Raw genomic sequence first — 143,391 nt, forward strand, 5'->3', positions numbered from 1 at the left:
TGGCACACATTTGTCCTGTTCATCAATGTACCCCTAGCCCCTGGCACAGAGATGAGGGTACTCCCTGACTGACCCTGCTACCTCTGTTTCCCAGCCCTACCAGCTCCCAGATGACTCGGGCCCTTTGCATTTGCTCCTTCTCTTCTTCCAAGAGTGGAGCCAGGGAGACTAGGGAAGACTGAAGTTAGAGCCAGGCACGGGGGTGCCCACCTTCTTCCTAGCTAACACAGTCCCTTTGTGACCCCGTCTGAGTTAGCTGTGCGGGGTTTTGAACTCAATTTCTCCTGCTGTCAACATTCAACCGTTAAGTGCTGCGACCTAGTACTATACCGGGTTCATAGGGTGTTCTCAGTAAATTTCTTTCCTCTCTAAACATGATCTCTACTCCTCACCATCAGGGTGGGAGGGCATAAGGGTGGAGCGGGTGTGGCTGGGAAAGGACTCAGGAAGCGAGGAGAAAGTCGGGGTTTTTATTTACAACACTACTTGCAAAGGGGCAGAGAGTCCGGTCCCCAACTCAGTGTATACAGGATAGGAGAGCGGGCAAGTCCGCAGTCCTCTGTAACCTGTAACCGAGGCAAGGGTCCCAAGTAGCGGGGCGAAGTGACTCCGCCTGGAGGGCAGAGGGCACCCAGCCAGCCCAGCTTTCAGCACACGGGAGAGGCACTGCTTTTCCTGGGCGGGGTCAACCGAAGCCTACCCTCGGGCTTAGGAGCGCAGAACAGAATGAGGGCTGGAGGTGGGGGCGCATTTTTGCAAGTCCCGGGGATCAGAGCTCTGGAGGCGGGGGTGGAGAAAGTCCACTGCCCTGGCACCTCCAGGTGTGTGGGCGGGACTTACGTAGAGCCCAGCAGCGGCCCTAATGAGGGTGCCCCCCACCCACGCTCCTCTGAAGGGATGCGCTACATCTTCACCCTCCTACCGTTCCCGGCGGCGCCCAATCCCACCTTCGCTCGCGCTCCGGGAGCCTGTGGAGCAGCCGGGAGGCGTGGCCTACCGGCGGCCCGCCCCTTTGATGTGCTCCGACGCCGCTGTGATTGGACAACCGCTTGTGACGTGCGGAGACTGCGGTGGGCTCCGGTGCTGCGGCAGCCGCAGCGCCAGCCGCGGCTCCGGCTCCGGCTCCCGGGTATTTAAAGGGGACGCGGCGGCGGCCCGGGGGGATGGGGGGCAAGTGGAGGGGACGGCCCAGACGCACATCATCCACGGCCCCTCCGGACTGGAGGGACTCGTGAGAGCCGAAGCCCAGAAATCCGGGGGTGGATAAGACACCGCATCCCCTCCAATTCCCGTAAGCACCCCTTGCTCCATCCTGAGCCCAAATACCCCAGCTAGCCCGTGTCCCCCTACTCTTCACACTCCAAACTCAGCCGGGACAGACCTCTGCCGCCGCCGCTTCCCACGTGAGTCCTGGACTCGCCGAGGTAGGGGAAGGCTGGGGTCCCAGCGTGGGGTGGGGGCTGCGCTGGGTCTGAGAGCGCTCCTTCACGCGCGTGTCCGTGGGGCAGTCGCTGGAGCCGAGGAATGAGTTCCTCTCCTACCCAAGGGACTAGGTGTCCGGCTATCGCTCCATTCCCGACACAGACAAGGCGAAGGAATCCGTGCTCCCTTGCTCCCCGCCACCCACGAGTCCCCTGGGCTCCCGAACTGTCCCCCACCCCCCCGCCGCCCCGCACTGGAGCGAAGCACCGGCCAGCTGGGGGTGTGCCAGAGTGCCTGCTTTCCAGCCACCTCTAAAAATATCTCTCCCCAGACTCCACCGGCAGCTGCCACCTCCTTGCCCACTGAAGATCCCCTCCTAGCTTGTCTACCCAGGCAGGGAAACACAGAGGTGACTCCTGGTCCTATCTTTCTCACTGGCATCGGAGCTCCAGGACGTCAACCCAGCTGTCAGGACAACAAGCTCACAACCCAGGGGAGTCTCCAGGGCAATAGAGGAAGTTCTGGCTGCAGTTTTCCCAAGAGGCGGCAGAGACCCTTGAGTTCTAGTTCTAATCCTGATTCTGATGCTGTGTGACCCAGGATGTTAGCTTGACCCCTCTGGGCTTTTGTTTTTCTTATTCACTGCTAGTGGTGAAGGAAGGGACCAAGGAAGAAACCATGGTGAAGTTGGGAGTGCTGTCTGGGGGCGGGGGAGAATTCCAATTAGTGGTGGAAAGTGATTTCTAGTGATTGATACTAGGAGACCTGGTCTTGAGCAGAGGACTTGTTACTGTAGTATTTCTGGGATCCTTGTCCCTGCCACATCCTTATCCTGAAGTTTCTTGTGGAACACTGCCCTCTGGACTCCAACCATCCATTAATGGGAATTTTCAAACTTTGTTCCCCTACCCTAAAGGTGTCCTCCCATCCTATTCCCATGGATATAACAGCACTTGTGTAAAAAGGTGCAGGGGTGCGAGGGGCCGGTGTGGGGGGGGGGCGGTGGGGGAAATGCTGGTTTTAGGTAGAACTAGAATATGGACTCCCTGCCAGCCCAATGAAACCCTTCTGTCCTCTGCTCTAGCCAGCTGGAAAAGCTCAGAGGTCCTGTCCCCCTTTCCTCTGAGAGACTCTATTTGGTGACCACAAGAGGATTCAGTCACTCAGGTGAAAGCTTCCAGAGGTGAGTGACCTCTCTGAATGTCCCAAGAGCCAGATTTCAGTGGGGCCTGGGGTGCCTCTGACTACTGTGGGGTGGGGGTGGGGGTTGCAGCATGGCCTTCTCAATTTCGAGGGGAAGAAATCCAGGTTGTCTGGCTTTCTGCTCTGGGGGCTAAAACAAACAAGGGCAACTCACCAACAATAAACGTTTATCTAATTTCCCTGAATAGTAGTATTAGATGAAAAGAACCTAACTTTTGCAAGAAGTTTTGAACATGATTAAAAACAAGTAGACTATTCCACCAAATTAAAAAAAAAAAAAACCAAGGGCAAAGCAATGAAAGCTGGTCTCTGTGTGATTCCTGGAGACCCTTTATCTTCATATCTGCCTGGCATGTGTCTGTCCATGTTTGCTTTTACAAGGGGTGTGGCATCCTTTGACCTTTCCTCTTTGGACTCACCTGTCCCCTGGGGGACATGTGATATCAGCCAGGATTCTGGAAGGCTGAAAGTCCATCTAGATGGGACGTGGGGACAGCCCTCCCACCTCTAACCCCCCCAAACATGCCCACCCTTTACCTCACATGCCTCCCTCCCCTTCTCTCCCATTTTTTTGACCTGTGTCTCCTCTCCCAATCCCTTCCATCTTTCTGCCCACTGCCCCATTCAGCTTTGGCCACAACTAGATTCCTAGACTACAAATTCTTAGGGAAAAGGCTGAAACCCACATTCCATGTGTAGCCAGGGAGTGGGGATAGATGGGGTACCTCAAGAGGGAGGGAGCCCTTCCTCTGACTGGTGCCCTGCTCCTGCAAAGTCCCAGTCTCTTTCTTGAGAAGCTGTTGATTTTCCTTGCTGTCCTGGGATGGTCTGGGGAGAGTCACCTTGACAAAGTCAGAGGGGTACCCAGTGTCAACCCACTCTCACCACCAGAGGGCAGCAGCCAGCCAGACGTTTGCTCCTTCCTCTGTCTAGTCTGGCTGGCAGTAGTGGTCCAGATGTGTCCCAGCTGCATCTAGTTTCTCATTTAAACCCAGGGTGGAGGGGAGCAACTGGGAGTTGTAGGTTTGAAGCAGCATTGGTGAAGCCCCCATGAAGCCAAATCCTGTCCCCAAAGTCACATAGCAAAATCTGGCAGAAATATCAACCTGACTCTTGGCGGACTGCCAGTCTCTAGAAGCACCATTGAGTGAGGCAGTCTTAGATCACCTGTGGTACCCAGGGGTCCTAGCCCTCCAGCTGCAGTGGATGCCCAGCCCTGGGCATCTCCCTCTTCCCTTTTGAGGACAGAGGGCAGGAAAGGCTGTGACCAAGTGTTCATGAACCAGGCTTTGCCCAATAGAAACATGGTAGCCTTAGGCAAGTTATTTAATCTCTTGAGTCCTTTTCATCTGCTGAATCCATGGAATTGTGTTGAGCAAGGACAGAATATGAGTGAAGCTGATTTGTAAACCATGATGTACCATACACAAGAAAGGGGCAATGAACATATAGAGAAAAAAACACTGGTCTCAGACTCTGAGATCTGGTTTTGAGATCTGTCTCTGCCATATATAGTGGGTGATGGTTGCACAAGTTGGTTACCCTTTCTAGGTCTTCAGTAATATCTGTAACCTTTCCAGCATCATGATGGATTGTTAAGAGGATGCCTAGCAAGGGCCTTGTGGTCCTTAGCTTATTTGATGGGCTGTTTTTACTGAGTGGTTCCTGGGGCTCAGGAGAGGGGACAGGATCAGGTGGATGTTAGTGGTGGAAACAAAGCCACCTGACTGGGCACCCTCACATGGACCTTGTATGGTTGTCAGGAGCTCTGGACCGACAGCTGGAGGCCAACAATCCCTACAAGTGGTGCTCAGGGTGATGTACTGACAATGAGCGGGTGTTTTCCAGTTGCTGGCCTCCGATGCCTGTCTAGGGTAAGTGGGTCCCTCCAGGGGTCTCTTAGGATGAGGCCTCAGCTCCATGTTCCCATCATGGGGTGGGAGGCGTCCTATCCAGCCTCTTTTAAGCCTGCTCTCACCTCTATTGCGCCTCCACTAATCCCTGGAAGCTTCCATTCCAAGCGTGGGGCCCTGATGCTTTATATCCTCAACTCCAGGAATCCTGGGCCACTGAAACTCAGATAGATGTTGGTGAGACCAGAGAGTGACTGTAGGCATGAAATTGAAGGGACGATTCTGCTAGGGAGGTAGATAGCCAGGTTCAAATCCCAACTCAGAAGTTAGGAGCCTTGGACCGCCATTTTACAGGATGTGCCAGGCCATAAACATCACAGGAATATTGGAAAGAGAGTTAGGAAGAAACCAGAAAGAGGAGTGGTTTCGTCTCAACTAATTGGAGTGGAAGATTGACGGGGAGAAAGACAGCACAATGATACTCTGAAGCTGTGCATTCTGCTTGCTATCCCTCCATGGCAGGGGCAAGCTGCAGAGGGCTTCTGCTGTCCACGTGCTTGCCTTCATGCCCTCACCCTTGCCATGTTGCTCCGCATCCTCTCCCTTATCCCCCATTAACATGAGCATCCCAAGGTCTTGACTTCCTGGAGCTCCCCACCCCCACTCTTCCTATCCCTCTGCCCTGTGCTCCCCTAGCATGACATCCTCCTGGCCCTCTTCTTCCCCACTCCTTCCCCATCCCCTCCACGCCAACCATGCCCCCCCACCTCTCCTTCTGCCTTCTCAGCCACTGCTGCTCTCTTTCCTCTTCCTTACCTATCTCCCAGGTATGTCGTGGCCTGGTGCGGGAGGCTCCTACTTCCCCAAGTCCCACTGCTTCTCCTGCTGCCCGCTTGCTTCGGACTCTGGCAGAAACCCCATCCGCTGACAAGTTCTTCCCAGGGAATTGGCAAGTGATTAGTGATGAGCTGTCAGCACAGGGCCCTAAAACTCCCCCAGAGAAGCTGTGTCCCCTCCTTGGACCCCTGCCCAGTGCCACCTGGCTGGAAGCAGCTCACAGAGCCTGCCTGGATTTGGGGTGGTCAATCCACCTACCTGGTTCTTCCAAGAGCTAAAATCCAGTTCTCTGGCCAATGCAGAAGCCCAGGCACCTCACTCTCCAGGCCTGGCACTGATTGCCCACATGCCTTGGGTAGTGCCAACAAGTCTTCCCTGGCTTCTACTGTCCACCACAGTCCTACAAGCCATTGGCTCTACATGGCTGAAAAGTGGAATGACGAATCTGCTCCAGTTGAATGAATGAATGAATGGTTTCCCTTGACTATCTTAGGGAAGAGGAGTGGAGAGTCCCTCCCACCTTCCCTGTGTCCACCACCACCAAGGGGTCACTGGAAGTCTCTAGAATGGTCTAGTCCAGAAACCTTCCCAACGGAGTGACCCCTTGGAAGCTGCTCTTCCACTCTCCTGAACCTCGGTTAAGCCCCCATGGCCCCAGATGAGATTAGAAGAAAGGTGCCAAAGAAGCCCTTCAGGGTTCAGGAGGATGGTCCCCTGAGGATAAACCCCAGAGCAGTTAACACAGAAGTGCAAGAGGGTGGACAGGGAAGGCAGGGGTGGGGACACCGGCGTTGCTTAACCAGCTTAACCAGCCTTGGGTCCTCCTCAGGTCTTCGATGTGCCAGCATCTCTGGCCGTGGCCCGCTAACCTGCCTCTCCCGGGCCGGCTCCTGCCGCGCCCCCTCTCGCTTGCTCCCTCCTCCTCCTGCTCCTCTCCCCCCTGCTCCCAGGACGGCGGGATGGCTGCGCAGGGCTCGCCGCGCTTCCTCCTGACCTTCGACTTTGATGAGACTATCGTGGACGAAAACAGCGACGACTCGATCGTGCGCGCGGCGCCGGGCCAGCGGCTCCCGGAGAGCCTGCGTGCCACCTACCGCGAGGGCTTCTACAACGAGTACATGCAGCGCGTCTTCCAGTACTTGGGCGACCAGGGCGTGCGGCCGCGAGACCTGCGCGTGGTCTACGAGTCCATCCCGCTGTCGCCCGGCATGGGCGAACTGCTGCAGTTTGTGGCCAAGCAAGGTTCCTGCTTTGAGGTTATTCTCATCTCAGACGCCAACACCTTTGGCGTGGAGAGCGCGCTGCGCGCCGCCGGCCACCAAGGCCTGTTCCGCCGCATCTTCAGCAACCCTTCCGGGCCCGACGCTCGGGGGCTGCTGGCGCTGCGGCCCTTCCACTCACACAGCTGCGCGCGCTGCCCCGCCAACATGTGCAAGCACAAGGTGCTCAGCGACTACCTGCGCGAGCGGGCCCACGACGGCGTGCACTTCGAGCGCCTTTTCTACGTGGGCGACGGCGCCAACGACTTCTGTCCCATGGGGCTGCTGGCCGGTGGCGATGTGGCCTTCCCTCGCCGCGGCTACCCCATGCACCGCCTTATCCAGGAGGCACAGAAGGCTGAGCCCAGCTCCTTCCGCGCCAGCGTGGTACCCTGGGAAAATGCCACCGAAGTGCGCCTCCATCTGCAACAGGTGCTGAAGACGTGCTGAGGACGCGGCCTGCAGGGGGCGCCCGGCGGGAAGGGGGCCAAGGGGGCTGGGGACAGGGAAAGACAAACCTAGTTTTATTAGTCCCTTTCCCTTTCGTTTTGGTGGGTCCCTCCGGGAGTTTCCGGAATCCGGAGCTCGTCCATTTGGGGGCTGGAGGAGAGAGTTCGGAGCTGTCCCCGTCTATGCAGTTAACCCAGCTTGGCTGTCTCCCCCAGTTCCACTGCAAGCGAATTCTAGAGTTTGGCCCCACCAGGGTGGTGCGCAGACCCAAGCAGGCAGCAGTGTTTTCCAAAAATCTTGCCCCTTCCCAACTGGGGGGAAGGGGTTGCCTGGCAGGGTAGAGAAGGAACATCTCCCACTGTGTTGCATTAACTGTTGCCTTGGGCCGCATGATTTCCTTCCCCTAGACTTCTGTCAGGGGGACCCAGGTCCTGAAATTCCTCCCCCCGCCCCTTCAGCCCCGGACTCCCTGCGGAGAGATGGTGCTCTCCACCGACGCCAGTCTCAGGCCTAGGTCTTGCTTTACCTTCTGTGACCCTACACTACACTCCTGCCTCCCCCCACGCACGCTGTCAGCGTCCCCACAGCAAGAAATCCCAGAGGGAACAATCGCCTCCTGGTGGTGGAATGAGGTAGCACACTGTCCAGGGCTCGGGTCCGGCCAGCCAGGGACCTCAGAGAACGCGACGACGTCTCCTCCTCGCACCCCAGCCTCTTCTATGCAGCAAGAAACCAGGGACTTAACCAAAGTCGCCCCGCCGACTGGACCCTCTGAACCCCTCCCCTCCCGTATGGAACAGAAAGCCATGATGTTTTAAAAGCAGAGCCAGTGAAACCCAACCCCCTCCTCTTTTGGTGTTTCAGAGCTATAAAGAAGGTAAAGGGGCAGAGGTGACTGACATCTCTCGCGCCGCAGTCTGAGGGATGAGGGTGAGATGATCTCTCAGAAAGCCCCACTTAAGTGAGGGAGCTGGACCCCACTCTTGGAGGAGTGTCCAGTTAGGGGAACCAAGACTGACTGCATAAAGCAAGGAACAGGCTAAAGAGCAGGGTGCCGCGTCTTCACAGAGCAGCACAAGGGTCTCATGGAGAGGGCTCAAGCTGGGAGGAGATGGAAGATATTCCCGCTTAGGGCAGGCAAAGTGAGTCATTCAGCGGGAGCCTAAAAACCAGGTTACCTTTCAATCTTTCGGCACACCCCGCCCCCCATCCTGCAGGGCAATCATCAAGAGGCCACCAGTTTTATTCCAAGTTGGCACCTGCAGCTGGAGACCCTGTCTTGCATGGTCCAAGGGTCCCCTGTGGATAAGATCACCACACACCTTGGTTTCCAGTTCTTTCCTGTCTCTAGCAGGCTTCTGGGTACCTCTCCCAGGACCCCCGCCCACTGCAATGGGGGGGAAGGGACAGACAACAGTTAACAGCCCAGAGGTGTACAAGCCTGGTCCAGTCTTGAGTGAAGCTGGCTTTGGTGTGGGACTCAGGCTTACTCAAGGCAGTGCTTGAATCAGCATTGCAGAGACCAGGCTGTCAGCTGATGGGCTCCACATAGTTCCCAGGGAAGAATCCAGACCCCTCGGAGCAGACACCCTCACACCATCCATCAGAGTAGCGGCGGGTGATGCAGATAACTGTGCCCTCAGAGAAGGAGAGCTCGTTGTCCTTCTGGCGGGTGTATGGGTACAGTGTCACCACTGGAGGGAGAGAGGGGAGGGTGCCATGAGATGTGCCTCCTGTTGCAGCCTGGGATGCTGGGGCCCACACTGCACTCTAGGGAGCACCAGGGGGGCTGGGGCAGGAGAAGCCTCCTACTAAGCCCTGGGCTCCTCCCCAGCTGAGCTAATACTCAATATCAGGCCAGCTGCTTTTCTCTGTGGGTGTATGTGGGGGGAATAAGAGTCACACCTTTGCAAATGGAAGGGAGAATGGCTCTGGGCTAGAAGAGTGGGGGGAACCTGGCCCCACAGTCTGTTGTCCTTCAGTCCCAGGACTCAAGTACCTTTCTCCAAGTATGCATCAGGGACCCAGCTGGGCTCTTCGGACCCAAAGCCCGGTGGGGGTGGAGGTGGCAGCTCCAGATCCTCTATATCCAGGGGTGGAGGAGGGGGCAGGTCGAGGGGCATGGGCAGCTCTGGGGCTGGGAGAGAAGCAGAAAGGCTGCAAGTGTGACACAGGCAACCCCATCCACTCCAAGAAACTTCCCTGTTGGAGAGCAGAGCCCCAGGATCTACCCATTCCATGTTCCCTGCCTGCAGCCCTTGTTCATCCTGCTCCTCCCACAGTGCCTCTAGCAGGTGCTCAGTAAACACAGCAGTGTTGGACAGTGTAGGGTGATCAGACTCTGCCACTTGGCTGGGCAAGCCTTGAGCAAGTCACTTAATTTAACTTCACAGGCTGTTTCTTCATCTGCTGAATGGGAGTGTGAAGATTCTAAGCAGTCAAATTTAAGCAAGAAAATGGATGAAAAGCTTTGACTTGGTAAAAAGCAGGGGCTAAATTATGTTAGCTTGCTTCCTCTGCTTTCTTACTGTCACTCCTACCTTGGACAAAGTATCCACTGACATAGCCCCAGTTGCATGCAACTGGGGTGAGATGGGGTGGGAAATATCGAGAGGTGAGAAAACGACCCCAAACGCTGAGATAGGAGGAGGGGGCGGGGCTCCTTACCCGGTGGGGGCAGAGGCAGTTTCTCCAACGAAGGAGGTAGCGGGAAGAAGTCAGGGGCAGCAAGGGGTGGTGGGGGTGGGGGTGGGGGGACTGCCTGCCCCTTGGTCATGGAGACCCCACCGACACCTTCGGCGCTGCTGAAGACCAGAGAGAAAGGGGCTTTGCTAAATTGGGGGACCACTTCCTAACTCAGTACCCAAACTGACCCCGCCCCTTCAATCACAAGCTCCGCCCTTGTGGTCCGCAGTCTTAATCCACCTTCACGACCACCCCCAACCTAAAACCTGTGGGGCTCACCCAGCCGAGGCCAGGGAGGAGGCAGAGGAGGCCGCGGAGAGTCTGCCGTCGGGCACCACGGGGGCCTGCACGGGCTCGGGGATCCGGGGCGCTCTCCTGGGGTGGGGAGATAGGAGGGGAGACGTCGAGGGAGACGGCATCAGGCGAGCAGGGGTTGGTTTGGGGAGAAGAGGCAGTTGGAGGAGGAAGTTTGGCTCCTGGCTTGAAGGAGCGGGTGGTGGGGAGTAGTTTCTGGTTGAGGGGAAGGAAAGGAGGGGGACAGGTTAGGATTGTGGGGAGACCTCACCCTAGGGTGGCGGAGGCAGGAGTAGCAGGCGCCTTGATGCTCTTACGAGACAAGGTCCCGGTCCGCGACAGCTGCTTGCTCAGATCCTGCGGGGTGGGGGAGCAGGGGGCGGGGGCTGACACCCATAGGGGCCTGCAGCAGCCCCCCTCCATCCCGGAGAGGAAATGGGGGAGGGGCAGACGAGAACTGGGAGAGTGGGGAGGACGGAGAGCAAGTTCCGACTTCCACTTCCCAGCCTGCTCTCCCACCCCACCCCCCTCAGTCTTGCTCTTGGCAGACCGGGCCTTAAATCTGCCATAGTCTCAGGCAGACAGGGTCTGCAGCCACTTCCTCTTGCAGGGCCTCAGCAGCTGAGCCCCACTCTCGCCCAAAGCCTCTGAGCACTCAGCTTTGTGGGCCTTAACTCTGAGAAACCCCAACTCCAGCCCACAGCTGAGGAGGTAAAGGTTGAGGTAGAAACCTCCCAGCTGTCATTTTCGGGGGCCTGAGGAACTGGCTTTGGGGAGTTCAGGGCAGAGAGGAGCAGAATGTACAGAGTGCACAAGTGACAAGCTGTGAACTCAGGTGCAAGAGAGCACTTCAGTTGGTGATGGAGTTTCCCCAAGAATGGGTACATGAGGAATGATGTCCTCTGCTATCCTCCCCTAGGGATAAGACAAAAGGGACTTGAACTCAGGCATAAAGAATTGAGGTTGGATAAAAGGAAGAACTCACTGCTAAGAGGGCCTGGCGACTGAAGGAGGGAGTGTGCTTTCTGTTTTGGGGGAGATGGTGTGTTAAGGAAATCAAGGGGCCATTTAGATACAGGAGAGCAGCCAATCTAATCTGGAATGTTGAAGTGTGGGGACAAGGAATGGATAAAATGGGATTAAGGGTGTGTCCTCTCCCACCTCACTGAAGGAGGTGGGCTGAGAAGAAAATGCCCGTCTTCACCATGTCCTCATTTGAGTGCCTACATCCCCCGCCCTCCCCACCCAACAGCAACTCTGGGTGACTTCAGCACAGTGACCTCAAACCTCCAGACAGAGGAAGTTGCTGTTCTCATGTGGCTGGGGAACCATTCTCATGTGCCCTGACATCCTCCCTCTCCGCTCTTCCCCTTCACACACGCCCCCATCCTGCACCTACAAGTGTGTATGTGTGAGCCCAGATGGCATTCTCAGCAAGTCCTGTGATAAGGGTAAAGGTCAGTTATTAAGAGAAAGGTCATGATGAATTTTGAAAGAAGAAGATGAGCCCCCTCTCCTATAAGGGGGCCCAATGGGGAGCAGCAGAGCCACTTAGGGCGATGGCTTCAGGGAATGAGGAAGGAAAGGGGCTGCAGGGTGGGACAAGAACATGGTCCCGGAAGAGAACTGAGGATCTAGAGAGAAGGGAGCCATGAGGCAGAAGAGGGTGGGGGGACTTCCCTGGTGGTCCAGTGGTTAGGGCTCTGTGCCTCCACTGCATGGAGCATGGACTGGGGAAACAAGATCCCCATGAGGTGTGGCCTTAAAAAAACAGAGTGTGTGCTGTGGAGAAAGAGGAGGGGCCCCTCTACCTTGATCCCATGGCCAATGTCATCCAGGCAACTGAAGTTGAGGGGTCTCCTGTAGTAGGGCGTGAGGTGAGGCAAGCTCTCAGGGGCGATGATTTTCTGGCCGGGGGGCAGCCGCTGGACAGTGGCTAAGGTGCCGATCTCCCTTCGGGCCACTTTCTCCATATGCATGTTCACCATCTGTGTGACAAAGTTGGAGGTGATGGCGCTCTTTCCCTTAAGACTTCGGGGAGGGGGAAAGGCCATGGGAGGGAGCGAGGTGCAGAGAAAGAGTGAATTTTGTCCCTAAGGTCGCACAGCATTTGGGTAAAGAGTTGCCAGCAGAGGATGGAGCCACTTTGGAGCAACTTCCGGTGGAAGAGAACAAGGGTTATTATTAGCTGAGCAGGGAAAACACAGCATCCTTAAGGGGTGCTGGGAAGAGACTGGGCCAGTTTGGGAGCAGAGGGAGATAACGTGGAGGTGGCTGAGAATCGAGGCTGAACCAGCTCTCCCTCTTGGGGGACAATATAAGCGAATCAGCTTCCTCTTGGAATGTTCTTTGGAGAAACCTACATCTCTGAGAGGGTGGAAACTTCAGTCCACTGGGGTGAGAGAAAAAGACACGCACTGAACATGTGAGTGATGCACAGGCCAAGCTGATGTGTAGCTCTGTGCGTGTGGTTTATGGGGTAATTCCTTGGCCAAGGATTCAGGAAGGAAGGAGGAGGGTGTATATGCGAGATGGGGTGGGGCTCTGTGTGGTGGTGGCAGTACCTCCAGGGCTGAGAATGACCTTGCCAAGCCATCAGCCTGACTTTGGGATATTTATAAAGTCACCACCTGTGTTTAGATGAAAACAGGGTCCATTTGCCTCGTTTCTGTGCTATGTAGCCACTGTGATGGGGAGAGCTTGCTTTCTATCATGTAGGAAGGAATTCAGAAAGAGTTCTGCCATCGGGGAGTTCCTGGTCCGAAGAGGCAAGGAAGCTCAAAAAGCTTGGCAAGTGCCAACTTTCTGGGATAGAGGTGGGTGTTTGTGGATGTGGAGGAAGGCAGGAAAGAACTTTTGCTGCAGAAGATGTCCGGGTGGGGCTGAAGAGTTAGGGGCTGAGGCGAGCAGCCTTTCCCCAGCTCTTACCTGGCCCAGTGTGCTCACGCGGGCTTCCACCTGCCGCAGGGCAGCCGCCTGAAGGTCCAGCATACGCAGGGTGTGTCCAGCCAGGTTGCCCACCTGGTAGGCCACGCTGGCCAGGGCCTGGGTGGTGAAAGCCATGGTCTCCTCCAGCGCTTTTCGCTTGTCGGTGGCCTGAAATACACACAGCCCTGGCTTGTTCCATGGGGTCCTTGGCTGGGTGGGCTGGGATGGGATAGGGTATGAAGAAGATGGGGGATGAGTTGGGAGAAAGCGGTTACCGTCAGATGTTTGAGGAGGTTTCTGTAAGGATGACGTGGTAAGAAGGACTCAGGGGGTGTTAGGAAAGTGAATCTGTGGCCTTGGGGACTGGATCCAAGGGGAGGAAAAATACCCTTCTCAGATAGTCACACTGAGGATTAGCCCTACCACCCTCCTGAGGTGATTTTTTTTTTTAGGGGGCTGGAAAATGGTGAACAGTAGAAAGGAAAGAGGAAGTCAACACCAGCTGGAAGAGATTATTATTGGACTTGAAAACCGACCAACCAACCTCAGGCCCTCATCCCAGACCTTCTAACCAGAATCCCCTGGGCATGCGGCCAGTGAATCTGTACCTTTAAAAGCTCCTTAGGTGATTCCTGAACTCCTGGCTTAGCTCTGATCTGCAAGATGGTGTTTGGGAACCAATAATTTGGTCCATTTTATAGATAAGAAGCTGAAGCCCAGAAGGGGTAGAATAAAGCAACTTCTAACTGTAGCCTATATAGTGAAAGTGTTAGTTGCCCAGTTGTGTCCAACTCTTTGTGACCCCGTGGACTATAGCCCACCAGGCTTCTCTGTCTGTGGAATTTTCCAGGCAAGAATACTGGAGTGGGTTGCCATTCCCTTCTCCAGGGACTCTTCCTGACCCAGGGATCAAACCCAGGTCTCCCGCATTGCAGGCGGACTCTTTACTGTCTGAGCCGCCAGGAAAGTGTAGCCTATATAACCACGGCCTATATAGGGTCCCACAAGGCTGGCTCCTGTTTTTCTCCTCACCTTCATCCCCTTCCTCTCTCCCTCTCACTCATGGTCCTCCAGCCACATTGGCTACTGGGTCTCAGTTCCTGATCAAGCTCAGATTGCTTGTACCTCAGGGCCTTTGCACTTGTTATTCTTCAGGTCTACAGAGACACTTGCCCTCACCACCCTAAGATCTCCCCCAGCCCACCTCTGTATTGACTCTGTATTAGATTTACTGTTTTCTTCATAGCACTTAGTACCGTCTGAAATTTTTTATCTATGTACTTTATTATCTATTCCTCCACACACACACACACATCCACACACACTAGAATGTAAGCACTATAAGGTCAGGGAGCTCATCTGTTTTATTCTGTATCCTATCCTGGAATAGTTAGTGCCCGACATACAGATGAAACTTGATGAATATGCATTTGTGAATTAATCAGTGGGTTGAATGCAAACCCAAACACTTGCTGGGCATCTTCCTACTGCATGCCCGGCACTGTGCCTGGTGCTGGCTAGGGCCACACTTCCAGGCAGTGGTGGTGGGGTGGACAGGGAGTGTCTGAAGACTGAAGAGGGTTTGCTTCTCTAGTCATTTGGTTCCCCAGGCAGCTTCCTCATCTCAAGTTGGAACACGAGGGTAGGGGCCAATCCAGGGCAAGTCCGGGGAGAGGCCAGCAGACTGATCAGTAAGGCTGCACCCTGAGGTCTCCTTGTTAAGGGCCCTCAGTTGTTCCCCAGGGCCTGTAGTGGAGAACAGACCTAGAACCTATCTAAGCAGGGTGCTCAAAGAGACCTGGGAGCATCCAGTGTAGCCCAAATGAAACTTGAACCAAAAGGTGGGCCCAGAACCTTCTCCTCTCAGGTGCTTCTCCATGCCTTTCTGTTCCAATCGAGGCTAAGAAATGCTTGTTTGCATCTAATTTACATCTCATCAGCATACACAACTGAGTGCCTTGAAAAGGCAAAGAGATCAATCCAGAAAGAATAACAGGTCTAATTCTAGTTCAAGACTGTCCTTTAGTAGATGAGGAAATAAAGGCCCAAAATGGAGCAGTGACTACTCCTCTGTATGAGCTGGCCTCTCTTGTACTCGCCCCTCCCTGGACTGGCATGTGGAATTCATCACTGGATTTTTCCTGTCGGTCCAAACAGGAAACATGTCTGCTTGGACCCAGCTCTGGGGGTACAGAGCCTGGATGCCTACTGACCCCTGGCTTTGGTCTTGACCCAAAGTCAGGTCTAGAGAAACAAAGGTCTGGGATCCATCTTCATGGCTGACTGCTTATTCATCATGCAAATTACCCTGTCTACAAACTCAGTGGACCCTGACAGAGAACTCTGCAGTTGACCCCAGCCTGTCCTCCCCCATTCCCCAAGGGTTTCCTGACACCTGCTTGAGATGGAGGGGGCAGTGCGAGGAAGCGGGGGAGGTCGTGGGAACCAGGTCTTACTTAAGACTAGCTTTGAGAAGTCATCCAAATCCTTCCTAGGCACTTGCTCCTCAGAAAATCCTCAGAGAAGTCAGGAAAGGTAACTGCTTCTGTGGTCTAGTAGTTAGTGTTCTGCATGAAGGAAGCTGAAATCCAAGGATTCTGACCTGGGTCAGGGCTTCTGATGCCCTGAGGGTTTTTGCAAGGGCTGCTTCACCTCACTAGAATTAACTTTGAATATCTATATTTGTCTTTCATCCATCTGATGAAAGATGATGATGATGGTAACAGCTGCCATTTATCCTGCCCTTCTTAAGGGAGAAACATTGGGCTAAATGTGCTAATACATTATTACGTTTAACCCATGTAACCACTGTGATAAAAGGTATAAGAATCACAAGGTGGAGAAGGAAATGGCAACCCACTCCAGTATTCTTGCCTGGAAAAGTCCATGGACAGAGGAGCCTGGCGGGCTGCAGTCCATGGGATTACATGACTGAGCATGTGTGCACAAGGGTGGAGGGAGATGGGTTGGTAGCAATAAAGTGGGAGAACTAAAAAAAAAAAAAAAAAATCACAAGGGAAATTTGCCCCATGTCCAGGAGCTGGAAATTGGACTCAGGCCTTTCTGACCTCAAATTCTGTGTGCATACCGTGTGTGCAAATGAGAACCCATCCAGAAGTGCTTTGAGATGCGCAGAAGTTGTTGAAGGAATGGGAAGGAGAGCCTCCATCCTAGTCCATGGGAGGAGCTTGCCTTCCAGTGCTGGGGGAATGCAGCTCGTTCATAAGCCACAGTCCAGCTCAGTTGCAGCACCCCCAGTCACTCAGTATCTACAGCGGGAGTAGCATTTTCAACTAGAGGCTTGGGGGGGAATGCTCTGGAGTCAAAGTTGCTTGTTCAAATCCGGGTTCTACCATTAGCTTGGAGACGCTGGGAACGTAAGTTAACCTTTCTGAAGCTCAGCCTCCTGGTTGTGAGGTGGGAATGGTCCTCACCTCACAGACTGGGGTGAGGACTGAAGGGGGCGATGAAGGCAGTTCAGGTGCAAAGCACTTTAACTGCTGTTACCGTTATCTCTCTTTAATCTGCAATTTTCTCATGAGCATTTTCTCCTTTTATTTTTATTTTTTTTCAACACTGACTCCTACGTACCTGGGAGGTCCCAATGCAAATGCAAATAAACTGTCTTAAATTCATACAGCATGTCAGGGAGGGAAAGGCAGAGAGGAGAGGGTTCAGCTTCAGAAGTCAGGAAGGCTAGGCTGATGCCCAGCTCTGCCATTGCCAAGTGATGTGACCTTGGACAAGTCACCTTGCCTCCCTGAGCTGCTGTCTCTTCATCTATGAAACAGGAATAATGATACTGTCTTACAAGGCCGTTATAAAGGCTGTCCTCTTCTGTTCATCCAAGCACCTACTCTCTATCCTGGGACAACCCCACAATTTAGAAAACTGTTCTAAAATGCCACTCTCCTTGCATTTTGCTGGTAGTCTGCTGCATGCAGTCATATTGTCCATCCCCCTGCCTCTGAGTCAAACTCCATCTCTTTAATCCAACATAGTATGACATCTCTCAGCTCTCCCTCAGATATCAGGGACAGAGTTTTCTCTCATCCATCTCAAGTTCAAGACAATGTTTGGAAAGTTCTTCTGAAGTCTTACCTAGAGCCAGCATGAACATGGAATGATGGCACCAACAGGTGTATGAGGACAAGTCTTTAGGCCTCTGGATCTGAGTGAGAGGCTCGGAAGGAGAGGAGCCTGGGGTGAGGCCTATAGCAGGACGGGGTAACACTGCCTTCCCCGGGCATCTCTGAGGCTCTGGGAAACAGGAGGGCCTGGGAGCACGAGTCCGCACTAGAATTTTAGGGTCTGGGATAAAGCCGACCTGGAGTGGGAGGATAGCTCAGCCAACGCCCAGGCCAAGCACCTGTCAGGATGGGCTCTGGGCCCCTGGAGGGGCTGGGGTGCCAGGGCTGCACCCGCTCTGCTTACCTGCACGTAGTTGTCCTCGCAGTAGTCTGCGACTCGCAGCAGGGAGCTGTGGTTGCCCCTCAGGGCCTCCCGGCCCGTGGGGATCTCAAACTCCTGCAGCTGCTGTAGCTCCGCCATGGCCCCCGGCCTCTGCCCGGCTCCCCGGGGAGCCTGCCGGTTTTGCACCTCACTCTGCCCTTGATTGGTCGCTCTGCCTTCCCTCCCTCTTACTGCTTTTGGTTTCCTCTGCGTGAGAGACCCAAACCTGCCAGCAAGAGGCAGACATGCTCATGCGGGGACAAGAGGAAGTTAGTCTCCACTCCCTGGGCCTGTGCCACTCTGTCGCCTGCCCAGAGGAAGGGAGACAAGGGGGGCCCCTTTGGGGGCCCAGCCCCCCAATCCCTCCTAGCAGAGGAAGCCAAGGTCGGGGCGGCTGTGATTGCTCCCTGGGCCTGGAGAGGAAGCTGCAGCGGGGGCTGGGGTGGGAGACAGGAGGAAGGGGGCTGGCCTGCTCTGGGAGGTGGAGATGGATTTTCCACTCATGGAAGGGGAGGAAAGGGCAGAGGGTGGGGGTTTCCTTGGGAAGCTCGGGATGAGTCACCAAGAGACAGGGGACTGGAGGGTGGAGAGGATATGGAGACGGGTCATGCTGGGGGCCCATAGGGCGGTGGTGCCGCAACAATGGAAAACGGCCGATGCAGCAGCCAGAGGAACCAGGCAGGACACTGAGAAGATACAACCAGAGGTCCCCTGAGAAGTGTTATCAAGTCTCCGAAGGGTTACCTGCAATGAAGATCTGGTGTACGTACATGTTCTGTGCCTGGTGGAGGCAAGACAAGATGAAATTGACCAAGTGGAGTGTAAGGGACTCAGATTAGACAACAGGAAGGACTTGGCTTTGAGAAGCACCAGGTTTAAATTCCAGATTAACACGTCAGTCATAGGAAGCAACAGTGGCCAGAGCACCAAGCCTGCTTCAGGAGGTATGTGCTCCATTTCCTGAATTCACAAGAGACTCAGACTGGATGATGTCCGGGGTCCTGTCCTGATCTCAAACTCTTAGAGCTCAGAGCTGTCAATGGGACTTGATTCCTGGAGTAAGGGAAGTTAGGGGGGACTCTGGGCCTCCTCCCTGCCCCTCTCACTGGGGAGTCCGTCATTCTAAAGTCAGGAAAATAAAACAATCCCTCACTGACCACATTGGTCCCTTAAAATCTGTTCTTTGAGAGGGTCCCTTGTCACTGGACAGGCGTCAGGCTGAGCAGAAGCTCAGTGACTGTTAAATGGCATAGCCCTTGGGTGGTCGTGGGAGGAGACCGAGAGAGAGATCAGGATGTGAGCGCTGTGCTCAGGGGCTGCTGAGGGAGACACGAATGCCGGGCTTAGAGGGAGGCATGGAGACAAGAAGCGTGGACACAGGTGTCGGCAGTGGCTGTGGCCCCTAGCTGACGGGCATAGCAGCCTGAGTACATTTTCATGGAATGAGTGAATGAAATTTGAGCTCGGAGAACCTTGTAAGGTGAAATGGTGGGGCTTGAGTGAGGGACACAAAAAGGCTTCTCAGATGAGAGAAGTTAGGAGCTGGTATAGGACTTGCCTCATTGGAAATAACCTCAGAGCAGGCTCAGATGTAGGTGAGGAGAGGGCTTGGGAGAAAAGACTGGGGAAGAGGAGCAGGCAGGGCTGGAGGGTAAGAAAGGGGAAATGGGCTCTAAGCCAGAGGGGTCACTATAGGAAAGGGGCTGATTGGGGGTGGGGGGCGGCGGGGCAGGTTGCCTGCAGTGGTGGTAGTCTGGAAGGCTCAAGCTGCTGGATGGGCTTAGAACCTTGAGCCTATGATCAGCTTAGGCATCAGAGATTTGGGCTTCCAGACCATCTGCTTTGTCTAAAGACTTTCAGCTGATGAGGAGCTAGGAGGCTCAAACGCCTTCGTCTGGGTCTTGAAGTGCATGCTCTTTCTTGGCAGGTGAGCGGGTCTGAGGTTGCACTGGACTGGGATCTAGTCTTAGAATTATTGAGGTTAGGCACCAGGCAGGCCTTCCTGATAACCCTGTGGTAGTGATAACGATGTGTTAATTATGTGCCAGGCAGTGTGTTAAAATATTCTACATACATTATTATTATTTTCTTAATCCTCACAATAATCATATAAGGTAGGTACCATTATTATACCACTTTGCAGATGGGGAAACGAAGGTTGAAGGAGGATGAGCAACTAAGGTTGAAGGAGGATGAGCAACAGCTTGGAAGCTGCCAAGTCACAGTTGGAATTGGAGTCTGGCAGACTGCAGAGCCTTTCTCTTAATCACTAGGGTAGTCTTTCTTCTGACAGGACCTGAATTTTCCTGAAAGCCACCTAATGAACTACCTGTGTTGTTAGGTGCAACAATAACTTTGCTTCCCAAATCTGTCTCACTGAAAGAAACTGCTCTTCTCTCCCTTCTCCATGCTCCGATCCCCATTTTCTCCATAGACAGATCTTATCTAAGGGCAAAAACTGTGTGTGCCTCCCCCATCCTCTCCTCCTGAGCCTAGCTCACAGTGGGGTAGGGGTAGGGGCTGCAGTGAGTCCATGGTAAGCGATGAGAATATATGGTGAGCAAGGAAGAGGTTAGACGTTGAGGTATGGGGAGAGTACAGAAGAGGAGCTGGGGGTGCCCAGGGGATTTACAGTCCTGGCTGTGGATGCTTTCCAGGGCCTGGTCTCTCCAGGGCAGGATGGCCCAGGAGCTCAGCGAGAAGGAGCTCTTAAAGATGGAGGTAGAGCAGCTGAAGAAGGAAGTGAAGAACCCAAGAGCTCTGGTGAGCCTCCTCTTTCATTCCCTGCTACCTCTCTTCTATCCCTTTCTGGTCCTCATGGAGACAGGACGCAAAGGAAGGTGTGATGAACAGCAGGGTGATGGGACCTTTCCAGGGCAGTAGAAAGAGCAAGAGGTGCCTCTGGAATGGGCTGGGAGGTGGGAGGAGGCAGGGTTTGATCCCACAAAGGTGCCCAAGAGAGAACCTCAGAGCCTGGAGGGCTTGGTGTGCCCAGCTCGGTCCCTGGACTGGGCCTGGCCAAATATCCCTCGCGGGTAAGAGTCAGGCTTTCTGGTTCTGGTCAAGAAACTCGTACCCCTCTCACACCTGCCTGTGCCTCTCACCTTTCTCCTCTCCGGCCTCTATCCCCACCCTGCCCAGAAACCTGTTTTCTTGGGACTGAGCAAATCATGAATCCTGAGCAACAGGAAAGGGCTAGAACCACACTCTGCTTTCTCCCAGATTTCCAAAACAGGAAAGGAAATCAAGGATTATGTGGAGGCCGAAGCAGGAAACGACCCTCTTCTTAAAGGCATCCCTGAGGACAAGAATCCCTTCAAGGAAAAAGGCGGTTGTATGATAAGCTGATGGTGCTGGAGCCCCTCACCCTGAATGCCTGCCCCTCCTCAGCCCTCTCCCCACCAGAACCCAGTACCCTGGGATGTGCAGGGAACCAGTGGATGTTCACTCTCTCTTAGTCACAGGATGAGTCAAGATGCCCCGCTGCACTCATCGTGAATCCATTCCCCTGTTCCACTGTGAACTCTTCTCTCCCATTACCTCCATCACCTGCTGGGTCACTGCTGACCCCACCTGGAAGTGCTCCCAGGAGAGCCTCCCTGGCTCAGGACTCAATTCCCTGAGAGCCAGGACAGACCTTGGGAAACAGTTAATTCTCCTTAAAACTCCTCCTATTCCCCCCTCTGCTGACTACCTAGGAACCAGCATTTCCATCCAGAGCTTCTGGGTTGAGGATTGAAGCTGGGGGGTTCCTTTGCCCCCCACCTCATGTCTGGTCCTGTGGAACTCCTCCCAGTCATTTAGATAACCCAAGATGCCCTGGTGACAAAAAGAGCTTGTAAAGTCATGATGTCATGATTTATTGAATATTACTGAGTGTCTGTTCCATGCTGGGCTAGGATAGAAGAGGGAGCAAAATTCAAGTGGCTCTTATTGTCGTGGAATCTAGCAGAGAAGACACGAACCAGTTACAATTAAATCAGTAAGTGCTACAGTGGCAAAGGGGGAGTCAAGGCTGGTGTAGGAACATACAGTAGGGGGACACGGGGACATTCAGGGCAATGAACAAGGTCAAAGTGAACTGTTGCAGACAGCTGGGAGGGGAGGGTGAGGACAGACCCAGCAGGGGTAAAACATGGGGCTGGAGAGGAAGATGAAGTCTAATCTAAAGGATGTTGGTGTGAGCTCCGGTAAGAACTTTCTTTTTTATTCTCATTGCAACAGAGAGCTGATGGAGGTATTTATCAGCAGATAAATAAAGCAGAAGGCCAGGCTTTGATTAGCATAAGGGAGGGAGGATCCTGCTTAGGGCTGAAAGACTAATTCCTAGGCCTTGTTGGCAAGAAGATTACCGTCTAAAGAAGCCATAGACAGACATTCATGATACAACGTGTTCAGTGCAATGTCAGAGAAGTCTGTGCGGAGTATGAGGGGGACATAGAGTCCAGAATCCATCTGAGTGGCTGCATTGCATCCTGGGAGAGAGTGAGATAGATGGGCCCCAGGCTGAACAGTTTCTCCCCTGTGGACAGGAATTCCATAATAGCAGAAACTCCATAAATGCAGGATGATAGAGGAGGCCGGGCCCTGCCCAGATAGGAGATAAAAGACCACATATTCCTCATTCTTGAAATTAAGGAGACCTCCCAGCCTACACATGCATAGAAAGGCTCCTTGGGAAGTCAAAAGAGAGGGGGCATCACCTCATAGTAAGTGATGCAACCACCCATAGGCCTCTTCACTAAAATCTACCTATGGGCTAAAAGATGCCCGTACACACATGGGAGGACGTGAGATATACCAAATACAGACTCAGAACCAGGCAAAGCAATATGACCGGCCAGAGGAAACCCGGAAGAAATGCCTCATAAGTGATTGAAACTACCACAATGGTGTGACTCTCTCTCTGAGCCCACCATGTGTCTGTCCACATGTACTGTACTCTTTTTTCCTCCTAATAAACACTAATTGTTTCACTACTTTCCATCTCTATGTGGGAATTCATTTCTACACAGCTGATGGGCCAGGGTCCTGTCACTGGCCACTGGTTTCTGGTGGTCCAGTAGCCAGGATTTAGCGCTCTCACTGCCACTGCCTGACCTCAGTCTCTGGCTGGGAGCTGAAACCCTGCTTCAGGCCGCTGTAGGCCAAGGCCACCTGAGATGGAGAGGACAGGAAAGGCCTCAAAAAGGAGGTGATGTTTGCAGCTGAGTCCTACAGGATTAAGGTGTAAATGAGTGATATAAATCTGGCTGAAGGGACAGTATTAACGGGAGAAAAGATGAAAAGAAGAAGAAAAGAACAAAGGTTAGAATGCAAACACTCATCAGGTCAGAGTTGTTGGAATGTCAAGGGGAAGGCCTAGATATTTAGGATCTGCTGCTAGAGAGGTGGAGTTGCAGGTGATCAGAGGGTTTTGTTTGTGATACTAAACCACCATATCTGCTGGGAGGGAATTGGTAATGTTTGCATTTAGAAGGGTTTTGACAAGGCTTTTGACAAGATTGAAAGGGGAAAGACTGGAATCAGAGAGAGAATTAAGGAGATGATTGTGAGCTGTGGGGAGACGTGGGTTAGGGCAGAGGCTGTAAGTCTAGAGGGGAAGGTCGGGTGAAGGGTTCTTTGGGAAATGAAGTTTTCAGATCTTGACATCTCATTAAGTGATGGGCAAGGGACAAGAAGTGGTCCAGGATACCAATAAGTTTCTAGCTTCGGGGGTGAGCGAGAAGGATTGAAAGCAAGTATTTGCAAACAAACCTAACATAATACGTGCATCTGATTCAGAGCTGCAAACTCCCTCAGCCCCTCCCCAGAGGCCCACAGCCCTGGGGCTTGTCCTGCTCCTACCAGTAAGCTCATGGGCCACTGGTCAGAATTCAGGGTCTCCCACAGACTGTCCACTCCGTTCCCAATTCCACAGTAACCCTGCTTCACAATTCTGCAACCTCAATAATAAATGCAGCCACTCCAATACACTCTGCCCAAGAGCAGGAAAAGAAGAGAGGCAAGAAAGAGAAAATATTTAAATACATACATCTTCTAATTTTTTTAAATGAAGAAATGTTAATATTCCAGTAAGAAGGGAAAAACAGATGGGGGCTACAGTCACATGGGTGTCGATCATCAACTATAGCCTCCTTCTTGGTTGGAGTTCTTGGTTCAGGGGCTGATTTCAACCTTCGTTCCTCAGGACTCTGAACCCTTATTGAGGATCCAGGTAGAGCAGTGGTTTCTTCTGCTAGCCTGTGTTACCCAAAATAAAACCCCAGTCCACTTCTTGGTCAAGCTAAAAGACACAACTAAGCCAAAGAGGAGGAGAAGGATTTATTACTTACAGCACAGTAAAGAGAACACCAGGGATCTTTTCCAAAACAGAAACTGGAGAATTTTTAAACTAAGGATACATGCACATTCACGAAGTATCCACAAAAATCCAAGCCTGAGTTAATTGAAGTCATAAGGGTCAGAAAATGTCAACATCACCTCTTAGGTTCCAGTTGATCTGGTGCTTGAGCACTTCAGGCTAATTTTTACCAGTGAAATAGACCTGGAAATCTTTACAACTGATATATTATCTTTACTATGGTAACTTGTCTAGCCTGATAACAGTAATTTGTTTTTGCATTCTTCTGTTCCCTTAAGATACATAATTCATGAGACCTGTCCAAAGGCAAGCACTGTGACCAGGTTTAGATCACAAAATAGCTCAGGTCAAAAAGCTCAGGCTTCTCTTATGTCAAGACAGCCATCCCTGGTTCTCTTTCTCTGGAGACTCCCTACCTATCTTCTTATATCTTTACTCAGGGCTCAGTGCTCCAGGGGTTCTCTTGATTCCACCTATACCCTTCTGACCCCCTAAGATATGGTGACAATCATAGGACCTCAAGATCAGTGATGGGCCCAACACCCTGACTCCCTTTTCTGTCTGTTTTCCTAGTGCCAGAGGAGCCTTCAGTGGCTGAGGGCAATCCCAGCTTTCACTTGGAAGGAATTAGTATTTTGTACACTGGTGGCAGCATTCCTTCCTTCATATTAGGACGTTCAGCAGAGGAGAATTTGGTGTTCTGAGGGTGGGTCATTGGAGTAATCTGAGCCACCCCTCTCCAGTTCCATCCCACAGATTCCTGAGCCTTTTGGCTGAAAGGAAGCCCCTGATGGATGTTGTCATTGGTTCAGGTCAGAGCACACCCAGGAGCCGTCTTCACAGCCCATCTTTGGAACACGATGACACCAAACTGGGCCTTCACCAGACCAGTCCTCACTCTGTGAGCCCAACAGCGTCCTGATGATGGACACGCGATGAGACCAGCAAAACCCTAGGGACCTTTGCTTCACTGAAATGGAAGAAGAGGGCAGTGAAAAAGCCAAGCAGGGTGGGTCAGAGGTGTAAGGACTCCAAGCAGAGATGGAATCACTGAAATTCTGATGACTCCGAGGAGTAAAATAATGCCAAGCCAGGAAAAGGGGCAGGAGGGACGCCCTTGAACTCCTGATTTCCGGGCCAACTAACATCAAGCTGAATGATTCCCAAGTTTCAAATTCTCTATCACCTTTCTTCCACACTGCACATTCACCAGAGGCTCCCAGAATGGGATTCCCAGGCATCAGAAGGAGGAGAGGGGAAGAGGGGACAGATGATAGTTCATTCCAGACTCAGCTCCTACGGCTGCCTGCAGCTTGAAATCCTGCCTAGTGGATCAGGCAGCTTCACCTCACCCCTGAATGCTGTCTTCTGGACGTCACTCCTGCACCCCTAGGGAGTGGAGTGGGGTGGGGTCTTATCTGCTTGGCATGTTGGGGCCTCAGGCAGAGGGCGATTACCCAATCTGGACCTCAGGGCCTCTGGGAAAGTTAGTCAAAGCCCCTGCTGCCTCCTACCAGTTCCCCACCTGAACCTAAGACCAGCTTTTTTTTTTTTTAGACCAGCTTTGTGGGTGTATTATTCCACCTGAGCCGTCACACAGGGCCTCCTGCTTAGGAAGGCCCTTGCTTGGTTTGACACTCTGCTGCCCCCATCTCGAAATTCTTAATTTTTGACTGCAGGTCCTACAGTTTCATTCTGTCTTGGACCCACAGATTACGTGTCCAGTTCTGTGTGGGGAGACTAAGGCCTCTGCCTAGTGGAGAAGGCAGGATGCTTATCCAGGAGCAAGGTTTAAAGTAGGGTTTAAAACAGAGTTGAAACGCTCATACTCCTGGCCCTCCTCCACCATCTCTGAGGGTTAGAAGCCCGGGGCGGGCCGGTAGTGGAGGCGACTCTGCGGTAGGTTCTCAGCGTCCCCTTGGCCCCTCTGAATTTTCTCTATCAGACCACGGAAATGGGTGAAGTGGATGACATCACCTGCAGCATCAGAGCTGAGCACACAAAGCAGAGAGGCCAAGAGAGGAGAGAAAGGCCTAGAAGAGCTGCAGACTCTGCCTGCTCCCCATGCTGTCTAACCAGATGCAAATTCTTTAAGTCTACCTTCTACCTCCCTCACACATTCCTCTGTTTATCTCTTTGCTCCAACAGCCTTGCACAGAGCTACCCTCACCCTGTGCCCTCCACCCCCACCCCTAGGCTGCTGTGTTTCTCTGTGGCTACCTTGCTTACCTCCTGTAAAACCAAGCCAAGACTTGTGGGTTAGCGCCAAGGCCTGTCCCACACCACAGGGTTGGGGTGGAGGGCCCTGCTTACCCTTGAGGCGTCAGCTCTCCCCACGGCTCCCCCACCTGTCCCCGGGGCTCCATCAGTGGAGCTTTTCTTAATTCCTCCACCAGCTCCTGCTGTGCTTGAGATACTGTCTGTATCCAGCTGATTCGGATAGAGTCACACTGCTTTCCCATAATCTCTCCTTTATGACTGAATGAATAAGTCATTCAAAATTAGGTAGTTCATGGAATTCTCTCCAGCAGTTATGAAACAGGAGAGGAGGGGGCAGGGTACAACCTTTGAAAGAATGACATAGCCCAGGGGCACAACATAAATTAATTAGAACCAAATGGGTCCAAGATGGCAGATGAGTCAACTTAACTAGATCTTGATCCTCAGTATGTGCTCATTGTAACGCAGCAGCAAGCTAAACGACACACCCAGAGGCACCATGACAGTTCCAAGGTCGACCATCAAAGACCAAAAAGTGGGCAGTGGCTCGACACCTGGAAATCCCTGCCCCTTCCCCAAAGTAACTGGAATAATTCTTCCACTCATTGGCCTATGAAATTACCCAGCCCATAATAACTAACCACACCACATTTCAGGGCTACTGCGCTCACCCTCTACGATGGCTCACACACTGTCTGTGGAGAGTGTTTCTCTCTGAATAAAATCCACTTCTTACCTATCACTTTGTCTCTCACTGAGTTCTTTCTGCAGTGAGATACAAAGAACCTGAGCCTCAGTAAGTCCAGACACCAAGTGAGTGACTCTAATGAAAAGATCACAGGTTCAAGTCCCAAGCAGTGTTTCGGCTAGATTTGAGTCCTGGCCTCCTCAGTTCGAGCGTTAGGCTAGGTTTTGGCTGGGTTCAAGTACTGGCACGTGGGATGAAGTCCCAATCTGAGGTAAATGGTTTCAGTTAGGACTTTGTGCTCCTACTGCAGGGGCATACGTTCCCTCCCTGGCAGGGGAACTAAGATCCCACATGCCATGTGGCATGACCAAAGAAAAAAGAGAAAATTAGGTAGTGTAGAATCTGAGAGGCATAAAAGGCATGCTATGAACAATCCCTCCCTCCTTTTCTCCTAGACTCTCTCCTGGAGAAACCAATGTTACCCACTTATCAAGTGCTCTCTTAGAGATCTTTTATGCATATGCAAGCCAACACACATAAACATTCTACCCCTTCCTACACAAATGGTAGCACTTACATACTGTTCTGAGCTTTGGTCTGGATTTCTCTGTTTTTAACCTTACCTAGATGGATTTCATTTACTTTTGTGTCCACATGTACCCCCAAGCCTATAATCTTTCATTTTACTCTCTTTTATTTTATATTTTTTGAATTTTATTTATTTGGCTGTGCCAGGTCTTAGTTGTGACATGCAGTATCTTTGATCTTTAGTTGTGGCATGTGGGATCTAGTTGCCTGACCAGGGATAGAACCCAGGCCCCATGCTTTGGGAGCAGGGAGTCTTAGCGACTGGACCACCAGCAAAGTCCCTCTCTCTTTTAGTCTTCCATTTATTAGTCAAGTTTCAAGCTCCTTGAGGGCAGGTATCAAATCTTTGACTTTTGTGTTTTCCAGTACCTAGAACATAGTAGGTGCCCAACGAATGGGTGTGGAATAACTGCTTGGTTCTACTTTATAGGCTTACTATGGGCCAGGCATTGTGTGTTGAGTACACACTATGTCATGTACAAATGAATAAACAAGATAATGAATGGACAGCCCTGGGCATCTAGCATAAGGAAGAGGTCGGGCTAGGCACAGACCTGCCTTCCCTGGAGGTCTGAAGCTCTGCTGGTCCCTCTGCTGGCCACTCCAGGCAAGGACATTCTGTAAGCGATATATTCCAGACAATGCTGTCCTTAGGGGCCCTTCACAAGAATAAAACCAGGGGGAAGGGCTCCTTAGACTGTTTGAGAGGCGGAGAGAAAAGTTCTCCCCTCAGATATTGGGACTGGAAACGGAAGGAAATGTGGGGCAGGGGGTGGAGTTGTCTCAGCGAAGCTGAGCTAGTAGGGGAAGGAAGAGGGGATGGCGGTGGGTTCAGAACCATTAGTGTGTGGTTGTGATAGCAACTTAGTAGATTGTAATCAGTTAAAAAAATAAATAAATAAAAACCACAGAAAATATGAGTGTACTTTTACATGGAATAAAGGTAAATATTGTTTCTCAAACTTCTATTTCAGCTTCGTGTATGTGTGAACTAGTTGGCAATATAGAACACCTTACTGAGGATCTTGGTACAAACAAAAAAATGGTGAAAGTCACCAGAGAAATGATGAGATAGATCCTGGTGAGTAAGTCCTGAGTGGGCTCAAGGATTCACAGCAGAATCAAACCTCAGAGTGGAAGGCAGGGTACCTCTATCTCAGGGCAGGATCATCCTACACCCCTGAGACAAAGACCTTGAGCTCCCTGACTCCAGGCTTCCAGTCACCAAAAGCTCAAAATTTCTCAAGCCTGTTCCATTGATGGACAGCTCAGATTGTTAAAAAGTTCTTCCCATTTGTCCCTTTAACTTCCACCCGTGAGTGCTCATTCTCTGCCTCTGTTACAACCAAGACTAGGAATAACTAGGCAAATAAACTGACAACTGACAAGTGTCCTGTAAATTTTATTTTCCTTCCCATAATGAGCATTTATTCTTTTCTCAAGAGTCTGAGTTTTTATTATTCTGGTTATCTGTCTAGCAGTTATCGTTACTAAACCTATCGTGGATGGGACACAGAGAAAAGAGCTTTTTGCTTACGATTTTACTAACTCTCACAGCACTGCTAGGTAAAAGGCACTGTTATTATCCTTTTACAGATGAGGCACAGAATATTGTTTCCAGCTTTATTGAGATATAATTGAAATATAACAATGTATAAGTTTTAGGTATACAACAGTAATGATTTTATACATTATATACTGCCAGATGATTATCACAATAATTTAGTTAACACATTTATCACCACACAGAGTTACCATTTCAGAGCATTTAAACTTCTTACCCAAATGCAGTCACACAGTTAGCAGCAGGATGAAATTTATCAGTGCTTTTGTGTGATCCCTAGAATCGAACCCGATCCTCTGAATATGGTTCAGATGGCTCAGAACTGAGAGAGGAGCTTTATCCTGACTCCCACTCTGCGGACAAACTTTGTTGTGTTTTCTTTTTTTGTGTGGACAAACTTTGATCTCAGATTCCTCATCTATGACCAGGGCAGAAACATGTCTCTAGGCAGGTACTTTTTGACTGTTTTGTTTATTGTCTTGTGTTTTTTTTTTTTTTTTTAAGTTCTACCACTTTATTGCTACCAACCCATCTCCCTCCACCCTTGTGCACACATGCTCAGTCATATAATCCCATGGACTTCAGCCCACCAGACTCCTCTGTCCATGGACTTTTCCAGGCAAGAATACTGGAGTATTGTCTTGTTTTTTAATTTATTTTATTGAAGTATAGTTGATTTACAATGTTAATTTCTGCTGTATAGCAAAGTGATTTAGTTACACACATATATACTAATACATTCTTTTTCATATTCTTTTCCACTATGGTTTATCACAGGACACATTTTAAAAAATAATTTTATTTATCTTTGGCTGTGCTTTGGTCTTTATCTTTGGTCTTCATTGCTGCATAGGCTTTTCTCTAGTTGCTGCAAGTGGGAGCTACTCTCTAGGTGCACTGTGTGGGCTTCTCATTGTGGTGGCCTCTCTTGAGGTGGTGTGTGGTCTCGATAGTTGTTGTTCTGGGGCTCTAGAGTTAAAGGCTCAATAGCTGTGCCACAAGGCCTTAGCTGCTCCACAGCATGTGGGATCCTCCCAGACCAGGGATCAAACCCATATCTCCTGCATTGGCAGGAGGATTCTTTACCACTGAGCCACCGGGGAAGCCCCGATCACAGGATATTGACTATAGGTCCCTGTGCTATCCAGTAGGACTTTGTTGTTTATCACTTTTTGACTTCTTATTTTTATTTTATTTTATTTTTTTAGTTCTACCAGTTTATTGCTGCCAACCCATCTCCCTCCACCCTCGTGCACACATGCTCCGTCATGTAATCCCATGGACTGCAGCCCGCCAGGCTCCTCTGTCCATGGACTTTTCCAGGCAAGAATACTGGAGTGGGTTGCCATTTCCTTCTCCAACTTTTTGACTTTTTAAGCTGAGAAATATAACACAGGTTCAGAATAGTGCATACAACATAATGTGCATTTTAACAAAAATTTGTAAGTGAACAAATTATGTAATTTCCACCCAAGGACAAAAAATACAATAGTATCAGTACCCCTGGAAGACCACAGCCCTCTCTCTTCCCCAAAATATTCCATACCCTCACTTACATGTGAATTACTTCTTTGCTTTGCTGGATAATTTTACTATTTAAGTTTGCAGCTCTAGACAATAAAAAAGTTTTCCTGTTTAGAAATTTTAAACAAATGGAACAATTCATTATTTACCCTTTCCTACCTATCTTCTTTTGTGGCATGGAGTTGTCCATTTGTTTTGTTGCTGTGTGATGTGTGGCCTTACTGCAAATTATTCATCCATTCTACTGTAGGTGGACATTTGAGTTCCAATTTTTGGCTATTATGTTGACAAAAACACTCTTACATATGTCTCTAAGTGCAAAAAAGCAAACATTTCTGTGGCTATATGTTGTTGTTGTTCAGTCACTAAGTGGTGTATGACTCTTTGTTACCCCATGAACTGCAGCATGCTATATACTTCTATGTCCTTCACCATCTCCTGGAGTTTGCTCAAACTCATGTCCATTGAGTCGGTGATGCCATCCTACCATCTCATCCTCTGTTGTCCCCTTCTCCTCCTGCCCTCAATCTTTCCTAGCATCAGAGACTTTTCCAATGACTTGGTTCTTCGTATCAAGTATTGGAGTTTCAGCTTCAGCATCAGTCCTTCCAATGAACATTCAAGGTTGATTTCCTTTAGGATTGATTGGTTTGATCTTGCTGTCCAAGGGACTCTCAAGAGTCTTCTCCAGCATCACTATTTGAAAGCATCAATTCTTCCATGTTCAGCCTTCTTTATGGTCCAACTCTCACATCCATAGATGACTACAGGAAAAACCATAGTTTTGACTATACAGACCTTTGTAGGCAAAGTGATGTCTTCATTTTAATATGCTGTCTTGGAATAAATACACTGTCTAGGGCTTCCCTGGTGGCACAGATGGTAAAGAATCCACCTGCAATTTGGGAGACCTGGGTTTGAGGCCTGGGTTGGGAAGATCCCCTGGAGAAGGGAACAGCTTCCCACTCTAGTATTCTTGCCTGGAGAATTCTATGAACAGAAGACCCTGCAAGCCTAGGGTCATGGGGTCACAAAGAGTTGGACACGACTGAGAGACCTTCATTTCTTTCAGGAGTAGAATTGGGCTTCCCAGGTGGCACTAGTGATAAAGAACTCACCTGCCAATGCAGGAGACGTAAGAGACTCAGGTTTGATCCCTGGGTTGGGAAGATCCCCTGGTGTAACACACGCCAGCATCCTTACCTGAAGAATCCCACAGACTGAGGAGCCCCCTGAGGTGGCTACAGTCCATAGGGTCACAAAGAATCAGACACAACTGAAGCGACTTAACACACACACACAAGAGCAAAACTGCCAGATTATATGGTATGATATGTTCAACTTCTCACCAACTTACTCCTCTTGAGAATTCACAGTATTCCATAATCTCGGTAACATACAGCATGTGCTGTATGCTTAGTCGCTCAGTCATGTACAACTTCCGGCAAGAATACTGGAGTGGGTTGCCACGCCCTCCTCCGGGCATTTTCCCAACCCAGTGATCGAACTCTAGTCTCCCACATTGCAGGCAGCAGATTCTTTGCCATCTTAGCCACCAGGGAAACCCAGCATTCAGCATAGTCAATCTGGTAAGTGTATAATAGTATCTCACTGGGCTTTTAATTTGCATTTTCTTGATGATTGATGCATTCCATCTTCTCATATGTATCGATTATTTTGGATTTCCTTTTTTTTTTTTTTTTATGAAGTGCCAGTTCAAGTCTTTTGTAATTTTCCATTAGGTTTCTTTTTTCTTATTGAATTTTAGGAGTTTTTAATATACTCTAGATACAAATTGTCAGTTATGCATTACAAATATATTTTCCTTTTCTATGGCTTAATTTTTCACTTCCTTATTGGGGTCTTTTGATAAGAACATAGAATATCATATTAATATGGTGATATATATCAAGATTTTAGAATCTTTTGTGTCTTAAGACTTTCTCTACCCTGAGGTCATGAAGATATTCCCCTGCGTTGTATTCCAAAACTTTATTGCTTTTTTTGCACATTAAAGACTATAATTCATCTAGAATGTATTGCTGTGTTATTGTACACTGGGAGGAATTTTATTTCATATTTTTCCATATGGACACTCAATGATCCCAGAATAATTTATTGAAAAAAGGCCCTTTTCCCACCGTTCTGTTGTACTATATTTACCACAGATCACTGTCCAAGTACCTGCGCATCTGTATCTGCGCTCTCTATTCTGTCCTACTCCTATGTCTTTCTCTGCCCTAGTACCACACTGTCTTAATTCCTACAGCTTAAGAGTTGATAATAAACTTTAATATTTGATAGTGCAGATCCTCCCACCTCTCATGCCTAGGTATTTTTGAAGCTGGGATCGCCCATACACACAAATCCATTCAAATGTTTAAGCAGTGTGTGGGGTGGGTTGGGGAGGAAGGGTGCTCAGGATGAGAGAAAGGAAGAGCAGAGCGAGTATTCTGTTTCCATGGCATTCTCCCAAGGCGCGGGACCACATAATCACAGTGCCAGTCACCCTGTAGGGAGATCACAAATGCGTCAGCGGGCTCCCTCGTCACTTATTCCCGAGAGACAGACAGCTCTTAAAACCCAGATACCAACCCAGAAGACAACACTCCATTCGCTTCTCTTCGCGGCTATCCCAGAGGTACAACCTTTCCTGCAAATCACGTGCGCGTGCTCAGCACCCAAATACCGACCCTGGACAAATTCGCCAAAAGAGATTCGCTCAACCTTGTGGGTGAATCCCACGGAGATTCCTATCGTCTGCTCGGGAGAAACAGCCCATCGATACGACGAGAAACCGCTGGCAGATAGCCTGACCGGCCGAAACGAACTGAAGAACGGATTCCTTGACTAAGGGATTTTTTTTTTTTTTTTTTTCCCGACCGAAAGACAAACAACCTCGAAGTCGGCCGTCCGTGTGGCGGACAATCCAGACAGACACATTTCAGTATCAGACCGACTTCCGGGCGGAGCGATCCCCAAACACACGCTGGTTACTCCCTCACCCTCGGCTAGCGCCGGTCATTTAGTTCCCAGCTATCAGAGCAGAATGTTTGGCACGTTAGCCAATGGGAAGAAGGATTCCAGGCAGCTTGCGCGGGCAGGGGGCGTCTCCTAGACCCGAAGCCTGCTGCCGCTCCCCGCCGGAAGCAGGATGCTGGAGACCCTCGGGCGCCTTTGGCAGTCCTTACGGGGTAAAGTCCCGCTCCGAGCCCCACAGACACGCTTACTTTTCCGCCCGGGCTGTTGCGCATGCGTGCGGCAACCTTCAAGCCGACCCTGAAAAGAACGCATCCTGAGCAAGACCGAGGGAGCCTAAACCGCGGTCCGATAGGTCACTGGGGAGAAGGCACAGCACGAGATACCCACTACCGCTGGAGGCCTCCAAAATAGGAATTGGAGAACCAAAAGGTTTGGTGAGGTCCCACCGAGATTTGAACTCGGATCGCTGGATTCAAAGTCCAGAGTGCTAACCATTACACCATGGGACCTGCTGGCTGCTTTAGGCGGCCGGGAGTCTTCTCAAGCCACATAGCGGGCGCGTGAGGCTGCCTTTGGAAAGCAGTAGTAGATGCCCAGTGTCCGCCGGCGCTGAACTGTGGGCTCTGGGCCCCGAGCCGCAGGAGCGGGCCAAAGCGGAGAGGCGAGGGCTTCTGCATCCCCGGCGTCCCATACATTTCCGGTCCCGGGGTGTCATTGCTTGTCGCCTCTCTCTCTCTCTGCTGTCCCCCAGGGGTCCTCACTGAGTTTGGGGAAGCACGGAATGCGGCAGGCTGCCGGGATCGGTCTTAGCAATGCTGGACCTGAGACGGCCGGCTCTGACCTCCAGCTCTCGAGCAGGAGGCTTGGCGCTCCCATCCTGGGCTTCGTGTTGTTTATTTATTTACGCAGAAGGTGCTCTGGGTAGGTTATCTTGGCGGAGCCGGGAGGGAAGCCGACTGGCACGTGGGGCGAATGCGGTTCAAGGCCCTGGTGCCCCGAGCGCGAATCGCTGCCAGGAAGTGCGCCGCACCTGATTCCTTGGCGTTCCACGTGGCTAGAGCGCCAAGAAATTAGTACAGAACGTCTCATTTCCACTTCCCTCTCTTGGTGGATGGTTCCTTCTAACAAAATTAGAAGCAGATCAGTGAAAGATAGTCGATTTTGGACTTTCTTATAAGTTTTAGTTAAGGTGTAAATGGATACTGTCTCCTAAGTTCGATCTGGTGACAGATAATTTTATAGGCCGTTTGCTCAGCAGTTTCACTTTTGGAACTTTATGCTTAGGGACTACTAGGATGAGTGCCAGTTGGTCAAGAATGTTCTCAGATGTGTGGTTTATAATAGTAAAGAATAAAAATAAATGTCCATCGTGTGAAAATTGATTAAATAAATGTTGACAGTATCTATACAATACATACTGTTCAAGAATTTAGGGGGAAATTATTATATTGGCATGAAAAGATACACTGTTCTAAACAAACCAAAACAAAAATCTACTTACCAATTCGTGTGTGTAATAAAATCTCACTTATACACAAACAGAAAAGCTGAATGCATACAGATACAATGAATATTTGCCCTGGGTCATATGATTTCTTGAGGGATTCAGCACTGTATGGGACTGGCTGACAGCAGAACTGTGCGATATACTCTCCAGGCTCCTGGCTGCCAGAGTGAAAGTGTGTGTCCTTACCCTGGGCAACTGGACTTAGAATCCAGAAGCAGGAACATTTTAGAACTTAGCTGGCTGCTGGTGGTGGCTGTGACGCCAGGTCTCAGAGGCAGTGATGGCGGCCATGCCGTATCCCCTGGCAGCAGACACAGCATCCTTCGTAGATTGTCCAGGATCCTGACCTTGGCAGGTTCCTGGTTGCCTAGTTTCCCTTCATTCTTGCCCATCTTTCTGAATTTGCTTTCCCTCTGCTGTTATGAACTATGTAAGGTCCTCCTAATAAGCCCCTTTTCTGTGGAAGGTACCTAGAGTCCTTTTCTGTTACATATAGTCAAGAACCTGCTTAGTCCAAATTCAAAAAGGTCTGTTGATGACAGTTATCTCCTGGGAGTAAATTTACGAGAACTTTTCTCCCCCGCACCCCACCCCCCCCCCCGTATATAACTCTTATATATTGTTAGAAGAAACATTAACGATTTTCCTTTTTGAAGAAATAACCAAATTCCCCTTGAGTTTCTATGGTGAGATAAGGGTATCCCTCTCTCGAGGCTGGAGTGACATAATATCTACTTGACTTAACATCAAATGACTTGGGCAGCTCTGGACCTCAGCCTTCCCGTCTAGTTTCTTCTTGCAAGGGTTCAGTACAGGCTAAAGTGTATTGCAATTAATTTTTCAAAAGCTACTGCAGAAACTCCTAAAGGGTGATTATATCCTTTGAAAGTATATGCATAGTTCCTCTCTCCAGTATGAAAAAAGAAGGATTCACTGCCCTCCTATTCCCGCTTCTCCCTACTCTAGTCCCTAGTTCTTCTTTTGTAATTCCCTCCACCTTCTTTCTCAGCTTGAAAAAAACCTTACCAGCCCTACTTTCTCATTCCCCGAGGGATGTAAAAGAATCATCTCTCTTACAACTTTTGTCATGACTCATTGGAATTATAAGAAACTGTGTTCTGTGGCTCAGTCTCTCCCATCCTCCCTCCCTCTCCTCCTTGGTCGGGCTATGAATTCCTTGGGACTTGCTTATCTTTGAGCGTGGCTAGTGTCTTAACAGACATGTTCCCTGAACCCCATTAGAGGGCACAGGGGAACTTAGGAAGAAGAAACTACAATCTAGTTCTGTGTTCAGAGACCCTTTAGTGTCACACATACATACACACGATATATTTTTTTTAATATATTTATTTTTAAATACATATATATTTAAAATACACACACACACATATACATATACATATATATATATATATATATATATATATATATATATATATATATATAAAGGATAACAGAGACAACATGTAATCTCCCTGGCCCAGTATAACTAGTTTCTTTTAACCCGCTGTGTGTGGCATCCTAAATATGGCATCTCATGGCATCTTTGAGGATAGACTTTCAAGCCTCCACAAGGTGGCTCCTGAGCTAGGGGAGTTCAGGGCTCTGCTGGAGGTGGGGTTAGCGTAGCTTCAGCTGTGGCACCTGTGACTGAGGGGTGAACTGGGGCAGATTGTACCCCAGAAAGTACAATGAGGCCAGGGTTTAAGAAAACAGGGGTGAAGTCCAGGATTAGGAACTTTAAAGATATTCTCCCATCTCTTACGAGCCTGTAAGTGAACAGACCATGGAGTAGGGACGATAATGCTTTGAGTGGTCAAGGTGGAAAGCGTTCCTATTCACTCTCAAGGCTGTTCAGTCCGTTTCCTGTAACCATGCTCAGATGCTCACAGTTAACGGATAGGATGAGCCTTGCTCTTTTTCCTGGCCACCCAGGATAGGTGAGATCTGCCACAAGTCACTATCTTGCCTTGCGAACCCTGATTATGCCAGGGAAGCCACCAGTGCCGACTTGCGCAGGGTGACATGCCCTGAGTCTCCACTGGCCACATCCCAACCCTTCCTGTCCAGCCCCCTGCTCTGAGCCTGGCATTCCCCAGGCTCTGATGAGGAAATCTGAGCCACTTCATTTTTTTCTGGCTGCCCTGGGTCTTCATTGCTGCATGTTGGCTTTCTCTAGTTGCAGCAAGTGGGGGCTACTCTCTAGTTGTGGTGTGCGGAATTCTTTTTGTGGTGGCTTTTATTGCTCTAGGGCACGCGGGCTTCAGTAGTTGTGGTCCCCTGGCTCTAGAGTGCAAGCGCAATAGTTGTGGTACATGGGCTTAGTCACTCTGTGGCTTGTGGGATCTTCCCAGATCAGGGAGCGAATACGTGCATCCTGCTTTGGCAGGTGGATTCTTCACCACTGAGCCACCAGGGAAGCCCTCCACCTCACTTTTTAAAAATCATTTTATTGAGATATTATTTATGTTAAGGAAAATGCACATACCTTAACTGAAGAAATCAATTATGTTTTACAAATGTATACATTTGTATGATCACCGACTAGATCAAGATATAGGGCATTTCCATCTCTCCAGAAAGTTCTCTGATCCTTTTTCCCAGTCTTTACTGATCCTTTTTTCCAGTCTTCACTACTCTGGTTTCTATTATCAGAAATTAGTTTTGCCTATTATTATAGTATTCATATACTGTTTTGCAGTATCTTTTGTGTCTGGCTTCCCTGGTGGCTCCGATAGTAAAGAATCTCCCTGCAACGCAGGAGACCGGGGTTCAATCCCTGGGTTGGGAAGACCCTGGAGAAGGAAATGGCAACCCACTCCAGTATTCTTGCCTGGAGAATCCCATGGATAGAGGAGCCTGGCAGGCTACAGTCCATGGAGTCACAAAGAGTTAGACACGACTGTGTAACTACCACTTCACTTCACTTCTTTTGCTAAACATTTTTTCAAGATTCATCCATGTCATTTTATATACTAGCAGTATGATTTTCAGTGCTGAGTATTCCATTCTATGAATATACCAGTTCACTCATTTTTCAGTTGATGGACATTTGGGTTGTTTCCAGTTTGAACCTAATGTATCTGGATCCTTTGTCAAATACTGAAGATATTTTCTTCCAGTCTATGGCTTGTCTTTCTACTTTCTTAATAGTGTCTTTTTGAGAATTCTCTGGTGGTCCAGTGGTTAAGACTCTACCTTTTCACTGCTGAATGCCTGGGTTTGATCCCTGGTCGAGGAACTAAGATCCCACAAGCCACACAACCAAGGAAAAATAGTGTCTTTTGTATAGCAGAGGTTTTAGTTTCAATCAAGTCGAAATTATTCTTTTTATTAATACCTGTGTTCTTACATGCAGAGATCAGGGATATTTCCAAGCACATGGGATAGAGGGGCTTGTGCAGTTATACAGACTACTCAATTACATAATGAAAACTGATAATACCTTGGTAAAATTTAAAGAGGTTTCAGGGATATAGGTTTTATATAGCAGACTCGTCTGAAGCTGGAACAGGGAGGCTGAAGGCCAGAAAGGTGGTTGAAGCATCCAGACAAAGGATTAAGAAAAAGAGCTGTATATAGACAAAAACACTGTGAAGGTCATTAGGTGTAGGTTTGAGCAGAAAAACTGGGGTAGACAGCAGTGACTTCCTTGGAAGCTGATCCTGAAACTGTTGCTGGGGTCTGGAACACAGACTATGGGCCTAGCAAGACTGTAGGATATCAATATCAATATCAACATCAATATTAATAATGGCAAATGGTAGGAAAAAAAACAGGATGTTGGCACGTGTTGGTGATTTCATGCCATTTTCATGATGGTCCTATGATACAGAGTTTTAGGCTGAGGCAGCCTGTTTTAAAGCAGGTATACTATGGCTTTGCTAAGAGTGGCTTGCAATCCAGGTTTACTGGATGTCGTGTAATGTGGAGCCTTTAGGACTAGAAAAGCTGAAATCTACCCCCTGGGAGAAAGCACCAGCAGAGACAGAAGACTTAGCAGGAGACCCACTGGAGCAAAAGCCTAGCCTATTACACTGCAGTGCTTTAAACATTTTCTACCCATGAAGAGGAAAAACCTGGGGGTGAAGAGATTATCAATGGTCTCTCTGTACCTTAGATGACTGTAACTTAGATGATAGTATTACGGCAAAGGCCAGGTGTGGAGACCTGTGGTTACCAGAATGGATTTCCTAGTTTCCAAGACTGTCTAGACAAGATGTCTGGACTGAAATAAAAGAAAGGAATTTCCAATGAGATCTCATTGGCAATCGTTTCCTTAAAAATCTGACTGATAAAAACAAAAAACAAAAAACCTGGCTGATAACAGCTAATGTGTTTTAACTCCTGCAGCCAATCCCGGACTTGTGAACAGCATGAGCAGGAAGTAGGCAGTTATGGCTGTGGAGGCCTCAGAAAGGTCACCCTGCCCAATGCTCACTCAGATGGGGAACAGGAATGTAACGGACAAGGTGACTCCTCTTAGAAGAACCTGGATTGTTCTGGGCAGTGCTAGATGGGCTAAGCAAGGTGCCCCCTCCACTGCCAGGGCTTGGAATCCCTAATGCCTATTCCTGTCAATGACAGGAAACCTGTGGTCTGCTCCACCTCTGGGCTTCAAACTATATATGAGACAGTTTAAGACAGTTTGGGTCAAGCTTCTGGTACATGCAGACAAATGCATTCTTATAGATCCCCTTTATAGTGGCTTGTACATATTGTTGGTCAATTGATAATCAAAAAACAGTTGGGGAGATAACTTCCTGAGTCAGGGAGAGTATCCAAAAGAGGCAAACCCCCATCCTTCTACTTCAGTCACATGAAATGGACACACCTCATGTATTCAAGAAAAAGACCACTAGCCCAGTAGCCAACAGGATTGCTTTCTGAAACTCATAGAAATTTTCCTTTCCAGAGCTGGGGAGTGGGACTTAGTAGAGGGGAAACGGACAGGACCTCAGCTGCCTCTGGAGGCCCACACAATTATTTGCACCAGTTTGTCTCAGGCTTTGCAGGTGGCGCTAGTGGTAAAGAACCCACCTCTGGTCTACGGCCATACCACCCTGAACGCGTCCCATCTCGTCTGATCTCGGAAGCTAAGCAGGGTCGGGCCTGGTTAGTACTTGGATGGGAGAACCCACCTCTGCCAATCCAGGAGACCTGAGACACAGGTTCAGTCTCTGGGTCAGGAAGATCTCCTGGAGGAGGACATGGCAACCCACTCTAGTATTCTTTTTTTTTTTTTTTTTTGATTTTTTTTTATTTTATTTTTTTTTTTTCCAGTGGGTTTTGTCATACATTGATATGAATCAGCCATGGATTTACATGTATTCCCAATCCCGATCCCCCCTCCCACCTCCCTCTCCACCCGACCACTCTAGTATTCTTGACAGAGAATGGACAGAGGCGCTACAGTCCACAGGGTCGCAAAGCGTCAGATACGACTGAAGCAACTTAGCACGCAGGCATGTCCATCAGTCCAGGAATTTGTTGTCTAGCAGGAAGTAGCAGAGACCCTTCACTGTCCTGGAAGGATACCTTTGTTATTGGTTTGATCCAGGCTGCTCTTGGATCAGACTGTGTCTGAAATTCAAGACTGGAGGGAGGCCCATGCAGGGGTTATTCTTTACGACCTGATTTTGGCTTCCAAACTACCCAAAGAGAAAACATTTTATTTATGCCTGTTTTGAAAACACACTGATACACAGAATAGTTGTATTATTTAGGACACTTTGCTTGTAAGTTACAGGAAGCAACTCAAATTAAGAAAAAAGAAGAATTATAAGGATATAGTTTCACAAAACCCCAGGGCAGGACCATAGCCAGACCTCAGGCAAGAACCAGAAGGCTGCCAGAAGTCTCTCATTTCAGCTTCTCTTTGTGCTTATGTTGAATTCCTTTTCTCACTGCAGTCTAGCAAACTTTTCTGCTCCCCAGTCCAAATAGCATATGGGAGCACTCCGCTGTGCAGTCACCCACTTGATGTTTTCAGATTCAATTCACATTCCAAGAGAAACAATCGGCTTGGTTAGTGGTTCAGCTTCTCTTGATCCAATATAGTAAGACCAGGATGTGGAATCACACACACTCTCTGGGAATTTGATCTATTCCTAGAGAAATTTTCTTGGAGAACTGGCTCATGGTTTAAGCAAACATCCTCCATTTTAAGAACTCTTCTTGAAGTCTTGGCTGGAGTAGAAGGTTCCAGATCTTGGGAACAAGGAAGATTTTCCTGGAGCCTACTGATGGTAACTGCAGCACATCACAGCAGTCCCTGCTGGAGGATGTTCAAAGATGCTACAGTTGCCATGACCTCTATCTCCGTGTATCAAGAATGCAAGAGACCTACCTGGTGGTCCATTGGTTAAGACTCCATGCTTCCACTGCAGGGGACAAAGTTTTGATCCCTGATCAGGGAACTAAGGCCCCACATGCCATGCTGCAAGCAATTCATGAGGAAGACAGAGTTTTTTGGGGAGGAGTGGGGAACCAGGCCTGGGACAAATTAAATGTCTCAATATTTAAAGTATATTTTAATTATTTTTAATACATGTAAAAGCTATAATAACTAAAGCTAGCAAACTGTTAAAGTAAAATTTTCCCAGATAGGTCAGTTGGTAAAGAATCTGCCTGCAATGCAGGAGACCCTGGCTCAATTCCTGGGTTGAGAAGATCTGCTGGAGAAGGGATAGGCTACCCACTAAGTATTCTTATCTTCCCTTGTGGTTCAGCTGGTAAAGAATCTGCCTGCAATGTGGGAGACCTGGGTTTGATCCCTGGGTTGGGAAGATCTCCTAGAGAAGGGAAAAGCATAACTCCAGTATTCTGACCTGGAGAATTTCATGGACTATATAGTTCATGGGCTTGCAAAGAGTCGGACATGACTGAATAATGACTTTCACTATCCTCTTACCATGACAAATTTATCTTTAAAAGGCAAAATCCAAAATATTGTAAAGCTGTTGTTTTTATAGTTAGATTTAAGTTTTGAAAACTTAAGCATAGAACCACATGTATAAAAATTAAAGAATAAAAATTGCTTACTATTTTTAAATGTTCTTAAGTCACACATGCAATTGTGAATAGCATACTAATTTTCTAGCACTTTTGTAACCATGCATTAAAAGGCAAGAAAATACACACTAGGTAGTGAGCAAGACTATTGTTATTTGAGAGGAAGAATTTGACAAATGTAAAAATGTCTTTTTCTTTTACCTAAGCACTTTGCTGCTCAAATCTTACCTACATTTCAAAGCACTGTCCTCAGACTTTCAGTGCATTTGGATGCAACCGTCTTTTGTTTTGAGAACACAGGGCAAGAGGAATAGAGAAGCATTTTTCTGGGGCCTGGACAGTGTCTAGTCTCAGAGCAGATATTTAGGGAAACAGATTATGCTGTCCTGGTGCTGAGCACTAGATCCTGAGTGACAGAGATGCCCAGCATAAGTAAACACATGTGTTTGTTCTTTTCCTTCAGTTTTATTGAGATATAATTGACGAACAGCACTGTATAAATTGAAGAAATCAGGGAAAACCACTAGGTCATTCAGGTATGACCTAAATCAAATCCCCTACAATTATACAGTGGAAGTGACAAATAGATTCAAGGGATTAGATCTGATAGAGTGCATGAAGAACTATGGATGGAGGTTCATGACATTGTATAGGAGGCAGTGATCAAGACCATCCCCAAGAAAAAGAAACGCAAAAAGGCAAAATGGTTGTCTGAGGAGGACTTACAAATAGCTGTGAAAAGAAGAGAGGCGGAAAGGCAAAGGAGAAAAGGAAAGATATACCCATTTGAATGCAGAGTTCCAAAGAATAGCAAAGAGAGATAAGAAAGCCTTCCTCAGTGAACAACGCAAATAAATAGAGGAAAACAATAGAATGGGAAAGACTAGAGATCTCTTCAAGAAAATTAGAGATACCAAGAGAACATTTCATGCAAAGATGGGCACAATAAAGGAGAGAAACGATATGGACCTAACAGAACCAGAAGATAATAAAAAGAGGTGGCAAGAATACACAGAGGAACTATACAAGTTCATTAAGATCTCTTAATGACCCGGATAACCACAATGGTATGATCATGCACCTAGAAACAGACATCCTAAAGTATGAAGTCAAGTGGGCCTTAGGAAGCATCACTATGATCAAAGCTAGTGGAGGTGATGGAATTCTACCTGAGCTATCTCAAATCCTAAAAGATGATGCTGTTAAAGTGCTGCACTCAACATGCCAGCAAATTTGGAAAACTCAGCAGTGGCTACGGGACTGGAAAAGGTCAGTTTTCATTCCAATCCCCAAGAAGGACAATGCCAAAAAATGTTCAAACTACTGCACAATTGCACTCATTTCACATGTTAATAAGGTATTGCTCAAAATCCTTCAAGCTAGGCTTCAGCAGTCTGAACCCAGAACTTCCAGATGCACAAGCTGGATTTAGAAAAGTCAAAGGAACTAGAGATCAAATTACCAAAATCCGTTGAATCACAGAAAAAGTAAGAGAACGCCAGTAAAACATCTACTTCTGTTTCACTGACTACACTAAAGCCTTTGTGTGGATCACAGCTAACTGTGGAAGATTCTTATAGAGATGGAAATACCAGACCACCTTACCTGCCTCCTGAGAGACCTGTAGGCAGGACAAGAAGCAACAGTTAGAATTGGACATGGAACAACGTACTGGTTCCAAATTGGGAAAGGAGTCTGTGAAGGCTGTACATTGTCACCCTGCTTACTTAACTTACATGCAGAGTACATCATGCAAAATGCTGGGCTGGATGAAGCACAAGCTGAAATCCAGATTGCCGAGAGAAATATCAATAACCTCAGATAGGCAGATGACACTACCCTTATGGCAGAAAGTAAAGAGGAACTAAAGAGCCTCTTGATGAAGGTGAAAGAGGAGAGTGAAAAAGCTGGCTTAAAACTCAACATTCTAAAAACTAAGGTCATGGCATCTGGTCCCATCACTTCATGGCAAACAGACGGGGAAACAATGGAAACAGTGACAGACTTTATTTTCTTGGGCTCCAAAATCAGTGCGGACGGTGACTGTAGCCATGAAATTAGACACTTGCTCCTTGGAAGAAAAGCTATGACAAACATAGACAGGCATATTAAAAAGCAGAGACATTACTTTGGGGACTTCCTGGTGGTCCAATGGCTAAGACCACGCTCCCAATGCAGGGGACCGGGGTTTGATCCCTGGTTAGGGAACTAGACCCCACATGCCACAACTAAGAGTTCTTGTGTCTTAACTAAAGATCCTGCATGCCCCAACTAAACCCTGGCACAACCAAATAAATAAATAAATATTAAAAAAAAAAAAAAAAAGCAGAGACATTACTTTGCTGACAAAGATCCCCATAGTCAAAGCTACGGTTTTTCCTCTAGTCATGTATGGATGTGAGAGTTGGACCATAAAGAAGGCTGAGTGCTGAAGAATTAATGCTTTTGAATTGTGGTGCTGGAAAAGACTCTTGAGAGTCCCTTGGACTGCAAGGAGACCAAACCAATCAATCCTAAAGGAAATCAACCTTGAAAATTCACTGAAGGACTGATGCTGAAGCTGAAGCTCCAATACTTTGGCCACCTGATGTAAAGAGCCAAAGTCATTGGAAAAGACCCTGATTCTGGAAAAGATTGTAGGCAGGAGGAGAAGGGGACAATAGAGGATGAGATTGTTGGATGGCGTCATGGACATGAATTTGTGCAAACTCAGGGAGATGGTAAAGGACTGGCGTGCTGCAATTTATGGGGTGGCAAGAAGTCAAACAACTGAGTGACTGAACAAAAACATCAACTACAACTGTTAAAGTTTAAAATGTAGAGCATAATGATTGGACTTCCAGATATCATAAAATGATTATCACCTTAAGTTTAGTGAATATCTACCATCTCATATAGATACAAAATTAAATAGAAAAATAATATTTTTTTCTTGTGATGAGAACTCTTAGGATTTACTCTCTTAACCATTTTCATAGATAACACACAGTAGCATTACTTATATTTATCATGCTGTACACTACAGCCCTCGTACTTATTTATCTTATAACTGGAAGTCTATATCTTCTGACCACCTTCATCCAATCTTCCCTTCCTCCACCACCTGCCTCTGGTAACCACAAATCTGATCTCTTCTTCTGTGAGTCTGTTTGGTTTTTAAAATAAATACACGTGTCTGTGATATGCAGAGTTCTCTAAAGCACAGGTAGGGTCTCATCTTGCCTGGGTCTAAGGACAGTACTGAATGGAGCAAGCCAACATCGTCTCAGCTATGGTATTATACATAAAATACATATACTACTGTACTAAATGGTTATGCACATTAGTTAAAAGTTATAAAACTTTTGCAACAGAATCATTATGACATATACAATGGAATGAGGTATGTGCTTTATTTGTGTTTGGGAGAACAAAAAATTGATGGCCAGTCTGTATCCGTATCTGAGAAATGCTGAATCAATTTCTTCACAGCAGGACTTCTCAGAGCCTTGAATATACTAATAGGAATTGTGGCTGTCAAAGAGATAGAGCATGCAGTATTTTTAAAAATTATTTTTAATAATTTAATAATACCAAAACATTTTTCATGAATTAACATCTCACACATTTTTCAGAGATTTTGAGCTACCGTGGCTGTCTTCAGTAGGAAAGAGTAGAAAAAAGCAGTGCAGCAGTGGGAGAATCCACTGACTCCCAAGATAACAGAGAAAACCCGTGTCGTCATGATGGCTCCATTCTGCAGATGACATCAATCTTGAGTAGTAAGCAACTGATCTTAAGGCCCTGGAATTTAGTGGCTTGGCCACTGCGCTTACAAAGTAACTCAGCACAAGTTCCAAGTTCAATCCCAGGCATTCTGGAGTGTGTCTTTATGGTACGCATCTGATGCCAGGAAAAGCTTTATTCCAGCAGTGAGTGGACTACCCCAGTGATTTCTACCCTCCACCTTCCTACATCCCATCCATGTGCTGGACTCCAGGTAAGCTGACTCCACAGAGCCCTCCTCACCTGCCCTTGTGAGCTCTCTCTCCTCTGATCCTCTGAGCCTGGCTGCTGAATGCTACTAATGGAATGAACTGAACCAGGCTGCCACTTCCTCAAGGTTAAGGACTCTGGGTTATTCACATTATTTGAGTCCACAAAGTAGGACCAAATAAAAATTTGTGGATGATAGTTGATGCTGGAGATGATCTGTGATGTAATACCCACCAAATAACCCTCAAGGACCCAGAAGGATACCAATCCTTTTGATCAAGGATACCAGCCCATCATGTGCTCTTTTGCATGAGATGATGTGAGACAAGAGTTGGACACGACTTGGTGCCTAAACCACCACCACCACCACTATATGCACAGTTCAGTTCAGTTCAGGTCAGTCACTCAGTCATGTCTGACTCTTTGTGACCCCATCAACCGCAGCACGCCAGGCCTCCCTGTCCATCACCAACTCCCGGAGTTTACCCAAACTCATGTCCATTGAGTCGGTGATGCCATCTAACCATCTCATCCTCTGTTGTCCCCTTCTCCTCCTGCCTTCAATCTTTCCCAACATTAGGGTCTTTTCAAATGAGTCAGGTCTTCGCATCAGGTGTGTACAAGTGATTCACAAATGGTGATCAATAATAATAATTATTAATACAATCTCCATTACCCTAATCTGTGATTGGTCCATTTCTAATGACCTACAGCAACTGAGCCAGACCCATCTGCCCTATTCATCTTATCAGGAGTTCACATTTTTCGTAGCTCATTCTCCAGTTCCTGTTTTAGATACTTGCAACTGGTTGACACAGCACTTTGCCAATGCCCAGGCATCTTTATGTGGCACATTGGAGACGGTTCTTGAAGTAGTGGAGAGCTAGCTTGAACTGGATCTCATTATTGGTGTTGGTCCGGTATATGTTGTAGGTCTTCTCCAGAGCTGCCAGGTCTGGGTCCTCCGCTGGAGAATGGGGCTGGTGACCTATAATCACATCTGAGCAGGACCCCACGAGCAGGCTCCCGAGCCCATCAATAAAGAACTCTGCCAAGAGAGGGGAAGCAAGAGAAGGAAATGTGACCTTCAAGCCACAGACCCAGGGCCCTATTGCAGGTCCGGAAGGAGAGTCGGGGGAGGGGACACGGTTTACACCCTTGGGGTGGTTCCACCCATGTGGAACCACCTGCCCAGGCTAATGAATTAGAAGGACAGACAGTGATACGGATAGAGAGACACAGATTAGCTCCAACTGGATGGAACTGGGGACTCCAGGACTGAGGGCAATTTAAGACAGGAAGTTCACCAGCTGCAGTTACAGAGGAAAGGAAGTCTGGAGATGGAGGTGCAGCAGCAGGTAGGGGCCAGAGCTGTAGGGAGAGGAAGGGGAAGGGTATCTCAGAGAAGGAGGAATAGCCTGTGGGAGGCAAGAAGGCAGAGAGAGTGGAGGGAGGCAGGGGAAACTGTGGGCTCCCCAGTTTGCGGAGAATGGGCAAGCTGCCTGAATCTGTGGCACACGGCCCTCCCTCCCTCCCTGGGGGAGAGCAGACTTCTGAGGTCAGTCCACAGCCCAGCTCCCTCCTCTCCCCCCCAGCCTTCCCACCTGAGTGAGCCACTCGCTGCAGGCGGGGGTCAAAGCCAACTCTTTGGAGCCGCTCTGTGTGGGCCAGGAAGAAGTTAACAACGCCGCTGGTCACCACGCAGTTGGGGAAGCCGTCCAGGGGCCGGAAAAATCCTGTCCGCCGATGGAGACAGTCCCCGTTCTTACTGTGCTCCAGGAACAGCTTAAACTGGAACATATTTCCAAGCACACTGCCACCTACCTAGCCAGTGGGCAGAGAAATCTGCGTTAGAGAACAGACGATATCCACGTAGCCCCTGCCAGGAAACCTCACTGGATTGAACCTGTTATGACAAGAATCACACCCTTTCTCTATCTACCCTTCACACTAGGCCTACACCAAGTCCAAAGGGCAGACAACTCTGCTGTGCTTACCCTCCTGCAAGCTCACTCTTTACAGGTGGCTCACTCCCTTCTGGTAGGAGAAGCAGTGTTTGGGTGCAGGCGAGAGGCAGCCTGCATATCCAAGGGTCCCTATGTGGACTCCCTGCAGCCAGCCATCTGTCTCAGGCTCCTTCCTCCCATTCTCTGTTCTTGGCTCACCTCTCTGCGATGCCTGCCCCTGCACTCATGGGAGATGAGTACATCTCTATATTGGAGCCTAAGCAAAACAGGACAGGCAAGTATTTCTGTTCCTGAACCATCATAACCACCCAGAGGGACACAGCAGTGTGCTGTCTGCTGTCCCCTATTCTTTCTCTCCTCCTCTTAGTAAATGGACTGAGTTTTGATGAACGAAATTAAGGTCTAGCTACTATCCCACCAAAGTTGAAAATTTCCCGCTTCCCTTGCAAGTTTTGACCATGTGTCTAAGTCCTGGCTGAAAGGATGTAGTTTAAAACAGATGCTTGCTACTTTTATAAATATCACACTCTTAAAAGAAAACTGCTTGTCTTTCAATTCCCCTCTTTCCCCATTTCTTCTGACCATACAGCCGAGGACAACAAAAATGGACGAACAACGGGGAATGGAGCTGGTCCAGAATGCCTCTGGAAGGAGAGTCCAGCACCAGCTCTCATTATAAGGGCAGGAACTGTACCTTCTATGTCATTTACGCCACTGTGATTGGGTCTCTAGAGACATCTTAGTCAAGCCAGACACTTTGGGGACTGTCCGCTTGGAGTAAGAGATAACCACGGTCACTGTGCTACTTCTTATCCATTTTCTTTCTTTTTAACAGCTTTTTCTTTGACATATTAAAATTGCATATTTTGAGGTTATACATGTTTTGATAGATGTGTACATTGCGAAAAGATCACCACACTCAAACTAATTAACAGATCCATCATCTCTATACAGTATAGTCATCTCGGCAAATTTCAAGATATAATACAGTATTATTAATTATTGTCACATTTTTCTTCTCTTTCCTGTATGTGAATGGGTTTTTGATGTTTTTGTTATCTTTTTTAATCTCATTAAGGCTACGCGTGCTTTCGCAGCTTTGTGCCATTTGCTGTGTATAAGGGTGTGTGACAGAACCAGAGCCCTGCCTGCCTTCTCCCACCACTGCAGGGAGGAAGTTAGAAGTGATGCATAAACACGACATTTCAAAGACAGAACAATGGTGCGTTTGGGGGATGGGGGTTGGTGTAATATTCGCTCAAAGAAAATTAAGAATGGAGGCAGAAGCAGAACTCGCACATCTGACTCCCACGTGCAGGTCTCAGCCCCTCATCTCCTCCTGCACTGGCTCCCCCCACCTCTCTCCCTCTCCTCCTCCCCTGAACACTTCCCTCTCTGCCCTTCTCCCTCCCTTCCCCTCTGGCTTGTCACACAGAGGAGGTAGAACCAGCAGCTCTCCCTTACCACATCCAGTTCGGTCTTCTCCAGGACATCCACCAGCACCTCAATCTTGGTCTTGTCACTGAAGAGAAAGTCGTCGTCCACCCAGAGAACGTATTTGGTGGTGACCTGAGATATGGCCAGGTTCCTACCAGCAAACCAGCCCTGTGAGCAGAGTGAGGTTAGATGGTGGTGGCCTCTGCCCTGCCACCTATCAGTGTCACCTGGCAGCTTTCTCAGTTCCCAAGAGCCACGCTGCACTGCACCCCAAACAGTGGTCGGGAACCTCTAGGTTAAAGGGAGTCCATGCCTCAGAGACACTGGGAGAAGGACAGGGGCTCTCTGGGTCAAACACTGAGACCAAGAAAGGGGAGAGTCCTTCCTTGGCCCTGTGGCCAATATGGACTGATGGGAGTCTCTTTTCACGGGACAGAGTCTCTGGGCTCTTAAGCCCTTTCCCCTCATGTAGCCTGGAAGCTGTTGCGGCGGGGAGGGGCACTCTGGTGTGCATCATGTCCACCTCCTCCTTTGATTGAAGGAAAGTGAGTGGAGGAGATGCATCAGGGAGGGTGAAATGATAGGGATGAGCAGTTTCTCTGCTCTTGGACCTGCAAGCCAGGAAACTAGACTGTCAGACGCTGCAAGTCACTTAGAAGGATCACAATCAATTTCTAAACCATGCATGAGAAAAGGTGGATTAACCACCCTGTTAATGCAGAAAAGGGAAAGTGACCTGATTTCTCTGTGACTTTGAAGTCAGTAAAAGGACTCAGAGGAGAATCCCACACCCTCCCATGCCAGGATCTTGCTGCCTTTCGAAGTCTACTGAAGCTGGCCCCTCCTGGGTAAGGACCTGACTCTGACTGAGGCCCTCTTGTCCCAGGATTCAGGTGTCTCCCCACCCGGGAGGAACATACCTTGCCGTAGGGCATAGTGTAATACTCCACATGGCTGTCATTAATTTTCAGGGGCTCCTTGCTGTCATCAGCCACAATCACGGTCAAGTCTGGGTAATACTCACGAATGCTCTGGAGCATGGTCATGAGCTTGTGGGGACGGAGGAAAGTTTTGGTGGCAATGGATACCAGGTTTCTGAGCTTCCTCTCTGAGCAAGAAAGGGTAGACATCAGAGTTCTGTCTTTGGGAAGCCTCACTGTCTTGACTTGTGTCGTTCTGAGGGTTTCTCTATATCACGATCTCTCAAGTGTTTGTGGACCTCAGGCCTCTTGTATACAGTCAGTGCTTAATAAGGGTTCATTAGTTGGATTAGAAAAATATATTTAAACATACCCTATTTGTTTTTCATGGCATCTGGTTCCATTACTTCATGGCAAATAGATGGGGGAAAAGTGTAAACAGACTTGGGCTCCAAAATCACAGCAGACAGTGACTGCATGAAATTAAAAGACACTTGCTCCTTGGAAGAAAAGCTATGACAAACATAGACAGTGTATTAAAAAGCAGAGACTTCACTTTGCCAACAAAGATCTGTATAGTCACAGCTGTGGTTTTTCCAGTAGTCATGTACAGATGTGAGAGTTGGACCATAAAGAAGGTTGAGCACCGAAGAATTGATGCTTTCAAATTGTGGTGTTGGAGAAGACTCTTGAAGAGTCCTCCCTTGGACTATAAGGAGATCAAACCAATCAATCCTAAAAGAAATCAACCCTGAATATTCATTGGAAGGACTGATGCTGAAGCTCCAATACTTTGGCAATGTGATGCTAAGAGCCAAGTCATTGGAAAAGACCCTGATGCTGGGAAAGAGTGAAGGCAGGAGGAGAAGGGGGTGACGGGATGAGATAGTTGGGTAGCATCACTGACTCAATGGACGTGAATTTGAGCAAGCTCCAGGAAATGGTAAAGGATGGGGAAGCCTGGCATGTTGCAGTTCATGGGGCTGCAAAGTGTCAAACATGACTTAGCGACTGAAAAACAACCATAATGATTTGTTTAAATTTTGTCTGTGTTCTAATCTAAAGTCTCTTTCCTGGTTCTGTTGGTTCCATTCTGCTATTTCCTACTATTTACCTGGATGTTTCATTTTATGCTTGCCTGTCTGTACTGGGCTTGTATCCTGCTTTCATGCTAGGAGTTGAGATGCATAGAGCCTTGCCCATCAAGGGATTTTCTATGTAGTGTCACAGGGCCCAGGAAGAGGAGAAAAGCTCTAAAGAACTTGAGACCTGCCCTGTCATCAGCTGCACTCCTATAGAGAAACTTGCCTGATCTTTATCCTCTGGAAGGTGTAAGTGGAAACAGGTCCACTTGGAGATCGGAAGGGGGTAGACCAGGTTGTGTGATTTATAGAAACAGTTGAAGAAAGGACAGGCTTTCTATGGAAAAGACCCTTGGGTCAAACAACCATAGCTGCTGGTGTGTTTAGGAGATCTAGCCACAGAGTGGAGCCATACCAGCTGATAGGCAGGTGGGTCGTCTGGTGGGGTGGGATCAACTGGAATTAACACATGCTGAAAGTCACACCCCACCAACTGTTTGTGCGTGAGTGCAACAGAACCCCACTGCAGAGCCACTTTCTCAGAATGACAGAAGTCAGAGGTCATTCCAGATCTCCTTTTTTTAATACATGTTGCACTATTACCCAGCTCCTCTTGAGTCTTTGGGAGTGAGTGGAAATAAGACAGGAAGACAACAGTACAGTCACTTCAGAAAAAGACTGGCCTTGGGCAGAACAAGCCTTGCAAACTAAAGAACAAAGGCCCTTGGGGTCCAAGTCCTGGGGGGGAGAAACCAGGATCACAGAAATAAAAGATTAATGTTACCTCTGGTCCACTATTGAGTATACCTAGTTGCTACAAGATAAGAAGCTCAACTGTAAATTTTAACCATATCTGTTCTTGGGCTTTCTTGCAGAAAATTCTCATGCATTTCTTCCCCCGCACAGAAACACTCTCTTTTCCTGACAGCCATCATGCAGCCACCTGCAGCTGATCCAAGAAATTTGATGATTTCTGGAAATTATCAGTGATCATGAGACAAACCATCCTTTTTGCTATAAAAGCAACTCACCCCATTTTACCTGGTGAGCTGGCATTTTCCCTGCCTTCTCTCCTATGTACAAACTATCTCTGTGAATAAAAGGCTTTGCATGCTGAAGAGTCTTATGGAAGTGATATTCATTTCTATGGTATGGTATGGTCCAAGAATCGGCAAAGGGCTCAGTAACAGAAAGAGTCACGTAAATCATGTTCGAGAGCGTGTCACATGAAAGCTCTCCTACCTTTTCTCTTCTCAGGCCACGTGACAAATTTGGTTCTTTCATTACAGTAAAGAGAGGATCAGGAGCCTGAGTTACCACAGAGGTAGTCAAGGTGGGAGACTCCCGGCCAGGTGGGCAGGCAGTATAGCATCCTGCTTTGAGATTGTTTTTTTCTGTTTGTTTTTGTTTTTGAGATTGTTTATTGTTCTAAACACAGAGCAATGATAAAGAAATATGCAAAGACAGAGCCATGTTCAAAAACAGATGACATTTCTTCCAAGGAACAGGAGTCAAAAGCAGTGAGCAGAGCTGGAGCTGGGTCTGCTGCAATCTGGGGTCAGAACAGCAGAGGCTGGGAGGCAGAGTTTGAGTGTTAATGGAATAAAAAAGTGTCTCATGAAGTATGTGGGTCCACAACCAGGTTTTTTGCTAGAAACCATGGACTGGAGCCAGGCTGCACTCCCTCCAGCTCTCACGACATACTACCCACTGGGCAAGGAACCTCAAAGAGCCATCATCCCCAGACACACCTCTGGGTTCAGCGATGACAGCATCTCACCCAGCCGTGTCCTGTGCCAAGCCACCCTGAGGCCCAGCAACTGGCTCTTCGGTGATGCCCATATCACTAGGGGACAGGGACCCCAAGACTGTAGTATATGATGATAGACTGAGAATCTGGGGCAACCATAAAGCTGTGAGATGGGAAGGAATCAGGAGAGAGAAAGAGGGAGAGAGGAGAAAACAAAACAAGCTTGTAAAGCCTCATATTCAAGATGAGCCACCAGCAAAAATCCCAAGACATTCAAAGCCAGCAAATCTATCCTGTGCTAGAAGTATCCACTCTAGATAGACAAACAATAGACGAATCTGAAAGGGACTCAAAGTGAGAATGTTTAAAACCTTTAAGGTGATAAATCATAGAATCACATATATGAAAAAGAAAACATGAAACAAAACAGGCATAAAAGAAATGAGAATATTTAGATATGAAACCAACTTAAAATCATTTAAGATATATACAAAGAATCAAAAGGGAGACATGACTTAAGATATTAAGAAAATTTTCAACAAGCATAAGAGAATTCTATGAACAACTCTATGGCAAAAAAAATAGACAATTTATGTTAACTTTAAGACAACTTTATAGAAACATTTTAAAAATTGACTCATGTACATATAGATCAATAACCATTAAAGCGGTAGAGATGTTAGTTTTAAATTTCTTCCCTTTCTCTCACTCTTTCCCGTTCACATTCACACACCAACCACCTTCCCCAAAACTTGGATAGAAAAAAAAAAAAAGACAAAAGGACAGAGAAGTTTTAATAAAACCCCAAGAGACATATTATTCCTATTTTATTATAATTCAATTCATTTCAGCAAACAGTGAAAAAAGGAAAGGTATCTAACTTGTCTTATGAGACTTGTATATTATCGATAACAAAACTGAGCAAGGACATTACAGAAAAAGACAGTCTCAGTTTTGAATACAGATGTTAAGAATCCTATATAAAATAGCAACAAATATAATTGAGCATTTAATCAAATGCACTGCAATCAAGATGGGTTTATCCCCAAAATGCAAGAACAATTTCAACAGCAAAAAATCAATGTAAGTCACTTCATGAACCCAGTTAAAGGAGAAAAATTATTTCAGTGGGTGCAGATAATTTCTTTGATAAAATTCAATACTTATTCATATAAATATGAAAACTCTCAGCAAGGAAATAGAAAGTAGAAATAGAAAAATTCTTAGAAACAGAAGGAAAGAAGGAAACTTTCTTACCCTGACACATCTACCACACTCCTACCCAGCAAACAAGAATAGTAGTATAACATCAGAAGGTTCTTAAAGTCAGGAACAAGCAAAAGTGTGTGCTACTACTGCTATTATTCAACACTGTACTGAAGATTTTAGCAAAATGCATTAAGACAAGAAAAAGAAACAAATGATAAGAATTGTAAAGGAAGAAATAAAAATCATTATTTGTCTAAGAGACTCTATATGTTAAAAAAAAATCACTAATATGTGTGCAAGAAGGATACCTATTAAGTCCAACATTCAAAAATCACTAATGTTCTATATACTAACATCAATTAAAATGTAGAACAAAATCCAATTTATAAAAGTAAAAATATATATAAACTACCTAAAACCAAATCCAATAAAATGTACAATTCCTTTACAAATAAAACTACAAAATAAATTACTGAAGAACCTATGAAGAGACTATGACATGGAGAGTATCACATGGAGAGATATAGCAGATTCATGGTTGTGAATATTCAACTTCATAAAACTGTCAATTCATCTCTAATTAATCAACAAATTTTAGAAAATTCTAATCAAAATCTCAAGGCATTTTGGGTGATCTTGATGAGCTGATGCTAAAACTCTAATGAAAAAGTTAATGACCAAGAAGAGCTAAGAACATTTCACTAAATGAAGTACAGTCATCCTGCAATACAGAATTTATCTGCACTAGATAGAAAACCTGTTATAAAGCATACGGAAATGTAAAATGAGCCCCAGGACACAGATCAATGCAACCCAACAAAGGCTGGTTCAAACCCCTACATGCATGAAGCTGTGCGTGTGAGGGGCTGAGGACAAGGCTGGATCACTTGTTCCATGGTGGTGGGACAATAGGCTCTCCATGTGTAAAATATTAGGTCCCTATCACATGCCATGCATAAACATAACTTCTAGGTGGATTAAATATCTAAATGTGAGAAACAAGCATATGTGACTTTTGAAAAAAAATACAGGAGAATATCTTTATGGCTTCAATGTTGGAAGAATTTCTTGAATTAAGGCAAAAAAGCAAAAGCTAGAAAAAAGCAATGAATCAATTTTATTAAAGGATGAAGTTTTATAAAACAAAAGACCCCAGAAGCAAAACCAAAAGACAAGCCATGGACTGATAAAAGGCCAGAAACTAGAATTCTGTACCATATAATGTGATAAGTTTTATGAAAAGTTCAAAAATGCATTATACCACACTGTAAGCTCTGTGTGTGCACCTGTGTGTTGGAATAGAAATCTACATATTAAAATGTACAGAAACCAGGAAAAGAAAGACCATGACTGTTGGAAGAAGGGAGGGAGATAGGACTGTGGAGATTTCCATTTTATGGGTAATAGTTCACCTTTAAGACAAATCTGAAGCCAAAAAAGCTTTTTTGTGAACTGTTGTACGGATTTCTTTTATTTTTGAGATAGTTATGATGATGTTAAGCACATACTGTGAATTCCTCTCCGTAGCTACTGAATCCTATTGAACAGGATATTTTTAATAGAATCTATCTGAATACGTTACTTTTTTTTTCAAATGTTACATTTTGAATATATAGGAAATATCGTCAAAAATGACAATTAGCTCAAAATTCCAAATATACTGAAAGTTATACCATGAAAATACTTCTTCCCATCTCTGTCCCCAACATTTTGGTTCCTCCCCAGGAGTTTACCAGGTATTACTAACTTCTTGTTTATTTTTCTATAATCAAGCAGTTACGTCTTCTTTACCCCTTTCTTTTTACAGAAATAGTAGCTTACTTTCCACTCTCTTCTGTACCTTGCTTACATCTTGGAAAGCATTTTGTATCAGTATAAAAAACACTTCTGGCTCATGTTTTCCTCCTCTGTCCTTCTGAATGTCACTGCGTGGCATTTCATTATACCCATGGACCACACTTGATTTAACCCCTGGTGACTCAGATGGTAAAGAATCTGCTTGCAATAAGGGAGACTCAAGTTCAATCCCTGGGTCGGGAAGATCCCCTGGAAAAGGGAATGGCAACCCACTCCAGCACTCTTGCCTGGAGAATCCCACAGGGTCACAAAGAGTCAGACATGCCTTAGCGACTAACACACACAACCATTTTTAAGGTTTTTGCCATTGCAAACAATGCTGCAATAAACACCCTCAAACAAATGTCTTTTCACACAGATGTCTTTTCACACATCTATAGGATAACTCATACAAGTGGAATCGCTGACCCAACGTGCGTATACATTTAAAATGTTGACAGACATTGCTAAGTTGCTCCAGAAGGGTTGTGCCAATTTACATTCCTACTGGCAGTTTAAAAGAATGTTTCCTCACTCCTCCTCCAATACTTTTTGATATGGATGTAGTTTTCATTTGCACTTAGTGTGAGACTGAACATGTATTTTAATGACTGAAAGTATTCTTGAATTTAACTTTTTGTGAACTGGCTTATTTTTCTCTTATTTGTTTTTTTCTTATTGATTCACAACATCACTGACTCAGTGAACATGAGTGAGCAAATTCCGGGAGATAGTGAAGAACAGAAAAGCCTGGCATGTGGCAGTTCGTGGGGTCACAAAGAGTCGGACATGACACAGCGACTAAACAACAACAACCTACTTTATAGGACTGTAGTGAGAATTTATTTATTTATTTGGCCACACTGTGCAGCATGTGGGACCTTAGTTCCCTGACCAGGGGTCAAACCAGTACCCCCTACACTGGGAGCATGGAGTCTTAACCGCTGGACAACCAGGAAGTCCTCACAAGTGCTCCTAAGTAAAATTAGATCTTTGACTTTGTGTTGAAAGTATTTTTCCCCCAGTTTGTCCTTTGACTTTGCATATGGTAGATTTCTGTCCAAAAAAGTTATTAAAAATTGGGAATTCCCTGGCAGTCCAGTGGTTAGGATTTCATGCGTCACTGCTGAGGGACCAGATTCGATCCCTGATCAGAGAACTGAAATCCCACAGGCCACGTCAGTGGCCATAAAAAAGAAAAACAATTAAAAATTGTTATGTATTTTATGTTTCCAGTCTTTTATGGCCTTTGGGTTTTGTGTCACATTTAGAAAAATCTTATATTCCAAAGTTATTTTTAAATTCCATGTTGTTGTTTTTTTCTAGTTGTTGTTTAGTTGCTAACTCATATCTGACTCTTTGGGACCCCATGAACTATAGCCTGCCAGGCTCCTCTGTCCATGGGATTTCCCAGACAAGAATACTAGAGTGGGTTGTCATTTCCTTCTCCAGGGGATCTTCCCAACCCAGAGATCAAACCAGAGTCTCCCGCTTGGCAGGTGATTCTGAGCCACCAGGGGAACCCTTTTTTGAATACTTATAAAAAATTAGGATTTGCTCTATTGGGGATTTATCTTGATGTGAGCTGTGAGATATACTCAACTTCTCATTCTCCACATAGCTACACAGTTATCCCACATGATTTCTTGAATAATCCATCTTTTCCCCCTTTAATTTGAAAAGTTACCTTTATCATATGGTAAAATTTCAACTTGTCTATTTCTAGATTTCTAATTTGATGCTATTGATATATCTATTCCTCCTCTAGTACCACTCTGTTTTTACAATTACTCTCCTACTCTGTCTCAGAGGGGATCCCTTCTGAATCTCATCAGTAGTCTATAGGACCCACTATGGAGCCCCAGGGACAAGGGCCTTACCTGGTCCAGGGTCATATAACTTGGGCATAACAGGAAAGCGGATGGTCACTGGAAACTTGGCCACTGAGGAGTTGGACTCCAGACTCACTGGAGGGAGAAATAAGGTCAGAGTTGTGTACTGCGTCTGGGTCACTCCCCATGCTGCCCAGGAAGCCAACGAGATGGGGCAATGGAAGATTGGTGGAAGGAGATGGAGGACGGCATAGAGTCTACGGCATTCGAGCTCCTGACTCACTGTGTGTCCCTGGGGCAACCTGCTGACTGCCTCTGAAACTCACATTTCTTCCCCGTGAGGCTCCGTAGGGTGAAGTGGGCTTGGAATCAGAGGGGTGGGTTAAGTTTGACTTTGTTATTTATTATCTGAAATACCTTGCATAAATCATTCATCTCCTTCACCATCTACAAAACCAGGAAAACCCTACCTGCCTCATTTGACCTCTCAGGGTCATTCTGTGAGAAGAAACATTTGAAAACCTGAAGGTGGAGGGAACTCTCTCCCTAGTTTGTGTTCATGGGAAATCTGTCCCACAGTTCATTTTTTGGTGTGTGTGGGTGTCCTGGGAATGCATCCTGTGGAGCTGCTCAAAATGGGAAAGAGCGCCTTTAATTCATCCAGAAAGAAACTGGGGCTGCCCTTAGAGTCAGCAATTATTCTCCCAGGAATTCTCGGGCTGGGATGGGAGGAGGAAGACAAAGCTCCTGCCCTCCCAGCTGCAGGTTTCCTCACACCCCACTTTCCGGTCCGTGCCCAGGACAAGACACTGGTGCACAGACTGCATCCTCTCTGCTGCAGCTGGAATCGCCAGCTCTGCTCGCTGCCGAGAACGAGGAACAGAGCTGGGTGGGCAGCACGAATGATCTGCCTTCATGGAGACACGAGCGGGCATTCTGCCCGGCCTGTGGGGTCAGTGGCAATGGGGGGATATTACTGGACACAGTAATTGGAAAGTTCAGTGTTTAGAGTTAGAAATAGGAGCCAGTTAGAAATAGAAGTCTTCCTTCTGGGAGGAGGAAGACTTTGAGGGCTGGTGGTGTTTTCCTGGGTCCCTAAGCGTTTTGTCATCCAAGGAGAGGCTCTCACCCACATCCACCCTGTGGTGCTGGTACTCTGTGCTGGTATATGTCACGTGCTGGAGGATGAAATTCAAAACCTTCCGGCTACCGGTCAAAATGGTCAGCTGCTTCTGGCCTCTGCCCTGCACCACATTGTCTGGGGTGTCAGCGAGGGTGTTCAGTGTCCCCAGAGAAGCTTTCAGGGTGACCTAGGGTGGATGAGACAGCAAGACTAAATGCAAAGAACAGCACACACCCAGGATGGCCAACAGGGGGCAGAGCACATAAGAATGAGAGGATAGATTGTGCCCGAAATTTAGGGTCGGTCTCTGCAGGAGTTACTGCCTCACCTTCAGTAAGGAAGAATCTAGTCCTAAGACCTGGTGTGTTCAAGGGACACTTCTGAAACATTCTTTAACTCTTGCCATGCAGGATGCTATTTTTTTTTACTAGTTTATTTTTATTGTAATTAATTATTTTTGCCTGCGCTGGGTCTTTGTTGCTGTGCGTGGGCTTTCTCCAGGTGCAGCAAGTGGGGGCTGCTCTGCGTTGCCGTGGGTGGGCGCTTCACTGCAGTGGCTTCTCTTGTTATGGAGCACAGGCTCAATAGTTGTGCACAGGGCTTAGCTGCCCTGAGGCATGTGGGATCTTCCCAGACCAGGGATCAAACCAGTGTCCCCAGTATTGCAAGGCAGATTCTTAACCACTGGGTCACCAGGGAAGCCTCAGGATACCATCCTTAAAGATTTCTTCCTACCCCTGCTGGCGGCTCCTTGAATTCCGTTTGCTAATTCCTCCTCATCCATCAGGCCTCCAAAGAGAGCTCTTCAGGGCTTGGTTCTGAGTCCTTTTCCCTTCTTTATCTTTTCCCTTCTTAACCTTTCTCATTCCAGTTGAGCTATTTCAAATCCTAAAAGATGATGCTGTGAAAGTGCTGCATTCAATATGCCAGCAAATTTGGAAAACTCAACAGTGGCCACAGGACTGGAAAAGGTCAGTTTTCATTCCAATCCCTAAGAAAGGCAATGCCGAAGAATGCTCAAACTACCGCACAATTGCTCTCATCTCACACACTAGTAAAGTAGTACTCAAAATTCTCCAAGCCAGGCTTCAACAGTACGTGAACTGTGAACTTCCAGATGTTCAAGCTGGTTTTAGAAAAGGCAGAGGAACCAGAAATCAAACTGCCAACATCCGCTGGATCATCGAAAAAGCAAGAGAGTTCCAGAAAAAACATCTATTACTGCTTTATTGACTATGCCAAAGCCTTTAACTGTGTGGATCACAAAAAACTGTGGAAAATTCTGAAAGAGATGGGAACACCAGACCACCTGACCCACCTCTTGAGAAAACTGTATGCAGGTCAGGAAGCATCAGTTAGAACTGGACATGGAACAACAGACTGGTTCCAAATAGGAAAAAGAGTATATCAAGGCTGTATACTGCCACCCTGCTTATTTAACTTATATGCAGAGTACATCATGAGAAACACTGGGCTGGAGGAAGCACAAGCTGCAATCAAGATTGCCAGGAGAAATACCAATAACCTCAGATATGCAGATGACACCACTCTTATGGCAGAAAGTGAAGAGGAACTAAAGAGCCTCTTGATGAAGGTGAAAGAGGAGAGTGAAAAAGTTGGCTTAAGGCTCAACATTCAGAAAACTAAGATCATGGCATCTGGTCCCATCACTTCATGGCAAATAGATGGGGAAACAGTGGCTGACTTTTTTTGGGGGGGGGGGCTCCAAAATCACTGCAAATGGTGACTGCAGCCATGAAATTAAAAGACGCTTACTCCTTGGAAGAAAAGTTATGACCTACCTAGACAGCATATTAAAAAGCAGAGACATTACTTTGCCAACAAAGGTCTGTCTAGTCAAGGCTATGGCTTTTCCAGTAGTCATGTATGGATGTGAGAGTTGGACTATAAAGAAAGCTGAGCGCCAAAGAATTGATGCTTTTGAACTGTGGTGTTGGAGAAGACTCAGAGTCCCTTGGACTGCAAGGAGATCCAACCAGTCCACCCTAAAGGAGATCAGTCCTGGGTGTTCATTAGAAGGACCGATGTTGAAGCTGAAACTCCAATGCTTTGGCCACCTAATGCGAAGAGCTGACATTTGAAAAGACCCTGATACTGGAAAAGATTGAGGGCAGGAGGAAAAGGGGACGACAGAGGATGAGATGGTTGATGGCATCACCGACTCAATGGACATGAGTTTGAGTAAACTCTGAGAGTTGGTGATGGACAGAGAGGCCTGGCGTGCTGCAGTCCATGGGGTCGCAGAGAGTTGGACACGACTGAGCGACTGAACTGAACTGAACAGAACCTTTCTCACTAGAGGCGTTGGCTTTAATACCATTCATATGCTGATGCTTTGAAGATGCACATCTTTAGCTCCTATCTTTCTGAGGTCCAGCTGCCTGGCTGATTGCTCTGCTAGGAAGTTTCACGATCTTCAAAACTTGAACTATTGATTGTTTTCAATAAAACTGTTTTCCTCCCCATCCATGGTTTTCCCTGCCTTGTGAGTAGCACCTTTACCCACTCAGCTGTTCAAGTCCCCAACAGAAGTCACTCCTGTCCTGCTGTTTCCCCAACACCTGCAGTCAATCTAGGAGTGAGTCCTGTTGGGTCCACCTTCAACATGTAGCTAAAATTCATTTCCTTCTCTTCATCCCCACTGCTGTTCTCTTCCCTTGCCTTCTTGTCTTCTGCAACAGCCAGTTATCTTTAGGGAAAGTAACCTGGATAACTTATATGCAGAGTATATTATGTGAAATGCCAGGCTGGATGAAGCTCAAGCTGGAATCAAGATTGCCAGGAGAAATATCAATAGCCTCAGATATGCAGATGACACCACTTTAATGGCAGAAAGCGAGGAGGAATTAAAGAGCCTCTTGATCAAAGTGAAAGAGAAGAGTGAAAAAGCTGGCTTAAAACTCAACATTCAAAAAATGAAGATCATGGCATCCAGTCCCATCCCTTCATAGCAAATAGAGGGGGAAATAATGGAAACAGTGACAGATTTTATTTTCTTGTGCTCCAAAATAACTGCAGATGATGACTGCAGCCATTAAATTAAAAGATGCCTGCTCCTTGGAAGAAAAGCTATGATGGATCTAGATAGCATATTAAAAGGCAGAGACATCACTTTGCCTACAAAGGTCTATATTTTCAAAGCTATGGTTTTTCCATAGTCATTTATGGATGTGAGAGTTGGACTGTGAAAGCTAAAGAACTGATGCTTTTGAACTGTGGTGTTGGAGAAGACCCTTGAGAGTCCCTTGGACTGCAAGGAGATAAAACCTGTCAATCCTAAAGGAAATCAGTCCTGAATATTCACTGGAAGGACTGATGCTGAAGGTGACACTCCAATACTTTGGCCACCTGATGTGAAGTGCTGAGTCATTGGAAAAGACCCTGATGCTGGGAAGGATTGAGGGCAGGAAGAGAAGGGGGTGACAGAGGATGAGATGGTTGGATTGCATCATCAACTCAATAGACATGAGTTCGAGCAAACTCTGGGAGATAGTGAAGAACAGGGAAGCCTGGCATGCTGCAGTCCATGGGGTCACAAAGAGTTGGACACAACTGAGCCACTGAAAAACAACAACCTGGATAATGTCATTCCTGCTGAAAATACTTTAGACTATCAACAGATACTTTCTGAGATCCAAACTACAGGTCCTGGGAAAAGAGTAGACAGACTTCCTGCCTTCAAAAAGCTTACGTTCTAGTGGGGAAGAGTGGCAATAAGCCTATCATGACACATATACAGTACTGCGGGTATGATAAGAGCCATGAAGAAGGTGACACAGTAGAAAGTGACAAAGGTGGGGGAGGGAGGAGGGAGGTGAGGGTACTTGGGAGCAAGGTGAGCAGAGGCGTCCTCTGGAGAACAGAACAGCTCCATCACTGTCCATTCCAGCCTCTGTCTTGGAAAAACTAAAACTAAACTTCCCAGACTCCTTTTCAGTTAGGGTTCTGGATGCAATTTGCATCCCACCCCTCAGACATACTTGCAGAGACCTTAATTTGGAGCTATGTTAAGTAGCGAAAGGAGGACAGGCCACAGAGCATCCACCTTGCTGGTGCTGACCCAAACAGAGGCAACACAGCCCAGCTGTGGCAGAAGCTTCCCCTTGAGCTGAAGCCAGCAGAAGCCTTGGTGGCCACTTCTTTGGAAGTCTTCCCTGGAACTTCAGCCACCCCATGGCTGGAAAATTCATGACTTCTATAGGTACCCTTCCCCCACTCCCCACCATGGACTCATGTCTAATATTTAATCAGGATAGAGTTTCTGTCAGAATCTGAGACCAGCCACCACTGGGAGAAGAAAGCATAGGTAGTGAGCCAAGGACAGGATGCCAAGAGCTAAAGGAAGCTGGGAAGGGGACGCTTGCCTTATAGATGGGAGCGTCTGGTCCTTCAAACTGGAGACCTGGAGGACACAAGGAAAAGACAATCAACACCATTTGAGAGGACGCCTCAGGCTTCCTGATGCTCTCACCTTCCTGTCCGACTCCTACATGTCCTCCAGAGTCACCCCAAGTGTCACCTGCCCAGGGTGTTTGCTGACCACTCCCCCTTCCCAGGGCTCCATTAGATGGTGTCCCATGGCCCTCCTCAAACTCTGGTAGTTCTAAAGCCTCTGCTGCCCGCCATCAGTTCTGGATGAGTGATGTCAATTAATCCAGTCCCTTCCAGATATCTCTGATACTGAAGGGGAGAAAGCAATAGATATTAAATAATGAATCATCCATATATGAGTTTCCCCAAACAGTCAAATTCAGAGAGACAGAAAATAGAATGGTGGTTGCCAGGGGCTGAGGGGGAAAAGGGAGTTAATGTTAAATGGATACAGAGTTTCAGTTGGGAAGGTGAAAAGTTCTAGACATGGGTGCTGGTTGTAGAACAATGTATATATACTTAATGCCACAGAACTGGACACTTAAAAATGGGTAAAATGGTAAATTTTATGTTACGTGTATTTACCCACAATAAAAAAAAAAGAACTATGCAAAATGGCGAATCATTTTTAAACGACTATTCAAAAACACTAGCAATTTATCCCAAATGTTTTTTACTTTAGCATCTATCTCTGTTCTTATGACTAATTCAAGTTCTAATACAAACATATCCTCCCTATGAGCTCTTAGATAACTTACTAAACTCATCTGTGAAGCTGGCAAAATAATATTTACCTCACAGGGAAGTGATGCTGAACTAACTAGAAGAGTGTGTAAAAAAACACTCATGGAGGGGAGTTTTAACTGGCATAGACATCCTTTTCCTATGCACTCCGTGAAGACGGGCTCATGCTTTGATGCTGGAGGACACCAAGTAGTCTATTACGTCCCTAAGATTCCTCAAGGCACCTAGATTTCTGTCATCTTCTATGTTATCTCAGATCCCCATGGAGGTCACAGCTACTAAGGGTGATTCCCGGTACATTAAATGAAATCATGTAAAGCTTTGTGCATTATGCTGGATACACAGCATGAATGACTGTTTCCTTCTGCTCCCACCTTTTGCTTAAGAAGGAATAAGAAAAAAGTTGTTTCAGTCTTCTGAATGGAGAGGTACCTACCTGGGATGGGAATTGTGTGCAGGGGCATCACCTCCACCCCGTGGACTGGGTATCCAAAGGGGAGGTTGGCCTGAGCCAGCAGGGGCGGTGGGCGAGGCAGCCCTTCTCTGTAGGGAAACAAAACCATTAGCAGCTGCCTTGACACCTGTCTCTGGTTAGTTCTTAAAGTGATGTCTGTACCCAGAGCTTTGCGCTGCCAGTGGGGAGGAGTCATTCATAGATGGTCCTAATCTGCCCTCCATTCTCTCTCCTCCTTTATTCCTGCTCCTCTCTCCAACCTCTGACTCCACAAAGAACTGAAGCAGATTACAACAAAGCACATTCAAAATCAAAACCACAACTAGCAGGACTTTCTGGGGGTAAAGAATCTGCCTGTCAGTGCAGGGGACTCGGATTCAACACCTGGTCCAGGAAGATTCCACATGCCACAGGGCAACTAAGCCCCAGCTAGTGCCCCAACTACTGAGTTTGCACTCCCTAGAGCCCGCAATAAGAACCCCGCGCACCACATGTAGAGAGTAGCCCCCGCTCACCGCAACTAGAGAAAACCCCGTGGAGCAACGAAGAACCAACACAGCCAAAACAAAAACAAAAAAAGGTGAAAGGGAATTCCCTGGTGGTCCACTGGTTAGCACTCTCAAACTGCCGATGGTCCAGGTTCAACCCCTACTTGGGGAACTAAAATTCCACACGCCACCAAGAACGGCATGATAATAATATGATAGTACTCAGCGTTTGCAGCTCATCACCGATGCAATGAACATGAACTTGGGCAAACTTCAGGAGATGGTGAGGGACAGGGAGGCCTGGCGTGCTGCAGTCCATGGGGTCCCAAAGAGTAGGACACAACTGTGTGACTGAACAACAAAAATTACTGAGGCAGCAGGCATCCCAGGCAGTAAGAGTGGCACCACCAGGCTCCTTTCCTTGGAACTACACACAGCATCTCAGCATCACGCTACTGTAGCTTTGGCATCTGTGCTTTATCTCAATTTATCTTGTGCATTCCATTAGCAAGATGCGTCCAGAGGTAATTATTTCTTCACTTTACACCATTTCATTTTATGAAAAATTTCATAGAAACTGTCTACATTCAGATAGCAAGGGAAACTTGTATATGTATAGAAGGCTATTGTTGTTTAGCCCCTAAGTCGTGTCTGACTCCTTTGTGACTTCATGGACTGTAGCCCACCAGGCTCCTCTCTCCATGGGATTTCCCAAGCAAGAATACTGCAGTGGGTTGCCATTTCCTTCCCCAGGGGATATTCCCAATCCACGGATAGAACCCAGGTCTCTTGCATTGCATAAGGATTCTTTATCGCTGAGCCAGCAGGGAAATCCATCTATATAGAGGGCTGTGTGTGTGTGTGTTAGTTCCTCAGTTGTGTCTAACTCTTTGCGACCCCAAGGACTATAGCCAGCCAAGCTCCTCTGTCCATGGCATTCTCCAGGCAAGAATACTGGAATGGCTTCCCATTTCCTTCTCCAGGGGATCTTCCCAACCCAAGGATCAAACCCTGATCTCCTGCATTGCAGGCTGATTCTTTACCATCTGAGCCACCAGGGAAGACTCCTGAGAAACCAGGGCAGCCCATATAGAATGTTACCTTTGGTATAAAAGAAATATTCTCAACCACAAATAGGATTAAGAAAGGAGGAGAGAAGAATTAGTAGTAAATAGAAAGAAAACCAAACAAATCAAAGAATGAAACAGTTAATTCCAGGCAAACCAAAACATTACATACAAAAGGAAATGTAAGAAAGGAAATGTAATTATAGTACAACAACCTCAGATAAGCAGTTGATACCACTCTAATGATACCACTCTAATGGCAGAAAGTGAAGAGAAACTATAGAGTCTCTTGATGAAGGTGAAAGATCAGAAGAGTGAAAAAGCTGGCTTAAAGCTTAACATTCAATCCCTTGAAGGAGGGCATGGCAACTCACTCCAGTATTCTTGCCTAGAGAATCCCCACGGACAGAGGAGCTGGGTGGGCTACAGTCCATGGGGTCACAAAGAGTCGGACACGACTGAGTGACTAAGTGCACGCGCGCGCGCACACACACACAGTTTTTCCTGCAGTCATGTACAAATGTGAGAGTTGGACCATAAAGAAGGCTGAAAGCTGAAGAATTGATTCTTTCAAACTGTGGTGCTGGAGAAGACTGTTGAGAATCTCTTAGACTGCAAGGATGAAATCAAACCAGTCCATCCTAAAGGAAATCAACCATGAATATTCATTAGAAGGACTGATGCTGAAGCTCCAAAACTTTGGTCATCTGATGTGAGGAGCTGACTCACTGGAAAAGACCTTGATGCTGGGAAAGATTGAAGGCAGGAGGAGAAGGCGACGACAGAGGATGAGATGATTAGATAGCATCACCGATTCGATGGACACAAATCTAAGCAAACTCTAGGAGATACTGAAGGACAGGAAAGCCTGGCATGCTGCAGTTCACGGGGTTACAAAGAGTCTGACATGACTTAGTGTCTGAACAACAAACAACAACAACATATGGCTTGACTGGGAGTCATAGTCATTCAGTCATAAAATGGAAATATCAAATGTTGAATTGACCAAAAATTATGTGGAGTGTGGAAGTGTACAAGAGGAGAAATCAAGAACTGAAGGGGGCTCTATGTTCATCTACTATAATAAGTAAAATGGATAATGTCTAAGGTTGAGAAATCTGTAGTTAAGGGTATTAGTATTTTACTTAGAAATATGGTGGTAATTCCAGAGGAAATAGCTCGAAATATTAGATGAGAATAGTGGCCTCTGAGGAGCAGCACTGGGAAGTAGGGAGCGGGGTTAGGCCTTTTACTATCACTTGCCTTGAAACAGTATACACATATTATTTGACGTCTTAAAAATGCCTTTAAATTAAAAAAAAAAAAGAAAAAAGAACAGGAGACGCCACACTAGCAGTAAAAGCTAGTAGAGTGTGAAGAAAATTGGGGAGCCCACTTCTGTTGTCACTTTTGTCAAACCACATTCTATGCCCCTAATTTCATCAAAGACTGCACAGGGGGGAATATTACTGGAAATTATTTGACCACATCCTGAAATGTTTGGGTTTTTTTTTTAAAAAAGAACAGGGACTTCCCTGGTGGTCCAGTGGCTAAGACTCCTCATTCCCAGTACAGGCAAGGGGTCTGGGTTTGATCCCTGGTCAGGGAATGCTGCAACTGAAAAAAAAAAGAATCCCACATGTGGCAACTAAGACCCCACGCAGCCAAATAAATAAATATAAATATTAAAAATAAAATAAAAATAAATAAAGCAGAACAAAGAACTTAAGTTGGGTTCTCCGGGAAGCAGACGCCGAGAAGCGAGAAGCGTTTGAGGACATAGTGTTATTGACGATTCCAGGGAACGTGGGCAGAGGCAGGGTGAGGGGAGGAAGCCAGCAAGGGTGAATTATGAGCCGATGGGGCTGCTGTGGGCAGTTGAGCTCAGGCCCGAACAGAACCCATCTCAGAGTTCCCCTAACCACGAATGAGACAGCCGGGGTATTTATCCACTAACTCCTACCCATCATCAACTGAGGGCCATCCCCAGAGCTGTTCATTCCCAACCACTGCCCCGTTTTTGGCCCGCCCCAAGGAGGCCAGCACGCTTCCACGGCAGAGCGGGTCTCAGGTGGGAGGTTGCAGGTGTGTGAGGTAAAGAACGGCCGGTGGATGTGCAGGGGATACAGGAGGAGTGCTGACGCTCTCTGCCTCCGGACTGAAAGGAGCGGAACCTGCTTTTCCTTTGTCCAGGACTGAAATTTCTCAAAAAGGGGCTGGGATGCATTGTACTGTGTGTCCTCTAAGAGGGAAAAGGGGAGAGAAGTGAGGGGACAGAGGAAGCTGAGTGAGACGGATCATCCACATTAAACACCCTCCCACGATAAAGAAATTGAAAAAAAAAAATAAAGTACGTGGTAAAAAGTTATCAATTTAAATACAGACAATTTGTGAATTTTACTTTTTTTAACAATAAAGCAAATTCTTTGTAAGTCATTAAAATAAATAAATAAATAAACACCCTCCCTTCTAAGGCCTAGGATGGGAAGACTCTTCCCTTGTACGGTATGAGGGAACATGTAGATAGAACTACTGCTTGTTTTTTCCCATACTCTGCTGCTCTTTCAGGCTCCTTTATTCACTGTTGCCTGGTGGGTGTTTCATGAAGTGAAGACAGGACCACCAGCAGACAGCGCTCTTCTGTTGTTGCTGTTTTCAGTCACTCAGTTGTGTCTGACTCTTTGCAACCCCATGGACTGCAGCATGCCAGGCTTCCTTGTGCTTCATCATTGAGCAAGCTGAGCTTGCTCAAACTCATGTCCATTGAGTCGGTGATGCCATCCAACCATCTCATCCTTTGTCGTCCCCTTCTCCTCCTGCCTTCAATTCTCCCAGCATCAAGGTCTTTGCCAATGAGTCAGTTCTTCCATCAGGTGGCCAAAGTACTGGAGCTTCAGCTTCAGCATCAGTCCTTCCAATGAATATTCAGGACTGATTTCCTTTAGGATGGACTGGTTGGATCTCCTTGCAGTCCAAAGGACTCTCAAGAGTCTTATCCAACACCTCAGTTCAAAAGCATCAATTCTTTGGCACTCAGCTTTCTATATAGTCCAACTCTCAAATGCATACATGACCACTGGAAAAACCATAGCTTTGACTAAACAGACCTTTGTTGGCAAAGTGATGTCTCTGCTTTTTAATATGCTATCTAGGCTGGTCATAACTTTTCTTCCAAGGAGCAAGCATCTTTTAATTTAATGGTTGCAGTCACCATCTGCAGTGATTTTGGAGCCCAAGAAAAGAAAGCCTGTCATTGTTTCCATTGTTTCCCCATCTGTTTGCCATGAAGTGATGGGAACAGATGCCATGATCTTAGTTTTTTGAATGTTGAGTTTTAAAGCAACTTTTTCACTCTCCTCTTTCACCCTCATCAAGAGGCTCTTTAATTCCTCCTGGCTTTCTGCCATTAGGGTGCTGTCATATGCCTATCTGAGGTTATTGGTATTTCTCTCAGCAATCTTGATTTCAGCTTGTGCTTCATCCAGCCCGGCATTTTGCATGATGTACTCTGCCTATAAGTTAAATAAGCAGGGTGATAATATACAGCTTTAACATACTCCTTCCCCAATTTGGAACCAGTCCATTGTTCCATGTCCGGTTCTAATTGTTGCTTCTTGGCCTGCTTACAAGTTTCTTGGGAGGCAAGCAAGGTGGTCTGGTATTCCCATCTCAGTTTTCCACAGTTTGTTGTGATCCACACAGTCAAAGGCTTTAGTATAATCAATGGAGCAGAAGTAGATGTTTTGCTGAAATTCTCTTGCTTTTTCTATGATCCAACAGATGTTGGCAATTTGATCTCTGGTTCTCCTACCTTTTCTAAATTCAGCTTGTACATCTGGTAGGTCTCAGTTCACATACTGTTGAAGCCTAGCTTGAAGAATTTTGAGCACTACTTTGCTAGCATGTGAAATGAGTGCAGTTGTGCAGTAACTTGAACATTCTTTGACATTGCCCTTCTTTGGAACTGGAATGAAAACTGACCTTTACCAGTCCTGTGGCCACTGCTGAGTTTTCAAAATTTGCTGGCATATTGAGTGCAGCACTTTCACAGCATCATCTTTTAGGATTTGAAATAGCTCAACTGGAATTCCATCACCTCCACTATCTTTGTCTGATGCTTCCTAAGGCCCACTTGACTTCACACTCCCAAGATGTCTGTCTCTAGGTAAGCAATCACACCACTGTGGTTATCTGGGTCATTAAGGTATTTTTTGTATAGTTCTTCTGTGTATTCTTGCCACCTCTTTTTATTATCTTCTGGTTCCATTAGGTCCATACCGTTTCTGTCCTTTACTGTGCTCATCTTTGCATGAAATGTTCCCTTGGTATCTCTAATTTTCTTGAAGATATCTCTAGTCTTTCCCATTCTATTGTTTTCCTCTATTTCTTTGCGTTGTTCACTTAAGATGGCTTTCTTATCTCTCCTTGCTATTCTTTGGAACTCTGCATTCAGATGGGTGTGTCTTTTCTTTTCTCCTTGCCTTTCACTTCTCATCTTTTCTTAGCTATTTGTAAGGCCTCCTCAGACAACCATTTTGCCTTTTTGCATTTCTTTTTTCTTGGAGATGGTTTTGATCACTGCCTCCTGTACAATGTTAAGAAACTCGATCCATAGTTCTTCAGGCACCCTTTCAGATCTAATCCCTTGAATCTGTTTGTCACTTCCACTGCATAATCGTAAGGGATTTGACTTAGGTCATACCTGAATGGTCTAGTGGTTTTCCCTACTTTCTTCTATTGAAGTCCGAATTTTGCAATAAGGAGTTCATGATCTGAGCTACATCTTCAACTCTGTTAGCCTTTGCCCTGGTTCATTTTGTACTCCAAGGCCAAACCTGCCTGTTACTCTAGGTATCTGTTGACCTTGCCTGTTATCCAGGTATCCTACTTTCAAATTCCAGTCCCCTATGATGAAAAGGACATTTTTGGGGGGTGTTAGTCCTAGAAGGTCTTGTAGGTCTTCATAGTACTGTTTAACTTCAGCTTCTTCAGCATTAGTGGTTGGGACATAGACTTGGATTGCTGTGATACTGAACGGTTTGCCTTGGAAACAGATCATTCTGTCATTTTTGAGATGGCAACCAAGCGCTACATTTCTCTTTTGTTGACTATGATGGGTACTCCATTTCTTCTAAGGGATTCTTGCCCACGGTAGTAGACATAATGGTCATCTGAATTAAATTCGCCCATTGTGTCCATTTTAGTTCACTGATTGCTAAAATGTCGATGCTCACTCTTGCTATCTCCTGTTTGACCACGTCCAATTTACCTTGATTCATGGACCTAACATTCCAGGTTCCTATGCAAAATTGTTCTTTATAGCATTGGACTTTACTTTCACCACCAGTTACATCCACAACTGGGACTGTTTCTGCTTTGGCTCAGCCTCTTCATTCCTTCTGGAGCTATTTCTCTGCTCTCTTCCAGTAGCATATTGGACACCTACCAACCTAGGGGGTTCATCTTTCAGTGTCATATCTTTTCGCCTTTTCATACTGTTCATGGGGTTCTCACAGCATGAACGCTAAAATGGCTTGCCTTTCCTTTCTCTAGTGGACCACATTTTGTCAGAACTCTCCACTATGACCCATCCATCTTGGGTGACCCTGCACGGCATGGCTCATAGTTTCACTGAGTTAGGCAAGGCTGTGATCCGTGTGATCAGTCTGGTTAGTTTTCTGTTTGGTTAGTCTTCTGGTGAGATAGCCAAATTTCTAGGTTGAATACCTGCTGGTTACCCCTTGATGGTGTCAGCTTTGCCTGAAGACTTTTTTCTGTCATAGCTGCCAGGAAAGTACAACAGTTCCAGGCATAAATTCCAACAACAACATCCAGAGTAAGAAAATTTATTTATCCTTTTGATCCCAGGGTTGGGAAGATTCCCCTGGAGGAGGAAATGGCAACTTGCTCCACGCCTGGAGAACCTCATGGACAGAGGAGCCTGGTGGGCTACAGTCCATGCAGTCCCAAAAAAAACACCCGCCAATGCAGGGGGACACATTTTCTATCCTTGATCCTGGAAAATCCCACATGCCTTGGAGCAACTAAGCCCCTGTGCCACAACTACTGAGCCCACACGCCTAGAGAGCATATCCCCTGCTCTCCACAACTAGAGAAAGCCCACATGCAGCCGAGAAGACCCAGCATAGCCAAAATAAATATTTTTTTTAATTAAAAACAATCACAACCAATGAAAAAGAAAAAAATGATTAGGTCATGTCAGTCAAGCCAGTTTTTTTTGGGAAATACCAAAGTCACACCCAATTTCCTGGTAGCCAGGGTACAAAGTAATTGACAATCAATGTGCTGGATTTATTATTAAAAGGACAAAGCAGACCAGCTGAATGGCATCAAACTTCCTGGTGCTGAACTAAAAAATAAAACATGTGACAAACTTTATCTCGGAGTTGATGATTCTCAATATGTTCAGAGCAAACACAATGACAATTTTCAGATGGTCTTGTTGTCAAGGACATCACACAACCCTCAGTCAAGGATATAGGACAACCCAGTGATACTGACTGTTTGAGGGACTAAGGTAATACAGTTGAAATGTAGGCTTCAGGGATCTTGGTTAACCATGGAAATCATCGAGATTACCCGGAAGAAAGATTAGACTACTTAAGTATGAGAACATGAAAAAGCCAAAATTTAAAAGAGGAAAGAGACAGAAATAGGTAATTAACAGAAGAGGAAATACAAATGGCCAGTAAATATATGAAACACATTCAGCTTCAATATAAGTCACGGAAATGAAACTTTAAGAAAACAACAAGGCAGACTTCTCTGGTGGTGCAGTAGATAAGAATCTGCCTACCAATGCAGGGAACGGAAGTTCCATCCCTGGTCCGGGAAGATTCCACATGCTGTGGGGCAACTAAACCTGTGAGCCGCAACTACTGAACCTGTCAGAACCTGTACGCCACGACTACGCAACAAGAGAAGCCACCCATGCACTGCAACAAGGAGTAGCCCGCACTAGCCGTAACTAGAGAAAGCCCCACACAAAGCAACAAAGTCCCAGCACAGCCCTAAACAGATAAATAAAAAATTTAAAAAAAGAGGACTTCCCTGATGGTCCAGTGGTTAAGAATCTGCATAGGATATGGGTTCAATCCCTGGTCAGGGAACTAAGAACCCATGCCATGGGGTAACTGAATTCGAAAGCGGCAACTACTGAGCAGGCACATTATGGAGAAGGTGAGTCAAATGAGTAAATAAAAACCAGCACCTTTTCCTTGAAGTTTTAAAATTTGATAATAATGAGTGTTGATTAGGTAGAAGGTATATATATAAACAGGGCTTCACAGGTGGCGCTAGTGGTAAAGAACCCGCCTGCCAATGCATGAGACTTAAGAGACATGGGTTCCATTCCTGGGCTGGGAAGACCCCCTGAAGGAGGGCACAGCAACCCACTCCAGTATTCTTGCCTAGAGAATCCCATGGACAGAGGTGCCTAGCAGGCTACAGTCCACAGGGTCGCAAAGAGTCAGGCAGGACTGAAGCAACTTTGCCCACAAGCATGTATATAAACAAGGCACTATATTTACTGACTCTTCATGAAAGTGTCAATTAATATAGGTCCTCTTGAAGGCAATCTTGGCCATATTTACTAAAAACAGAAATAAGCATATCCTGTGGTTGAGCAATTCAGATGCTATAGGTAGGGGGAGAAACCTGAAGTTGTCAACAGTAGGACATGCATATAAGAAGGTTTGTTTCAGCACTGTCTGAAATGAACATCCTTATACACATCTTAATAAATGAAGGAAAGAATGTAAGTACAATGTAATATTATAAATTATGAAATTGTAATAATGAAAATTTTCTAAAAATCAGAGTATCTTTTAACAGGGGAATGGCTTAATAAAATTCAATGCATTCATACTCATAGCTGTATAGCAATTAAAAAGAACAAAATAGATGTATAGGTAACTCTTAAAAACTTATCAGAGTCTCCTGGTGCTTCTCACTTCCTCTTTTGTGAAGCAGCAACAGGAGACTCAGAGCTGACCCACAAAAATCCCAAGGAAGGACTCAAAACTGAGAACTGGCAATCACGTGGTTTGAAGGAGGCAGGCCATTTGAGATGAAGAGGCACACACCACTCAGCAAACCAGTGGAAGTTTATGTGACTGGCAAGGTTTGTCCATGAGGTAGATCAGATTCTGACTTGATGGGCAGCCAATCAATGAGATAGACACACACAGCCGGATATAGAGGCTAGAGATACCAGTGAAGCGTCCCAGCAGCAGACAGGGGCTGTCCACTAGAAAGGAAACCTGCTGGTTTGTTCCTCCAGGCCAAGGAGCCACTGCAGAAACCAGAAAAACTGCAATTTGGTTCTATCACCTCCTGATCACTACAGTACTGTTTTCTTTATTCTTTCATTTTCCCTTCCCCATTCCTGGTGTGTGTGCACATGCATATTTATTTGTTTGCTTGTTTGTTTATTGTTGAAATGAGGGGACTGTGGGATCTTAGTCCCCCTACTAGATGGCACCTAGGCCACTTTAGTGGAAGTATGAAACCCTAACTACTGGACCACCCAAGGAATTCCCACATGTTGCATTTTTTAAAAACTGAATAGCCAATAGTATGTTTTGATCAACATCAAATGGAGATGGGATGGGGGAATACTGGTTATGAGAAAATATCCCTTTCGCCATTAGCAGTAGGCTCACTGAGCTCTTGTCTTTATATTCATTAAGTTATTTTGCTTTCGATGTTTAACACAACAAGATAAAAGTCGTTGCATGCTTTGATCTATTGGAGAATTTTACTTTTTAAATTTTATTGATTTGGCTGGGTCAGGTCTTAGTTGTGCCATGCAGGATCTCTGTTGTGGCACGTGGACATGGACTCTCCAGTTGAGGTCCACGGGCCCAGCAGCTGCAGCAAGTGAGCTTAGCCTCTCTGCTGCATGTAGGACCTTAGTTCCCTGACCAGGGATTAAACTCATGTCCCCTGCATTGCAAGGTGGATTCTTAACTGCTGGATCACCAGGGAAGTCCCCCTATTGGAGAATTTAATGTTTTTCATTTATCATCGTAAAACCAAGGATAATTTTATAGTTCTTTTATACATAGCTGTTACAGGTAGAGCAATCTGTATTTAAGGAAGGATGAATTACTAGAAAAGAAATTAATCTTGGATAGTTTCCTACCAAGTCAAACATCTTGTTGTTTGTTTTTACTTATTTATGGCTGTGCTGGGTCTTCACTGCATTGTGGCGCCCAGGCTTAGTTGCCCCGTGGCATGTGGAATCTTCCTAGACCAGATATCGAACGCATGCCCCCTGCATTGGCAGACAGATTTTTAACCACTGGACCATCAGGGAAGTCCAAAAATCTTATCATTTAAGTAAATTTCCTGTTTAAAATGGAAAAAAAATCATTGAAGGAAAAGGCAAATTTCAGAATGATTTGTTCTTACGGTACTGATTACATTAAAAATATACAACTAAGCCCTAGAGCTGCAACTGATGAAGTCCGGGCACCTGGAGCCTGTGCTTTGCAACAAGAGAAGCCACTGCAGTGAGAAACCTGCCCACCTCAACCAAGAGTAGCCCCCACTCACTGCTACTAGCAAATCTGGAAAACTCAGGAGCGGCCACAGGACTGGAAAAGGTCAGTTTTCATTCCAATCCCAAAGGCAATGCCAAAGAAATTTCAAACTACAGCACAATTGCACTCATCTCACACGTTAGCAGAGTAAAGCTCAAAATTCTCCAAGCCAGGCTTCAACAGTATGTGAAAAGAGAACTACCAGATGTTCAAGCTGGATTTAGAAAAGGCAGAGGAACCAGAGATTAAATTGCCAACATCTGTTGGATCATAAAAAAAGCAAGGGAGTTCCAGAAAAACATCTACTTCTGCTTTATTGACTATGCCAAAGCCTTTGACTGTGTGGATCACAACAAACTGGAGAATTCTTCAAGAGATGGGAATATTAGACCACCTTATCAGCCTCCTGAGAAATCTGCATGCAGGTCAAGCAGCAATAGCTAGAACTGGACCTGTAATGGACTGGTTCCAAGTTGGGAAAAGAATACATCAAGGATGTATATTGTCATCCTGCTTATTTAACTTATATGCAGAGTACATCATGAGAAACATTGGGCTGGAAGTACAAGCTGGAATCAAGATTTCCAGGAGAAATATCAATAACATCAGATACACAGATGACATCACCCTTATGGCAGAAAGTAAAGAAGAACTAAAGAGCCTCTTGATTAAAGTGAAAGAGGAGAGTGAAAAAGTTGGCTTAAAACTCTACATTCAAAACAACGAAGATCATGGCATCTGGTCCCATCACTTCATGGCAAACAGATGGGGAAACAATGGAAACAGTGACAGACTTTCTTTTCTTGGGCTCCAAAATCACTGTAGATAGTGACTGCAGCCATGAAATTAAAAGATGCTTGCTCCTTGGAAGAAAAGCTATGACCAACCTAGACAGCATATTAAAAAGCAGAGACATTACTTTGCCAACAAAGGCCCATCTAGTCAAAGCTATGGTTCCTCCAGTAGTCATGTATGCATGTTAAGAATTGGACCATAAAAAAGCTGAGCACCGAAGAACTGATGCTTTTGATCTGTGGTGTTGGAGAAGACTCTTGAGAGTCCCTTGGACTGCAAGGAGATCCAACCAGTCCATCCTAAAAGAAATCAGTCCTGAATATTCATTGGAAGGACTGATGCTGAAGCTGAAACTCCAATACTTTGGCCACCTAATGTGAAGAACTGACTCATTGGAAAAGACCTTAATGCTGGGAGAGATTGAAGGCATAAGGAGAAGGGGATGACAGAGGATGAGATGGTTGGATGGCATCACCGACTCAATGGACATGAGTTTGAGCAAGCTCCAGGAGTTGATGATGGACAGGGAAGCCTGGCATGCTGCAGTCCATGTGGTTGCAGAGTCAGACAGGACTGAGCAACTGAACTGAAATGAACTGAACTGCAACTAGAGAAAGCCCGCACAAAGCAATGAAGGTCCAATACAATGATAAATAAATAAATATATATACACAAAACCCCAGTAGTATACATTTATATATGTATACACATACATAAATATGTGATTATGTGTGCTGATCTGTGTAACAATATAAAAATTATATGGAATAACATCTTTTCTATTACCCAGCTTCCCCACAACACCCCCAGAAAAATCTCCACTTGCTCTTACCAAAGAGCTGTAGAGTCCCCTATTCCCCTCGGTGTGCTGGGACAGAAAGTCTTTGGGTAACCTGACCTTGGCCAGACAAGTCTGTACTTGCTAAGTTGAGAGAGACAGGTTTCTAGCCTGAAGATGCCAAATGAAATTCAGAGGAGAGTGTGTGAAACAGAGAACGCGGAAGCAATCTGTTAACTGGTGTGTTTTGCTACGAACGGGGCTAGGAGGATCTGGGTAGGCCCTTAGAGTGTCTTTGTCCAGGCTCCCGGCCTGAGAGGTCCCACTCAGCTGATACCTACTGGAACGCGTTACCCAAATTCTGATAGCTTGGCTTACACCTGTATTGACACATTAAAAACCCAGGGCTGAGTCCTATCCATCCCACAAGTTCCAGACCTGCCTCATTCCAGCAAGAAGCCACTGGACTGTCAGCAGTGCAGAAAGAAACAGTGAGATAGCAGATGGAGTTTGTGCATCTGAGAGTAGTTTATCCAGAGTGTAATTACAACTGAGGTTGGGGGTGGGGGTGGGGAATCCCTCAGACTGGAGGGGGAAATGAGCCCTTGAAAGACTTGGGTAAGGAGAAGGACACTGTTAACCTCAAGCAGGATCTTTCTTTCTGAGGGGATTGAATAGCAGAAAACTTTTCCCAGAGCTGGGCCTCTTGGATACCCCTAAATTGGTAGCCAGCATACTGGCCCCTGAATGAGGGTGCCTCAGTGACTTGGCCCAGTCCAGTGTCCATCAGGAAGCTCGGACACTGTGTGTGCAAAGGGCTTGTGAGGCAAAATCACTTGCCACCACAAAGGGACACAGAGCCATTGATATTAATGGGTAATAGTGGTGTGGGAGAGCCGGCCTGTACCCACACAGTGCAGTCAATTGTTGAATTTTCAGGAATTTTGCAAGCCAGCTTTTAAACACAGTTATTAACAAAAATTAAATTATGGGAACACAGCTGAAAAGCAGTCAAAACTTACCACTTCCTAATTATTTTACTACATCTCCCTATTATCTCTGCTCTGGAGGTTATTTTCATCTATTGTATTTGAATGGTGGAGATATTTTATAACTGGAATCCAGTGAAATCTTGTTCATAGCTTGAAATCAGCCACAGTGTGACTGTTGAACCACAGAAATTAGCAAATGCTACAAGCTACTTTCAAAAGCCCACTGTTAAACACCATCACTGTTCATCCTTCTCCCTTCAACATATATAAACATGTCTCCGCACACACACAATCAGAGAAACACCCCCTCCTCGTTTAAACACAAATGTATCACACTGTACAAACCATCTGCATCTTGCTTTTTTGACTAAATAAATGAAGGGAGCTTTTTCTCTTTCTTTTTTAATTCCTGAAGCTTCATCCTCCAAACTACTTTTCTTCCATCAAGGAGTGAAGCACACCCAGAGCTCCGTCTAGAGTCACACATCACCCCTTGCCTCTTATTCATTGCTTCCTTGACTTGCCCAGCCTTGTGCTAAACCCAGAACAAAGATATCAGTAAAGTCCCTTTCTGGGAAGGGTGAGAACCCAGAGCCAAACTCCCATAACTAGAATACAAAGTGATCAGTTCAGTAAAAGAGGTCAGGCCAGCTTGGATGTCACCTTCTTCCTGAATGTTTTTTTTAATTATCTTTTTTAATACCTCCTAAACCCTACCACATCCCTCCCTCTGACTGCTATTATCATTGAGCTGGGGACGGAACTCTTGAGTTCCATGCAATTTGCTGAAAACACTCCCCAGGCCACAGACTGCCCATGTGCACTCAATGCTGGGTTCCACGCACCCAGATAATGGCGGTGCAGGGAGGCTGTAACTCAGCAGCCACTTGACCCCAGGGGAGGACACACTCCATGCTCCTCTGTAATACTATAAGCTCATCGAGAGATGTCATTTAGATCAGACTGACCTTTGTGCCTGACTCAGTGCCTTGCCCTGCACTGAGTCTCCCCACCCAGCAACTTGCTTACTGGCCTGAGACTCGGTTCGCGTCAGTTATCAATATCTGGCTCTGTTCTTGTTCATACCTGTTCTTGTTCATACCAGGTATAATCCCAAGAGAGAGGGGCCTTTCAAACAGGTGAAGGAGGGGAAGGTGAGAACACAGCCAGGTGTGAAACTTGGTCCTTCCTGTTTGGAATCTGTTCCTTCTCTAACTCCTTCTGCCCAGCATCCTCTGGACGAGCCCCCCACTCGAGCTAGTACCTCTTCTTATCCCTCCCTGTCCCCACCTTGCCGGCTCCAACCTCTTCAAAGCTCCCTTCCTGCTCTCCCTTCCCCCACCATGCACGGTGCACAGCTGGGGCTCTCTCCCGAGGACTCCGTGACTTCTCTTTCTCTCTCTGCAGCCCTGTGCCGTCCCAGACAGAGATGGAGCCGTCTCACGCGTTTCCCCTGCCACCATCCACTAATTCTACAGATGCCTGATAGCCCTGTGCCAGGAGCTAACAGTCCCTGAGCACAGGGACCTCAGACAGCGACAAATAGAGACCAGAAGGCAAGCAGCAGGCTTTCCTGGCAGGAGGCAGGCAGAGGGTGTTACCGGGGCCCAGGGCCAGGGCACACACTGCATGCGTGAGCGCTTACCATGTCATATGTCTATTTACATCTTCTTCTTATCTCCTCTACTACCCTATGATTTCACTGAGGTTGTTAAGGCCTTTCATGGATCACCTTACTAAATGTCAACCTGAGGCCCTATCGCCATTCCACCCTGTACCTATGGAAGCTAAACTGCTTGTCCAAGGTCGCCCATCTGAGACATGGAGGACGCAGCTGGTTTGCCTCTCTTGGCAGCACTGTTAACCACTGAACCCCATGTTCCTCGCACAGCCGTGGAGGCCCAGGGCTCAAACCCCAGCCAGGATCACCTGCACACTGCACTGGCTTCCTGATCTCCAACACTCCCTTCTGCTGCTCCTCCGTCTTCCAGGGAGTCTTCCACTTGTATGGAGTCTGGGGTAGTGGCTCATTCTCGAAATCAAACCCACAAGGGCGAGAGTCCCCTTTTCCCTTCCTTAATTCAAGACTTAGGCTCAGGCAACTGAGCAGTAAAGCCTAGGGACTGGTCATCAAAGCAGCACATACAATTGTCGCAGCAGGAGAAAATGTTTACCTTCGTCCCAGCACCTCAACATTTGTCCCTGCCTTCCCTTTACCTTCCCTCCAGTTTATCCTCTGCAGAAAAGCCACAGTGGTATTTTACATATGAAAGTATCTCATAGAATGGGCTGGTGTTGGTAAAGAACCTACCAGCACAGGAGATGTAAGAGACACAGGTTCAATCCCTGGGTCCAGAAGATCCCCCTGGAAGAGGGCATGGCAACCCACTCCAGTATTCCTGCCTGGAGGATCCCATGGACAGAGGAGCCTAGCAGGCTACAGTCCATGGGGTCGCAAAGAGTCAGACACAACTGAAGCAACTTAGCCTGCACCTGTCTCATAGAATAAGTTGCCAACTTTAAAAACTGTTCAAGGATTTCCCTGGTGGTACAGTGGTTAGGAATCCACCTGCCAAAGCAGGGGACATGGGTTGGATCTCTGGTCTGGGAAGATTCCACACGCAGCAGTGCAACTAACCCTGTAGACAACTACTGAGCCTGCGAGCTGAAACTACTGAAGCCCTTGCGCTCTAGAGCCCACGCTCCGCAACGAGAAGGCACCACAAGGAGAAGTCAGAGCACTGCCACAAATAGCACCCGCTCACCGAAAATAGAGAATGCCTACACGCAGTAAGCAAGACCCAGTGCAACCAAAATAAATCATAAACAAATAAACAAAAACTGTTCAATTCTTTGTATTACCCAGAAAGCAAAATGCACACTCCACCTGCTGGCTTACCACCGCCGTCACCAACGGCCTCTCTGGGCTCATACCTCCAGCCTCCCCTTGACACACTAGGCAAAACGGTCCAGGCCTGCTTTCCTGTCATGCAGCCATCAGCAAAGGCCTGTTTTCCTGTCACGTAACCCACCCTGGCTTTGGGCATTGTTAATTCTTCCTTCTGGAATGCTCTTTTATGGGGGGTTGTGATAGACAAGAAAAGATAACACAAATCAGAGTCCAAGATAACCTTCTTTCATTGTCCCATTAAACTTTACGCCTTCGACAATGATATTTAATTTACCTCCCATAGCACTTATTACTATTTAGGTTATTTATGTGTTTTGTTTCTTTTTGGCTATTCTGCATGGCATGTAGGATGTGGTTTTAGTTCCCAAACCAGGGATCACACATGTGCTTTCGAAAGTGGAAGCGTGGAGTTTTAATCACTGGACCATCAAGGAAGTCCCTCTTACTGTATCCTGTTCTGCCCATGAAGAGCTATAAGAATGATAATGTTAATAATAAACCAAGCAAAACAGTAGATAATATTTTTGCAATGCTTCTGTACATCAGGCCCTGTATGAGCTGCTAGCTCTTTGCATGTAAACACAGTTTTTCTTACAAATAACCTATTACAGTAATAAACTGTTATTACTGTAATAAACTGCTATTACTGTAATAAACTGTTACAGTTTTTCATATGAAGATACTGAAGTCTGTGATGTTAAGCAACTTGCCATCCAGCCTATTCCAGAGTTCAAGTCCTTAAGTGGTTATTATTTATTACAGCACACTTCCCACTGTAACTCATAAATGATTCCTAGGGGGAAAAAAGAGAAAAGAAACTGCCCAGCCATTCTGTGCTCCCCTGGTTCTTGATTTCCCAACCTGGTCATCCTACCACTTACGGCTATGGGAAAGTACCAACATCTTTCCTACAGATTCCCTCTTAACATAAGCCAGGCAGAATCCATTTCTCCTGTTTTCAACCAACAATCCTGGTCAACACATCCCAAAGGTTAACTCTGGGCTTTGCACACAGCAGAGGGACAGTACATTCTCAACATATAAATGAATCAGACAGTGCAACCTGGTGAGACTAAAGGCTCTGATGGCCTGGGTGTGTGGAGGCTGAGCCACCAACATGGCACTGATGTCTCAGTCTTTTCCCTCCTTTCCTCTTTCTTTATTATGAAATGCTTGAGACATGTCAAGTGTCTTGGGGGGTTTTTTGGTTTGTGTGCATGTTATTGGCCTCACAACATAGCTCGTAGCCTCTTCATTCCCCAACCAGGGATCAAATCCAGGCCCCAGCAAGGAAAACGCCGAGTACTAACCACTAGACTGCTAGGGAATTTCCAAGTTTTGTAAATCTTCACTGAAGGACTATTTCCTCAGTTCTCTTTACTTGGTCTATTCTTAGTAGTTCTTTCCAGGGACCCTGCAAGAGTGGGACTGCCTTTCTTCTCTCCCTAGCCCTACACCCTCAGGAGAGAGGGGGGAGACCTTCCACACCACCTCAGGGCCCAAGAGCCCCGGTGGTCTGCATTACCTCCTCTGAAAGTGTTCAAATTCAGCTTGTCTCCTCATTTTCACCGCAGGGAGGTCAGTCTGGCCATAGGCATTCTCAAAGTTATAGCTTTCCTGATGTTTCAAGGCTTCGCATTTGCACTGGTTTTTCGGGAAGAGCCTAAAACAAGATGAGGACTAAGATCACAGACTGGGTGGGCTGGCGGGTGAACCGGGCGCTTGAAGTCTAACCCAGTGTGCTGTTCCCCCCAGACTCTCCTTTCTCACAACCACCATCCAGGTTGGGTTGAGACTCTAGAATCCCAGCAGTAGCCATTCCCAAAGACACAGCGAGGAGAAGGGATAAGAAGGCCCCCTCTCAAAACCAACTTATAGTGACCAAAGCAGACATGTGGCAGGAGGATGGATAGGAACTTGGGATTAACACACACACACTACTGTATATAAAACAGATAACCAACAGAGACCTACTGTATAGCATAGGGAAATCTACACTATATTCTGTAATAACCCACATGGGTAAAGAATCTGAAAAAGAATGAATATATGTACATGTATAACTGAATCACTTTGCTACACACCTGAAACTAACACATCATTGTCGGTCATTATACTCCAATAAATTGTTTCAAATAATAAAAAATAAATTTTGTAATTAAAAAAAAAAAAAAAACCCTCTCTTGAATCATCTCCTGCACCAAACTTCTACTTAAGATCCCACAAGCCGTGGCTAGTTCTCTGACCAGGGATTGAACCCAGGCTCAGTAGTGAAAGTTCCAAGTCCTAATCACTGGGCTGGCAGGGAATTCCCTAAACTTCTTTATTTTTTTTTAAGGTGTTTATTTATTTTTGTTTTGTTTTGGCCATGCTCTATGGCATGTGAGATCTTAGTTCCCCGACCAGGGTTTGAACCCGTGTCTCCTGCATTGAGAGCATGGAGTCTTAACCACTGGACCACCAGGGAAGCCCCTTTATTTATTTTTTTTTAATAATTTTCATTTATTTATTTTTGGTTGTTGCTGGGTCTTCCCTGCTGTGCAGGCTTTCTCTAGTTGCGGTGCAGGGGCTTCTCACTGCGGTGGCTTCTCTTGTGGAGCACGGGCTCTAGAGCACCGGCTCAGTAACTGTGGCACAGGCTTAGTTGCTCAGCGGCCTGTGGGATCTTCCTAGAACCAGGGATCAAACCCTTGTCTCCTGCATCGGCAAGCGGATTCTTTACCACTGAGCCACCAGGGAAGCCCTCTCCAAACTGCTTTAAACTTGACAGCCGCAATGGCATCTCAGCCCCACCCATCTGAAGAGGAAGCCAAAGGGACAGAAAGGCCACGCCTTTCCTGTAGTTTGTGTTAAACGGGCCCTCCAAAATCACAAGGGACTTTGCTGGGTGTTATAGGGAACAGAGCCTGTGCTCTGCAAACCAAGATCTTTTCTGGTCCTGTAGTTTGGAATCACATTCACAATCAGCACAGGAGCAGGAAGGTAGGAAACTGGCTGTAAGGCAGGCACAATAGGACACTGTCAGCCACAGGAGGAGGGAGCGAGAGGTCAGACCAAGGGGGAATAACTGGCTATCTCACCAGATTCCATCGTGGGTAAACAGGTTCTTGATATGTTCCTCAGGGAGAAGCTTCAGCATTCCGGCAGCCAGACTAGGCTGAGGGAGTGGTGCTTTGTTGCTGCTGGATTCTGGATACAAGTACACACTTCTGAACATAAATAACACAATGCCCAGGGCCAAGAATAAGACCGACATCTTGAGGATCCACAGACATCTAGAGCTGTTAGGACACAAAAGAGCAAATGATGTGTAAATCTTTTTTCCTTGATTACATGAAACATAAAAGGACCTGACTATATAATATAGATGGGAAGAGTAACTGGAGGGAAAAGGTCAATTAAACCTATATCTTCTACTACTTACCAAGACTGATTTCTGATAAATAGAAGAGGAAAGAATCAAGTTGCAACAGACACTCAGAAAAATCACAAATAAAAGAATGTGCCAAAGCCCAAGGCGGGGGGAGGGGAAAAGTAAGGCTTGCAGTATTAATGTCAACATAGTTGAATTGGAGGCAAAAAAAAAAAAAATTAAATGGGGCCAAAAAGATCACTTACTGTGATCACGAGTGATCTACAAAACAGATATAGATCATGTAGTGGTCATGAACTGTATCCACTAGATAATAGCATTATTTACACAAAGAATGGCAGAATATGGGAGGAGAAAGATTACAAATCCAAAGGTGGTCATGGATTCTAACATTCTCATGTCTAACACTCTAGCATCTCATTCCCTACCAAACCAAGTCTCAGAAATATATAAAGCAAGAAAGCAACTAATTTTTTTTAAATTTATGTATTTTATTTATTTTGGGTTGCCACTAGGTCTTCATTGCTGCAGGAGGGCTTTCTCTAGTTGCGCCGAGTGAGGGTTACTCTTCATTGCAGTGTGTGAGTTTCTCATCGCGGTAGCTTCTCTTGTTTCAGGGCATGGGCTCTACAGCTAGGGCTCAGTAGTTGCGGGTCCTGGACTCTACAGTACAGAACCAACAGTTATGGTGCACGGGCTTAGTCGCTCTTCGGCATGTGGAATCTTCCCGGACCAGGGATTGAAAACACATTCCCTGCATTGGCAGGCAGATTCCTATCCAATGTACCACCAGGAAAGTCTGCAGCTACATTTTAGATCTCATATTCTGTTAAAGAGCTTTTAGTACATTTACAAAAGTTGGCCACTTATTTGAATACAAAGAAAACCACAATAAAGTAGAAATCATTTAGATTATACACTCCACACACTAACAAGTGCAATCAAAATGTAACCGATAGGGGCTACCCTGGTGGCTCAGTGGTAAAAACTCTGCCTGCCAACGCAGGAAGACACAGGTTCAATCCCTGGTCAGGGAAGATCCCACATGCTGTGAAGCAATTAAGCCCATGCACCACATCTAGTGAGTCTGTGCTCTAGAGTCCAAAAGCCACAACTACTGAAGCCTGCATGCCCTAGAGCCTGTGCTCTGCAATAAGAGAAGCCACCACAATGAGAAGCCCACACACTGCAAGGAACGGTAGCCCCTGCTCACTGCAACTAGAGAAAAGCCTGTGGAGCGAAGAAGACTCAGCACAGCCAAATACAAACAAATAAATAAATAATTTAAATACAACCTATAATAATAGTAAGCCCCCTCTTCCACAACATGGAAAAAAATTTTTAAGCTTTCCAAAGCAACAGTTTGAGTCAAGGACAGTATCAGAACAAAAATATAAGGATAATGAAGATACTACATACAAAACTATGGAATACACTAAAATTATGCTGAGTGGAAATTTTGAATTTAAATACAAATTTCTGATCACAAGACATAAAATTAATAAATTAAACAATCAAATAAGTTTGAAAATGGATGACAAAATGAATCTAAGAAAAGTAGAAACAAGAACCTAATAACAATGCAAATGGAAAGTGGCAAATTAGAAAACATCTGAAGTGGAATAATTATTAAACCCAAGCACGGAGGAGACAACTTTTTAGATATCTCCCTACTTAATAACCTCCCTGCTCTAAGACTCTTTTCCGGCCTGACCCACAGAGGTCACACCTATGAGCTAGTTGTATCACATGATTCTCCCCTGACCATTGACTGGTTGGACCAAAGGCAAACACCTCAGAGCTGGGCCAATCAGCCAGAATTTCTTTTCCAGGAATTGGTAAGCAGATATCAGCTAAATCTGGCCCCCTGAACTGAGAATAGAGGAGAGGAGAGAAGGAAGAGAAGATAGAATAGGTAAGAGACACAAGGAGAAGCCTAGATCTTGAATACCTAGATGAAAGAGATGATCTAAACAGATCCATTAAAGTGAAAGAAAAAAAAAAAACAAGGAAGTTGTCAAAGGCCTCAACAAAATCAGAAATCCATATTCCATAAGTAAGCAATTCCACGCCAATTTACAAAAGCCAGTTTTACAGTGATGCAAGTATAAGTACTGAAGAATAATGCTGTAAGCATGCTGAACAAATATTAGCAGAGTATAATGGTATCCTAAATGAAAGATTCATCACTAATAAATGAAGCTCTTCCAGGAGAGCAAGGATGATTCAATCTTATAGTGTGATTAAAACACTCCAACTTCCTCCTAGGCCCACAGTCCTATCTCTTTTTTTTTTTTTAAGAATAACAATGTCATAAGTTCATTACACAATTTTCAACCTAACAGAAGGAAACAAATCAGGAACAATAGGGGAATGTGGTCTTGGCCTTTTTGAGGGTTTGGTTCTTTTCCTTCTGCTAGCAGGAAATGAAACTGTGTGTCATTGAATAAAAACAAAACAAAAATGAGGAGAAAAAATTCTCTGGGTAAATGACTTTCATGGTATTCCATATAATTTTTCCTCCTTAAACTATCACCTGTTTCCCTTCCTGCAAGACTGAGCTTTAGCCTACTCAAAAGAAGTGTGCCTAAGCCAGGGGAGTTTCCTATTAACTTTTCCCCTGGCCTTCATCTGACATGAAAACTGGAAGAATGCCTTTTGCTGATGTGAATGGTTAATGGTCATGAGAACCGGACTCCCCCCACACACACAAAGGGAGTGAAAAACATCCATTTCCCATCAACATGGATGAGATTCTCCCTAGTAGTCAGATTTTATTTTCAGCTTTGGTCTTTTAAATCCCCTGTACCCTTTTCTGCAGCTTTGAATGCCTCTGGATCGTCTGCCAGCTCCTGCCCATGTGTAAGTCACCCACAATAAACTTCATAATTGCTCTTCATGCAGTTACCTGCTTTGGTTTTGGGTCTCAAAGTTCCTTCTCAGTTAGGAGGATATTATTCAATATCTTCGCCTTCCAATAATTTATTAATAAATTTCACCAAGTGGAAATTCAGGTCAGGAGAACTCCCAATATGATTATATTGACAGATGATTTTAAAATCATTTAATAAAATTATCCATTCTCTTTTAAAATTTATTTACTTTTTCATTGAAGGATAATTGATTTACAGAATTTTGTTGGTTTCTGCCAAACATCAACATGAATCAGCCGTAGGTATACACATGTCCTCTCCCTCTTGAACTCCCTCTGTTCTTTTTTTAAAATTAATTTGTTTATTTTGCTGTACTGGGTCTTAGTTGCACACAGGATATTTAGTTGCAACATGCAAGCTTAGTTATAGCATGTGAACTCTTAGTTGCAGCATGTGGGATCTAGTTCCCTGACCAGGGCCCCCTGCACTGCAAGCATGGAGTCACACCCTCTGGACGACCAGGGAAGACCCCCAACATCCATTCTTAATTTATTAAACATCCCTTATTTAAGAAAGGACCTAAAACAGTCTCCAAAGGCAACAGAAATAAAAACAAAAGTAAAGAAATGGAACCTAATCAAACTTACAAGCTTTTTTTTTTTTTTTTAAACTTACAAGCTTTTGCACAACAAAGGAAACCATAAACAAAACAGAAAGACAACCTACAGACTAGGAGAAAATATTTGCAAATGATGTGACCTACAAGAGCTTAATTTCCAAAATATAAAAACAGATCATACAATTCAATAACAACAACAAAATCAAGACAAACAAAAAAGAACAATCAAAAAATGGGCAGAAGATCTAAACAGACGTTTCTCCAAAAGACATACAGATGGCCAAGAGGCACATGAAAAGATGCTCACCAATGCTAATTATTAGAGAAATGCAATTCAAAACTGCAATGAGATAACACCTCACACCAGTCAGAAGGGCCATCACTAAAAAGTCTACAAATACTAAATGTTGGAGAGGGTGTAGAGAAAAGGGAACCCTCCTACACTGTTGGTGGGAATGTAAATTGGTGCAGTTACTATAGAGAACAGTATGGAGGTTCCTTAAGGAACTAAAAATAGGGACTTTCCTAGTGGTCCGGTAGTTAAGAACCCACCTTTCCAATGCAGCGGACTCAGTTTGATCCCTGGTCGGGGAATTAAGATCCCACATAGTGCTGGGCAACTAAGCCCATGCACTACAACTCCTGAGCCTGCACGACACAACTAGAGAAAGCCCACATGCTGCAACAAAGACCCAGTACAGTCAAAAGAAAAAAAGAGAAAGAAACTAAAAATATTGCTACCATATGATCCAGCAATCCCACTCCTGGGCATTTATCTACACAAAACTATAATTCAAAAATATATATGCACCCCTATGTTCACAGTAGCATTATTTACAATAGCCAAGACATGGAAGCAACCTAACTGTCCATGAATGGATAAAGGTCTGGTACACCTTTATACAATGGAATATTACTCAGCCATGAAAAGAAAATAACGCCATTTGCAGCAAATTGGATGGACCTAGAGATTATCATAGGGCTTCCCTGGTAGCTTAGAGAGTAAAGTATCTCCCTGCAATGCAGGAGACCCGGGTTCGATCCCTGGGTTGGGAAGATCCCCTTGAGAAGGAAATGGCAACCCACTCCAGTACTCTTGCCTGGAAAATCCCATGGATGGAGGAGCCTCATAGGCTATAGTCCATGGGGTCGCAAAGAGTCAGACACAACTGAGCAACAACACGTTATAGAGATTATCTATAACTAAGAGATTATCTATTTGACTAAGCAAAGTCAAAAAGAGAAAGACAAATACCATATTATATCACTTATATGTATAATCTAAAATACAACACAAATGAACATATCTACAAAACAGAAACAGGCACAGAGAACAGACGTGGTTGCCAAGGGAGGGAGGGTAAGGGAGGGAAGAACTGGGAGTCTGGGATTAACAGATATACACTATTAGAATGGATAAACAAGGTCCTACCCTATAGTTCCTATGGGAACTATAATCCATATCTTGTGACAAACCATAATGGAAAAAATATGAAAAAGTATATATAAAAATATGTATAACTGAATCACGCTCCTGCACACTAGAAACTGACACATAGTAAATCAACCATGCTCCAATAAATTTTTTTAAAAAGGAAAGAACCTGGAAGAAATGATACCACACTAATAATTATGAGCACATATAACATCTGGATCTTGGTTTACACACAGCATTCCCCTCTAAAGAAAATCAGAGCCCCTTGCAGAAATGGCTGATTCTGGCTTTGGCTAAGGAAAATTCAAAGCAAGTCTAGAATATCCTGTGATGCCAGAAGGGAAGGGGGCTACCTAAGAAGACTACAGTTATATCCAAGAAAGAGGAGCCAGTTTAAAGGGTCTTCTACCAGCCATATTTGAGATAGTTGATACATCAACAAGAACAATGACTATAATTAACTATAACATATTAAATAAAATAAAACCCATAAAGTTAATGATACTCCAAGGGAAAAATGCAAGGGGTGATCAGGGTACTTAAAAAAAAACTTTTTAATTATAGAAAAAAAATCCCAAGTACATACAACAAATAAAAAAAGCAATAACATGAATTTTATTATACCTATTACCTATTTTCTACTCCTGGACAAAATCTGTTTCTTCACCTATTCCCTCACTTCGAAGAAAATCTTGACATCACATCATTTCATCAGTAAATATTCTATTTTTGAAGGGTATGTGGCAGTTTTGTACTCAGATGAACCAAGCTGGAATTCCCTTCCCTGTGTAACACCAGGTTAGGGATGACCACAGAGAAATTTGCATGAGACTCAGAGGCAGTGCAGATGCTGGCAAGTTCCATCCACTTGGTCCTCTTTCCCTCAACTCTGTGTCCAGCCCTCCTTCCCAACAGCTGGCCCTGCTGACCAACTACCTCAAGTTCACTATAAGAACTTTTTCTGAGAACTCACAGTAGTGGTAACCATGAGGAACAAACAACCTTTCATATACTTTTCCAGGAAATCTCTTTGTGGCTGTACTCCAGAAAACAGATGTTTCTGAATTCTTCCCAGTTCCAGCTCATTCACCTATGATGATTGGTGACTTTTCTCTAATGTTTTTTTTGGAACTCGTCCCAAAACTGTGTTAATTCCTATAATAAATTTCTTATTGTGCAATCCTCATTAAAGTTCTGCTTCTTTGCTTAAGGCTTGGGTGATTCAGATAAAGGTTCTTACACACACACAGACACCATTATCAGCTAAAAACCTAACAATCAGTCTTTATTACCATCAAATGTGCACAGAGTTCCCTTCTGTCTTTTTTCTTTTTTGTACAGACGGAAATAAGTATGAAAGAGAAAAACTAACATCGTATATTAAGGCATATATATGGAACCTAGAAAAATGGTACTGATGAACTTATTCGCAGGGCAGGAAGAGACTCAGACATAGAAAACAGACTTGTGGATACAGAGCGGAAGAAGAGGGTGGGACAAACTGAGACAGTAGCATTTGAATATAGAGACAACCATGCATAAAAAAAATAGCTAGTGGGAAGCTGCTATATAGCACAGGGAGCTCAGCTTGGTGCTCTGTGACAACCTAGAGGGGTGGAGTGGGGTGTGGTGGGGTGGGGGGCAGGCTGAAGAAGGAGGGGATGCATGTATACATGGAGCTGATTCACGTTGCTGTACACAGAAACTGATGATACTGTAAATCAATTATACTCCAATTAAAAATAGAATCAAAGCAGAATCTAAATAAGATCCATACATTGCTTGATATGTTTCATCAGTTCCTTTTAATATATAGATTCCTCTGTATCTCTTCCTAGCAACTTACTTGTTTAAGGAACCATGTTGTTTATCCTACATTATTTGGATTTTCCACATCTGGACTGCTGATTTCAGCCGCCCCCTGGCTAAGTTCCTTTGTTCCCTGAAATTTCTATAAATTTGTAGTTAGATCAAGAGGCTTGATCAGATCCAGGTTTGATTTCTGAGAAAATCCCTTCATAGGTGATGGTGCGCGCCCCTGCATCAGAGAGGCTAGGCACAGCATCTCTCTTTTGCGGAATATTAGTAGGCATTTGATGACTGTCCAGATCACTGGTTCTGAGTATTCTGGGGCTCATGATCTCTATTCTTTAAAAAAATTGTTTTTGATGTGGACCATTTTTAAAGTTTTTATTGAATTTTTTACAATATTTCTTCTGCTTTATGTTTTGGGTTTTTAAGCCCTGAAGCATGTGGGATCTTAAAGCCTCCACCAGGGATCACACGCCCTGCACTGAAAGGCAAAATCTTAACCACTGGACCATCAGGGAAGTCCTTGGACCTCTTTGTAATCTTAAAAGTTACTGAGGACTCCCAAAGGGCTTTTGTTTTTGTGGATTATATCTGTCAATATTTACCATTTTGGAAATTAGATTTGAGGAGTTTTTAAAAGTATGTATTAATTTAGAAATAACATAATAAGCCCATTAAAAGCTAACACAAATAACATGTTTTTATGAAAAATAATTACATTTTTCCAAACAAAAAGTAGTGAGAAAATGGCATCATTTTACATTTTTGCCTATCTCTGTAATATTTAGTTTAATAGATAAAAATGAATCCTTATATTGTTTCTGCGTTCAATCTGTTACATTGTTTGGTTGAAACATGTGAGGAAAATATAGCCCCACACAGATATACAAGTGGAACAAAGATAATTGTGGATATTCATCTTTGATACCATGCCAAAAATCAAGAAGTCGTAGTTAAAAGGTTAGCAGCAACGTGGAATCTGAAATCATATCAATGAACTTTTTTCATTGGTATGATTTGGACTTTGAATGGATCTTTTACCTACACTTGATTTTATAACACCATGCATCATTCATATGGAAAATATTGGTTCACTGAGCTATGCTGATCCCCCAAATGCATTTTTAATGCAATACAGAGAATTCATTCATTAATATCGACACCAGTCTCATTAGAAGGGTCTCTAAATAATAAGACTCTCAAACTCATTGTAGCAGAAATACGTTTTACAAAGTTCTAATTTTTTGGAAAGCTTGAATTTTATGATTGGTAACAAATACTACCAGTTGTTTTCTTCAAATGGACAAGATCACTTGGTTCATTTTTTTAAAAAGATATCTATCAAAAACAGAAGTCTGAATAACCAGCTTATTCTTCATTTTTATTCATTCTTTAAACAAAAAATATTTCAATTAAAAAGCAGCTAGTTCAACTTGATGACATAAAACAAGATCCTCTATGATCTACCTCCTAGAGTAAAGGAAGTAAAACCAAAAATAAACAAGTGGGACCTAATTAAACTTAAAAGCTTTTGCACAGCAAAGGAAACTATAAACAAGGTGAAGACAACTCTCAGGATGGGAGAAAATAACAGCAAATGAAACAACTGACAAGGGATTAATTTTCAAAATATACAAGCAGCCCATACAAGTCAATAGCAGAAAAACAAACAACCCAATCAAAAAGTGGGGGAAAGACCAAACAGACATTTCTCCAAAGACATACAGATGGCTAACAAACACATGAAAAGATGCTTAACGTTGCTCATTATTAGAGAAATGCAAATCAAAACTACAATGAGGTATCACCTCACATCAGTCAGAATGGTTATAATCAAAAAGTCTACAAACAATAAATGAGGGAGAGGATGTGTAGAAAAGGGAATTCTCTTGCACTGTTGGTGGGAATGTAAACTGATACAGCCACCATGGAAGACGGTGTGGAGGTTACTTTAAAAATCTAGGAATAAAACCACCATTTGACCCAGCAATCCCACCACCACTAGGCACATACCCTGAGGAAACCAAAACTGAAAAAGACAATGTACCCCAATGTTAATTGCAACGTTATTTACAACAGCTAGAACATGGAAGCAACCTAGATGTCCATCGACAGATGAATGGATAAAGAAGCTATGGTACATATATGCAATGGAATATTCCTCAGCCATAAAAAGGAATGCATTAGAGTCAGTTCTAATGAGGTGGATGAACCTAGAGCCTATTTATAGAGTGAAGTACGTCAGAAAGAGAAAGATAAATATTGTATACTAACACATATATGTGGAATCTAGAAAAATGGTACTGATGAATTTATTAGAAGGGCAGCAATGGAGAAAGAGAGAACAGACTTATGGACATGGCAGGGATGGGGAGGAGGGAGTGGGTGAGATATATAGAGAGTGTAACATGGAAACTGACATTACCATATGTAAAACAGAGAAGCAATGGGAATTTGCTGTATATTCGGAACTCAAACAGGGGCTCTGTAACAACTTAGAGGGTGGGATGGGGAGGGAGGCTCAATAGGGAGGGGACATATATATACCTATGGCTGATTCATATTGATATTTAGCAGAAAACAACAAAATTCTGTAAAGCAATTATCCTTCAATTAAAAAATAAATTTTTAAAAAGCGGTTATAAGAAAAAAAGCAGTTAATTCAGCTTCCTGCTCAAATTGCACAAGCACTTTTTCTAGAGGCAATAACTGCACTTCAGTCTGTAGTAGGAATGTTTTACTGTTCATCAAAAGATATATTTAAAACTGTTTGTTTTTTCATGCCACATGTTTTTTCTTCATTCCCCCACCAGGGATTGAACCCTCGCCCCCTGCAATGGAACTACAAAGCCTTAACCACTGGACCTCCAGGGAAGTCCAAAATTGGTATTAAAAAAAAAAAATCAATTGATTTAACCATTTCATCAAGGATATTCTGAAGTTTCCCCTGAGTGTGGTGGGAAGAATGCAACTCCCACCAGTTCAAGTGAAGGTACCAGCAGCAGTTTTCCATCATTGCCCCTGCATCATCAGTGTCAAAGTCAGCAGAGTGAAAAAGGCAACTAGCATCTTAATACTATCATGAAATAGTTCTGACCTTACAGACTCCCTGAGGAGGTCACTGGGGCCCTCAGGAGTCTATGGCCCACAATTGAAGAAGCCCTGCTCTAGCCTTTTCTTCTACAGGGATGTCAGGGCTTTCTCTCCCTGATTTTAGAAGCTCTTGATGTTCCTGTAACAGAGCAGGAAGACCACAGCCCTTAGCAGGTAGCCATTGCTGTGCCTTATTACTCTGCCCCCTGTTACTAGGCATCAGGGCTTGCTCAGCCATTGCTCTGTGCCTCAGTGGGCCCTGCCCACAAGCAACCAACCATCAATGAGTGACCATTAGTTGTCTTGCTCAGCTATTGGTCAGGGCCGCAGTGTGCCCCGCCCACTGGTACCTGTCAATGAGGGACCACTGGGGAGATGACTGAGTCAATAGGCGGTGGTGTGGTGGCCATCTGGTGGAGGGTGACATAAGAGGCAGATTCAGGCCTTCTCCTGGAGGCCGTCCAGCTTACCCAGACTTGGGCCAGAAGGTGAGTTGGACAGCCCAGGGAACAGACTGGGGACTACGTCCTGTAGGGCTCCAGAGCTCTCACTAAGGCCCCTTCCACTAGCCTTGGCTCAGCCCTTGAGGCAGCAGTGAACCTCCCCCCAATCTCTGTCTCTGCAACCTAACAGCAGTGGCCATCTGTGTGAGTTGCAGTCTGAGACCCCTGGTCTCCCCATTTGGGTGGCCTAAGCAAACTGAAGGCCAGTTGGGTTGGATGCCTGGCTCCCTCAGGGATGACAGCTGGGCAGGATGTGGGAACCTGGCCCTGAAAGAGCTGCCAGCTGAGATCTGCCTCCTCTTAGCCAGGACTGGGGCTTTGGGGTGAAAGTTGTGCCTTGGGACTTTGCCCTTTCTTGTCAGGATAGAGAATAACATTTACAGGAACATGGCTACCTGACCATGACCAGACCTCAAGAACAAAGGATCGGACACGAAGTCTGCAACAACTAACCATGCCCATCCCTCCCCTTTTGCTTTTAAAGGGACTTGCTGAAAGCTTTCGGTAACTTTGGGGTTCTTAGGGCATCAGCCACTCATCTCCTTGTATGAATCTGTAACAAACCTTTCTCTATTCCAAACTCTAATGTTGAATATTGATGGGCCTCACTGTGCATCAGGCATATGGACTTGCAATTTCAGTAACAATAGCTTTGACTATATGGACCTTTGTCGGTAAAGTGATGTCTCTGCTGTCTTTTTTAAAACGCTGTCTAGGTTGGTCACAGCTTTTCTTCCAATGAGCAAGTGTCTTTTAGATTCATGACTGCAGTCACAGTCCGAAGTGATTCTGGAGCCCAAGAAAATAAAATCTGTCACTGCTTCCACTTTCACCGCCCGCCCCCCGCCAACTATTTCCATGAAGTGATAGAACCAGGTGCCATGATATTAGTTTTCTGAATGTTGAATTTTAAGCCAACTTTTTCACTTTTCTCTTTCAGCCCCATCAAGGGGCTCTTTAGTTCCTCTTCACTTTCTGCTGTTAGAGTGGTATCATCTGCATATCTGACATTTTGATATTTCCCCCAGCAATCTTGATTCTAGCTTGTGCTTCACCCAGCCCAGCATTTTGCTTGATGTACTCTACGTATAAGTTAAATAAGCCGAGTGACAATATACTGTCTTGATGTACTCTTTTCCCAATTTTGAACCAGTCCGCTCTTCTGTGGATGGTTCTAACTGTTGCTTCTTGAGCAGCATACAGGTTTCTCAGGAGGCAGGTAATGTGGCCTGGTATTCCGATCTCTTTAAGAACTTTTCAGTTTGTTGTGATTCACACAGTCAAAGGATTTAGGGTAGTCAATAAAGCAGAAGTATATTTTTTTTTTTTTTAGTTCTCCCACTTTATTGCTGCCAACCCATCTCCCTCCACCCTCGTGCACACATGCTCCGTCATGTAATCCCATGGACTGCAGCCCGCCAGGCTCCTCTGTCCATGGACTTTTCCAGGCAAGAATACTGGAGTGGGCTGCCATTTCCTTCTCCAGAAGTATATGTAATTTTTTAATTCCCCTTTTTTCTATGATCCGACAGATGTTTGCAATTGGTCTTTTGTTCCTTTGCCTTTTCTTTTTCTTTTTTTTCCAATATTTATTTATTTAATTTATTTATTTGGCTGTTTCTGGCCTTAGCTGCAGCATGTGGGATCAAGCGACCAGACCACCAGGGATTGAACCCTGGCCTCCTGCATTGGGAGCACAGAGTCTTAGCCTCTGGACCACCAGGGAAGTCCCTCCTTTGCCTTTTCTAACCCCAGCTTGTACATCTGGAAGTTCTCAGTTCACATACTGCTGAAGCCTAGCTTGAAAGATTTTGAGCATTACCTTGCTAGCGTGTAAAATGAGTGCAACTGTGTGGTAGTCTGAACATTCTTTGGTATTGCCTTTCTTTGGGATTGGAATGAAAACTGACTTTTTCAGTCCTGTGGCCACTGCTGAGTTTTCCAAATTTTCTGACATATTGAGTGCAGCACTTTCAAAGCATCATCTTTTAGGATTTGAAATAGCTTAGCTGGAATTCCATCACCTCCACTAGCTTTGTTCACAGTAATGCTCTCTAAGGCCCACTTGACATCACACTCCAGGATGTCTGGCTCTAGGGAGTGACCAGACCATCATGATTATCCAGGTCATTAAGACCTTTTTGTATAGTGCTTCTGTGTATCCTTACCACCTCTTCTTAATCGCTTCTGCTTCTGTTAGGTCCTTGTTGTTTCTGTCCTTTATTGTGCCCATCTTTGCATGAAATGTTCCCTTGTTATCTCCAATTTTCTCGAGAGATCTCCAGTCTTTTCCATTCTATTGTTTTTCTCTATTTCTTTGCACTGTTCACTTAAGAAGGTTTTCTTATCTCTTTGCTGTTCTCTGGAACTCTGCATTCACTTGGGTATATCTTTCCCTTTCTCCTTTGTCTTTTGCTTCCCAAACACAAGATTGGAGAATATAAAAAGACACAGAAATTTTAGAAATAAAAAAATAACAGCACTGAAAACTTAAGTGAATGAATTTAACAGAGAATTTGACAAGACTGGAAGATAGGTCAGACTATAAACTGCCAAGGAGGGGGACAGATAAATTAGGAACTGGGATTAATAGATACACACTGTTATATATAAAATAGGTAAACAACAAGGATTTACTGTATAGCACAAGGAACTATATTCAGTATCTTGTAATAGCTTATAATGGAAAAGAATCTGAAAAAGAATAGATATATATGTATGCTAGTGCTAGTGCTAAGCTGCTTCGGTCATGTCCGACTCTTTGCAACCCCATGGACTATAGCCCGCCAGCCTCCTCTGTCCATGGGGTTCTCCAGGCAAGAATACTGGCGTGATTGCCATTTCTCACTCCAGGGGATCTTCCCAACCCAGGGATTGAACCGCATCTCCTGTGTCTTCTGCATTAGCAGGTGAGTTCTTTACCACTAGGGCCAACTGGGAAGCCCATTACAGGCCCTTCATAACCTAATATCCAAACTACCATTTTCTAACCTAATCTGCACCTACTACCTCCAAACATTCTCACAGAGCTCTGCTATGACATTCTTAGTATACCAGTTTATCTACCTTGGGATTTCTCTGATAGCTCAGTTGGTAAAGAATCTGCCTGCAATGCAGGAGACCTGGGTTCAATCCCTGGGTTGGGAAGATCCCCTGGAAAAAGGAAAGGCTACCCAACTCCAGTATTCTGACCTAGAGAATTTCATGAACTGTATAGCCATGGGGTTGCAAAGAGTCGGTCATGACCGAGCAACTTTCACTTCACTTATCTACCTTATTGGTTTTCCGGCTCTACTTCTTTATGTATGTATATGTATAACTGAATCACTTTGCTGAAACATTGTAAATCAACTATACTTCAATAAAAAAAAATAAAATAACTGCCAAAATGGATAACATAGGAACAAAAGACCTCAAATTACTAAAAGAATCAAAGACACAGAGGATATTCGAGTGAATATTCGAGTACTAGAGAAGAGGGACTGGGGCAGAGGAATACTTGAAGAAAAATGACTGAAAATTTCCAAAACTAATGAAGGAGCTTTTGTGAAGTACTATTTAAGCCACAAGGAAGAACATTAAAAATAAATACACACCAAAAAGCATTATAGTAAAAATTAAAACACAAGGAGATTCAGGGCTAGAGTCACGTTTGGGTATCAGCTACTGCCTGAGTGCAGTGGAGTCCTCCAAAAGTAACTGCTGACCTTAGTCACTGGCTGTGGCCCTCATGACATAGTCAGTCAGCAGGTTAGTGACAGGCATCAGACTGACCCACACAGCGGTTGGATCCATGCATGCCCACAAATTAGGGGGAGGTTTGGTTTAGGAGACCTGTTACAGGAGTAACAGCGTAGAAGCTATCAAGGGACCTGAATTCTAGTCTTGGCACTGCCTCTGACCTTCTCAGTGACTTACTCTGTTTCCATGAAAAAACTAGTCTTTTCCACTTGATTGATTTGGTGGCTTTTTAAAGATTTGTTTTATTTGACAAGTGGAGACCCTGCTATGTCACTCTTTTGCACGAGTGAACAACTTACACTGTAATGGGGCAGATGGGCTGTGAAGAGGATAAACATAGCTTTTTAATCATAGTGAAGTAATGAAAATGGTTGCCTTCTCTCCCCAGTCACGCAAAATTGGTGAAGCATTACTACTTAAAGAGGAACCAGAGCTTCTGCCCAACTGTCAACCTTGATAAAACGTGGATCTCAGTCAGTGAGCAGACACAGGTCAACGCTGCCAAGAACAAGGCTGGGGTGAGTCCTAGCATGGGTGCGGTGCAATTGGGCTAATCGGAAGTTCTGGGGAAGGGGAAGTTCCCAAAGCAGCCTGTCATGAAGGCCACATTCTTCAGCAGAAGAGCTGAGGAGATTTAAGGTGTGGGTGGGGCTTTTGTCATGGTAGCTTGAAGCCACGTGGTGGGAGATGCATAAAGTTAAACAAGTGCTTTTCAAAAAACAAATAAAATACATGAAGATAATCTTAAAAGCAGCCATAAAAGATTACCTTTAAAAGAAGTTGCTAGTTAATTTTCCAACAGAATACAGGAGAAGCCAGAGATACTGAAATATCTTTAATATCACCAGGACTATTCAAAAATGAAGGTGCCCAGAAAGGTGTTTCTAGACAAGCAACATTTGAGGGAACTGATCACCAGCATACTTGTACGAAAATAACTACTAAAGATAGATTACTCCAGAAGGAAGATCATAAACAAATAAGGAAGAGAAATGAAACTGAAAAGTGGATAAGTCTAGATGACTACTGACTATATAAAATAATACTGCTTTGTTTAGTAACAGTAAGAAACAATAAGAAAATCATAAAACACAACAGAACCAAAAAAGGGTAAAGTAATGACACATAAGTCAGGAAAGGAATAAACAGACTAAACGTGTTCCAAGGTCTTTACATTTCCCTGGGAAGAAGATTTAAAAAACCAAGGACTTCCCCGGTGGTCCAGCGGGACCAGACTCTGCTCTTCCAATTCAGGCAGCATGAATTTGATCACTGGTTAGGGAACTAAGATCCCACATACCACGTGGCACAGCCAAAAAATGAAAATAAATAAAATAAGAATTAAATAATTTTTAAAAACAACATTTTAGACTTTGATAGGTCAAGAACCTTATAATCTATAGTGTAACTACTGCAGAAATAAAATATAAATAGTAAAGCTAATAGACAGGAAAATGGGATAATAGAAAAAAAAATCAATTCCAAAAGTGCAGAGAAAAGAAGAATATAGACCAGGCAGAACAAATAGAAAGCACTCACTGAGATGTTAGATTTAAACCAACTATATCAATAATTGTTACCATTCAGTCACTAAGTCCATCCAACTCTTTGTGACCCCCATGGACTGCAGCATGCCAGGTTTCTCTGTCCTCCACTACTCACCAAGTTTGCTCAAATTCATGTTCATTGAATCAGAGATGCTATCTAACCATCTCATCCAATAATTATATAAATTGATTAAATGTTCCAATTAAAACATAAGGTAATCAGACTAGATAGAAAAAAGAAACCCAAATATATGTGGTTTGCAAGAGATACATCAAAACAAAATGATATAGAAATGTTGAGTAAAAAGGAAGATAAATATACTAAATGTAACCAAGATAAAGTTGCTATCTCTATATTAATATTAAAGTTGACTTAATTAATATCAAGTGAAGTTTACTTCATTTGATATTAATATAGAGATATTAAGCAAAACCACAGATAGAGGAATACCTCAAGCTATAAAATACTCAGCTCACAGAAAGAGATAACAATTCTTTATTCTAATAACATACCCTTAAAATATATAAGGCAAAATACTGAAAGAATTACAAGGTGAAACAGACATATTAACAATCATGGTGAGAGAGATTTTAACCTGATCAACAAAGCAATCAAAAAGTTAATAAGCATTTAGATGATTTGAAGCAGACAATCAGCAAACTTAATATAAATGGACTATATAAAGCCTTACATGTAATGACTGCAGAATATGAATTTATTCCAAACATACACAGAACATTTACAAAAACTGAAAATATGCTGGGTCATAAAACAAGTGTCCAAAATTTCAAAGAATTTCAGTAATATAGAGTGTATTTTCTAATCCTAATGCAATTAAGTTGGCAGTGAATAACAGAAAGATAACTAGAAAATCCTTGCTTTTAAAAATTCAGAAATGCACTTCTAAATAACCATGGGTCAAAGAAAAAAAATCACGATGGAAATTAACATTTGTTTGAATCACATGACAGTGAAAATACCACAAGTCAACACCACTGGAAAACACCTAAAAAGCAATACTCACAACGAAATTTATGGCTTTGAATATCTCTATTAGAAAAGAAGAAAATCTGAGAGTCAGGAAGTCAAGCATCTACCTCAGAAATTAGAAAAAGATCAGTAAATTAGGCTCAAAATAAAGTAGGAAGAAGAAAATAATAAATATGAGAGCAGAAAATAATGAAATAGGGAACATATACTTTAAAGAATCATCAAAGCCAAAAACTGTTTTACTTTAAAAGTGAAAAGGGAAGTGTTAGTTCTACTCTTTGTGACCCCATGGACTGTAGCCCACCAGACTCCTCTGTCCATGGGATTCTCCAGGCAAGAATACTGGAGTGTGTTGCCATTCCCTTCTTCAAGGGATCTTCCCTTGATCGAACCTGGGTTTCCTGCATTGCAGGTGGATTCTTTACCATCTGAGCCACCAGGGAAGCCCTTATAAAAGTAATAAGCTCATTGAAAGGAATTAAGATAAAAACAAGAGCAGGCACAAATCACCAAAGTCAGGAATGTCGGGAGCATCACTTGAAACTTAAGGCTATTAAGGAAGTAATAAGAAAATATAAATGAGTAATTTTGTGACACTAAACTTGAAAAGAGGAAATAAGCAAGTTCTTAGAGAAGAATACAGCTTTAAAAAACTGACACAAGGGAAAATAGAAATCTGAATAATTCTATAAGCCAAATTTTCATTTTCAGTTGATTTCCTATTCTTTCAAGGAATAGGAAAAAAACTACAACTTATGAAACAGCATAAACATTTCACCAAAACCTTACAAAGATATAAGAAAGAAAGAGGGACTTTCCTGGTGGTCCCGTGGCTAACACTCTAAGCTCCCAATGCAGGAGACCCAAGTCTGATCCCTGGTTGGGGAATGAGATTCCACACACCACAACTAAGAGCTCTAATGTCACAACTAAGGCCCAGAGCAGCCAAATAAATAAAAACAAATATTAAAAATTTTTTAAAAAAGAAAAAATCACAGCCAGTCTCATTCATGGAAATAAATGCCAAAGTCCCATGGTAGCCAGTCTCCAGGGTGGCCCTTGGATGGTCTCAGCTTCCAAGTAGTCACACCTTTGTGTAGCCCTTTCCACCCTGGCCAATAACAGCACAGAGTGGAAGAAGCCCCTTCCCACACGAGTCTGGGTGGCCAATATGAAAACAACATAGGTCACTTCTGAGACTGCTAATAAAAGACTCTGTGACTATCACCTTGGTGACACATTCTCAGAGGATCTGCTCTGGAAAAGCCCACTGCTATGCTGTGAGTTGCCCATGCAGAGCCACGTGGAGAGGAACTAAAGTCCCCAGCCAACAGGTACTTGAGTGAGCTAGGAAGTGGATCCAGCCATCAACCCCAGTAGAGTCTTCAACTCATCACAGTAATTCCATTAAAATGTGTTATGTTTCCACTGGATAGGTTTATGATTATTATTTTTAGTGACTTTATGTATTTTTAGATTTTTCACAGCTTTAATTTTTAATGTAGTGATAGAAACAACCCACCTAAACAAAAGTTCTCTGGGGTCCTCAATAATTTCTAAGAGTTAAAAGGGTCCTGAGACCAAAAAGACCAAGAACTGCTGATCTAAGTTCTAAGCAATTACTATGGTTCTTGATAATATAGATGAGGTTTTACAAGGACTTATAGTACAATACTGGAGAAGGAAATGGCAACCCACTCCAGTATTCTTGCCTGGAGAATCCCAGGGATGGAGGAGCCTGGGGGGCTGCCATCTATGGGGTCTCACAGAGTCAGACAAGACTGAAGCAACTTAGCAGCAGCAGCATAGTACAATACAGGGAATATAGCCAATATTTTATAATAACTATAAATGGAATATAACCTTAAAAATTCATCAGTCACTACAGAAAAGACCCTGATACTGGGAAAGATTGAAGGCAGGAGGAGAAGCGGATGACAGAGAATGAGATGGTTGGATGGCATCACCGACTCAATGGACATGAGTCCAGCAAACCCTGGGAGGTGGTGAAGGACAGGGAAGCCTGGCATGCTGCGTCCCTGGGGTAGGAAAGAGTCAGACACCGTTGGGGAACTGAACAACAAAATGGTGCACACTTGAAATTCATTGTACATCAACCATATCTCAATAAAATTTTTAATACAATAATAATACAGATGAGCTTCAAATTAGCACATTACTTATCCTTTAATAAAAGTTATATTCTATATGCAAGTTAATCTGAAGAACTCACAGGCACAGCTGGTTCCCAACACATACCTGGCTCAGCTACATAGATTCCTTTCAGGAGTAAATGTGCAATCAGAAGAAGTATTCAGAATTGCTCAAGCTCATTTCTCCATTTAAGCAACAGACGTAAAATAGACACTAATAGCACAATGATTTTAAAGACGCAACCAAACATCTGGTTACTTCTATCTTTAGTGGTGACCACTTGAGCTTTTCATTTGTGTTTAAAATTTAAAATAGTAAAAACAGTGCAAACTGCCAAGTATATTTTGTTTGGTATGAATTTACCACTTATGAATTAATTCATATATAAACTATTTTACCCAATTAGAATACCTTTAAAAATTGCAGTTTATTTTTTAATTGTCTGCAAATGAAAAGAAGGCAAGACAATAGTAATTATCATTGGTATAATATATTATTACTGAAGATAATTCTGTCCTGTAGAGAAGGGTATTAAAAAATGATCAACTGATGATGTCAAATATGCTAGAGTCATAACTTCTCCAAGAGGTCAGGACAGTTGTATTCCGCATATCTGGTATAACGCCTCTCACATGGTAGGATTATCAAATTTTTGTGGAATGAAATGCTATGAATAAAATGTCCCACACAATCAAAAAAGTACTTACTATCCTCAGAGTTAGATTCCAACCTGCTGCTTTCAATGTAGCCCTTGGACAACCTTTATTCTCCATTTCCACAACTGTAGCTTGGACATGACACTTCAAAGAGTGCTGAGATGAACTCTAGTAGTACAATCTAGAGCAGGGCCTATTCATAACAAATAAGTGCTCCACAGTAGATGAAAGGAATTTACCGACCAACATTTACTGAATTTTACTGCATGCTACTATAGTGATTGTTTTTTCGGTAGGTAGGGTGTGTTGGAGTGAACTATCCTATCACAGAGGGACAAAAATCAGAAATATCTATTTCAGAGTCAGGTATTTTTTTTAATAAAAAAGAAAACTAAAAAGGCAAAAAAAAAAAAAGGTTAAAGGAAAGTTTCTTTTTAGTTCCCCAAGGCCACACGAGTCAGCAGCCTTACTATCACAGAGACATAAACATAGCAAAAATATCAGGCAAAACCCAGACCTTTTGTTCACAATTCCAGCGGTCCATATGTGAACGGAAAGTCAAGTTTGTTGAGGACTTGCCAGCTTTAAATTCCTTGGCACCAGTTGGGAGCCTGGGGGCAGGGTTCTTTCTCACTCTTCAAGGAATGTGGGATGAAGGAAGTCTCTGGCTAAGGAAGGGGAGAGGTCTTTCTGCGACGAAAGGGCTACCTCCACCCCTCGCTCAGCCACAAAAGTGAAAGTGAAAGTGTTAGTCACTCAGTTGTGTCCGACTTCTTGTAACGGAGGAGCCTCGTCCATGGGATTCCCCAGGCAAGAACACTGGAGTGGGTAGCCATTCCCTTCTCCAGAGGATCTTCCACACCCAGAGATCGAACCTGAGTCTCCCGCATTGCAAGCGGATCCTTTACCATCCGAGCCACCAGGGAAGCCCTTACAAACTGCGCTTCATGTTAATGCCCATAAAACATCATCCCACCAACACGTTTTTGCATCGCCGGGAGACGCCTTCCTTGTTAGCATTAAATGATCGTTTTAGTTTAGAAAAATACAAAGGAAGTAAACTTTGGGGATAAAAAGGCACAAATTGTATTTCTGATCCTTCTTCCTGGTTTATAAAAACTAAATGAGCCCTCCAAGTCTATTTTTCCCCTGTTAATTATTACGCTAGTCCTTAAGAGGATTTAGGTCCAGAACCACAAAACAAACATTTACTACTGCCTCGAGACTGTCGCCTGGACCTGAGAACCGACTTTTCAAAATCTGACTCCTAAACCCCAGGCTGTCTTCTGAAGCTGCGTAAGGGACGCAGCCGCAGTTTCCCACTGCCCAGAGCCGGCGGTTGCCGCGCAAGGGTCCCACACCCCGGGGACCCACACCTCCAGCCCTGTTCAGAGCCTCCGGGTTCCAGGCCGCCCCGCATGCTCGGCAACACCGTGCTACGCACTCCAGGCTCGAGAAGCAACCTCCACGTCAAATTTTCCATTTCCACCTCTAAAACCAGTGTTTCCCGGAGCGCAGCGGTCGAGAACAAGCAAGGGCTCTCATCGGCGTCCCCAGGCGCTGTCTCCTAGCTGCCCCACCTAGGTAGAGGGCGGACCGGACTTAATTTAGAGACCGGCTGCCCCCTTCCTTGACCCTGGCGTCCGCGGACCCGGCACTTGGCCGCTCCACGAAGGCGCGTCTGGCTGGCCAAGACTGACCTCTGCTCCAGAGACACTCACCAGAACGAAGTCATCACGAATCCCGCCGCCTCGGACGCCCTGGGCTGGTGGAGCCGGGAAGCCTCCCAGCCGATTGTCCAGCCCTAGGCACCAACCCGGGGTAAAGGAAGCCGCGAGAGCTTGGGTCGAACCCGCCCACTTCACCACCAACCCCCGCCCATCTCTCGGGTCTTGTCCAGAGCACAGCTTGGCGCCAGGGCGTCCCAGCATCTTAGTGGTCTTTGGGAGACCATTGAACCTTTTAGGATCTTAGAATCCCGATCAGGGATGGAACTCTATGTCCTTTCCAACGGAAGCTCCAAAGTCCTAACCACTGGCTGCTGCTGCTGCTAAGTCGCTTCAGTCATGTCCGACTCTGTGCGACCCCATAGACGGCAGCCCACCAGGCTCTCCCGTCCCTGGGATTCTCCAGGCAAGAACACTGGAGTGGGCTGCCATTTCCTTCTCCAATGAACGAAAGTGAAAGTGAAGTCGCTCAGTGGTGCCCAACTCTTAGCGACCCCATGGACTGAAGCCTACCAGGCTGCTCTGTCCATGGGATTTACCAGGCAAAACAGTACTGGAGTGGAATGCCATTGCCTTCTCCGCCTAACCACTGGACCACCAAGGAATTCCCGAGGTGACAGTAATGACCTAGTCCCTGCCTATGATAGATACTAGGCACAAACGCTTTATTTACGTGGGACCATTTATTCGTCACAACAGCCCTAAGAGACCAGTGCAGTTATTAGCCCCACTTTTAGGACGGGGAAGCTGAGGCGAAGTAGGGTGATCAGTTGAGTGGAAGAACGGAGTCTGGGTGACTCGGAAGCCCGTCCCTTGGACGCGGAGCCCCCAAGCCGGCCAGACTTAATCTTGTTGGCCCGAGTTGATTTAAAAAAAAAAAAAAAAAAAGACCTCTCCGTGGAGAACCGCGTGGACTCAACGTTTTTTTCCCATGGCACTCGCACTTCCCCTCTCCTGCCAAGATCACCTGCCCCGGGCTGCCGGAGCCCATCCTTGCATCGCGTCTCTCCCAATCTCTGTGACACTTCTTCTTGGTGGGTAAACGGAGCTGCCTCTCCACCAGAAAGAATAAAATCCCCGCGGCCGTCTCTAGCCTCCCTACGACCCGCAGCCTCTCACTTTCCGCCCTGTTGAAACGGTAGCCATCCACTCGTCCGCGAGCCTCACAACCTCCCGCGCAGCTCACACTTGAGTTCGCGGAGATCCGTCTTGCCCCACCTCCACCGCGCTCCGTACTCCACACCCCCGCCCCACCGGAACTGTTCTGGCGAAAGATCGGGGGAGGAAAAAGCGGCAGTTGGTCAAGTCCCTCTCACACTCTTGTACAGCCACTTAATGCCTGTGTCTGGAAGAGTCTGGTGGATTTCAGGTGAAATTAGCATTTGCCCATCCCATTTCAGCCAGGTGCGGTGCTGAGAGGCTCCCTGTGGTTCATCTCAAGTGTGATTGTATTGTATTTTAGTATGATCCAGTATTTAAATCACGAACATAACCTTGTTTTAAACTAGACAAAACGATGGCATTAACAATGCCATTGCAAAATGACCTATTTTCTGTCCATATAAGTTCCAAAAAGGAATTTAAGACAGACATAAAATCAAACAAACCCAGACAATCAGTGAAACCCAAAGTTTGGGAAGAGATCTACTACCAGAGAGATCTACAGCCTTGGTGTAACTGAGTCCCAAAGTCAGCTCAGAGTTTCTCAGCAGCCAGCAAAAAAAGAGAAACCCTGCTGGAGGGAGTTCTGGAGTGGCTCTTGCAGATAACTTTCCTACCAACGTTGCAGGAAGGGGGCTCCTTCCAGAGCCCGAAAATGGGTTCTTGTTTAACACTCAGGAAATGAATTGTCAGAGGCGACAGTACATGCTGACAAAGCAAGAGATTTTACTGGGAAGTGGCGCCCAGGAGGAGAGCAGTAGGATAAGGGAACCCAAAAGATCTGCTCTGCCTGGCAGCTCAACTCACAGTCGCTCAGCTTGAAGTCTTGGTTTTTGGTAAGGGGGTGAGTTTCCGGTTGTCTTTGGCCAATCATTCTGACTCAGAGTCCTTCCTATTGGCGCAGGCATTGCTCAGCCAAGATGGCTGCCGGAGAGAAGGATTCTGGGAGGTGGTAGGGCACATAGTGTCTCCTTTTGACCTCTGTGGAACTCTTCTGATTGGTGGGGGCTTATTAGTTCCCCGTTCCTTTCTAGGACTTATCTTAAAATAACTCATGCATATTGTTACTATGGTGCCTGGCTAGAGTGGGTGGTTTCAGCCAGTGTGCTTCCCCTTAGCAGAAATAGCTGTAAACCGGATGCCGTGATTTCCTGGACAAGTGTAATCAGCAAGACACTGTAGCACGTGCAGGTACATGGAGTAAAAACACCCCATTGTTTACCAAGGGCTTTCACATACATTGTACTCCTTAATTCTACTCAACTCTCATAATGTACCGCTTTGCAGTTGTGAAGACCCAGCCTGGGAGAGATTTCACGACTTGTTCAAACTCTTGTTGCCAGCGTCTGAGTGAAGACTTGCACCCTGGAGTTGTATCTCTAAGGTCAGTGCACTGTACCGCACCTGCCCCCTAGTTCTGTCTAAGAGGGGAGCTCTTCTGACTTAGACATGAAAGTGTTAGTTGCTCAGTCATGTCCGACTTTTTGCGAGCCCATGGACTATAGTCTGCCGGGCTCCTCTGTCCATGAAATTATCCAGGCAAGAATACTGGAGTGGGTTGCCATTTCCTTCTCCAGGGGATCTTCCCAACCTAGGGATCGAACCCAGGTCTCCTGCATTGCAGGCAGATTCTTTACCACCTAAGCCACCAGGGAAGCCCGACTTGGAGAGGGGACCAGGTTTATTTTTCGTGACTCTTGCCTCACAGAAGTGTTGTGGAAACTGAGCAGGACCCTGTGGAATCCTCCGGAGCACAAAAGCCTTTTTGGGTCCCCCATTTCTTTCTTTTCTTTTTAATTTTTAATTATTTTATTTTATTGGAGTATAGTTCATCAGGTCTCTTGTTTCTTATTTGTAGGATAAAGTCTTCAGCCTCTTGATCTTCCCTTAGTATCAAAGGACAGATTCAAACAAGGAAATAGGGAATGCAAAAACAAAGGAGGAACAATCAAGAAACTATAGTGCTGGATGAGCAAGTTCCTGGTTCCTCCTCAGGGAATGTACATAATAATTACCATTGAGTTCTACCGGAACTAAGGCCCCACCCAAGTGAAGGTGCAGATGGTGACAGCAGCCATGAAATAAAAGGACACTCACTCCTTGGAAGAAAAGTTCTGACCAACTAAACAGCATAATAAAAAGCAGAGACATTACTTTGCCAACAAAGGTCCATCTAGTCAAGGTTATGGTTTTTCCTGTAGTCATATGTGGATGTGAGAGTTGAACTTTAAAGAAAGCTGAGGGACTTACCAGACTGTTCAGTTATTAAGAGATAACCTCCCAATCCAGGGGACGTGTTCGATCCCTGGTCAGGGAACTAAGATCCCACATGCCTCACAGTCAAAAAACCAAAACATAAAGAAGAAGCAATATTGTAACAAATTCAATAAAGACTTAAAAAAAAAGAAAGAAAGAAAGCTGAGCACCGAAGAATTGATGCTTTTGAACTGTGGTGTTGGAGAAGACTCTTGAGAGTCCCTTGGACTGCAAGGAAATCCAACCAGTCCTTCCTAAAGGAAATCAGTCCTGAATGTTCATTGGAAGGACTGATGCTGAAGCTGAAACTCCAATACTTTGGCCACCTGATGGGAGGAACTGACTCATTTGAAAAGACCCTGATGCTGGGAAAGATTGAAGACAGGAGGAGAAGGGGATGACAGAGGATGAGATGGTTGGATGGTATCACCGACTCAATGGACATGGGTTTGAGTAAACTCCGGGAGTTGGTGATGGACAGGGAGGCCTGGCGTGCTGCAGTCCATGGGGTCGCTGTGAAGAAGGGATTCACAGGGCCTGGACTCCCTCTGAGGCCTGTTCACGCTGATTGTGCTCGGCCGCCTCCAGTGGACTCTGTGCTTACTGCCTGTGGAAACTACTACAGAAGGATAAGACCCCTCTGGACAGGGGAAGCTTGAAGATCATATCCAGGTTACTCATCGCCTAAGAGAAAACATACTCTAATCACCCCCGCCTCCGGACAGGTCATAAATTTTTTCTGTATCTATCGGAATGTAACCACAGGCTTATCGGTTATTCAGTTCAGTCGCTCAGTCGTGTCCGACTCTTTGCGACCCCATGAATCGCAGCACACCAGGCCTCCCTGTCCATCACCAACTCCCAGAGTTTACTCAAACTCATGCCCATCGAGTCGGTGATGCCATCCAGCCATCTCATCCTCTGTTGTCCCCTTCTCCTCCTGCCCCCAATCCCTCCCAGCATCAGGGTCTTTTCCAGTGAGTCAACTCTTCGCATGAGGCGGCCAAAGTATTGGAGTTTCAGCTTCAGCATCAGTCCTTCCAATGAACACGCAGGACTGATCTCTGTTAGGATGGATTCGTAGGATATCCTTGCAGTTCAAGGGACTCTCAAGAGTCTTCTCCAACACCACAGTTCAAAAGCATCAATTTTTTGGCGCTCAGCTTTCTTCACAGTCCAAGTCTCACATCCATACATGACCACTGGAAAAACCATAGCCTTGACTAGACGGACCTTTGTTGGCAAAGTAATGTCTCTGCTTTTTAATATGCTATCTAGGTTGGTCATAACTTTCCTTCCAAGGAGTAAGCATCTTTTAATTTCATGGCTGCAGTCACCATCTGCGGGGATTTTGGAGCCCCAAAAAATAAAGTCTGACACTGTTTCCACTGTCTCCCCATCTATTTCCCATGAGGTGATGGGACCAGATGCCATGATCTTAGTTTTCTGAATGTTGAGCTTTAAGCCAACTTTTTCACTCTCCCCTTTCACTTTCATCAAGAGGCTTTTTAGTTCCTCTTCACTTTCTGCCATAAGGGTGGTGTCATCTGCATATCTGAGGTTATTGATATTTCTCCCGGCAATCTTAATTCCAGCTTGTGCTTCCTCCAGCCCAGCGTTTCTCATGATGTACTCTGCATATAAGTTAAATAAGCAGGGTGACAATATACAGCCTGATGTACTCCTTTTCCTATTTGGAACCAGTCTGTTGTTCCATGTCCAGTTCTAACTGTGCTTCCTGACCTGCATATAGGTCAGGTGGTCTGGTATGCCAATCTCTTTCAGAGTTTTCCAGTTTATTGTGATCCACACAGTCAAAGACTTTGGCATAGTCAATAAAGCAGAAATAGATGTTTTTCTGGAACTCTCTTGCTTTTTCGATGATCCAGCGGATGTTGGCAATTTGATCTCTGGTTCCTCTGCCTTTTCTAAAACCAACCTGAACATCTGGAAGTTCATGGTTCACGTATTGCTGAAGCCTGGCTTGGAGAATTTTGAGCATTACTTTACTAGCATGTGAGATGAGTGCAATTGATTGGTAGTTTGAGCATTCTCTGGCATTTCCTTTCTTTGGGATTGGAATGAAAACTGACCTTTCCCAGTCCTGTGGCCATTGCTGAGTTTTCCAAATTTGCTGGCATATTGAGTGCAGCACTTTCACAGCATCATCTTTCAGGATTTGAAATAGCTCAACTGGAATTCCATCACCTCCACTAGTTTTGTTAATAGTGATGCTTTCTAAGGCCCATTTGACTTCACATTCCAGGATGTCTGGCTCTAGGTGAGTGATCACACCATCGTGATTATCTGGGTTGTTAAGATCTTTTTTGTACAGTTCTTCTATGTATTCTTGCCACCTCTTCTTAATATCTTCTGCTTCTGTTAGGTCCATACCATTTCTGTCCTTTATTGAACCCATCTTTGCATGAAATGTTCCCTTGGTATCTCTAATTTTCTTGAAGAGATCTCTAGTCTTTCCCATTCTGTTGTTTTCCTCTATTTCTCTGCATTGATCGCTGAGGAAGGCTTTCTTATCTCTCCTTGCTATTCATTGGAACTCTGCATTCAAATGGGAATATCTTTCCCTTTCTCCTTTGCTTTTTGCTTTTCTTGTTTTCACAGCTATTTGTAAGGCCTCCTCAGACAACTATTTTGCCTTTTTGCATTTCTTTTCCATGGGGATGGTCTTGATCCCTGTCTCCTGTACAGTGTCACGAACCTCCGTCCATAGTTCATCAGGCGCTCTATCAGATCTAGTCCCTTAAATCTATTTCTCACTTCCACTGTATAGTCATAAGGGATATGATTTAGGTCATACTTGAATGGTTTAGTGGTTTTCCCTGCTTTCTTCAATTTAAGTCTGAATTTGGCAATAAGGAGTTCATGATCTCAGCCACAGTCAGCTCCCCGTTTTGTTTTTGCTGACTGTATCAAGCTTCTCCATCTTTGGCTGCAAAGAATATAATCAGTCTGATTTCAGTGTTGACCATCTGGTGATGGCCATGTGTGGAGTCTTCTCTTGTGTTGTTGGAATAGGGTGTTTGCTATGACAAGTGCGTTCTCTTGGCAAAACTCTGTTAGCCTTTGCCCTGCTTCATTCTGTACTCCAAGGCCAAATTTGCCTGTTACTCCAGGTGTTTCTTGACTTCCTACTTTTGCATTTCAGTCCCCTGTAATGAAAAGAACATCTTTTTGGGGTGTTACAAGACCTAAAAGGTCTTGTAGGTCTTCATAGAACTGTTCAACTTCAGCTTCTTCAGCGTTACTGGTTGGGGCATAGGCTTGGATTACCGTGATATTGAATGGTTTGCCTTGGAAAGGAACAGAGATCATTCTGTCATTTTTGGGATTGCATCCAAGTACTGCATTTCAGACTCTTTTGTTGACCATGATGGCTACTCCATTTCTTCTAAGGGATTCCTGCCCACAGTAGTAGATATAATGGTCATCTGAGTTAAATTCACCCATTCCAGTCCATTTTAGTTTGCTGATTCCTAGAATGTCGACATTCACTCTTGCCATCTCCTGTTTGACCACTTCCAATTTGTCTTGATTCATGGACCTAACATTCCAGGTTCCTATGCAATATTGCTCTTTACAGCATTGGACCTTGCTTCTATCACCAGTCACATCCACAGCTGGGTATTGTTTTTGTTTTGGCTCCATCCCTTCATTCTTTCTGGAGTTATTTCTCCACTGATCTCCAGTAGCATATTGGGCACCTACCGACCTGGGGAGTTCCTCTTTCAGTATCCTATCATTTTGCCTTCTCATACTGTTCATGGGGTTCTCAAGGCAAGAGTACTGAAGTGGTTTGCCATTCCCTTCTCCAGTGGACCACATTCTGCCAGACCTCTCCACCATAACCCGTCCGTCTTGGGTGGCCCCACACGGCATGGCTCATAGTTTCATGGAGTTAGACAAGGCTGTGGTCCGTGTGATCAGATTGGCTAGTTTTCTGTGATTGTGGTTTCAGTGGGTCTGTCCTCTGATGCCCTCCGGCAATACCTACCGTCTTACTTGGGTTTCTCTTATCATTTATTAGCTGGTTTGAATGTAACCACGGGCTTATTGATTATTAACTGTTTGAACACATAACACATGAATAATGGGGTTATTGTGATTGTATTTACCCTTCGTTTGTTTACGTAAATCTCAAGGAATTTGGGCTGGTGGGTTTGGACACGCACACATGGGGTATAAAAGATTTTCACAAATGCCGGTCGAGGTCCTTGGCTAAGAGGAGACTCTGACTTGGGCCCGCCGGTATAATAAACTGCACTCCACTATCTGCATTGTCCTTCTGAGTGAGTTTGTTTCCCTGAACGCGTGGCTACAATAGCTGAGCAACTGAACTGAACTGAACATTCTGATGTCCTCCAGAGTTCTTGACCTCCTATCAATAGAAATTGATAAAAGATCAGACAAGAAATACAAGCAAGGCTTTATTGGGGCCCCTGCTGCAGTAGGGGAGAATCGAAAACAAGTAACAAGTTACCTTGCTCCTTTCATATAAGGAAAAACCTGGTTCCTTATTTGGGGTGAGGGTAGGGATGTGTCTAGGGGGTCAAGCCTGAGGGATGGCTTCCACGGTTTGCCCACCCCTTTGGCAGTGTTGAGTGCAGGGCATGCACATTGCCCTACTTTTGCTTCCAGTTCTTCAGAAGTGGCAGTTGGGTTTTTTGGTTTGCCTTTTTTTTTTGTCTTTTTGTATCTTGTTGTCCATAACCTCGCCCAAGCATGCATGCTGTTAGTTTTATTTTCTTATAATTTAGTTTCTTTGTATTTTGTTGCTTGAGACATTTGCCCAGGTGCAAGCCCTGCAGCAAAGGGTCCCTGGTCCCAAGTCCCAGCCTCTCAATTCCTGTAACACCAACCTGTTACCTCACCACCAGCCAATCAGAAGTAAGTCACAAACTCTGCAGCCTTCACTCCAAATTTTCCCTATAAAAACTTTTACCTGAACGCTTTGAGAAGTTCAGAGTTTTTGAGCATGAGCTGCTCTTTCTCCTTGCTTGGCCCTGAAATAAATGTCTCTTTTCTCCAAACTCCAAAGTCTCAGTTTGGCCTCATTGTGCATTGGACACAAGAACTTCTGTTCAGTAACATTGTGACCTGTGATTTTGGGCTCCAGCGTGCATTCTCTGCGGTTGGCAGGAAGGGAAAGTTACCTAAGTAAGGATGTTTGCTCTTTTTCAGCTTAATTTAGCCAGGGGCTTAAACACCAGTTCCCCATGGCAAAGTCTGGCTGTGGTCCCTTGGGTGTCTCGACCAAGAGCCAAGCAGTGTTCGCTGCTGCCCTGAGAGATGAAAAAAGAGCCCCTCCATTCTACCTGGAGCCCTGAGGGGTGACCAGGTCTGAGCACATCTAACTCCATGCCGTCTGGGCTAGCCTGAGGGTAGCCTCTCCAGGATGACACAAGGCTTTCTCATGGTGGCCGGGGTTGCTATTTTACCACCATGACAAGGCCTCCACTTCTCCCTATCTGTAGGCCCGTTTCTGGCAGTCACTTTGATAAATTAGCAAGTTCTTAAGTCATTTGGACCTCCTCTGTGCTTGGTTATTCCAGCCACTTCCAGTGCCCAATCTACGCACCACCATCACTGGTGTCACTGGGCCAAAGGCCAAACTTTTTTTTTTTTTTTTAGTGAAATGTGGGTGATTTATAATCTTGTGATAATCACTGTTGTACAGAAAATTGACACGGTTATATACACAAACTCTTTCTCTTTGACAATCGAGCTCTTATCTATTTGGGTCTGGGATGCAGCCATAAGATCCTGGTGCCATATCTAAGCCTCCTGAAAAGTGTTCTTGGAAGGTTGATTAAACCAACTATGCATCCTGGTCCAGTGAGTCAGCCAAGAGGAGGGGTGCTCAGGGGAGAAGTCAAATGATTTCTTTTTCCCAGTTGAAATGTAGTTGATGTACAGTATTATGTTAGTTTCAGGTACACTACTTCATAGTGATTTGATATCTGCATACATTATGAAATGCTCACCGCAGTAAGTGTAGAAATTATCTGTCCTGCATACAAGGATATTACAGTGTTAGTGACCACATTCCTTTTGCTGTATATTACATTCCCTGGCTTATTTATTTATAACTGGAGATTTTCTGTTCACCTATTTCACACACACACCCGAAACCCTCCCCTCCGGCAATCACCCATTTGTTCTCTGTATCTATGAATCTGTTTTTGTTTTCCTTGCCTGTTTGTTTTATATTTTAGATTCTAGATATTAGTGAGATCATATGGTGTGTGTAGTTTTCTGTAGTCCTGGGTAGGTATCTGAGATCTCCCAGGGGTTCACAGGTATGTTGAGTGTCCTCATCTGCTTTCTTCCACAGCTTGACTCATGAGTAGTGAATCCAGGAGTCAGGCCCTGGTACCTTGACTGCTGTGGGGGTAGAAAGTATTACATGTGAGCTGGAGTTGAACCTTTGGGGACCTGTCTTTAGACCTTAATTAGGACTTGAGTCCCTGGAGCATATAGTGGTGGCCCTTTAGACTCTTTTGGATCCTTGTTGACACCCCATAAGCATATTTCTTCTTGGAATTGCCCAATGGCCATGGTGTAAGATCAGAGGTTCTGAGCCTCTGGATCTAGGAAGAGGTCATTGACATAAACAAAAGGTCTCCTATATAGCATCTCATAATGGCTAAGACTGACCTGTTCCTTAGGGGCAATACAGTTGTGGAGGAGAGGTATTGTTGAAGCCTCCTTGCACCAGAGGGAGAGCTCCTTGGTTATCTTTTTTATCTCTGATTTTAAGATTTGGTTGGTTCTTTCTACTTTTTCTGAAGACTGAGGCCTCCAGCCACAATGGAGCTAATAAGTAATGCCCAATGCTTTGGAGACCCCGTGGGTGACTTTAGAAGTAAATGATGTCTCATTATCACTTTGTAGTGACCTGGGCAGGCCAAATCTTGGAATGATTTCATGGAGCAGTTTTTTTACCACCTCCTTGACCTTCTCAGTCCGGGTGGGAAAACCTTCAGTCCATCCTGTGAAGGTATCTATCATGACTAGTAGGTATTTATACCCTTGAGAAACTGGCATCTGGGTGAAGTTCAACTGCCAGTTGTCTCCTGGATAGGTCCCATTCTGTTGGATGGGCTGGGCCAGCTGGGGTCTTCAAGCTCCTTGGGGTTGTTTAATTAGAAAGTGAGAGAAGAGGAGACCACTTGCCTTATAGTCGTTTGGAGGCCTGTTCCTCTGAAGGAACTTTCTAGTAATCTTTGGAGGTCCATCTAAATGAGTGGTGGCATGTAAGGAGTTAACCAACTTCCATTGGTGGTTCCCAGGCAGAAAAAGGAGTCCCTCCTTTTGGAACCTCCCCATGTGATCTTCTTGAAAGCCCTCACTCTTAGCTTTAAGAGTCTCACCTTCAATGTATGAAGGAGTTTCTGGCAAATTAGTCTGCAGAACTAGGGTGGTAACCCCCATTAGGTCATTGTTCTATAATGTTGCTCTCTTAGCTGCCTGATTGGCTGTCTGGTTCCCTCATGCCACTTCCGTGCTCCCTTTTTGCTGTCTTTTACAGTGGGAGACTGAAACCTCAGCAGGCAAATGGACTGCCTCCAAGAGCCTAAGGATTTGATCACCATACTTAATTGGGAACTCTCGGGCGATCAAGTGGCCTCTTTCTTTCCAAATAGCAGCATGTGCGTGTACCACCAGAAAGGCATACTTGGAGTCAGTGTAAATGGCTACTCTTTTTCCTTTTCCCAGCTGTAAAGCTCAAGTCATGGTTATGAGCTCAGCTAATTGGGCTGAAGTACCTGGTCGTAAAGGTTTAGCCACTACTGTCTTGAAGTTAGAGACTACTGCATATCCTGCTCTCCTTTTTCCATCTAAGACAAAGCTGCTCCCATCAGTGTACCAGATTTCCTCAGGATGGGTTAGAGGATCCTCTGACAATCCCTCTTCGGGTTTTGTCCAGTGTTCCAAAGTTTCTAAGCAAGAGTGAAAGGAGAAAGAGCCCTCTGGGGTAGGCAGGAGGGTAGCTGGGTTAAGAAGCTCACAAGGGGATACAGTCAGGCCTGGATTTTTTGAGGATTCTTTGATCAGACTTGATATCTGAGGATTCTTTGATCAGACATCCATAAATGGCCTCTCCCATTCAGGAGTTGTTTCACTTAGTGACTGGTAAAAATAGTTTGTCCTCAAGAGAAAGTCTTAAAGCATCTTCTATCAGGACTGCAATAGCTGCAAATTTTCGAAGGCAGGGAGGCTAGCCTCGGGCAATTGGGTCAAGCCTGTTGGATAAGTAATTTACTGACTGGGGCACAGGTCTCAACCTTTGAGTTAACACTCCCAAGGCTATTCCTTCCTTTTCATGGACATATAGTTGGAATGCTTTTTCTGGGTCTGGCAACCTTAAGGCAAGTGCTTGGGTTAAGGATTGTTTTAGTGTAGTCTCTGTCTCCTTTTGAGGAGATCCCCACATCAATGGGACTGAATCATCCCATCTCTTTAAGCTTTCATATAATGGCTGGGTGATTAGGCCATAGTTGGGTATCCAGATTCTACAAACCCAGTTAGATCCAAGAAAGCTTACAATTGTTTTTGAGTCATGGGGGAAGGCAACTTGACATATCCATACATACCAGTTTGCATCTGCTAATCTCAGACTCCCAATCCAATGCTCTCCCACCCTCTTCCCCCTTGGCAGCTACCTGTCTATTCTCTGATTCTATTTCTGTTTCATAGATAAATTCATTTGTGTCATATTTTAGTTTCCACATGTAAGTGATATCATATGGTATTTGTCTTTCTCTTTCTGACTTACAAGTTAATATTGAATTTACTGGAATCACAAGTGCAAGCTCCATATTCAAGGAACAAATCTTATTTTTTGTGGTGAAATGAATTATGGGTTCCAATACTTTACTCCCCTGTACTAGAGTTTTACATCACATGCTTGCCATGGCCACAAGGTGAGGCAAGCTGAAACTTGGGTTTAGCCAAAACATTTGCTTTAGCCCGGGGGATGTTAACAGAGGCTGAAATATGCATGGATTGCCTTTTTCTCCCTAGTTCCAGCAAGCTCTCCTTAGAAGAACATCTCCCAGGTAGCAGATGGCCTTTCAGCCTTGACTCCAGAAGAAAACCCAGGAATGGGATTCAAACTGAACCCATGGCCAGGAGCCAAGCCCAGTGGCAAACAGTCTAAAGCTTGCTGAGCCCAGTCTAGGTCTGCTGAAATCTAGTTGATCTCTGGACCCACAAGCATGAGAATAAATGCTTGTAAGCATTGCTGGGATGGCTTTTACACAGCAATATTGCAACAAAAGTCATCTAAGACATATTTTTTATTAATAAATTCAGTATATTTGAATCCTAAGCTTTAAGAGAAACTCTGATTAATATTTAAACTTCCCTATGCTAAGGGGCAACTAAGCCCATGTGCAACAACTACAGAGCCCATGCTCTAGAGCCCAGGTGCCTCGACTACTGAAGCTTGCATGCTCTAGACCCTGTGCTCTGCAACAAGAAAAGCCACCACAATGAGAAGTTCATGCAGTGCAACTAAAGAGTAGCCCTTGCTTGCCACAATTAGAGAAAGCCACCCCACCCTACCCGTGCAGCGACAAGACCAGAAGAAGTAAGGCCGTTGGTCATCTCTTTGCCAGAAGCCAGGGGAATCTGCTCCTCAGTCAAAAATAAATAAATAAAAATTATTTAAACTTCCTTAAACAATCACATGCATCGGTCCATGTTAGCTTCACTGTTGCCTCAGTCCAAAGGGTTTGACGGGAGAACTGTTTACAGAGATGTGGGTAGGGTCAAGGAAATCAAAAGGAGATGGTTCTTGAGCAGTTAGCAGCAGCAAGAAATTGTTACCAACTTACGCTGAGGGGCATGAGGTGGGAAGAGGGATACCTGAAGTACCTCCCACTCCAAAGGATATCCACCCGTAATTGGACTCCCCTGGGAAAACTGCTTATTTGTATCGGTCCTGTAGTTAACTCAGAGGCCCCATGGAGACCCAAATGGCCAGGCCAGAGTGGGTAGAGCTTGTTTGCAGTTTTTTATGAGCACTTTACAAAGATGCTTCACTCAACCAGGTGAAACTGCATAAGCCTCTGGTTACCTGTAATATCACAGGGTTTATTGGGTACCTGGTAGCAGACCCAGGCATGGGAGCAGCATAAGCACCAAAGTGGTGAACTGGGTGGGCCTGTCATCTGGTAGACTAGCTACACCACCACCAACATATGAGCTACACCTGTTATCTTTGAGGGCTTCCCTGGTGGCTCAGATGGTAAAGAATCCACTTGCAGTGGAGGAGACCTGGGTTCGACCCCTGGATTGGGAAGATACCCTGGAGGAGGGCATGGCAACCCACTCCAGTGTTCTTGCCTGGAGAATTCCCGTGGACAGAGAAGCCTGGCGGGCTATAGTCCGTGGGGTAGCAAAGAGTCTGACACAACTGAGTGACTGAATGTGCTTATCTTTGAATCACTTGCAAAATAATATTCCTCCTTGGCCTGATTCTGGGTATTGATAGAAGAAGACAAAGAATTGAAGAGTCTCTACCTATCACAGGGACAAGATGGGGCAAAAGAAGAGAGTAGAAATTGAGACCCAGAGAGGTGACCTGACCTTCTCAAGGACACGCAGGGAAGGGCACGGCTGGCGCTTCAGTCGGAATTGGATCTCTTGCATCTTGGATTAGGTTTCTGTCACCTCCAGCCTGCTGATGCTGACAGCCCCAGTGATCACTGTGGAGTCTTATAAGTGCCTCTTTGTCCTTTACTCCACACTAGATGTGGAGTAAAGGGTGTAAGGATGTGAATCTAACAGCGGGGCAAACTCCAGGGTCATATCAAGATTAAGATTGTGACTTTTTTTTCAGCCTCAGGTAACACCTGGCTAAAAGGGCTTAAGAAGCAAGGCCATTGGTCATCTCTTTGCCAGAAGCCAGGAGAGCCTGCTTCTCAGAATTTTCAATGACTCACCAGTGTCACAAAGGTCCCAGACTCGTGCTCCTCCACTGTTCCTACAAGTATTGTCTTCATGGTGGAAAGACTAAAGCAGCAGCTCCTCTAATGGGGAGAGTGGAGCAGGTGCTCCCCCACTTACATTACTCTCGTACCAGAGACCCCAGCATCCTCCCCCTAAGTTTCTTCCCAGCCCCAGGCCAAGCCTTTTTCCTAAGAGGGGATATTCCAAGGATTTTGTATTAGTCAGAGTTCTCCAGAGAAACAAAACCAAAAGACCTCTAGGGTATCTATATATCTATATCTAAATATGTTTATTTTGAGGGATTGGCTTGTGTGATTATGGAGACTAGGATGTCCCAAGATCTGTAATCAGCAAGCTGGAGATCCAAGAGGGCTGATGGAATAGTTCCGGTCAGTGACTGAGTCTGAAAGACCAAGAAAAAGGATTCCCCAAGTGTGGAGATCGTCAGAGAGAGAATTCTCTCTCACTCAGCCTTTTTGTTCTATTCTGGACTTCAACAGATCAGATGAGGCCCACCTACATTGGGGAGGGCAATCTGTTTTTCTCAACCTACTGATTCAGATGTTAATCTTGTACAGAAACACCTCCACAGACACATGCAGAATAATGCTTTAACTAAATATCTGGGCAACTCATGGCTTAGTCATGCTGACGCAAAAAAGTCAACCAGTACAGACTCCAAACAATTCTGGACCTTCTGATCCAAGGCTAGAACTGGTGGTGCTTGCTTTCACAGCAACAATGTTGAGGGAATCTAGTGACAACTGAGTTGATTCTGGGGAAATGTATGGGACTAAATATCCAGAGGGGCACACAGATCCAAAATACTGATGCCCCATGGCAGGAAAAGGAACTCAGAGCATATAACACCAGCTGTGGAAAAGATGGGGGAATCAGTTTCTTCTCTAAGTTCATTATGAGTCAGGAGTGGGAGCTGGTGGTGTCCTTCCTCCTCCCTATAATGCAAATCTCCCCTGTTTCCCAGGTCCCTCCATACCCCCTTTTCCTGGCCTTGCCCTATCAGTCACCTCCTCTACCTCTTATATCTCCAATTTCTCCCTCTCTACTGGACCCTTATAGGCAACATTTAACATGTTTGTGCCTCTTTTATTAAAAAAGAAGAATCCTCCTCAGATTGTTCTTCAGCTTCTAGTCTCCTTCCTCCCTTCACAGCTAGATCTCTGAAATGTTGTCTATACTCATTACAACCATTCTTCACCTGCCACACATGCCTCAATCTCCCCATTGTGGATTTCACTCCACAATATCACAAAATTGACTTTTGTTAATATCACCAGTGGCCTTCATGTTGCTAAGCCTAATGTATGCTTTTCAGCTTTCAGCTTTCTCAATCTCCCAGCAGTGTCCTCACAATTCTAAGTCTAGAGAATTGGGTTATTTACACCTCCTTTTTTCAACTGCTGATGAACATCCATATATAGTAGATTGCATTATTGTTACCAATTATTCACCCTTCCTTATGCCTTTTGTAATGTGACTTTGCATTTCCTCTGTGCCGCTACCATCACTATGGGGGAACAAATGCCCTGGTTCCAGAAAAATGAGACATACATGAGAAGAGCATTTCCAGGTGACCCACCAACCCATAAGCATGAGTGTGATGGCTAATATGCACTGCTGCATGCCACTGGGTTTGGGGCTGTTTGTTACACAGCACTGCTATAGCAGTTGCAGCTTGATAATGCTGTGCCTTCCCCACAAAAAAAGTCATGGGCCTCAAATTGGTCAATCTAGAAATCAAAGCTCTTCACCAGAGACTGTCTTAAGACTTCTTCCATTTCTCTTCTTTCTATGTCTTTGAAGTGAAAGAAGAATGAAAGGTTCTAGGAAGAAGACATGTCAGCTCTTGGAATTTTTGTGAGGATCTCATATTTCCATGTCAAAATTTGGGATGGGATCTGTCAGTTTGGACCTTGTGGGAGGTCTTCAAATATTATCAAAGCTTTTTGGCCCAGGAACTGCCACATGGAACTTAAAGTAACAAAATTTTGTTTCAATTTTGTATGAATGGGTATCCACTTTTTTTTTTGGTTGGGATTTATGATCTTAGATTCCTAATGTTCAATGCTTATGGCCATAAATATTAACAGAGTTTCCTATACTTCCAAAACAGTAAAATGCTCTTTCTTAAATTCTAAAATGCCTTCCAACAATTTCTATTATTTTCTGAGTTATGTATCTCTTTGACACTGGCCCTAAAGTTACATCAGCAGCAGTAGTTTTAGTCATATTTCATAGCTAAGTCATCTATAATTTTTTATTTCTATATTATTCTATATTTGTAATGCCAAGCTAGTGTAGTTTCTTAATGATCTTTCTCTAATCTGTGTGGCACATCCATGAAAAAATGTGAGGGAGAATTGAATTGGCTCCAGGTACCCTTTCTAGGCATGAACTTGAAGTGTCCAGCTCTGAAGTGGACTGCCTTGGCTGGATGAATTTAAAAACCAACTTGGGGTATAATCCTTGTGTCAGAGACCATGAGTGCACATCAATATCAGTGTTTTCCTCTTCTTCCTGACACACAACTCAATAATAATGCCCCAGCTGTAGTAAGAAGCTGCACAAATTTATGATGGGGTTACCCCTGTGCCCTCTTTTGTTTGGCTCTATTACTCACTGTAAGGACGCTTCAGCAAATCCCCACAGCTCCCTCCCACCTCCAGGTATATTATGGGACCACAGAGTCTTTATGCCATCATGCCCACAAATTTCAGGCCATTGCCTAGATTTGGAAAGTTCATTAAATACCCACATCATTCATAAATCCTTAACTCTTCACATATCAGTGACTCCATGTTCTGCTTGTATCACCCACACACATTAAGGAAATATCTTGGTTTCATGTTAAGGAAATATCTTGATTTCTTAGAGCTGAGATTCACTTAAGTTCTCTGTTCTGCCCTATGCACAAGCTCAGACAGAGAGCAAGGGCAGAGATATTTTAGGTATACTGTTTTTTATCACCTGGAACCAGCGTTCTCTTTCTAGAGCAAATACAGAGAACATGGCACTAGGTGAACCAGTCACGATTACCACCAAAGCTTCATAGCAGGCTTTTGTCCATGCTTGGAACCACGCACTCGTTGCTCTGTGTGTCCCCACAGGCTCTCAACTTGTCCAGAGTTGTGCCGAGGAGCAGAATGACTTCCCACTCCAAAAGACAACTGATGACATTTTCCACCTGTAATCCTTGGGAAAGCAGCTTATTTGCATCATCCTGCAGTTAACTCAGAAGGCCCATGGAGACCCAAATGGCCAAGTGAGGAGTGGGTGGAGATTGTTTGCAGTTTTTATGAGCACTTTACAAAGCTGCCTCACTCAACCAGATGGCATCGTGTAAGCCTCAGGTTACCATAGAGTCTAGTTGGGTACCTTGTGGCAGTCCCAGGCCTGGGAGTAGTGTGAGTGTGTGTGTGTGTGTGTGTGTGTGTGTGTGTGTGTGTGTGTGTGTGTATGTGTTCTTAGTTGCTCAGTCATGTCCGACTCTTTGCAACCCATGGACTGTAGCCTGCCAGGCATCTCTGTTCATGGGAATTCTCCAGGCAAGAATACTGGAGTGGGTTGCCAAGCCCTTCTCCAGGGGATCTTCCTAACCCAGGGATCGAACCCAGGTCTCCTGCATTGCAGGCAGATTCTTTAAGGGAGCAGTGGAAATACCAAACAGGGGTAGTAAGCCAGAGGGGAGCTTTGCCTTAGTCTTCCAATCTAAGCATAGGAAGAGTTCTGGGCACTGCTGACCATACCCCTTTATCTGTAAGTGATTACCAAACCAGGGCTCAGCTATCCAAGTATTCAGTGCTTTATACACTTTTTCTTAGCTTACACACATATCCTCAAGATCTTAAGCCCCTTCTGGCATTCAGTCACTTACAAGAAAGCTGCTGGAGCCCCAGTCAAGCTGTCCATATACCAGAAAGCAGGCAGGAAATACATTGAATCTGTTGGGAATTGAAATCTTCTGCAAGAAATAGAGACTCTCAAAAGTGTGGCTTGAACAAAATAAAAGTTTTATTTACCTTGTATAATAAGAAATCCAGAGAAAGGTAATCCAGAATTGGAATGATGGCTTTATATCACCAGGAACCCAGATTCCTCTGGTGCCCACTCTGCTATTCCTAGGGTGAGTCTTCATTCTTCTGCTCACATAATGTCTGCTAAGTTTGGAGCCATCAATTCCATATTCCTGGGAGTGGGGAAGGAAGGACCAAGTATACAAAGCGGAAACTACCAGTGGAGTTTGCCCCCTTTAATAAGCCACTGTCTTCCACTGACATCTTATTGGCCAGAATTGTGTCACATGACCATCCCTAACTTTAAGATAGGCTGGAAAATGTGGAGGTTTTTTTTTCAGCCGAACTTATTGACATCATGAATACAACTGAGGTTCTACTATGAAGAAAAAAGGGGTGGCATGGATATTGGAAAGCACCCTGAAGTTCCTATCACACCCAGAGAAGACTGCCATTTGAACTTGGATATGCATGCAACACCCAAGAAGAGGAGCCTACCCTAATTGCCCTAATGGAAGATGTCTACTTTTAGTTCAAGGCAGGGCTTGAATTTGAGCCCTTTATTGAAACTCATCCTTTTTCTATAAAACCAACTATGTAAATTTCTTTGATTAATAGCTATCACTGACTGTTTGTACTGCTTACCTGTGGAAACTCCCAGGTGACAAATTAATGTAAACCTGATTCAGAACAAGTGTTTCTTTCTCTATTTTTACTGGAGTATAGTTGATTTACAATGTTGTGTTCGTTTCTGCTGAACATCAAAGTAAATCAGTTATGTTGCTGTTCAGAGGCTAAGTCGTGTCTGACTCTTTGGGTCCCCATGGACTGTAGCACGCCTGGCTCCTCTGTCCTCCACTGTCTCATGGAGTTTGCTCAGATCATGTCCATTGAGTCCATGATGCTATCCAACCATCTCATCCTCTGCCACTCCCTTCTCCTTCTCCTTTTGCCTTCAATCTTTCCCAGCATCAGAATGTTTTCCAGTGAGTTGGCTGTTCACATCAGGTGGCCAAAGTATTGGAGCTTCAGCTTCAGCATCAGTCCTTCCAATGAATATTCAGGACTGATTTCCTTTAGGATTGACTGGTTGGATCTCCTTTCAATCCAAGGGATTCTCAAGAGTCTTCTCCAACACCACAATTCAAAAGCATCAATTCTTTAGCAACTCAGCCTTCTCTGTGGTCCAACTCTCACATCCATACATACTGGATAAACCATAGCTCTGACTATACAGTCCTTTGTCAACAAAGTGATGTCTCTGCTTTTAAATACTCTGTCTAGGTTTGTCATAGAAGTCACCACCCGCAGTAATTTTGGAGCCCAGGAAAATAAAATCTGTCATTGCTTCCACTTTTCCCCTTCTATTTGCCATAAAGTGATGGGACTGAATGCCATGATCTTAGTTTTGTGAATGTTGAGTTTTAAGCCATCTTTTCACCCTCCTTTTTCACCCTCATCAAGAGGCTCTTTAGGTCCTCTTCACTTTCTGCCATTAGGGTGTTATCATCTGCATGTCTGAGGTTGTTGTTTCTCCTAGCAGTCTTGATTCTAGCTTCTGATTCATCCAGTCTATAATTTCACATGATGTACTCTGCATATAAGTTAAATAAGCAGGGTGACAATATAGAGCCATGACATACTTCTTTCCCAATTTTGAACCAGTCAGTTCCATGTCTGGTTCTAACTGTTGCTTCTTGACCTACATACAGGTTTCTCAGGAGACAGGTAAGCTGTTCTGGTATCCCCATCTCTTTATGAATTTTCCACAGTTTGTTGTGATCCACACAGTCATAGGATTTAGCATAGTCAATGAAGCAGAAGTAGATGCTTTTCTCAAATTCCCTTGCTTTCTCCACGATCTAACAAATGTTGACAATTTGATCTCTCGTTCCTATGCCTTTTCTAAACCCAGCTTGTACATCGGGAAGTTCTCAGTTCACCTATTGCTAAAGCCTAGTTTGAAGAATTTTGAGTATAACCTTACTAGCATGTGAAATGAGCCCAGTTGTATGGTAATACATTGAAATACTAATGATAAAAATGAATGAAATCTTGCCATTTGCAACAACATGGATGGACCTGGTGGGTATTAGATGGAGCAAGAGAAATACTATATGTTTTCACTTATATGTTGAATCTAAAAAGCAAAACAAACAAATACTAATATAACAAAAGCAGACACAGATACTGAGACAAAGTAGTGGTTTCTACAGGGGGAGGGATGGGGGAGGGGAAAATAGGTAAAGAGGATTGAGAGGTACAAAACTAGCAGAGGAAACTCAACTTTGAACTCAGAGTTTTGAGATCTCTGTATTGCAAGGCAAGCCAACTCCCAGTTGCACCCCATGGTCTAGCCCCTTCCCTTTCCAACCACTTCCTTCATCTTTCCATAGATTTCCATAAACTTGCCTGAACCAAGCCTTCACATCTCACGTGCTATCCGCTCACTCTACAAAGAGCTAACCCTTGGCCACTCCATAAGCCTAGGGATGTATATGCTGACACTGGTGACACAGGCCTGGGGGAGAGGCTGTGCAGATTCTGGAAGTGGGCATGGAATTCCAGGGTCCTGGGCACCTAGAGAGTGGCTTGGGTATGTGTGGGCTCTGGGTTGACACATCCCCTTGGCCCAGATTCCTCCTCTCATGAGGACCCTACACCCCTCACAGGAGAAACAGCAGGGCCTCTGAAGTTCTTGGCCCAAGTCAGGGCCCCTTTTGCCTCTGTCTAATGAGCATATGCTTTAAACCTGTGGCCAGTATATACTATTTTCTTCCCCTTAGCCTGGAAGCATGGATTGGAGAAACATGCTTCACGGATGAAGTAGCCCTCTATTACACATAATAATTTGCTTGAATAATCTTTTTCCCATCCCCCATGACCTTTGGGTATGTGAAGGTCCTAGTGAACAAGGAGGAATGCCCTCACTGAAATACACAGTCATGACTTCACTGAATTACAAGTTGAACCAGTCTCCTGGAGGCTTGGGGAGAGAAGTAACTATCCGGGTTGGTTGACCTGTTTTCCTTAGCCCTTCATTTGCCTGTGCTGCCCTGATTTTATTCTGAGGACATCTGGGCAAGCTCTGAGTCACCATAGGTGTGAGTTTATATACCCCAGTAGCGAGCCTTGAGCTAAAACTACTATCCTATACCTTCCACCCACTCCCCAACCCCTAGATTCTTTCACAATCTTTCCATTTCATGGTATTTTCCCTCCACAGTTAGTTCAGCTTATTGGTAAAAACCAGAACTGCACCATAGTTCATTTCTAAATATTTAGAGATTTCCATTGAGATTTCCTCTTTAAGGCACACACTATTTAGAAGTATGTGTCAGTTTCCAAATTAATAAGGTTTCCTGGCTTGTGTATGTATGTGTATAATTCTAACTGCACTGCCCTGTGGTTAGAGAATGTGGTCTATAAGATACTGACTTTTGGAGATTTTTGAGGGTACAGTAAAGCATCCATTTTGTAAGTGTGTGTGACATTAAAAAAAAAGAATGTGTATTCTCTACCTTTTGGTTATAAGTATATGTGTATGTGCATATATGTCCATGTACATAAGCATACATGAAACAACTGACTGGTTCAAAGTTGGGAAAACAGTACGACAAGGCTGCATATTGTCACCCTGCTTATTTAACTTATATGCAGAGTACATCATATGAAATGATAGACTGGATGAATCAGAAGCTGGAATAAAGATTGCCAGGAGAAATATCAACAACCTCAGACATGCAGATGATAACACCCTAATGGCAGAAAGTGAAGAGGACCTAAAGAGTCTCTTGATGAGGGTGGAAAAGGAGGGTGAAAAGCTGGCTTAAAACTCAACATTCAGAAAACTAAGATCATGGCATCTGGTCCCATCACTTCATGGCAGATAGATGGGGAAACAATGGAAACAGTGAGAGACTTTATTTTTCAGGGCTCCAAAATCACTGCAGATGGTGACTGCAGCCATGAAATTAAAAGATGCTTGTTCCTTGGAAGGAAAGCTATGACAAACCTAGATAGCGTATTTAAAAGCAGAGACATCACTTTGTTGACAAAGGACTGTATAGTCAGAGCTATGGTTTTTTTAGTAGTCATGTATGGATGAGAGTTGGACCATAGAGAAGGCTGAGTTGCTGAAGAATTGATGCTTTTGAATTGTGGTGTTGGAGAAGACTCTTGAGAGTCCCTTGGACTGCAAGGAGATCCAACCAGTCCATCCTAAAGGAAATCAGTCCTGAATATTCATTGGAAGGACTGTTGCTGAAGCTGAAGTTCCAATACTTTGACCACCTGATGTGAAGAGCCGACTCACTGGAAAACACTCTGATGCTGGGAAAGATTGAAGGCAAAAGGAGGAGGAGAAGGGAGCGGCAGAGGATGAGATGGTTGGATAGCATCATGGACTCAATGGACATGAATCCGAGCAAACTCCATGAGACAGTGGAGGACAGAGGAGCCAGGCGTGCTACAGTCCATGGGGACCCAAAGAATCAGACACAACTTAGTGACTGAACAACAATTCCATTGTATGTATATACCACATCTTCTTTATCTATTCATCTGTTGATAGGTACTTAGGTTGCTTTCATATTTAGACAGCTGTAAATAATGCTGCAATTAACATATGGATGCATATATCTTTTTGAATTAATGTTTCTGCTTTGAGTGGAGATGCTTTCACTTTCTTTTTTGTTTGTTTGTTTGTTTGTTTGCTTTCACTTTCTTCTTCCACTTCCCAGGGGTGAAACTGCTATATCATATGATCGTCCTATTTTTAACCTTTTAGAGGAACTTCTATACTGTTTTCCGATGGTAGCTGTACCAGTTTACATTCCCACCAACAGTATATTAGTGTTGTAATGTACAACACAAGCAATATAGTCAATACTTAGCAATAACTTTATATCAAATTGCCATGTTATACACCTTAAACTAATATAATGCTATATGTTAACCATATTTCAATAAAAATAGTACTAAATAGAGAAAAAAGAATTGATGCACTAAAAAATTGAGTTTCTAATTCATTATGAAGGTGTGTTTGTTAAGGTAGGGAGGCAGAACATATTATATTTGACTATTAACCTCATTTGTAACTTAAAATATGTCTGCCTCTACTTATATTCTTGCCTCAGCCTCACAATTGGGCCCATGTACTGTGTGTGGGACAGAACCCCAAAGGCAAAGGTGTTGTCTCCCAGCTAGTGTGTGACTGCATCTTCAGCAAATCTTTCTACTGTCCTGTTAAGTCATTGCTTCTGTGACAGGGCCACTTGTTAAGACCAGGGATTCTGTGAGCATGAGCTCATTGTCATACTTGGTCAGTCTGTTCAGTCACTCAGTCGGGTCCAATTCTTTGTGACCCCATGGACTGCAGCACGCCAGGCTTCCCTGTCCATCACCAACTCCTGGAGCTTACTCAAACTCATGTCCGTTGAGTCAGTGATGCCAACCATCTCATTCTCTGTCGTCCCCTTCTCCTCCTGTCTTCAATCTTTCCCAGCATCAAGGTCTTTTCCAATGAGTCAGTTCTTCACACCAGGTGGCCAAAGTATTGGGAATTTCAGCTTTAGCATCAGTCCTTCCAATGAATATTCAGAACTGATTTCCTTTAGGATTGACTGGTTGGAACTCCTTGTAGTCCAAGGGATTCTTAACAGTCTTCTCCAACACCACAGTTCAAAAGCATCAATTCTTCAGCACTCAGCTTTCTTTATAGTCCAACTCTCACATCTAAACATGACTACTGGAAAAACCATAGCCTTGACTGGATGGACCTTCGTTGGCAAAGTAACATCTTTGCTTTTTAATATGCTGTCTAGGTTGGTCATAGCTTTCCTTCCAAGGGACAAGCATCTTTTTATTTCATGGCTGCAGTCACCATCTGCAGTGATTTTGGAGCCCCGAAAAATAAAGTCTCTCACTGTTTCCATTGTTTCCCCATCTATCTGCCATGAAGTGATGGGACCAGATGCCATGATCTTAGTTTTCTGAATGTTGAGTTTTAAGCCAACCTTTTCACTCTCCTCTTTCACTTTCATCAACAGGCTCTTCAGTTCTTCACTTTCTGCCATAAGGGTGATGTTATTTGTGTATCTGAGGTTATTGCTATTTCTCCCAGCAGTCTTGATTCCAGCTTGTGCTTCATCCAACCTGTCATTTCACATGATTTACTCTGCATATAAGTTAAATAAGCAGGGTGACAGTATACAGCCTTGACGTACTCCTTTCCCAATTTCCCAACATACAAGATGACGGAGTAGAAGGACGTGTGCTCGTCTTCTCCTGCAAGAACTCCAAAATTACAACTCATTGCTCAATAACCATCAACCGGAGAATGTTGGTTCCCACCAAAAAAAAAGATTGTCATGCTTGCTTCACCACAGAAAGTGTCCCCTGATTGCCATTCCACATTTTATGAGAGGCATCATGGTAATGGATGATGCATTCTATGCAGGGGGTTCTGGCAGGAGTGCTGAGGGCAGGCAGGCAAATTTGTACCTAAATGTATCTTACCCCCATGTGGACAAAACACTGCCCTCCATTATGGGGAAGGGTTAAATGAAGTCCATCCACCTTGCCTCTCGGTGGCCAGCTGATTCCCAGGGAATTTGGGGAGGTTAGTATAGTCCGCTTTGGCAGGTTGGGCACTCAGGTGGCAGGAGCCAATTCACCCTTGGGAAGGGAAGAATATGTCTCCACTATGGCTGCTTTGTACCTGGGCCCACTGAGCAAGCACTAAGGTGGCTAGGCAGGGAAAACAACCTCATGCCAGCTATTTACATTGATCCTAGTTAGGACCTTCCACAGCAGAAAGGGTCTGCTGTAATCAACCTGCCTCTGAGTGGCAAGTTGGTCTCCTAGAAATGGGAGACAGTATAGCCATTGTTTCTGCTGCTGACCAGTCAGACACTCAAAGACAGCAGCAGAAGGTAGACCAGCCTTGAAGTTGGGAGCCACGCACAGGGCCATGCTAAGCGGCACCTGCCATTATAGCTACACTGTTCATGGGCATATTGGCATGCACTGGGCGGGGCTGGAGGGTGGAGGAGAGGCTGGCTGACATCCATGGAATGAGTTATCATATCCACCTGGTTGCTGAGCACCTCTGAGATGGATGCCCTTTTAGGGATACTGATGGAAAACATAAATATATGCACATTGATGCCCACTCCCATGTCCGTTCACACGTATCTCTAGACCTCCTCTCTCTAGTCTTTCAAATTTTCTCCTTCCAGACCATCCAGCCAAGCTATTCTTTATCATTTAGAAGTTCGGTGAGAGGGCAGACCCTTCATAAGCCTCTGCTTTCATCACTTTTGCTAACGTACCATTGCGCAAAGCAACCACCTGGCCCAACCTAAATTAAAAGGGTGAAAAATAGGATCTATGTTTTGATGGAAAGATTGGCAGTCATGATGAAAGGGGTGTGAATGTAGCAATTTGTGGCCATTATTACAATCTACCACAGGGCTTTAGGACAAAGAAAAATCAAGGGTGTGGCTATCACCACACCCAAAAGACCTTTGAGAAGATTAAGGCAGTGCCTATAAATTCATTCAGCTAGACAAAAGTGTTCCTGGAATGATTAACTACAAACCAACAGAAGCCTGATATGTCTGGTCTTAAATATTTGATACAAAGAGAGAGCATGTTTGCATGGCTTTTAGCCCAAGAAGTTGTCTGAAATAAAATACAGAGGAAACATTCATTTGTCGTAGAATTGTTGGCAAGGTGCCCCCAACTTGGCCTGAAAGAGACAGGAGATGTAAAAAGATTCTGATGCCCCGAAGTTTCTACTGTGAAAGGAAATCAAAATGGACTCTGTACTGCTAAGAGCACTCGCCACAATGGAGCCAGGAAGCCACTAGGGAAGTGTGACGTATGCACGTCTCAGCCTGGATGGAATCTAACCTTTTGACCTGATGACGTCATCCTGAAAATCTGCCAGAAGCTCAAGATAATTATCAGACCCTTACCCTAAAATAACTTGTGATTCCTTGAGGACAAATATTTTCCAATTTGCATCAGAGTCCATCACAATTCTTACCAGGTAACTTTTAACAACCCAGTGGCTTGGAACTTTCTTTTGGGGTTACTCAAATCTGTGCCTCTCCAGTTGCAATTCTTAAGATCCCAAATAAATAAATTAATTATTTGCTTATTTGAAGCTCTTGCATTATTACTATTATTTTAGTTGACACTGAAGACAAGAGGAAGGCTAACAAATCTTCTCCACCAACACAGAGGGCATATTTTTAGTATATGTGCTGCCGAAGCTAGCACAGAGGACATATTTTTAATGCCTGCTTCCAAAGCGACCAAGGAGGAGAATAAGAAAGGAAGGACCTTGTGAATACTGAGGTAGATCTTAACAAGAAGGTTGCTAAGGTGGTAAACACTCCACTGAGAATGTCGAGGTGCTATGATGGTCTCATCTCTACACTCAAACTATTTGTCTTCTTGGGAACTGTGAGCACAGTTGGCCACTCCCTCTTTCTAGGTACCCCTTCTTCTTTTGGTTTCCACCCTACTACATCTTTCAGGTTTCCCTCCTACATCCTGACAGCTTCTTTCCAGTCTCTTTTACTGGCTCTCTCTCTGCTCAAACTCAAAATGTTGGAGTAATCCAAGGTCATTTCTGAGAGTCCTTTCTCCAACTATACAATATCCCTAGGAAATTTCACTCAGACCGTGACATTAGATACCAACCCCATGCCAATGACTATTAAATCTGTATATCTATCATTTTGTTAAATACAGACCCGCTGCAATACTGCAATCCAGTTCTGACACTAACTACTCAGAGTTAGCACAGACACTACAGGTTTAAGGGCACAATCTCCCCCAACTGCCCTTACTTCACATGCCAAGTTTAGGGGTGTCCAGACCACCTAAACTTCTGACCAACTGGCTACAAATTCAGGAGGTGTCGTCCCCTTCATATTCAATAATTTGCTGGAATGACTCATAGAACTCAGGAAACTTTATACTTACTATACAGTTTTATTATAAAGGATATAAATCAGGACCAGCCACATGAAGAGATACATAGTGGAAGGTTTTGGAATGAAATTAGATGAGCTATTCCCACTCAGCTGAAGGCTGAACTATTTGGCCCTGCATTTCCTTGTTCTGGAACAACTGGATTGTCTATGTTAGTCAGCTGAGGCCACTGTGACAAAATAACATAAAATGGGTGGTTTAACCAAAAGGAAGTTCTTTTCTCATTGTTCCAGAGGCTGGAAATCTGGGATCAGGGTACCAGCATGGTCAGGCTCTGGTGAGAGCTTTCTGCCTGGCCTGCAGACTGCCACGTTCTTGCTATGTGCTCATACGGAGGGGAGAGAGACTAGAAGTTCTCTTATGTATCCTTTTTTTTTTTTTTAACTCATCCCATGGCATGTGATGTGAGATCTTAGTTTCCCAACCAGGGATCAAACCCATCCCTCCTGCAGTGGAAGCTCCGATTCTTAACCACTTCCCTGGACAGCCAGGGGAGTCTTGTGTATCTTCTTGTAAGAGCACTAATTCATTCTTTAGGGTCCCCATCCTCATGAACTCATCTAAAGCTAATTACCTCCCCAAGGACTCACCTCCAATACCATTACACTCCGGGTTCAGTGCATGAATTTTGAGAGGACACAATTCTCCCATCGTTCTTGCTGTGCAGTCACTAAGTTTGTCTGACTCAGGCTTCCCTGTCATTCACTACCTCTCAGAGTTTGCTCTAACTCATGTCCTCTGAGTCAGCGATGCCATCTAATCATCTCATCCTGTGTCGCTCGCTTCTCCTCCTGCCTTCAATCTTCCCCAGCATCAGGGTCCTTTCCAATGAGTCAGCTCTTCACATCAGGTGGCCAAAACACTGGAGCTTCATCTTCTGCAGCAGTCCTTCCAATGAATATTCAGGACTTTACTTTCACCACCAGCCACATCCACAACTGAGTGTCCTTTCTTCTTTGGCTCAGCCACTTCATTCTCTCTGGAGCTGTTTCTCCACTCTTCTCCAGTAGCATATTGGGTACCTGCCAACCTGGGGGGCTCATCTTCCTGTGTCATGCTGTTTTGCCTTTTCATACTGTTCATGGGGTTCTCGAGGCAAGGATATTGAAGCAGTTCGTAGCATTGTGGTTTTTTTGTTATCTATTTTTCTGTTTGTGAATCCCCCCTAAAGCCTGTCCTAGGTGACTACAAAAAGAGCTGTGTCTTGGACCTCTTTGATGTTTGCTTGGGTTCTCTTTCTTCTACTGTATTGTACCCATTGTTGTTTCAAGTATATTTTGCTAAGTCTCATGAGCCTTTTAATCATCTGATTGTGTGTAATTGCTGCATCCTCTTCCCGCTGAGCCACCTGTTTGGCTTCCACCGCTTCTGTGAATTTCCCGAAGGTCAGATGCGTCTAATGGAGAGAGTGAGACGGAGATGAGGCATTGTAATTGCTTCGACAGGGCTGCTGCAGAGCCCGCATGGCGACTGGAAGAAGAGGCCAGGAATGGCTCTAGCAGCTGGAGATAACATGAGGCCAGAACACCCTTCCACCTCCACATCCGTGTCCAAACTGAGTTCACAGCCCAGAATCCTCAGCTGCCCAAAGTGCTCCTGTCCATCACTGTCCTCGGGTAGGAAACAGCCCATGGGCACCAGAAGGTGTCTACTCAATGGACCACCTCCCTAGGGGAGGAGAACTGTGGGCTCCAGGACCCCCACCACCGACAAGCGCTCTTCCAAGGCCCTTTGATGGTCTGTTCAAAGCCCCCAGAGACCAGACGGAAAACCGAGCCCCTGAGAGTGAGGCATGCAGCTGGTTCTCAGGGATTCCAGAGTGTGAGGCTCTCTGCTTATAGATTAACCGGTCCACTGCTTTCTCACAGCATCTCCACCACAAAACAGGAAGAGGATGAGTGAGACTTCCAAATTATGATTTTGCAAATATGCTGTTCCTTATATGCAAGTGCTTCTGATAAAGAATTTAAAAGAAAGAGGAAGTAGGTAAAGATACTGCTTAGGGTGAAGGTTTAAAAGTCTTATTATACATAGGCCTTCCCTAATAAAATAAATAATTAAGAGACATGGCTGAAATAAATGTCCCTAATGAGAGTGCAGACAGTGAGAATAGATCTCAGGGGGCCTGATGCACATGCTTTATACCTAGAACAATTTACCAACTCATCCAGTTTTTTTATTAAAAAGGAAGTAAAGGGGAAAACAGCTTTTGTTGTCCTAGCAAATTGTACTTGTTTCATTTCTTCCTCCACTCTCCTAACATCTGCTTTTTCAAATATAAACGGTTCAAAACTTCTACTGAAGACTACATGCTGGCCCATTTTCTTCCAGAAATTTTAACACACTCAACTCCCAAACTCTGCCTGCTCTGTCTGCTGTTTCTATTCTTGCACAAAGTTTGAGGAAGAAAACCCAGCCCTGAGAAATGAAAAGTGAAATATATAATTGGAAAATAAAATTTCTCTCTAGAAGGGCCAGTTGAAGGCAGCAAAATTTCCCATAAAATCTAGTTTTATCCTTATGCTTCTTAGATATGGTTTCTTGTGATCAGCCAAAATTTCCCCATCCAGAATGAAAAAAGCTTGCCAAACAATCTTAGCTATTCTGAGAACAATTTGAGATCCCAGACAAACCATGTCCTAGAAGTAAACCTACACACATTCTAGGGATAAAGTAAAAAAATAAATAAACTCACTCTGCATGCATGCTAAGTCGCTTCAGTTGTGCCTGACTGTTTGAGACATTATAGATGGTAGACCACCAGGACACTTTGTCCTATTCTTGTCCATGGGATTCTCCAGGCAATAATACTGGATTGGGTTACCTTGCCCTCCTCCAGGGGATCATCCCAACCCAGGGATCCAACCCATGTCTTTTGTATCGCCTGCATTTGCAAGTGGATTCTTTACCACTAGCGCCACCTGGGAAGCCCAAACTCACTCTAATAAAGCCTAAAACTAAACATCAACCAGACAGGGGTGAAAGTGAAAGTTGTTCAGTCATGTCAGACTCTTTTGACACCCCATGGACTGTAGCCTACCAGGCTCCTCTCTCCATGGAATTCTCCAGGCCAGAATATTGGAGTGGGTAGCTGTTCTCTTCTCCAGGGGATCTTCCCAACCCAGGAATCAAACCGGGTCTCCTACACTGCAGGCAGATTCTTTACCAGTTGAGCTACAAGAGAAGCCTTATTAAGGTTGTCTATTGGTAATTTACTGCTGCTGCTGCTAAGTCACTTCAGTCATGTCCGACTCTGTGCAACCCCATAGACGGCAGCCCACCAGGCTCCCTCGTCCCTGGGATTCTCCAGGCAAGAGCACTGGAGTAGGTTGCCATTTCCTTCTCCATTGGTAATTTAACTGCTTGCCAAAACCATATGTAATACTACATAATAAAAAATTACTGAACACGAGAAGAAGGAAATAAGTAAGTAACCTGCAGCTAGGGACTCCATGGTGGTCCAGTGACTAAGACTCTGTGCTCCCAATGCAGGGGGCTTGGGTTTGATCCCTAGTCAGGGAACTAGATCCCACATGCCACAACTAAGAATTTGCACACTGCAACTAAAAGATCCCGCCAGCCATGACTAAAGATCCCGAGTGCTGCAACTAAGACCCAATGCAGCCAAGTACATAAATATTAAAAAATAAATAAATAAATAACCTGCAACTAAAACGGTCAGTTGAAGCAACATCTTCATTTTATTTGTAGCTACTTCACACAATTTCTCACTCCATGATACCCTAGAGTCCTCTTTTTACACTTTGAATTACCTCCTTAACCACTGTACCCCTAGCTAACCTAGTTTACAATTCTTTTCTTTCCATATTTGAGGTATAATTGACATATCGCAAGATGAGGTGTTGACATAATAGTTGATAGATTAGTTTCAGATGTGCAACACAATTCAGTGTTTACATATATTGCAAAATGATCTCAATAAGTCTAGTTAATATCTGTTACCATACACAATCACAGTTTTTATGAGAACCTTTAAAATTTACTCTTAGCAACTTTCTTTTTTTTTTTTTTTTTAATTATTTATTATTTATTTAAATAATATGTCTTATTTGTAGTTCTTGGGGTCTTCAGTTGTGGAATGTGGGATCTAGTTCCCTGACCAGGGATTGAACCCAGGACCCCTGCGTTGAGCATGCAGAGTCTTAGCCACTGGACTATCAGAGAAATCCCCTCTTAGCAACTTTCAAGTATATGATACAATATTATTAACCATAGTCACTATGCTGTACATTATATCCCCATGACTTATTCATTTTATAACTGGAAGTTTGTACCTTTTGACTCCTTCCACCTATTTTGACCACTGCCCATCCCCCACCTCTGGCAACCACCAATCTGAATCTATGAATTTGTTTTCTGGTTCTTTGTTTTTTGGCTTTTTAAAGATTCTATATATAAGTGAGATCATTTGTATTTGCCTTTCTATGTCTTACTTCACTTAGCATAATGCACTCAATGTCCATCCTTGTTGTCACAAATGGCAAGATTTCCTTTTTTTTGATGGCCGAATAATATTCCATTGTGTGTGTGTGTGTGTGTGTGACATTTTCTCTATCCTTTCATCCACTGATCGGCACTTAGGTTGTTTCCATGTCTTGGCTATTATAAATAATACTGTAGTGAATGTAAGAGTGCATGAAAACAACTCTTAATAGCAATTACATTAAATTATATCTTTTCAAATAACTGATATGGTTCCTATCTCCTCACTGAACCAGCAGCAAAAGGAATACCAAAAGCAATGAGTTGAAACACATCAATTATGGTAAAATTCATGAATTCATAATTCTTAGGAAAAAAAAACTTTGGCTTCGGAGAATGCTTAGAAACCAAGTTGTTATTCAGAAAACAGGTAAACAGAGGTGGAACTTTCAAACATTTATCCTGTCTTTCCTGTATGCAGTGTTCCTGAAAAAGTGAAAGTGAAGTCACTCAGTCGTGTCCAACTCCATGTAGCCCACCATGCTCCTCTGTCCATGGGATTCTCCAGGCAAGAATACTAGAGTGGGTTGCCATTTCCTTCTCCAGGAAAGCTTCCTGACCCAGGGATTGAACCCAGGTCTCCCAAATTGCAGGCAGGCGCTTTAACCTCTGAGCCACCAGGGAAGCAATGTTCCTAGGAGCAAGCAAATGATTGATGAGGGAAAAGTTTTTATGACATAAATATTCCAGTTAACAAAGAAGGAATTTTAGAATTAGAAAATAGCTAATAAAATAAAGAAACTAAGCAGTGATTATAAGCAGCTGCTAAAAGCATTAAGTGAAAAGCTGCATATTTTCACTTTTATATGTGCATAAGAGTAATATGATTTTTTTAAATGTCTGAAGTCAAAAGATTCTTTTAATAAAATAAAATTTCTTTTAAAAAAAGAGAACACTGAAGGGTTTTGGGGAGAATTGTTTCGTTTTTATTTGGCTGTGCCTGACCTTATTTGCGGCACTCAAATCTTTTGATCTTCTTTGCTATATGTGAGTACTTTAGTTGCAGCATGTGGACTCTTAGTTTCAGCACGGAGGATCTAGTTCCCCAACCAGGGATGGAACCTGGTCCCTTACCTTGGGAGAGAGGAGTCTTAGTCACTGGACCACTAGAGAAGTCCCAAAATAAAATTTCTAAGTGAAAAGAAGCGATGACAAAATGTTCAACATCAGCCATCACAGAAATACAAACCAAAACCACACTGAGATACCACTTCACATCCACTAGGGTGGCAATGGTTTTTCCAGTAATCATGTACGGATGTGAGAGTTGAACATAAAGAAGCCTGAGTGCTGAAAAATTAGTGCTTTCGAATAGGGGGGTGGGAGAGGACTCTTGAGAGTTCCTTGGACAACAGGTAGATCAAACCAGTCAATCCTAAAGGAAATCAAGCCTGAATATTTACCGGAAGGACTGATGCTGAAGCTGAGGCTTCAATACTTTAGCCACCTGATGCAAAGAGTCGACTCAATGGAAAAGACGCTGATGCTGTGAAAGATTGAGGGCAGGAGAAGGGGGTGACAGAGGATGTGATAGTTGGATGGCATCACGGACTCACTGGGCATGAATTAGAGAAAACTCGGAGATAGTGAAAGGCAGGGAGGCCTGGCACGCTGCAGTTCATGGGATCGACAAATCAAACATGACGGTGACTGAACAACAACAAGGGTGACTATAACCAAAAAGACAGGCAAAAATAACAAGTATTGGTGAGGGTGTGAAAAAACTTGGAAGCCTCATACATTACTAGTGGGAGAAGAAAACAATACAGCTACTTTAGAAAACAGTTTGGCACTTCCTCAAAAAGTTAAACATAGAAAGTTATCATAACCCAGCAATTCTATTCATAGGTACATACTCAAAGAAAGAAGTATTGCATAAAAACTAGCACAGGAATATTTATAGCAGCCTTATTCATAATAACCAAGTAGAAACAACCCAAACATCCATCAACTTATTAATAAACAAAATGTGGCATGTCCATACAGTGCAATAATCTACAACATGAATGAAACTTGAAAATATTTTGTTAAGTGAAAGAAACCAGTCATAAAGACTGCATATTATATGATTCCATTTTTATGAAATATCCAAAATAGGCAAATCTATGCAGATAGGAAGTAAACTAGTGGTGGCCAGGGACTGGAGGATGTGACTTTTAATGTGGTTTCTTTAGAGAGAGAGAGGAAAACATTCTAAAATTAGATTGTGGTAATAGATGCTCAACTGTATGAATATACAAACAGAATTTCCGACCACAGAAATACTTAAATGGGTGAATTTTATGTTATGGAATTATATGGTTATATGCTTCCCAGGTGGCTCAGTGGTAAAGAATCCACCTGCCAATGCAGGAGATGTGAGTTTGATCCCTGGATCGCAAAGATCCCCTGGAGAAGAAAATGGCAATTCACTCCAGTATTCTTGCCCGCAAAATCCCATGGACAGAGGAGCGTGGCAGGCTACAGTCCATGCAGTTGCAAAGAGCTGGACATGACTTACTGACTCAGCACGTGGGACTATATTGTTACCAAAAAACAGAAGCAATGAGGGCACTTTCCTTTCATGGTGGTTAATCCTACATCTTATTAATACAATTGATGTTATCTTGGCACTGATTAAATACGGTAGTTTGCTTTCTTTTTTATTTTTTAATTGAAGGATAATTGCTTTACAATGTTGTGCTGGTTTCTGCCATACAACAACATGAGTCAGCCATCATTATACATATGACCCTTCCCTCTTGAGCCAAGCAAAGTAGTTTGCTTTCTTCATTATCAAAGCAACCCTGAAACTTAAGTATTAATAGCCCTATCTTGTAGATGAGTAAACAGCTCTTTTCCTGAGTTTGAGGTTAGGTCCATATGCTTCCGGCACTCTGCCTGAGAAGAGCATGAGTGATTGCAAACCCAGGGTTAGTGCAGAGCAGGAAAGAACTGTGGTCTGAAGGAGCCAAGGTCAAGGCTGAGCCTACAGGGAAAGTAGAGCTGATTTTGACTCTGGGAGTCCAGGTGGAGGATAATTACACAGGTGCTGATTTATTCTAGGCTAATCAAGAAGGTAAGTTCCTGGGGACTTCCCCAGTGGTCCAGTGGTTAAGAATCCACCTGCCAGGGAGCGGGGATCGGGAAGGGGAACACATGTAAATCCATGGCTGATTCATGTCAATGTATGGCAAAAAACACTACAATATATATAAAAAAATAAATTAAAAAAAAATAAGAAAGAAAAAAAAAAAAAAAGAATCCCCCTGCCAGTGCTAAGGCTACAGGTTGGATCCCTAGTCTGGGAACTAAGATCCCACACATGGCAGGGCAACTAAGCCCACGTGCCTCAACTTCTGAGCCCACCCCAGAGCCCAAGCTCCACAACAAGACAAGACTCTTCCATGAGAAGCCACTGCCACTAGAGAGTAGCCCAGGGTTGCTGCAACTAGAGAGAGCCCACATAGCAACGAAGACCCAGCATAGCCAAAAATAAATAAGTAAATATCTTTTCTTTAGGAAAGAAAAAGAAGGTAGTTCCTGGCTTTGGGACATGAAAAAAAAAAAAATGGGGCTGGTGACAGAGATAATTACTCTAAACTCAGTAATCTCCTCAGGGCCATGCCCAGCGCTAATTGAGTAAACACTATGGGCCCCGCCCTCAACCCTCAGTGCCAGGGTATCTTAGTTCTTCCCCTGGGGTTGGTGTGGGGGTCGCACCAGCTCTGGCTCTCCCTGGGAAGTTTCTACTCTTCAGTCTGAACCGCAAGACTTCTGAACTGTAAAACTTTGTGAAGTGAAAGAAATGAAGTGCGGGGGTGCAGGGGCTCTTCCCCCTCAGCACGGTTGGTTTTGTCCCAGGGGAGTTTGCAGACACTCTCGCAGGAGAGAGGGGCCTAGTAGACAGCTGTTTGGACAGTTTCTGGACCCTCCTTCCAAGCCATGCCTTGAGATGGTTAATTTTTGACTTCAAACAATTTGCAAACCAGCCACAAAAGCCATCTCAGCAGGGAAGAGACATGAGATAGGTATTTGCATTTTAGTGTATGATTTCGTCTCCAGACTATGTCCAGAAACCAAGGACCCTCTGAGCAAAACCCTTATTCCTGGAGAGTGAAAATACTATTGAACTCATTCCAAGTCCCTTCTCTTTCCTCCCTTCTCTGGATTAGGTTTCCAGCCTTGACCAGTTTTCTAGCCTGTCTTGTCCCCCCAACTCAACTGCCCCCAAATAAGGAAAATATCACCTGATTTTCCCATCCTAGATGGCAGCACCAACTTGATGGACATGAGTTTGAGCAAGCTCGGGAGTTGGTGATGGACAGGGAGGCCTGCCGTGCTGCTGTCCATGAGGTTGGAAAGAGTTGGACATGACTGAGCGACTGAACTGACTGACCAAACTCAGGTTGACTTTGCCCTCAGTGACTTGGTAGATTTGTCTCTGCCCTGGAAACCATTGCCGCTGCAAACATTACCGCTTCCTTGTTCTTCCCAGCCTCCTGCAGGAACATCTGCTCACAGCTCCCTGCCTCATCCACCCTGTCCCTGCTGAACTCTTGGGACACTGTTCCCAGGCTCTCCTCACCCTGCCGTCTCCCTTCAGAGTGGGGCAGAGGTAGGCCTGTCCACATTGGTCAAGAGAGGAAAGACAGAGTTCAACTTGGGATAAATACTGCAGCTCCTGGAATCACACACCTGCATGGGTTAGGCTACCAGATGGAAAGATGGGAGGTAGAATCTGCACACTTAGGGACCTTCTCTCTCCTTGCCGAGAGAGCAGCAAGACCCAATTATAAATAACTGGGAGGCCTACCCAGCCTCACGGGTTCCTGTCCCGGGGCTTACAGCTCTACCTTGTCATACTGCCTGACTGAACCTCATTTGCTGGCCTCTTCAGGTCTAAGGTTGTTTCTCTTACCGACCCAGGTTCTTCCTCTCCTTTCACATCCATGTGATTGTATGACCAGCCTCTGCAGGGATCATTCCACCCTTTGTCCAGTTCTCCCCATGTCTTGCCTGCATCACACACTCAACTTCATCCCTAGGTGGCTCAGCAGTTTCTTTCTTATACACTTTGTCCCATCCTACCTACCGTGTGAGCGTCATGCCACTGTGATATATGCCAGGACCAGTTGCACAGATCACAGAGTTGTCATTTGTATTCTTGACCATTATCTTCATTCAGTGTCCATAACTGCCCAAATCCAGCAAGTATGGGTAGGGGTGAGGGCAGGGGGCAAAAGAATCACCAGGTTGGTGTTGCCAAGCTCCCTCCCCAGACCTTCTTTGTCACTCTCAAATTCCAGTGGTCCAGTCTCCTAGGTATAGATGGGGAAAGGAAAAAGGTGAAGTGAGAAGCCTTCATCATGTGGTTTGGATCTCTTACAGCCATTCTAGATCTCTTCCCCTCATCCCCAATCTTGTAATTAAGCAATTTATTTAAATGGGAGGCACCTCCTAGAAAATTACCATATTCAGAGACCAAGTTGCCTTTCTTAAGTGTGCTTTGGTGGAAGCTGAACATCAGTTGTCTGGTTAGTTGTCTTTTCCAGTTTTTCTTTTGAGTCCATACTAGGGGTCAATGGCACCTGCTGCCTGGGGATGATACAGGGCATGAAAGATCCAGCGAATGTTCCAAGTGTTTCCCACTGCTGGGTACTTTTTGCTGCAAAGGCAATGCCACTCTCTGACTGCATGTGCTCAGGGAATCCAGACATGACCCAGTCCACCTAAGAGTCCTTGGATAGTATGATAGCACCCATCTCCTGTGCTGCTCCCAAGAACATATTCATG

The 143,391-nt window shown here is 45.0% G+C and overlaps 4 protein-coding genes and 2 non-coding genes across 14 annotated transcripts; 3 read left to right on the plus strand and 3 right to left on the minus strand.

Moving 5' to 3' along the window:
- Window positions 1–823: 823 nt before the first annotated feature.
- On the plus strand, window positions 824–14,996 carry PHOSPHO1 (phosphoethanolamine/phosphocholine phosphatase 1). Of its 3 annotated transcripts, XM_043904253.1 has the most exons (5): window positions 824–1,424; window positions 2,507–2,605; window positions 4,389–4,499; window positions 6,145–7,006; window positions 13,384–14,996. In XM_043904253.1, the coding sequence occupies exons 4-5, from the start codon at window positions 6,152–6,154 to the stop codon at window positions 13,399–13,401; spliced, it is 873 nt and encodes a 290-aa protein (XP_043760188.1). In that variant the 5' UTR covers window positions 824–1,424; window positions 2,507–2,605; window positions 4,389–4,499; window positions 6,145–6,151; the 3' UTR covers window positions 13,402–14,996. The 3 variants fall into 3 exon arrangements, with proteins under 3 accessions (XP_043760188.1, XP_043760187.1, XP_043760190.1); XM_043904252.1 differs by lacking the exon at window positions 13,384–14,996 and having other exon boundaries at window positions 6,145–7,912; XM_043904255.1 differs by lacking the exon at window positions 13,384–14,996 and having other exon boundaries at window positions 6,266–7,912.
- ABI3 (ABI family member 3) lies at window positions 8,252–17,497 on the minus strand. Its single transcript, XM_043904251.1, has 8 exons — window positions 17,366–17,497; window positions 12,932–13,099; window positions 11,815–11,991; window positions 10,275–10,360; window positions 9,989–10,084; window positions 9,692–9,828; window positions 9,024–9,161; window positions 8,252–8,718 (listed from the first exon to the last, which is right to left on the minus strand). The coding sequence occupies exons 1-8, from the start codon at window positions 17,480–17,482 to the stop codon at window positions 8,555–8,557; spliced, it is 1,083 nt and encodes a 360-aa protein (XP_043760186.1). The 5' UTR covers window positions 17,483–17,497; the 3' UTR covers window positions 8,252–8,554.
- A 289-nt stretch (window positions 17,498–17,786) lies between these two features.
- On the plus strand, window positions 17,787–22,369 carry GNGT2 (G protein subunit gamma transducin 2). Of its 3 annotated transcripts, none has more exons than XM_043904258.1 (3): window positions 17,787–18,145; window positions 20,041–20,146; window positions 20,606–22,369. In XM_043904258.1, exons 2-3 carry the CDS (start codon window positions 20,063–20,065, stop codon window positions 20,729–20,731), a joined length of 210 nt encoding a protein of 69 aa, XP_043760193.1. In that variant the 5' UTR covers window positions 17,787–18,145; window positions 20,041–20,062; the 3' UTR covers window positions 20,732–22,369. The 3 variants fall into 3 exon arrangements, with proteins under 3 accessions (XP_043760193.1, XP_043760192.1, XP_043760191.1); XM_043904257.1 differs by having other exon boundaries at window positions 17,901–18,327; XM_043904256.1 differs by lacking the exon at window positions 17,787–18,145 and adding an exon at window positions 19,084–19,310.
- Window positions 22,370–33,750: 11,381 nt separating this feature from the next.
- TRNAQ-UUG lies at window positions 33,751–33,822 on the minus strand. Its single transcript has one exon. It is a non-coding gene; the product is annotated as a tRNA-Gln (tRNA).
- An 11,549-nt stretch (window positions 33,823–45,371) lies between these two features.
- Window positions 45,372–106,794, minus strand: B4GALNT2 (beta-1,4-N-acetyl-galactosaminyltransferase 2). 5 transcript variants are annotated; one of them, XM_043904259.1, is made up of 11 exons: window positions 106,644–106,790; window positions 84,233–84,433; window positions 82,678–82,815; window positions 64,538–64,644; window positions 63,351–63,388; window positions 58,972–59,152; window positions 57,891–57,977; window positions 50,134–50,321; window positions 49,241–49,381; window positions 47,414–47,633; window positions 45,372–46,857 (listed from the first exon to the last, which is right to left on the minus strand). In XM_043904259.1, exons 1-11 carry the CDS (start codon window positions 106,673–106,675, stop codon window positions 46,652–46,654), a joined length of 1,539 nt encoding a protein of 512 aa, XP_043760194.1. In that variant the 5' UTR covers window positions 106,676–106,790; the 3' UTR covers window positions 45,372–46,651. The 5 variants fall into 5 exon arrangements, 4 of the variants coding, with proteins under 4 accessions (XP_043760194.1, XP_043760195.1, XP_043760197.1 ...); XM_043904260.1 differs by lacking the exon at window positions 106,644–106,790 and adding an exon at window positions 105,671–105,813; XM_043904262.1 differs by lacking the exon at window positions 106,644–106,790 and adding an exon at window positions 105,394–105,498.
- LOC122695890 lies at window positions 98,494–98,623 on the plus strand. The gene has a single exon (XR_006341627.1). It is a non-coding gene; the product is annotated as a small nucleolar RNA SNORA3/SNORA45 family (small nucleolar RNA).
- Window positions 106,795–143,391: the final 36,597 nt, after the last annotated feature.

Source organism: Cervus elaphus, chromosome 5 (genome assembly GCF_910594005.1).
Source record: "Cervus elaphus chromosome 5, mCerEla1.1, whole genome shotgun sequence".
Taxonomy (NCBI): Eukaryota; Metazoa; Chordata; class Mammalia; order Artiodactyla; family Cervidae; genus Cervus; species Cervus elaphus.

Bases quoted from the DNA above. Each gene is read 5' to 3' on its own strand.
- PHOSPHO1 (XM_043904253.1), top strand. From the start codon at position 6,152: ATGTGCCAGCATCTCTGGCCGTGGCCCGCTAACCTGCCTCTCCCGGGC.
- ABI3 (XM_043904251.1), bottom strand. From the start codon at position 17,482: ATGGCGGAGCTACAGCAGCTGCAGGAGTTTGAGATCCCCACGGGCCGG. The intron at 9,829-9,988 runs GTGAGCCCCACA...TCTGGTCTTCAG, and splicing joins TCCTCCCTGGCCTCGGCTGG to CAGCGCCGAAGGTGTCGGTG. The intron at 9,162-9,691 runs GTAAGGAGCCCC...CTTCTCTCCCAG, and splicing joins ACTGCCTCTGCCCCCACCGG to CCCCAGAGCTGCCCATGCCC.
- GNGT2 (XM_043904256.1), top strand. The intron at 20,147-20,605 runs GTGAGCCTCCTC...GCTTTCTCCCAG, and splicing joins TGAAGAACCCAAGAGCTCTG to ATTTCCAAAACAGGAAAGGA.
- B4GALNT2 (XM_043904259.1), bottom strand. From the start codon at position 106,675: ATGCAAGGATGGGCTCCGGCAGCCCGGGGCAG. The intron at 59,153-63,350 runs GCAAGCGTCCCC...CATCCACCCTAG, and splicing joins CAGACGCTCCCATCTATAAG to GTCACCCTGAAAGCTTCTCT. The intron at 49,382-50,133 runs GTATGTTCCTCC...CTCTGCTCACAG, and splicing joins ACACTATGCCCTACGGCAAG to GGCTGGTTTGCTGGTAGGAA.